The sequence below is a fragment of the Rhineura floridana genome, chromosome 11 (assembly GCF_030035675.1).
Source record: "Rhineura floridana isolate rRhiFlo1 chromosome 11, rRhiFlo1.hap2, whole genome shotgun sequence".
NCBI lineage: Eukaryota > Metazoa > Chordata > Lepidosauria > Squamata > Rhineuridae > Rhineura > Rhineura floridana.
Window position 1 is genome coordinate 36,328,607 of NC_084490.1, and position 144,179 is coordinate 36,472,785.

General features: G+C 40.8%; 11 protein-coding genes and 1 pseudogene across 13 annotated transcripts; 4 read left to right on the top strand and 8 right to left on the bottom strand.

Annotated features, from left to right (window-relative positions):
• The first annotated feature begins 16,486 nt into the window (after positions 1-16,486).
• On the top strand, positions 16,487-17,470 carry LOC133367972 (olfactory receptor 2AP1-like). Its single transcript, XM_061592058.1, has one exon. The coding sequence runs from the start codon at positions 16,487-16,489 to the stop codon at positions 17,468-17,470; it is 984 nt and encodes a 327-aa protein (XP_061448042.1).
• An 11,988-nt stretch (positions 17,471-29,458) lies between these two features.
• On the top strand, positions 29,459-30,451 carry LOC133367973 (olfactory receptor 2AP1-like). Its single transcript, XM_061592060.1, has one exon. It carries the CDS (start codon positions 29,459-29,461, stop codon positions 30,449-30,451), a length of 993 nt encoding a protein of 330 aa, XP_061448044.1.
• A 3,477-nt stretch (positions 30,452-33,928) lies between these two features.
• On the bottom strand, positions 33,929-34,872 carry LOC133367974 (olfactory receptor 5B21-like; annotated as a pseudogene).
• A 12,322-nt stretch (positions 34,873-47,194) lies between these two features.
• LOC133367975 (olfactory receptor 10A7-like) lies at positions 47,195-48,139 on the bottom strand. The gene has a single exon (XM_061592061.1). It carries the CDS (start codon positions 48,131-48,133, stop codon positions 47,195-47,197), a length of 939 nt encoding a protein of 312 aa, XP_061448045.1. The 5' UTR covers positions 48,134-48,139.
• Positions 48,140-51,232: 3,093 nt separating this feature from the next.
• LOC133367976 (olfactory receptor 6B1-like) lies at positions 51,233-52,216 on the bottom strand. Its single transcript, XM_061592062.1, has one exon. It carries the CDS (start codon positions 52,214-52,216, stop codon positions 51,233-51,235), a length of 984 nt encoding a protein of 327 aa, XP_061448046.1.
• Positions 52,217-56,047: 3,831 nt separating this feature from the next.
• Positions 56,048-56,992, bottom strand: LOC133367977 (olfactory receptor 2AP1-like). The gene has a single exon (XM_061592063.1). It carries the CDS (start codon positions 56,990-56,992, stop codon positions 56,048-56,050), a length of 945 nt encoding a protein of 314 aa, XP_061448047.1.
• A 7,072-nt stretch (positions 56,993-64,064) lies between these two features.
• LOC133367978 (olfactory receptor 1361-like) lies at positions 64,065-65,003 on the top strand. The gene has a single exon (XM_061592064.1). The coding sequence runs from the start codon at positions 64,065-64,067 to the stop codon at positions 65,001-65,003; it is 939 nt and encodes a 312-aa protein (XP_061448048.1).
• A 7,820-nt stretch (positions 65,004-72,823) lies between these two features.
• LOC133365921 (olfactory receptor 10A7-like) lies at positions 72,824-80,615 on the top strand. Of its 3 annotated transcripts, XM_061588374.1 has the most exons (3): positions 72,824-72,903; positions 79,473-79,565; positions 79,686-80,615. In XM_061588374.1, the coding sequence occupies exons 2-3, from the start codon at positions 79,500-79,502 to the stop codon at positions 80,427-80,429; spliced, it is 810 nt and encodes a 269-aa protein (XP_061444358.1). In that variant the 5' UTR covers positions 72,824-72,903; positions 79,473-79,499; the 3' UTR covers positions 80,430-80,615. The 3 variants fall into 3 exon arrangements, with proteins under 3 accessions (XP_061444358.1, XP_061444356.1, XP_061444357.1); XM_061588372.1 differs by having other exon boundaries at positions 79,473-80,615; XM_061588373.1 differs by lacking the exon at positions 72,824-72,903 and adding an exon at positions 73,024-73,089 and having other exon boundaries at positions 79,473-80,615.
• A 4,358-nt stretch (positions 80,616-84,973) lies between these two features.
• Positions 84,974-85,930, bottom strand: LOC133367979 (olfactory receptor 5L1-like). The gene has a single exon (XM_061592065.1). The coding sequence runs from the start codon at positions 85,928-85,930 to the stop codon at positions 84,974-84,976; it is 957 nt and encodes a 318-aa protein (XP_061448049.1).
• An 11,950-nt stretch (positions 85,931-97,880) lies between these two features.
• On the bottom strand, positions 97,881-98,843 carry LOC133367980 (olfactory receptor 5B21-like). Its single transcript, XM_061592067.1, has one exon. It carries the CDS (start codon positions 98,841-98,843, stop codon positions 97,881-97,883), a length of 963 nt encoding a protein of 320 aa, XP_061448051.1.
• Positions 98,844-111,355: 12,512 nt separating this feature from the next.
• On the bottom strand, positions 111,356-114,215 carry LOC133365919 (olfactory receptor 6F1-like). Its single transcript, XM_061588370.1, has 2 exons — positions 114,150-114,215; positions 111,356-112,434 (listed from the first exon to the last, which is right to left on the bottom strand). The coding sequence occupies exon 2, from the start codon at positions 112,423-112,425 to the stop codon at positions 111,439-111,441; it is 987 nt and encodes a 328-aa protein (XP_061444354.1). The 5' UTR covers positions 112,426-112,434; positions 114,150-114,215; the 3' UTR covers positions 111,356-111,438.
• Positions 114,216-126,469: 12,254 nt separating this feature from the next.
• On the bottom strand, positions 126,470-127,402 carry LOC133365920 (olfactory receptor 5V1-like). Its single transcript, XM_061588371.1, has one exon. It carries the CDS (start codon positions 127,400-127,402, stop codon positions 126,470-126,472), a length of 933 nt encoding a protein of 310 aa, XP_061444355.1.
• Positions 127,403-144,179: the final 16,777 nt, after the last annotated feature.

A 144,179-nucleotide genomic window follows, 5' to 3' on the forward strand; every position in this document is an offset into this window, starting at 1 on the left:
CTATGAATATTTAATGTGATGGATGGGCTGTCTCCTATCTTCAAACACACATCGATAGATACTCTATGGACCACCTGAATGAAGGTCGTGGACCACCGGTGGTCTGCAGATCACAGTTTGTGAACCTCTGGTCTAAGAAACTGATAGTATTCCATTGTGCCTGCAGCTGAAGGGCTAACTCTTTACTAAACAACCATTCTCCAAGATGTCAGTCAGGGAATTCACATTTAGAATAGGGCTACAGAAACACAGATTTAAGGATACCCAGCACCAATAATCCCTGAATGCAGCATTAATAACCTAGCCAGCACATTCTCTATCTAATCTCCCCTGATTGCTTTGTGAGCAACTAGGATGCACTAACAAGAACAACTCACTGATGGCTCAATTTCAGCATTGGCTGAAAAATGGGGTGAAATCTGATCTCAATCAACAAGACTAACATTTTTTATGTGGAAGGGGAGCTGGAGCGTGCCCCGTTGCAACATCCCCAATGACAATCTCTGACATCCACACAATCAACAGAATATCTGCAGAGACACATCAACGTACAGCTGCACTGGTGTAGGCACTGCTTTACAAATGTCCCACATAATGTGCAAATCACTGTGGAGCAGGAGAGCGTGGTGACATCAGAGACAGGACCAACAAGTGATGTGCCCTTGTTTAGCATGTGTGTGCATAGGAAATATCTGAGCCACCAACATCTCACACTCAGAGGAAACAGTGTAGTCCTAGGGCTGAAATGGGTTGAACATGAAATGGGTTGAACTAGGACAGGATTTATTAATAATAACTCCAGGGGAAAATTAAAAGTCCAGGAAGGTAACTTTACCATTACCCTTGGGCAAGCCAAAACCCTCCCTGTGCAAACCAAAACCCTGCCCATGCCAATGGGCATGGCAAAGTATAGCTGCAAAGCCTGGGGCCCATCTTAGGGTGAGTAGGGCCCTCACCCCCTTCTGTGGTCCTACAACTCCAGGCAGGTGCAGTAGGTTAGCATCAAGAACAATCCATATCCAGGCTAAGTGCTCCACCTGCAACTCAGATAATCTGGCCTCTAAAAATGCCCTTCACCTTCAAAGGTGCCTATGGGTGCTCACTTGTTCCCTTATAACCCACTAACTGTTCCCACACCTTCCTGCCGACCCTGTGACAAAATCCACCTATTTATCTGCTTGTGTTGGACTACTACCTGGAAGAGCAGGGTTCAAATCCCCACACAGAAGCTCACTAGATGACCTTGGGCCAGTCACTGCCTCTCAGCCTCAGAGGAAGGCAATGCTAAAACCACCTCTGAATACTGCTTACCATGAAAACCCTATTCATAGGGTCGCCATAAGTCAGAATTGACTTGGAGGAAGTTTCATTTCATTTTCATCCCGACACCCTTACCCTCCCCCAGCCTCCAGTACAGAGTCAGTGAAAAAAACCCTGCATAACTCAGTTTGTAGACAGCAAAAAAAGTCCTGCTCAGCAAAGTAAATGTCTTACAACTAGCATGTTGCCCTGCCCATGAAAATACAGGTAGTATTCCCTTTGCCACAGGTACTTCACCTGTTAACCAATGTCACCCTATTAACTATAAAAAAGATAGAAAAGTAGAACTGAACAAAAAATAATCAAGTCTATTAAAAACATCACAAATATATGCTACAAAGCCACAATCCCAGTAAAAATAACCACACATATCATCTCTGTTTTGTTACATGTTAATAGCTTTAATTATCTTTGTGGTGCTTCACTTGTATGGCACAAACCTACCAAAATGATTTTTCAGAGCATTTTTGACCTCTTTGTTTCTCAGGCTGTATACGAATGGATTGATGAGAGGGGGCAAAACCAAATACAATAGAGAGGAAAACATTTGCATGTCTCTATGGCCTTCAGCCCTTGGAAACATATATGCAATCATTAGAGACCCATAGTAAATGAAAACCATAACCAAGTGAGATGAGCAGGTGGAAAAGGCCTTTTGCCTCCCAGTGGTGGAGGGGATTTTCAAGATGGCAACAATTATATATGCATAGGATGTAAGTGTTAGGAGAAAAGGAAGGAATATGAATATGGCAGACACAATGAAACTCAACTTTTGCAACAAGCTGGTGTCACTGCAGGAGATTTTTAGAAGTGGGAAATAGTCACAAAAATAATGCTCAATTTCATTGGAGGCGCAAAAAATCAATGTCTGTAACATCAAAGTGAGTAATACGGAAAACACAGCAAATCCAGTGATCCAAGATGCAGCTGCTAAATGGATACATGTCTGGGTCTTCATTGCTATTGTATAATGCAGTGGTTTACATATTGCAAGATACCTGTCATAAGACATCACACAAAGCAAACAACATTCTGTGACTAGTAAGGAAGCACAGAGATACCACTGCATGAAACAGCAGCTGAAAGAAATCCTTCTGTCCCCAGTCAGGAGAGCTGAGAGCATCTGTGGAAATACATCGGAGGTGTAGCAAGCATCCATTAAGGAAAGGTTTCCCAGGAAGAAGTACATAGGAGTATGAAGGTGCTGATCAAAGACAACTAGTGCAAAAATTATAATATTTCCAGTTATGGTCACAACATAAATCATTAGAAATATCAGGAAAAGAGGTATCTGTATTTCAGAGAATCCCCCAAATCCCAGGAGAATGAATTCAGTAATCTTTGTCTGATTTCCCAGCATCACACAACAGAGAAAAATGAAATTCTATTGAAAAGAGAAATGCAATGTTTTACTCATTTATTTAATTACTTTATGCATCACTTCATATTTCAACAGAAAGTTCTAAGCAGTTTGCAAATCTCAGCAAAAAAAGGATCAAAATATGAAATACAATACAAATTCCACATTCAAAAGTAAACAATGCTACAATTTCACATGTTAAGTGACATAAATATACATAAGCAAAATAAATAAGAACCACAAAAACAAATCATATCCAAAACTTCAAAAATATATCAAGATGCATCAAAATGTAATGTAATTACAATATAGCATAGACATTTCATAGCTATTACAAAAACCACATATGACACTCACCAAAATCATTCACTTATGCGTTTACACTAAACTAATCTAAACACACAACCCCACATACATAGTTACTCAAGAGTTTCTTTACACCCACCGTATCAGTCCATCCACTCAGTTCTCACTAAACACTCCAGCATGAAAATAATTAATGTCTAACCAATAATTGTTTAAAATACATTTACTAAATAAAAGCATCTTTTTACTCCTTTTGGTATCTACCACTGAGTTTTGGCAGGTAAGGCAATTTCTGGTGTTCCAGGGGAGACTCCCCCCCCCAATATTGGAAAGCAGAAAAACCCTTCAGATTCCAATGAGATACTAACATAACATTAATAAAATATTCTTGATACATTGAACAGATTACATTTAGATACTGAGGCATTTTTTGCTCCTGCATCTTCCCCATTGTATGGAGTACTGGACATCTCTAATATATAGAAACCTTATTTGCATATTAATCTTACATTTAATAAATGGGAGGCTATGTAGAAGAATGTGGTAGAAGAGCAAAGCTCTTTTAATTGCTTTGATGGAGTTTGTCAATTGCTTTTTGTCCCATTCCTCTTCCAAGGAGTGTTGGCCAAATTAAAACAGAGTAGCTACAGACCTTTTTTAAACAAAAGATCATCATCATAATCTATTCTAAGATATTTTATTACATGCCTCACCTGAGGCACCTGTGTTTAAATTGTCATTACTACTTGACAGGATATTACAGATGACAAATCTACCTTGGGATGAGATAACTCACCGTGGAGTTAAGGTGGTTAGAAGAGTCCAGGTTCCAGCTTATCTCATTTGATCCTCACAACAACCCTGAGAGACAGAATTGGGTGTGAGAATGACTTGTCTTAGGGAACCCAGTGAGTAGGGAACATCACACTACGACACTACAAGTTATACTGTATCTAGAATGCATTCATATGTTTGATCACCCTTCTTTATACCTTATTTCTTGTTTGGTCATTAGCGTTAAGCAGATCCCTCAAGTTGAAAATGAATTTCTTTCTTGGTTTGAAGTACATGGAACAGCATAGTAAACAAGGTCCTGCTTTATACTGTGCCAAAGAAACAATTTCTTTAGCTCAATTATCCATATCTGCAGCCATGCTAGTTGGTGTCATTCCAAGTCATTCCAATTTACTATAAATTCATCTTCTTCAAATACATTTAACAGAAGTTCAAGATTCAGCATAATTAACATTTCAAATGATGATTCATTAATACTTTACACAGGGTGAAACTGTTCTGCATCTCCCGATGTGAGCAAAGATCACAAATAATAACATTTCAAATATTCACACTTCCTGCACAGGAATATTATTTAAGGGAAATGCTCTGATGAAGTGTACTCTAGTCCATGAAAGCTTATGCCATATTGAATTTGTTAATATTGAACATGTCACAAAAGTCTATATTATTTTTGCTGCAAGAAATTGGCATGGCTTTAGCTCTGTACGTTTATTTTGTGGGGCATCTTTATTATATAGGATGGTCCCTTATTTCAAATGATTGCTGCTAAGGAACTGACAGCACAACCAATATATGGCTTCCGCATCACATTATCTGGGTGACTTACAAAATAATAATAGTACAATAAATACAACAGGAAAAAAATAAATACTTGTTAAAACAAACACAATACAATTTATTCACTGGCCGGACCATAAGACACAAAGATCTGGGTAAACACAAAGTTCTTTACCTGGCAAAGAAAAAATCACAAAGATGGTACCTGGCGAACTTCTCTGGGAAGGTTGCTTCATAACAGGGATGCCACTACTGAAAAACCTCCATTCCCCATTGGCTACCCATTTCTCTTCAGTTTATGCTGCATCAATTGTTATCATACTGTTACTGTTATTCAACACTGAGATGTTCTATCACGACAGAGGAAACAGTTATTTTCTTCACCTGATTTCATTCAGTGTTCCTGTATCTGTCAGTTCCGTTACATGAATGCCATACCAATAGTGCATTATGATCAGACACTATCCCTGCCCCCCTAATTATCACAACAACAAAGTTGAAAATATTATTTTAAACCATACACTGTTACTAGAACTACTGTTCTGTTCAAGGGGTTATAGGCTCAAAAGTACAAAAATGTGTCTTATAGGATGTTGGTTGTATTAAGACGCAACCATTAGGGATATAATATTCTGCAAGAACAAGCAATCATGCATTGGATGGGGAATGAGCGGATTTCAATATGGCAGATTAAATGTACACAGTGCATCTGTCCAAGCCCACAAAGCATATGACATCCCTTCAATCCTTTGAGGATCCTTATTCATCCTTACCCTCATATCCCAGGGAATCGTTCAGTAAAGGAGAGGAGATGCTGACATTATTGCTGGGAGTATCAGCAAAGTTCTTGCCTAAGTAGACTGATATATCAGTCCTATTGAGTTCAATGGGATTTACTCTTGGGGGATTGGAAGGGACTGAATATCCTGGATTTGATTTTAACCAATTGGGAATTGTTGCTCATTCCTCTGAAGGAGGGAATCCTTCATGAAAACAGATTTGATATTACTTCAGTGCACACTGGAAGCTGCTTTCCTAATCAGATTAGGCACTTTTCCATGAGGTCTTGTTCCCACAAATATTATGGAGTATGGTGGAGAGGGAAGATACCAAAAGTAGGTTTACATTCATATATGCATGAATGTAAGTTTATATATGGATGTTCTCTGCTCCAGTGCCAAATCAAAATTAATGCAATTATCAATTAGAAAGGTATTTAAAACATTTAAACCTTTCTTTTGTAGCACCCATTCTTGGTATTGGGATTCTCCATTGCAGATCTATACAAGGGTTGGGTGCCAAATGGTTTCTTCCCATTCCACAAAAAAGTAGTTAACTTTTGCCATTTTTTTCAACGTTATCTGACTTTGATTACATTTTCAAATACCTGGGGGTTTATGTTCATTTTTAGAATTGCCATTCTGCCTACCCAAGACGTTTCTAAATTTTCCCATTTTTAAAGTATTTTCCTGCTATTAAATTCTAAGGGTTATATCTAACATTGCAGTTCCACTTACTTCAACAGAACTTCCCCTTCATCTCCTTCACCTGCAGCTCCCTGTGAACCCTCAAAATCTGCTCCAGAGTATTGGGGTACCCACAGAGCCTATTTTGGGGTCATACAGGGTAAGGAAAGAAAGGGGGACTCCAATTGCACGAATAGAACTTCACTCACACAGCGTTGGATATTACACCAAGATATTTAATTGCTATATCTGTCCCTCACCCAATTTGATGGACTATGCCACTTTTTATGTCTTCTGACAGATTTATATTCAGAAACATTTCTATATAAAGCAAATTTCTTTGGTAATGTAAATTAGGGGTGGAGAAGCTGCAGCTTTCCAAATATTGTTCCCATCAGCATGGCCAGAAAGCATGGCCAATAGTCAGTTATAGTGAGAGTTGTTGTCCAGCAACATTAAGATGGCCATAGATGCTCCACCACTGATATGCAAAATCACTGGAGATACACAAAAAATGGAAATCACAAAAAAGTGAGAAGAGCAGGAGCTTACAAATTATCTCAAGATTAAGTTCAAATATAATTTCAGGGCCTCTCCCAATACAAGCAATGCATTTTGGGAAATGTCATATGTTGAAACCATTATTTTTGAAATTTGGTCAGGATCACTTTTGTTTTCTGCTGCAACAACTTGAGGAAGTGAACAAGCTACTTGAAGTGTGGCTGACCACCTTCCACCTTGACTACTGCTCATCCTAGTTCTTGATGCTAGTCATAGAGGATTGATTGGGTGGTTCCAGGGAGTGATTAATGATTCACTGGGGGAGGGTAATATAGTATCTGCCGTTCAGGAGGTGATGAATGTCCCCTGCTTGAGAGGACATCTCTAACCCAGAAGTGGTAAATGACTATTATGTAGTGGCAAATATCCCCTTTTTGGTCAAGGTGCTCAAGAAGGTGGTAGCGGTCCAGCTTCAGGGATGCTTGGAGAACACTACAGTACATATATCCATTCCAATCTGGCTTCAGGCCTGCCCATGACACTGAAACTGTGTAGGTCATCCTGATGGATGACATTAGTCACATGGGAGATGGATGGGTGCAGCCCTGCCTTGATCTCTTGACAGTTTTTTGATTTCACATGTTACCAAATTCTTGCAAGCTATACAGCAAGTGGATTGGACTGTGAAAGACCACCCCAAATTGTGTTTGCATTTTGACCAATTTGTAGGGCAGTCCAATATGTCAGAGAGGAGGTCAGGTCTCTTGCTCCCCTGGTGCATTCACTATAGCTGCCCAATTTTCTTGCTTTTTAAAATTTGATAGAAATATCTGTGGACTATAGATACATTCTTAAACCGCAAGGTTTTTTGCCTATTGGGGAATCTATTCTTGAATGGAAACCAGACTCTTAAGGATAAACAATAGATTGAGTTTCTTTTAGTTGCAGCCCGGTTATTAATATCATGATATAGGAAAGATCTGAAACTTATATCTATTTTGTTGTGATATAGTAAAGTCTGGCAATTAGCCTTAAAAGAGAAATTGTCGCAGAAGCTAAAGATGATGAAAGGACAGAAATGTAAAAATTCTTTTGTGGCAGAGTGGTGGAGCTTTATTTATTTATTTATTTATTACTAATGTGGCAGCCAATAAAAACAAGGTTCCCAAGGCATTTCAAAATTGATGGAATCTATAAAGGTGACCAAATAATAATAACTGATTATATGCTTGTATGAGAGCCAGTATGGTATAGTGGTTAAGGTGTTGGACTACGACCTGTGAGACCAGGGTTCGAATCCCCATACAGCCATAAAGCTCACTGGATGACCTTGGGCCAGTCACTGCCTCTCAGCCTCATGAAAACCCTATTCATAGGGTTGCCATAAGTCGGAATCAACTTGAAGGCAGTACACACATATGCTTGTATATTTAAGTGCAGAAATGTTGTTTATATAAATGTTTATATATATATATATATATATTTATTATATATATATATATATGTTGTTTACCCCTTACTCTCAATGGATATATGATTTATTTTTCTGAAAATGAATAAAATTGTAATATACTAAATAATAAATAAATAAGAAAGAAAGAAAGAAAGAAAGAAAGAAAGAAAGAAAGAAAGAAAGAAAGAAAGAAAGAAAGAAAGAAAGAAAGAAAGAAAGAAAGTAAAGCAAGGAATTTGTGCAAACTTCAGTAGTCTGAAGCCTGAATGTGTAATACTCTGGTCTAGAATGAAATTATGAAAGCATAGGAATTTTAAAGAAATTATAGCATTTGGTTTATGTTACTGATAATTCATCACTCAAAATAGATAGTTGCAACATGGCTGGGATCAAAGAGGTGAAATACAAGTGAACTACAGCACATTTTATTAATAAGATTTGCAGGGAACATGGGAAGGGCAGCAAACTAACTTAAACGTCAACCTTGGGCAAGCCAAACCCTGCCCAATCCAAGGGACATGACAAGGCACATACCTAAAGCTTGGGACCTACCTTATGGTGAGTAGGGAGACCAGTCTGCCCCACCCCTACAGGGCCCCCACATTTCTGGGCAGTTGCAGCAAGTGAGCCCTAATTCAACCCATTACTTTTGTCTCACCTTTTTATTCCTGGGTGTCCAGTGGCAAACTGTTTTCCATAAACATATCACTCATTTTATGGTAGCACAAAGCTTAAATGTATGCTATAATATGATTTCTCTAAGGACAGTTAAATGGAATGGAATGGACACATCCTAAGGATGATGTCATCAGTGAAACATCAGAAAAGTATGATGCAATAAATATTGAGGTTGATCTCAAACATTGAAAGGCTGACCCTATGGCTGGTAAAATTAGGCTTTCATTGTTTTCTCTTTGCTTGCTGTTGTCTGCACCATAGTAGAAAAGATTGTGATATGTTGTGCTCACACAATGTCTGGAATAATGGAATTCTTGTGATTCATCATACACCTTTATTTCTGGCCCTGGAGCTGATAGGCTTCACTCACACAAACATACACATTCTCACAAATAGTCACCAACTGCAATTTATTAAAGGAGTAATTATAGTTTTCCTTACAAAAGCTATCATTTAATTTATTAGTAAAGTTCAATAAAATGTATAATTAATGGACTTTTTGGGGGGAGGTGAATGAACCCCAGCACAAGAATTATCACTTCCATGTTACTTGACATGCTAAAAAGATGTCCAGTTATTCTTCAGATATGAGGATGACTTAGTGACTGAGGAAACAATTTTGGGAACAATTGTGAATTAAAAATAATTTGATATTCTTAACAATTACTTAGGGTTAAAAAAAGACAAAACCTAATTCATGTGAAGACACAGCATCTGCACATACACCTCCTTGTGGTGTACTCTCATGCACTTATAATGAGAGGAAGGGGAAATCGTCCTACTGAAGGCTATAGAACCTTCACTGTATGGGTGTTGCAACCACAGACCGGTTCAGAAGTGTACTTTTATTTTCCATGAAAGTGGGCTAGGATCCCATCCATGTTGTTTGTGTATTCAGCTGAATGTCTGCATGGAACCTACAAATGTACCACTAATGCAACCCTACCTACAGTATGTCTCTGTGTGATCAGGATCTAGGGAAAAGCAGGGTTTTCAATCACAGGTAGGAGAGTTCCCTATACAGGCACTGTTACACAACTACAGACTTGAAGCACACATTCAACTGAATGTGCATAATTTCAAACTCTATGCACAATCACTCACTTGGGGACATATTGTAAGAGTAGATCTTCTTATTCTCTGATTCTATAGAGATAATTGCCCTCGGCATTATTCATTGCTTACTTTTCTGGAACTTTAAATTTGCTGTGCTTTTTAAAAATTTCACCTTACTAATCCTCAATATTTAGTTGAGAAAAAAGGATTTGACAAAAAAGGATTTGAACAAAAAACAAGAAATTAAATATATTGAGTATTCATTTTTTAAGCAAAGTGAACTCATCCCCAGCTACCAGACAATTGCACAGATCAGAATGCCATTATCTTTTAATTTTGCACTTGTCTGAATTTCATGGTAAGGTTCTTGGATCAAAAGGCACACCAAACTGTGTAAGAATGTGTGTTATAGGACAGGGCATGTTTAGAAATGTGTTTGAGAAAAAACACATTGAGGGAAAAAATACATTGTAACCGATCTGGAAATAAAGAAGCAAGACACAAGTGATGGGTTGAACTATGGTCACATTTTATTAATATTATCTATGTGAGAAATGAGAAGTGTGGGAAGCTAACTTAAACCTCAATCTTGGGCAAACCGAACCCTGCTCATTTCAAGGGCCACAACAAGACATAACCCCAAAGCCCAGGCTCCACCTAATGGTGACTAGGGAGGCTTTCCCATCTCATCCCCTCCTAAAGCCCTACAACTTTGAGGCCAGTCTCAGGTCAGCCTCAAGAATGTTCAGTATCCAGGCTAACGGCCCTACAACCCAGGGAAGGTAGCCTCCAGAAATGCCTTTCACCTTCAAATGGCCCTTATCTAACACTAACTTTTGCAGTAAAACTAACTATGCAGACAAATTAACCTATTTAACTGCAGCCTTCTCTATACCTTTGCCTTCTCTTACTTGAGATTCCAGTTCAGAGTACAGTAGTCAGATTTAAAAAACAACAACAGTGAGCAGATATTGATGGGATACAGGATGGAATGGATTTATGAACGTGCACATGTGAAACTGAGATGGACTGGAAATAGATGGACCAGCCCTTCTGTACCAGAGTCTGAAGTTTATATCACCTACCCTCTCCCAAGAGAAATAATAGAGAAAATGATCAATTTTGTTTCTATTACACATTAACTCACTTCATGGACTTTATTTGCATGGCATAAGGTGACCAATATTATTTCTCAGAGCATCTTTGACCTCCTGAATTCTCAGGGTATATATAAATGGGTTGACCAAACGGGGCAAAGCTATATACAAGAGAGAGGAAAACTTATGCATATTTTTCTTGCCCTCAGCCTTTGGTAACATATATGCAATCATTAGGGAACCATGAAAAATAGATACCACAACCAAGTGAGAGGAGCAGGTGTTAAAAGCCTTTTGCCTTCCAGTAGTGGAGGAAATTTTAAAGATGGAAGCAATAATGTATACATAGAAAGTTATAGTTAGAAGAAAAGGAGGGAGTGTGAACATGGCAGACATAATGAAACACAACATTTCCATCAAGCTGGTATCATTGCAAGAGAGTTTAAGGAGAGGGAAGTAGTCACAATAGTAACGATCAATTTCATTGGGGCCACAAAATGTTAACTGTAACATCAGAATGAGTACAATAAAAAGACCCATAAATCCATTGATCCAAGATGCAGCTGCTAATTGGAGACAAGTCTGGGTGTTCATGGCTGTTGCATAATGCAGTGGTTTACAGATTGTGAGGCACCTGTCACACAATATCACTCAAAGTAAACAGCATTCTGCTGCTAGTAAAGAACTACAGAGATACCATTGCATGAAACATGTGGTGAAAGAATCCTTCTGCTCCCAGTCAGGAAATCTGAAAGCATCCATGGAAATATATTGGAGGTATAGCAAACCTCCAGGAAAGAAAGGTTCCCCAGGAAGAAGTACATAGGAGAATGAAGGTGCCAATCAAAGACAACTACTTCCAAAATCAGAATGTTTCCAGTTATGATCACAATGTAAATCACTAGAAATGTCAGGAATAGATATGTCTGCATTTCATAGAATTCCCCAAATCCCAGGAGGATGAATTCTGTAATCTTTGTATAGTTTCCCAGTATCATCTACTGGAGAAGAATGAAATCTTTTTGAAAAGAGAAAAGAGAGAGAGAGAGAGAGAACAATTTGAGATCATTTGAATGAAGAAGTTTGAGAGTTGACATTGCACAAGCAGTAGTGCAAACAGTAGAGCACAAGTTTTAATGTCACTGAGTACAATAATAATAGCAGTTGGTCTAAGGGTTGTGTAACATCTTTCAGAAACACAAGACATCCATTAGATTTCACTTTTTACAGCAGGTGTTGTGTGAGTGAGCTGTCACAATTGGATATCACTCATTGTCATAGGCATTTTTTTTTTCAAATGGTGAGAAGCTAAGGTAATGTTTTGCAATGGAGAAAACATCTCATCTGCCTACCCACTCACTTTTCCATATGATGATGATATACACTGAAATTCCTACAGTGAGTAGGTATGGATATAGGAAAAAACAGTTTGAATACACTCTTGCTTCTTGCGCTTAAGTTATAGCAATGCCCCAAAGAAATAAAAAAATAAGGTATTAGAAACAATAAATGTCCTGGGTAACTAGATTAAAAATAAATGTCCTTCATAAATGAGGTTCTTTTCTCCAATATAATTCCCTGCAATATTAATCAGGGACTGTGTTTCTAACATTTAATGTACAATCCAAATCCTCTTTTCACTGGGCTTGGGCACAGCTATTCCTCCACCATCTTGCTGGTCACTGCCAGCCTCAAGCTGCAGAGAGTTCTCAGTGCCACTCCGCTGGTGTGGAGCTCCATGTTCCACCTGCTGAGCATGTATGTGGAAAGAAGTGCTGCCTGTCAGACAATATTCTTATATAGTCTAGACCTTAACACATAGTTAGAAAAGAATGACCATTTAAATCTCACCCATGGGGACTCAGATAAGCCTCAGAATAAGCAATTAGACAAACTCACAGCAGCATGACCAGTGCATGAGGATTGATAAACAACTGCATTTGTGATTTCTCTTTTATAGTCTCTCATCTAGATCATCTAATCTGGAATTGCATCACTTTTCCGTTCCCACAGTTCTTCCTTATAGTCACCTTTCCGTTCTCACAAATATTTCATAAATATTCTCATGGGGCATTCTCACAAACCTTTGAAAAATCTCATCTAAGGTTACTACATACTACTGGACATCTGGAGAAACTAATAAGGCATTCTTCCCTGACTCTTCAATGGGTTCAACAAGCCCAGACTTGTTGATTTGTGAGGTACAATCTGGTCGTACTCCAAGACTTCCTGGAGGAGGAGAATGGGTACAGGAATGTTTGTCTTTTTAAAATACATTTCATTACCTCTGAGGGGGCAAACACTAACTATATAGACTTATATGATGCATTCATTATTTGAATGGGCCTACTGCACAGACTCACTGGCTGTCACTGCCCCCTCTCCTGAAAAAATTGACTCCTGCACCAGCAATTGCCATTGTCATTGGGGGTCCTAATTCAGTGTTAGAGTACCCATTCCCTTTGACTGATGGGGACTGGAATCCAAAACATTGGGGGAGGGTTCCTATTCTTGGTCTAGGAACACTTGATGCTATGCAAGAGTGGATATGATCTGCCTCTTGGATGAAAGACTACCAGCTACACTTTAAAGATATTCACAAAAAGAAAGAAAATTATTAGAAGCTAGCCTCCTCAAAATGTTAGACCAAGGCTGCTTTTAGAAACGGGGTTTATTGTGTTAGTTTCATGGATTAAAATGGTAGCGCTTCAGTCCTGATTTCTAAAATTCCTTTCACACTGCAATACCTGTTGTGTTAAGAAACAATAGCTTTTTCAGCCAATATACTGGCATTTTGCACAACTGGCTTTCACATGACAGTAATGAATGTCTTGCTTTTGCCCCTCACTAAGTATACATATGCACACTGTAGTTCTCCACTGTGTAGGTCTAAAATTTAATCCCATCACCATGCAACCCATGCCTACACCAGAATACTGGTACAATTTTCATCAGGAAAAAAAGTGCACGCCTAAAGGGTGGGAATGCACTACATGCTGGGATGCCTGTCACATGAGCAGCTGCAGCTAGTGAAAAACTCCTGCAATTTTCTGGGCTCCCACACTTGCAAACAGATTATTTCTGGTATTATTTATCACAAAAATTAGCACTAAACTTGCACTATATTCCACTAGAATTCCAGAACTAGCTTGTACGCCGTGTGAAAGATCAAATATAACGCACAAAATACCAGGTAAAATCATTAAAATAACAGGACAAAGTGCAGTGTGAAAGCAGCCAAGGAATTACATGGGCTGAGCATAACACTTGATTTCATCTCTCTATAATTGTTGAAAACACTGAGCTAAAGATCAACCATCTAAAAAATTATCCAATTTATATTTCAAAATTTGTTGTAGATTTTTCCCCTGAGATGTCCAATTAATAATACTAGAAGTCTAGCTTCTGGTAATATCTGGGGACATATTATTTGCTTGCTTGAAGGATAAATAATTCACTAAGTGAGATATTATCCATTTAATATTGCACACTTTGTACAATACGCTCAGGAGGACAGATGGCTGAACCACCATATGAAGAATTTATTGAAAGATAAATAAACCTTTTAGCATTTGAATTTTGGATCAGGAAAAAATCAACGTGAACAAGAGCTCTGGATCTCCTTTTCATCACATAAAGGTACAAAATGTCAAATAGAAAAAGGAGCCTTTGCTGCAGAAAGTGCAAGTTCTGCTCAATCCCTGTTTATTTCCAGGGCATCTTGAAGAAGACGTTCCTGACAGAAATCATAATCACATGGTTCCATTGAAAGAACAGGACACAAGATCATAGGACACTGCCTTATACTGAGCCATACCATTATTCTTTGTAGCTCAGTGTTGTCGACACTGACTGGTAGTAACTCTCCAGAGTTTCAGGCAGGAGTCTCTTCCAGCCCTACCTGCAGATGACAGAGATTGGACTTGAGACCTTCTGCTTGCAAGGCAGATGCTTTACTACTGAGCTATGTCCCTTCTCCATGATCCTTCTCCCATCCTCCTCCCCCTCTGCAGTTCCTTGAAAATCTTCAGATGGTTAGGGAAACCTACCAAATACGATGGACTGCATGGGAGAGGGGAATTGCCAGAAACTGAGGGGGAGAGTCTTGCACTTCACTGGTGAAAGGGAGGGGAAAAATCATGGTGCAAGGTGCCTTCCATTTGCACAAGAATGGATGCACCCTCCCTATCATATTTATGCATTGTGTTACTGTATAGTTAATATGTGTTTTGTAGTATCTGTGATGCACAGAGAGCCAGTATGGTGTAGTGTTTAAGCCTTTAAGGTGTTGAACTATGACCTGGGAGACCAGGTTTTGAATCCCCACACAGCCACGAAGCTCACTGGGTGACCTTGGGCCAGTCACTGCCTCTCAGCCTCAGGGAGGCAATGGTAAACCCCCTCTGAATACAGCTAACCATGAAAACCCTATTCATAGGGTCGCCATACGTCAGAATCGACTTGAAGGCAGTACATACACAGTGATGCAGAGAAGTCTCTGACTCCTTTTATAACCAGAATGAAGACAGCCTGTTCTTTGAGAAGTAACGGGTGCAGTTTTATACATACCTACCTCTAGTAACTCCGACTAAAAATAATGGGGATTACTTTGCACAGAGAATGTATAGAATGGCATCAGAATGGTTACTTTACAGGAATCATATTTATATTTGTCTGAATTATTAAATAAGTTCAGGTGAATGATTAAATTAGTGCATCTGATCTCCTTCCCTCCTTCTTGAATACCTATGGGTCTGAAAGACCATTTGCACCCAGCAAATAAGATATTCATAGGAAACTATACAAGGGTGATGGAGGTGGCTGTGCATATGAAGAATGAGAGTTTAAATATATGGGTCTTTCTTATCAGACATGCAGAAACATATAGCATACCTTCACTGATTGAAAAAGAAATAACTAGGCAATACTATAAACTCTTGACAGCTGATTAACTAATTTGTGGGGACTTGAGTCCAGGTCTATGACTCCTTAAGTCTTACTATATGCTGTCAGAGCTCCTGCTGATCACATGTTCAATGAAAGTACATGAAGTACATATTTGTGCAGGAGAACATCCCTGATTTTAGCCATTAGTTGATCAGAGAGGAAGGTTCATAAATCATTCATAGCAATGCCACAGAGACCAAATCACATTTTTCAGAGGGTAGGTGAAATTTAATGCATATTTTACATATGTGCATTAAAACACATTAATTGTGTTATTAGTTTATTAATGTATTATATTTAGTCATTAATCACATTAATTAAACACATTAATAATCTCAACTCTACGTTTATTCAAGCCATGGGTCAGGTTTTCAACCATCTGCTATGGTGCTGTCTTTAAAAGTTATGGGACGTGAAAACCTTAGCAGGTGGTAGTGTTTATCTTGATGGCATGGAAACGTTCACCTGCTGATTTTTGCTTAACGAACTGCTTGTAAAGGCAGTGCCAATTTTGGAGCAGTTGTCAGGAAAAACAGATTTGAAGTGAATATGGTGAGAATGAGGGGGTGGCATGGAACATGCAACAAATTAGCATGGAACATGCAACACATTGGTTTTCTGAATGCCTGGTTATTAATAATGTGATAATGTTGTTGATTGCTTTATGCTCCAGTAGCACACAGATTATCTTTATGAATGGAGTCATGAGAGAAAAGAAACCAAATCAATGGAAGAATCTGAAAGAGAAAATCAAACTCATGTCACTGAGTTCATCCTCCTGGGATTCCGAGATCTGAAGAATCTCCAGGTCCTTCTCTTTCTGGGATTCCTTGTGATCTATATTTCAACCATGGCAGGAAATCTTTTAATTGTTGTGCTTGTGATCAGCGATCAGCATCTTCACACCCCCATGTACTTTTTCCTTGGCAACCTATCTTGCTTAGAGATCTGCTACAGCTCAACCCTCATCCCTATATTGCTGACCACTCTTCTGAGAGATGGAAAGGTCATTTCATTCAGCAGCTGCTTCCTGCAGTTATTTTTCTTTGGCTACTGTTTGGGTGCAGAGTGTTATTTGCTCTCTGTGATGTCCTATGACAGGTATTTAGCTATACGCAAACCATTACATTATACCACAATTATGAACCCCAGGAAGTGTATACAGTTAGCAGCTGTGTCCTGGACAAATGGCTTCATAGGTATTTCCATAATCATGGCCGCAATGCTACAGCTAACATTCTGTGGCCCCAATAAAATTGATCATTATTTCTGTGATTCTGTTCCACTTAAACAACTTTCCTGCAGTGACACAGATTTGGTAGAACATATTAATTTAACTTTGTTGTTTATATACACAATGCCTCCATTTGTACTGACCCTGGCATCCTACATATGCATTCTAAAGGCCATCCTCAAAATCCCATCCACCTCGGGAAGGCAAAAGGCCTTCTCCACATGTTCTTCTCATCTCATTGTTGTTTCAACTTACTATGGGTCTTTAACAGCCGTGTATCTCTTACCAAAATCCTCTTCAATGAACAAAGTTTTTTCTCTGTTGTATACGGTCCTTCCCCCTCTAGTAAACCCCCTTATATATAGCCTGAGAAACAAGGAGGTGAAGAGAGCCCTGAGAAAGGCAAAAAATAAAGTAGCAAATTTCAGAATATTTCAAAATATGCTAGCTAATTTGGTTAGCATTAAAGACAGGTAGAAGAAAGGAAGACTAGTAGGGAGAGGTGTTCAGATCCCATTTTATATGGAAATCCATGTAATTTCTATTCTTATCTCTACATTACCACTTTGATGAAGACTGAGTCCCAATTGAAGGTTCATAATGCCAGGGACCATTAGACACTTGGAATTGCTGCTTCAGTATTTTGACATCCTTACTATCAGTCTAGCTGCAACATCTTCTCCTCTCCTACTCAGGGAGAAAGAGTTTGGAATGCCTGTGGAATGTTCTCTCTGGGGCAACACACCTGGCACCACCATTGTCAGTTTTTAGGCTCCATGCCAAGACTTTTCCTTTAATTCAGTCAGGCTTTTGGTAACTAAGCTGGTCTCTATGGCAGTGTTCATCTTTCAGTGGGGTAGGTAGGACTTATCTTACTGCGTCAACAGTTTAGGCATTTTGTACTACACATTGTTTAAATGTTTCAGGTTTCAATTATTTTATCTGTTGTATTTTATCCTGTTGAGTTACTTTGGGACTTTTTCTTTTTGTAAAAAGCAACTAACAAATGTAAATAACAATAATAAAATTAGATGAGCCCTGCTGAATCACACCAAAGGCCCACTGAGCCCAGAAGTCTGTACTCACAGTTGACAATCAGAAACCTGCACTATGTCATCAATTGCACACCCCCTCCTCTTCCTATTAATTCCTGCACCTATGTGTGCTTTTTAATTGTAAGAGCTAATCTTGCTTGGAGAGGCAGTATTTGGTGAAAAGCAAGGTATGAATTTAATAAAGAAAGAAGTAAAAATCCATATGTATTACTGTTTTTATTTTTGCTTCTTGGAGCTGTTCAGAGAGGACATGTTACTGGGTTGCCACATAAATTCAGAGGTAAGTAACAAACTCTGTTGCCATCATTTTCACTCTACTCTTTCATCTCTGTCTTGATACCTGATCTGAACAGGGTGGTTCATGACAGATGCTCTTGGAGGTCGCTGATTCATAGGGTCACCATAAGTCGTAGTCGACTTGGAGGCACATAACAACAACAAAAACTTGATACCTGGCAGTTGAAGTGATATCTCTTAAAGGCTGGATTTGCCTCAGGTGGCTTCCAGTTACTGACCATTAACTCTGAATTTAACAGCTGCAGAAAACAGCAAATACAGCAAAACCATGCTAACCTCCCGCTGCTCAGCCCATCTAGGAGGTTATAAAGCAAAATGCTGAATACATTACTAGGAAAGCCCATGGAGGTTTGGTAAGGTAATTTTAGCTGGGACTTGGGAGAACAAGATTCTCCGTTTTGCATTTTCTCTCTTTTAATAAGGTCAGTAATAGGATTTCAGGTACTTTGTGAACCTGGCTGATTTTTAATTAACTTCAACAAATTATGAGACAACTGACAAAAAAAAATCCAATAGATGGATTATTTTACTCTTGTTTGGGACTTTAAACTGACGATTCTCTCTGAAAACTTACAGGGTTGTTAAGCAAGCATTTCTGAGTTCACGACTGTAAATTTTGTAAGACTGTTTTGAAATGAGCTTATGGGAAGCAGCAGAATGGCATGCAGAGTATTTTCAATTTAACATGGTGGAATGCAAAAAATGCTGGCTATAATATATAGCCACTCTCATGGCTGTATATATAACAAATTTTAGGCATATTCCGGTGTTCATCTGAACTCTCAAATCATCGAAGTGTGGATAGGGGAAGTGGTGTGCATGGCCAGTTCTCATTATCCTTGTGCACATCACCTTCATTCAAATTTCCCCAAACATGCCCTGGTGTGCAGGAAATGTCTGCATGTGGCTTCTCCTTGTATCTACATGAATGTGAGCAGAACCCTCAAGGTGATTGGAGACCCTGCTAAAGGTCTCCTGATAAGAAGGGGTGATACACACAAAGCTATTGGAGGTAGAGCTTGCATGTGCACTCCTGTCCCTATCCACTGGCACCACAACTGCCTAATAAGCAGAGTGAATACTAAACACAAATTGAGATGCTACAAAGAAGGAATGTTTAGCCTTTCTCCACAAGGTGTTTTTCTGGTGCAACTATCCCCTCCTTCACCCCCTCTCCAATATATTTGTGAGGGTAAACACAAGAGCATTTCAAGATCTTTGGAGGATTAAACCAAAAGTCTGATTAGATCAGCATTCTGTTCCTGCATATGCTTTGGAGAATCCCAAAGAAGAATATATGCCTGCAATTCTGCAAGGTGGAGAGCAGCTGAAATATGTGCTTATCATATAGATGTTTTCTGTGTTTGAGAAAAGAGGGTTGTCATGAACTTGCATGCAGGACCAGTGCATGGACCACCCAATTGACCATTGCACATACATGAATATTCTAACTCTGCAACAGGTCTGGTAATGGGTAGAGAGTGGGGTGCCAGGAAAGGTGTGTTGCTAGAGGATGTCTGGTGAGGAACACAGCTAGGGAGCACTGCTGAACATTTTGCCTCCTTTAAGAAACTATAAGGATAAAGAGGCTATAAGATCCTCCCAAGCACAGGTCTTTTCCTGACTGTCATCCTGCATTGCTTAAAGTGTTTCCTTAATTAGCAGCTCTTAAAATCTATGCTGCAAAAGCTGATCCTAGAATCATAGGAAAAGAAAACCAAAGATTTTCTTGGAAGCATATGTGAAATGGAAATGGACTGCCTTCAAGTCGATCCCAACTTATGGCTACCCTATGAATAGGGTTTTCATATTAAACGGTATTCAGAGAGGGTTTACTATTGCCTCCCTCTAGGCTAGTCCTCCCCAGCTGACTAGGGCCTTCTCAGCTTCCCACAGCTGCACAAGCCAGCCCCTTCCTTGTCTGCAACTGCCAGCTGGGGGGCAATGGCTCCTTGGGACTATGCTGCTTGCCAATGGCTGCACAGGTGGCAGAGCACGTAACCCCTGAGCCACTCACCGTGGGGGTGATCTTTAGCTGGCCCTTTAAACCCAGGAGACACAAGCGGGGATTTGAACTCACAGACTCTGGACTCCCAGCCAGGCTCTTCTCCCCACTGTGCTATACCAGCCTGGTAGCATATGCAGCAGCTTCTGATTCATTTATTCTCCCAGGAATACTGAGGAATACTCAGCCCACTGAACATTACAATTCCCTTGAGAGTAAGAAAGTTTTGTTTGATAAATTAAGATTGCTTTTGTAGCCATGCCCAATTAGGATGAGTCTCTAGATATATTTTAGTAGCTTATTTGAGCATTCAAGAAAAAAGAATGAGCAAGCAGATGAGTGGTATTTATTGGCTGGAAATGCCACAGCGGCACAATACAATGATCAGAAAGGCTGGGGTGGATGGATATCAGTGTTCATCCTGAAGTTGGAAACGAAGAGGTAATGCTCCCATTTTTACTCTATTTCAGTGAACTTGATTATTCCTTCATAGCACTCTATGTATGGCATGGATGTTCAAACTGACTTAATTTATTATCTATTTATTTGTTAAACTTGTATACCGCCCGACTAGCAACAGCTCTCTGGGCGGTGAACACAAATATAACAATATAACACATCCTTCTTTTAGAGTAAAACATTTCAGATAACTTATTGCATGCATGGTTTTCCTTCTCCATCAACATTCCAATCGTATATAGTGATAAGTCTCCGCAGAAGTAAGTCTGACTGAGTTAGATGGGATAGGACAGGGTTTCAGTCATGAACACCATGGGGCTTACTTTTGTTTGAGTAAACACATTTTGAATAGACTTGTTTGGAACTGCACTAATAATTTCCTATCTTTCCTCTCTTCTCTTTGATACATTTCAAATCCCCATCAAAATTTCTCATGATAAAAAAATCAAAAGTGAAAACCAAACACATTTAGGAGGAGAGCAAGAAAACATATAATTTATGCATACTTCCTCTAAAATGATCATAAATTAAACATCATAGTTAATTAATATTGACACACATAACTTCAATTAATTTGTCGAACCCCTTTTAAAAGACATACAAAACAGTGATCATTAGGACATATTGTGACAGACAATTCCATACCTTAATTATGTGTTATGTGAGGGGGAAAATCCTAATATATGTTTTGAATCTATTGCCTGCCAGATTGTGCAAATTAAATGGTTACAAGCCAAGGACAATCCTGTTGGAAGGGGGAAAAAACTGGTCCTCCCAGCACCAGTGTTGCTGCAGCTTACCTGGACAGGATGGGGCAAGACAGGGCCACAGTAAGGGAAAGGATTACGGACATTCCCACCAGTTCATCTGCATAACCCTGAACTTGTCACTACCCTGCCATGTCCCAGAACCCATCCAGCTATGCTTCAGGAGGGCAGCTCCAAGGTTCTGCCCCACCACATCAGCTGCTGCTGGGAAAGAATCAGTTATGAGCTTCCTGGTTAGACAAGATGTCTTTAGTGGTGCCCAGACATGTGCACTTCCCAAGCCTGATCACAGTATCTCCACCTCTGATGCCTCATGTCAGAGCGGGTCAGAGAGAGAGAGGGAGAGAGGGAGAGAGGGGCCTCCGAAACCGCCAATCACCTCCAAAGGTGCCTAAGGGGGCCACCTAGCTGTCCTTACCTATTTCCCTTCCCGCACCTTCCCGCCACAAAAGGGGGACAAATCTCTATTTAGTCCCCCTTTACCCCACTGCCAAGAAGAACCTCTCGCAGACACCTCTGCAGGTCTTTCAGGAAGAAGTCGTTACCTGCATCAGACAGGTGAACGCCATCGGCCCTGTATAGTTCAACCTGTGAATGCTGAATATGGGGATGCGGAATGGCTAAATCCCCGTGCCCAAGAAGAGCCAACCGAATATGCCAGTTGACCCTCTTCCGTGCTCTATTGAGTGCCCATGGATTCCAGACCCCACGCCACACCCTACGTGGGAGCATGTCTGACCATAGCAGACGTACCGAAGGCCACCTTTGCCTTATCACCTGCATGTCCTTACATGCCTGAACCCTGAGGGCCTTGCCCTGCAGCAAACCAAGGTCATTACCACCCAGGTGAATGACCACCACGTGCGGGGCCGTCCGCACTACATACTGCTGGAACAGAGTGGGTAGGAGCCCCTCCCAACGCATTCCTCGCCGGCCAAGCCACTGTACTGTAGCCCAACGACTGAGGCCCAGCTGCGAGCCCATGCTCAACCTCGCTGCCCTCCGGGCTGCCCAGAAGATCATGCTGTGGCTGCATATGAGGATGCACGTCTGCTCCCTCCCCGTCCAGCAACCTGCCAAAACAAATAAAACGTATTAGGCTTCCGCATTCCCAAGCCCTCTAAAAGGGGTGAATGTAGCCCTTAAAGGCACCAGAGGACCAACGTCCAACTGCCTGTACTCTTGTTTGGGGAAAACCAATACCTGCTGCCATAGAAGCAGCTCCAATTCTGAATGAATGGGTTCCAAACTGTGAGGGGTCAAACCCCAGCTTATGCAATGCTTGTTTTGTTAATGCCCAAAACTGGTATTTTGTGAGGGGAACCTCACTTACATGGGTAAATAAATATCCATCTCCCGGTCCCCTATCTGCCAAAAATGCTTGTAAAGCCTGCACTGGGCAGAGGGTAGGCACTGTGGATGGGGCCAACCTGACGTGTCGTCCCTTACACTTCTGGTCCATCTTAGACCTTCTCAGATTTATGCAAGCACAACCCCCTTCCATGGTAATATCAGCCAATTGAAGGGCACGACGAGATAAGTCTCGCTTGGAGCCAGCTACCACTTCTCCAATTCGAAAGGCACCAAAAAACAGTGTGAGGGCCACTGCCTGAAATAGTAAGGCTTCATAGCTGGAGGAGCAAAGTTTGTCCCACTGGCCACTCAAGGCTATTAAAATGTCGACTGAAATAGGTCGACGGGAATCAGGTGTGGCAGGATGCACCCTAGCTCACCCTGCCAACATGCGGTGGACCCTAAAGACCCCTGCATAATCGTGAAAACCACCTGCCTTTTCTAAGAATGAAAGCCCTGCCAGCTTACCTTGCAGTGCCCGGACTGACAGGCCACGTCTCCTGCCGTCCACCAGCAATTCCAGCAGATGACTCACTGGAATAGGCCATTCTGGTGCGTAGCCCTTGCCAGCCCAGAATTCCTGAAGCGCCCTACCTGCTCTCTGGTAGCTGGCGAGCGTGCTGGGGGCAATGGATAGGATTATGGCCCTCTCCGACTCTGTTCTCCAATCTCCCAAATCGTAGGGGGCACGGCTTCCAGCTGAGCCCTGGCCATTGGTGCCAGCTGACGGAAACGGTCCATCTGGTTCCGTGACAGAGCATCAGCAACACTATTGTCAATGCCAGGAACATGCCGTGCCCGAAAAAGAACATTGAAACGCAGGCACTGGAGAACAAAAGCCCGGACAAGGCTCATAACCCTGGCGTTCCTAGATGTAAGGGAGTTGATAACATGGACCGTGGCCATGTTATCACACCAAAAATGGACCGTAGAGTTCCTCAGCATCTCGGCCCATAGATAAACAGCCACCACTATAGGGAAGAATTCCAGAAAGGTTAGATCCTTGTCTAAACCGTCTTGCACCCATGTCTGTGGCCATTGACCCTTACACCAGGAAGACCCAAAGACTACCCCAAAGCCATAACCTCCAGACGCGTCAGACTTAACCTGTAACTCAGCCTCCAAGAGTCGGTCCTGCCTCCCAAAGGATATTCCGTTGAAATCCCGTAAGAAGGAGGACCATACCGCCAGGTCAGCGCGCAAAGCTGCTGTAACCCGAAACCTATGGCGGGGTCGTGACAGCCCGACCATGGCTTCATAAACATGCCTTAAAAATGCCCTGCCAGGTGCCACTACCCTGCAAGTGAAATTTAGGTGTCCTGCCAACTCTTGGAGGGTGGAAAGGGAAACCTTCCTTGCACCTGTAACTTCTGCAATCTTCCTATGGAGGATTATAAGCTTCTCTTGGAGCAGCCTGCAGCATTGCCTGCTAGTGTCAATTTCAATACCCAAGAAAGTCAGAATGGGGGCTGGACCTTCGGTTTTTTCCAGGGCCAGCGGCACCCCAAGTTCCGTTGCTAGGTCCTGGAAACGTGTCATTAAATATAGGCATTCATCAGTGCAAGCCCCCCCCGGCAAATAAGAATGCAATCCTATATGGGTCTACTGAGAAATAAGCGCTATTGGGTACAATGGAATTTATTCCCAGGTAAGTATAGTACAGGATTACAGTTTTGGGATTGTATCCAAATTTATGCCCATTAATTTCAATAGGTCTACTTTGAATAGAATTTAGCTTGATATAATCTGAACAGAGCAATCCTAACTATAGGAAGCTGACATATGTTACACCGGTGTAAATGATTGCAAACTCCATTCAGGAGCCTCTGGGAGAAGCTACTGCCAGCTGAACTGGTAGGTGACTGTGGGCCTGAGTTTTGAGGATTGGGCCTCTCAGTGTTCTAGGAAGTGGTGCTGAACTTTTCCCTTCTACAGACTGTAAGGATACACCATGCACAGGTGTTCTGCTAGGAAACAGACTTGGCTTGCTCCCTGGATTCTCACCAGTTCTTAATATCAACACTTCTGAAATATGAGTTTTCTATCAGAGAGGCAGAAAACAAAATATTTCCATGGACCTGAATAGAGCCACACCTCAGTTTCACATATATCCACATTGGCAAAATGAATACTTGGTCCACTGATAGTTGAAACATAGCAATTCCCTTGGCAGCTAAAATGTTCCCTTTGATAGATTATTATAAATTTATTTTGTTGTTTGTGCTAAATTAGAGACTCTAGGGACCTTTCATTTGGTTGTTTAGACGCTCAAGGAGAAATAAGACAGCAGATGAGTTTTTTTCCCCTAGAAATGCAATTAATGCAGATGAAGATCATTAGAAAAGCAAGGTTTGGGGATCCTGAACAAAAACAGAAATATTAAATCGATTTGGCATTCACTGAGAAGATGCAGTACATGTATTCTACAACGTTCATTCTTCATTCTGAAGTTGAAAACCAGGAGGTAATACCGCCATTCTTACAACATTCCATGAGCAAGTCGCCCTCTGCTATGAAGGGTTGATTATCTTTGTTTATGACCTGTATGTCACAACTGTGCCACGTCTGGTGATTTTAATACATACGTCTTCCAATAGCATTATTTTGAGCAATGTATGTATGGTTTTAAAAACAGAAGCCTATACACGGCTACTCAGAAGTGGTCTAATTGTGTTCGTGGGTGAGGAAAGTGGGTTTAGGATTGCAACATTTTGATAAAATCCTTCTGTATGCTTATTCCACACAGTAATTCCTCTTGAACACAACGAGGCTCACTTTCAAATAGACCTGTTTAGCAAGGGTGGAGAACTTCAGGCCCAGTGAATGTGGCCTCCAAACTTCCCTATCTGGCCCTCAGAGCTCTCTCCAGGCCACACCCTTCACTGGTCCTGCTGCCTACCCTGGGTGTTTTTGTCTGCCTGGAATGTGCCTTTGAATTCTAATAATGCCTTCTGGTTGCCTGGATGGAGGATAGAGAGGCGGGTATAGAAACCAGCCTACTGTACAAAACTAAAATTTACACTTTTTGCTCTGCCAACCTTTGCCTCTGGCCCTGCCTAGCACTAGGATGTGGCCCCAAGAGGGCTGCCCAAAAAGGAATTTGGTTGTTGGGCTGAAAAAAACCCTGATTAATAGTGTTGCACTGTTAATGCCATAACTTCCACTTCCCCCTTTCAACACAACACTGTTTAAAGGTATCTGTGACAGTTCCACATAATTACAAACCAAAACCAAATAACAAACAAAAAACCCTTTGGAATATTTATGCTTTTTCCATGACACTGGAGCTCATTAATTCTTCCTGCCCCACATGATGGAGGGGGGATGATCCTGTTGGTCCCTCTTCAACCCACCGGTCTCTGTTGCCATTCCTGCACACACACACAGTGTTTGTGGGCTGAATGTCTGCAGTGGAAAGCCTCCTCAATTCATCTAGACTCTTCATGTAACTGAACTTCAAGATCAGGAAGCAGAGAAAGCCAAGTGAAAAATGATGAGGTTCTATATTTATTGATTTGTTTGTTTATTATCAATAACATAGTTTATTCTGCTTTTTAGGAGAATGTCCTCATGAAGTTGTTGTGGGTGCTGTTATTGGGTTGTATCCAACTAATTTCCACTCAGAGGAAACCCACTGAAATTAATTAACCTAAATTAGTCATATCCATTATCTTCAATTAGTCTTCTCTGAATAGAACTACCATTGAATACAACCTAGTAGTAGTAGTATATTGGGTTGTATCATGGAACAACTTCCAATCATGCAATGGAATTCCCATCTTCTCCTTGCCCTGAATTTTTCCCGGTGGAGAAGACTGGAAGGGGGGGAGCTACAGAGGGCACACAGGAGAAGAAGAGGTAGGAGAAGTTCTGGTGTGGATGTGGATGTCATTCCAACAGTGCAATGACTTTGTTCCAATAATAATAATAATGATAATGATAATAGCCAGTTAAAACATATACTTTTAGAACAGCCCCAAACAATACAATTAGCCAGCATATAAAAGCAACAGTTCACCCAGCACAATGTAAACATAAATAGGATTGGTTACTAATTAAATTTATTCTTACATTTATATCCTTTTTTCCATCATGGACCTCAAACAGCCCCACTACATCAGCAGCCCACTTATAATCATTCCATATAAGTGGCAGAGAGCGCAATTTGTAGGGATGGGGCTTGCCCAATCACAGAGGCTATAGTTGAAAAGTCCCTGTCCTGTGTGCCTGGGAACCTGATGACTCACCCATGTGGGCCCTAGAGACAGATTGTAAGGTATGGGCAGGTTGGTAGGAGGAAAGACAGTCCTTCAAATAAATGGATGTGAAACCATATAGAGCTTTAGAGGTCAGCAGCAGCACTTTGACTTGGGTCAGGAAGCAAACAAGCCTCCAGTGCAAGTGGTACAATACAAGTGTAATATAATTCAACCACCTGGTACTAACTGGTATCCAGGAAGCTACATTTTGCACCTTTTGAAGTTTCCAAGCAATCTTTACATGCAGTTCCATGTAGAGCAACTTGCAATAGTCCAATCTGTATGTCACTAGCACATATATAACTGTGGCAAGGTCCATTTTCTCCCAATAGAGTTGCAGTTGGCATACCAGCCTAAGCTGGTAAAAAGCACACATGACCACTGTTAAATTGGTAAAGGTAAAGGTGTCCCCGCACTTGTAGTGTGAGTCGTTTCCGACTCTTAGGGTGACGTCTTGCGATGTTTAAAAGGCAGACCGTATATATGGGGTGGGATTGCCAGTTCCATCCCCGACCTTTCTTTACCCCCCCCCAGCATAGGCCGGGTACTCATTTTACTGACCATGGATGGATGGAAGGCTGAGTGGACCTCGACCCCTTTTACCAGAGATTTGACTTCCTCCTTTCGTTGGAATCGAACTCTGGCCGTGAGCAGAGCTTCAGCTGCGTTACCACCGCTTACCACTCTGTGCCATGGAGGCTTCCCTAATTAATGTTGAGGTAGCAGTGTTCCTAAACTATGAATTTGGTCCTTCAGGGGAAGTGTAATCCCATCTGAGACTGCCAGCAAACCTCCATCACGAGAAATTTATTTCCAAGCATCCAGGATCTCTGTCTTGCATGGATTAAGTCTCAGCTTGTTTACCCCATCCCATCCAAAACTGGAACAATCCAACAGTCTTTCTGGGATGAATAAGTGGAAATGAGAGTTAGAGCTGAATGTCATCTGCACAGTGATGAGAATTTGGCCCAAACTTCTGGATAACTTTCCCTAGCATTTCCATGTGGATGTGCACAGGGACAAGACAGAACCCTGAGGCATCCCATAGGCTAACATCCAAGAGGTGGTAAAATGGTTCTCAGGGCCAACATCTGAGACTGATTCTCCAGGAATGGCTAGAACGTCCATATCAATGTGCCCCCAAGCCTAAATGAGACAACCAGTCCAGAATGATGCCTTGGTTAATGGTACTGAAAGCTGCTGACAGATCCAGGAGCACCAATAGGGTTGCACTACCCCCAATCCATTAACTAGCAAAAACTATCCACAAGGGCAGCCAAAGCTCTTTACATCCGCAAAACAGGTCTGAAGCCATACTGGAAATGGATCCTCATAATCAGCATTATCCAATGTTTTTTGAAATTGGTCACCAACTGCACGGTCCAACACTTTCCCTAAGACTGGATTACTTGAAACTGGATTGTAATACTAATTCCAAACCAATGGATCTAATTGAGGTTTCTTCAACAAAGTCTCACTACTGCATCTTTCAAGGCAGTGGGGACTATTATATCTCTCAAAGCGGCATCCATCCTGAGTCTGAGTCTCCAGGGTTCCCTGTCTGACTCATGGATACGGTCCCACCCCTGATCTAGAGTAATAGCTAATAACCATTGATAGAGACAATCTCTATGAATTTGTCTACAAGCCTTATACGTCAGTGGCCATCATGACATAGTGGCAGGCAATTCCATACATTCATTATATGTTATGTTTGGGGTGGTGGTGTATTTATGTATTTATTTATTATTACATGTGTATCCTACCTTTCCTCCAAGAACCTCAAGGTGGCATCCTCACAAAAGCCAGGCTGAGAAACAGTGATTGGCCCAAGGTCAAAGTGAGCTTCATGGATGAGCAGGGATTGCAGCCCTGGTCTCCCAGGTCTCAGTCCAACACTCTAACCACTACATTAGCCCAATCTTTCCTGTTGCCGATTCTGAATCCACTGACTCTCAATTTCATTCTATAAACATTGAGTATTAAGAAGCATGAATTATTCTACTGGAGAAAAAATATATCTTGTCATTTGCCTGGCTTACACATGGTGTCTGTTGTGGGGTCCTGGTATGTACACTCCACAGGTCTGACCACCATCACTACCACCCATTCTGGATGTGTTATCTACATCCTGGAGTCATGCAAAAATTAGGCCATTGAAATGATGTGAGACTTTCTGATAAACATGTATATTTAGTGTGATTCAGAACAATATTAATTATCATGCAGGGGGAAAATCATTGTCATTGTCGTCGTCATCACCTTCATTAATGGAAGCAAAAGAAAAGGGAAATCAAACCACAGTCACCCATTTTATACTCATGGGTTTTGGAGATGTCCAGCAGTTCCAGATTCCTCTCTTCCTGCTCTTCCTAGCTGTTTACATTGTGACTGTGTCAGGGAATCTCCTCCTCATTGTCCTGGTGGTGACCAACCAGCACATTCACACTCCCATGTACTTCTTCCTGGGGAATTTGTCATGCTTGGAGATCTGCTACAGCTCTACCATTGTGCCCAGGATAATGACCACTTTAATGGCTGATGATAAGGCTGTCACATTCAGCAGTTGTTTAACTCAATATTTCTTCTTTACTATTTTATTAGGGGCTGAGAGCCACTTGCTCTCTGTTATGTCTTATGACAGGTACTTAGCAATATGCAAACCGCTGCATTATACAACACTTATGAGCATCACAGTATGCATCCAGCTAGCAGCCATTGCATGGATTAATGGATTAATAGTTGGCTTCATACTGATAACTTTTATGCTGGAGTTTACCTTCTGCGGGCCCAACAAAATTGATCATTACTTTTGTGATAATGGCCCACTGCTCAAACTCTCCTGCAATGACACCAGTGTGGTGGAAATTGCAACCTTCATCTTGGCATTCATTTTCACCATGCTGCCATTCTTTCTAACTACAGTATCTTACGTATATATTATAAACACCATCCTCAGAATCCCATCCAGCACTGGAAGGAAAAAGGCCTTTTCCACGTGTTCCTCACACCTGATTGTGGTCTCCTCTTATTATCTATCTTTAATTATTGTATACTTGTTGCCAAAGACAGAAGGCATGAGACAAGTAAACAAAATCTTGTCTCTCTTGTATACAGTCCTTCCACCTCTGATCAATCCTGTCATATACAGTCTGAGAAACAAGGAAGTCAAGGTGGCTCTGAGAAAGCTTTTCAGAAAGGTTGAGACTTTCCAGCCAGCTCAGACTTGCCCAGCTCAAGTTTTGAAGCTCAATAAAAAATGAAATGGATTAATGGCATATGCATGTGAATTAAAAATTGCCTCCTTCCCTGAGGAAATCTACTCTGTTTCATCCCTGAAGAAACTCAAAGTAGCTTTTTATAAGGCAATTCTTAGTTAGCACACAGAACGTATTAGCAATTACCGATAGCAATATGGAAAGCTTAACCTCTCTGCTGTAGGAATTATTCTCACAAGGATAGTCAATGGAGGACATCCTTCCCTCCTGGCTGTTTTGGATTGAAGCACCTTTTCTTTTTCCAATGCAAGCAACAACAACAAAAAAAGCAAATGTGAGCTATTCTGTTCACTTTTATGAAACAGGTTCCTTGAGGCTTTTGGAATGTTCAGGAAAACATTGTAAATTGTAAATGTTGGCTATTCAACCCTAGTTCCACAAATGACAAATTTGGATGAGACTGATGTGGGAATAGTTAACTGTCTCAAGTGGAAAGAGGTACTTTCCAAGCCTCAGTGAAACAGCACCAACATAGTTTATTTATTTTCTCCTGTTTCCTTGTTTAGAACTGGTAGGTCCAAATAAGATATAGATGCCAGAAAAGAGGAGCAAACTTAACAGATACATCTTGAGTGGGCTCCTGCTAGAAGAGTGGGATATAAACAAACAAACAAACAAATGTACATGGAATGTCTGCTAGCTTTTCAACACTTCATCAAACTATACATTCTCACCCTCATTCTTTGTTTCTTTCAACTCAAGGAAGTTGTGATCATGTTTCTATTTGTTGTGCAATTGGATTTTGTGTGTGTGTGTGTGTGCTGATCACTTATTGGTACTGCAGTAAAGGGAACAGACTATAATTCTGATTATTCCTCTTCAAATTCCTTCTCAAGATCCATTGTTTCTGTGAAGCCTATGGTTTAACCCAGGATGGGGAACCTCAGGCTCAGGGGCTAAATTCAGCCTTCCAGGCTTCTGTATCAGGACCTCGAGACTCTCTCCAGGCCACATCCCCTCCCCTACCACAACCCTCCCTGGTCCTGCTCTGCACCCTCCTTGAGGGTGTTTGCCTGGCTGTATGTGTCCTTGAACTCTGATAATGCCTCTTGCTTGCCTGGAGGGAGGCTAGATGGGTGTGCATATATAAATTAGTTTGCGGCACAAAGGCAACATTTACTCTACCCACTTTTGCGTCTGACTCTGCCCACTATTGACATGTAATTCTTAGAAAGTCGCCCAGAATGGGCTGCAGCCTTTAAGCTGAAAAAGTTTTTCTACCTCATCTTAAGGCTTAATCTCCAAATGCCATGTGCATTTCCTTGTCTCCCCCTTTAATGTGTTATGTTTCTCTACACTGTCTTTTTGCAGTGTTATTCTGTGAAGTATCATACACAGACCGTATCTTCATCATCCATACATCATCATGAAGTGTGTTTTCAAATTTGTAGCTCTTGATATTATTATTACATTACTGCATTTGTAGCCAACCTTTCCTCCAAGGAGATCAAGGTGGTGTTCATGGAACTCAACCTCCCCAGTTTATTATCACAACAACCCTGTGAGGTAGGTTAGGCTGAGAGATGGTGACTAACCCAAGTTTGCCCAATGAGCTTCATGCCTCAGTCAGGATTTGAACCCTGGTCTCCCAGGTCTTAGTCCAACACTCCAACCACTACACCAGGCAGGCTTTCAATGGTATTAGGGTGAAATTCCCTCAGCTTCATTTGGAATCAGCCTCCACCAGTGTGAGATATTTTCCAAAAAACAACTGAAATTCCAAGGGAAATCCCCAAATTCAGGAAATCTGCTCAGGAACATGAAAGGGCACAAACTCCTCCTCTAACTTTCACAAGCATCTGAAACCCACCCACTCATCAGCCCGAGTTCTTCCTCTTTCTCTTCACACAAAATGGGTGCCTTCTACATCTGTTATTCAAAATGGGAGGAAACAGAAAAACTCCCTTTGCAAAGAGCAAGTGTGTGTGTATGGGGGATGTTGATTCCAGTTGGGACTATAAAGAGGGTAAAGGATTAAAGACCCCTCCTGCTATGGCATGGTCCTGATCCAGCTGAGGCCCCCATCACCACCTTTTCCTTTGTCAGTATGCAAGGAGTCTAGCTTTCATGGTGTATGTGGGGGGGGTCTTCTATGGTCCACACCAATCCAAGGGAGCCCACTGGATAACCCTAGAGATTCCTGGTCCTGCTTTTCCTCTTGCCCATTATCACTGCCTTTCTGAGCATACAACAACAATGAAGAGATGGAGCTGCTTTCAACATTTGCCTTGCAGTCTTTGTCTGGACAGTTGTGCAGATTGTGGACAGAATGCTGTGGAATCAGACTGAGCAGCACAGAAGATTCAGGGGTGGGTGGGAGCAGAAAGATCAAGCTTCAAAGAGAGGTCCTGTGGTGACATCCTAAATTAGAGAGCTATTCTGTTTTATTGCTTTTTGACATTTGTATAAATTGTATTTTTTAAAATGTATACACTGTTTGACAGTTTTGTTATATCCCACTACACAAATCCTTTGCCGAGAGTCCCTCCAGAGACCCTTAATAAAGAACTTTTGCATATAAAATCATAGTAAAATCTTATTGTTACATATTATTTTTGTTATTGCAGGAAACAGTGTAGAACACAATAAATTTATATTCATAGGAATTGATAAAACGTTACTATAAATTAGCTTCAACTGTGAATCCCAGTATGTCTAGGTTATACATGAAGTTTATTTATTTTGTAAATAGAATTGAAATTAGCTGGTTTGTATGCTTCTTTGCTGGTCTCTCTCTCTTTCTCTCTCCCTCTGTCTCTTTCTTTTAATTCAAATTTTAGAAATAACTTTTGTAATTCTGATTAAAAAAACAATCCCAAATTTATATTCTGGAGAACAGGATTTGCCAGCCCAAGCAATGTTTATTTTCTGTCAAGTAAATAAATAAACAAACAAATTATTTATTTTATTGTTGGGGTGTGGATTGGGATTTAGTAAGAGGAACAAAAGTTTGGGGCAAAATAACCCACAAAATTATCCATGTGTCCTCACATTTGTACATACTGAAAGCTAATGTGCTAATATGAATGAAATTGTGTTTCTTAGGGTGGACATTTAAAAGTAGAGGCTGCAACCCTGTAGACACTTTCCTGAGAGCACATGGAACATAATCGGACTAGAATAGACATGTATAGGCTTCTGCTCTAAATGATTAAAAATGTATGGCCTTAAAAAAAGTTACATGGAAACAGATTAAACTCACTTCCAAGCAAAAATACATTGAAATGTTTTCATCTTCCACCATCCCTTCCCCTCCTAATTTCTTGGATGAAGACATAATGATGATATGGGGGAGGGCTTATACTGCTAAAAGAGAACAACCCTAAAACCACTTATCTGGGAGTAAATCTCATTGAATTCAGTAGGACTTACTTCTCTGTAAACATGTGTAGGATTACAGCCTAAATAATCACTCATTTCTCCACCATGCCCATACAGGCTTATTTAAGAGACAAGATAGAATCAATATTTGGATCTCTGCTGCATGCATTTCCCTTCCAAAATCTTCCCAGCATTTTTTCTAAGGGCATCCTTGACATCCTCATTTCTCAGGCTGTATATGAGGGGGTTGAGTAAAGGGGGCAGGACTGTATACAACAGAGAAAAGATTTTATTGAAATCTCTTACAGTTTCAGTTTTGGGTATCAGATATACTATAACTATGGCCCCATAGAATGTAGAGACAACAATCAGGTGAGAAGAGCAGGTGGAAAAGTGGTGGATGGGATTCTCAGGATGGCAGCAATAATATATATATAGGATACCAAGGTTGAAACAAAAGGAGGGAAAGTGATGACAAATGCCACTGCAAAAGTGACAAGTTTCACAAGAAATGTGTCACTACAGGAAAGTTTTACCAATGGGAGAGCTTCACAAAAAAAATGATCAATTTCATTGTGTCCACAGTATCTTAATTGTAACATCAAGCCCAAATATATAGAGATGACTCCAATGCTATTGATCCAAGAGCCTCCTGCTAACTGGACACAGACTTTGCCATTCATCAGAGTTGTATAATGCAGAGGCTTGCATATTGCTAAGAAACGATCATAAGACATGACAGAAAGGAGATAACATTCTGTACAAACCAGGAAAGAGCCAAAATAAAACTGTGTCATGCATCCCTTAACAGAAATAGTTCTGTCCCCTGTCATGAGAGCAGAGAGCATTTTGGGCAGGATAGTTGAACTGTACATCATCTCCAAGCAGGACAAATTCCCCAGGAAGAAGTACATGGGTGTGTGTAGGTTCTGATCAGTCAATATCAGAAGAATGGTGAGGAAATTGGCAGCTATGGTCAAAATGTAGATAACTAAAAACACCAGAAACAGAAAGATCTGCATATGATGGATTTCCCCAAATCCCAGGAGGATGAATTCTGTGATTTCAGTTTGGTTCCCCTGCATTGTGTTCACTATGCCACATATGCATAGAACTATATGTACATAGTACTTACTCATTTGTATCCTACATGAACATGAGATACATAGTGCTGTTAGAGGGGCATGACTTTCAGGAACATTCATTTCAAAAGAAAAAGAAAAAGCACATGTGATGTGTGCAGTTGCTGAATAGTTACAATAAGGAAAGCAGAAAAGATGTCGGCAGTCCAGATCAAAATGTAGATTTCTAGAAATGTAACCAACCAGGAGAACTACAGGTGATAGAAGGAATCCCAGAAGGAAAACTCTGTGACTGCAGTCTGGTTACTCTACATGGTCTTTCTCATGATACGTACATTGTGAATTATCTCAGACCCTGAAAGACAGAAAAATATAAGATATTATTAAAGTTGCTATGCAGGTCTACTTTCACAAATTGTAGGTTATAAATTCAAGAGGACTGACGCTAGTCCAGCATAATATAAAAATAACATAAAATTATCAAAATTAGGCAAAATTTGGGTAGTTCTACAACTCAGATCAAATCAATAACTAAAGGCACTCTTAAAGAGGGAGGTCTTCAAAGAGCATATATTGTGCTTTCAAGCAACTTTGCCTCAGTACACTCAGACTTTCCCTTGGTCTTTCAACTTCTTTTTCTGAAAATTGGACAAACACTAAAGCACCTTGCTAATTTTATTTATTTATTTGTGTATTACATTTCTACCTTGCCCTTCTTCCCAAAAGAGGTAAACAAAGTAGTTATGCAACCAACTAACCACATATACAACCAGCTTATACAACAATTCAGATTTATCAGACTTGCATATTTGCTCTGCTTATGATTTTTTAAAAAAATTCTGAAGAGATAATGGACGGCTCCAGTGCCCATCTGCACCAGCCTTGTGTCTCCCTCTGCATCCTCCCCCTATTAATTGTTGTATTACACCTGACATTACTTATGTGTGCTGTTCTCTCTAACTCTCTAATGTAAAGGTTATAGAGAGAAAGCAGAAGGTCTATGTGCACTTAGGTGGCAATTACTCCTGTGGTGCCCCCAATCTGCAGAGGAAGAAGGCTGGCGCTGAAAGACAAAGGGAAAGAGTGACTGCATGGAAACTAAGTTGTAAGTAAGGAAGCACGATATGTTAGATGACAGAATATGTACATGGGAGTGTATAATACTCTGCTTTTAAATCAAAAGGGTTGTTTTTCTTGTCTTTCTTTTTGAAAAATACAAAATACAAATATTCTTCCTTGTACATTTGGGAGTTCTCAGATGATCAGAAATGTATAGGTTAAAAAGAGTGCAAATATAATACCTCTATCACAGGTAAATGAAGAACTGGCATTTGCAGTGGTTCTGTGCACCAGCAGATACCTGGATCACATTAAATAGCATGCCTTCTTGACACATTCCTCTAGGCTTACAGTGACTTACTAAACAGATCCATGTCCCACATCCCCCATATATTCTACCTGTCCCTCTTGGCTTGTTTCAGATTACATTACTTTATGAAAGAAGGTTCCCCTTGATTGTTATTTATAATCCAGAAATGGAGATGAATGTCTCAAGAGAATATGGCTAATTGTTGAAGTGGAAATATTCAACATTAGTTATGAATTGCAGTGATCTTTGATGCTAGTATCTAAACCGGGGTGACCGTTGTGGTGCTCTGCAGATGTTTTGGACTACAACTTCCATGATTCCTGACCGTTGGCTATGCTGGCTGGGTCTGATGGGACTTGGGTCCAGTAACATCTGGAGGGCAACACATTGGCTACCCCCTGATTTAAGGAGATCCCTGAACAAGATAGCATTTTGGACCAATTTGCACATTCTTATTTCTAGGTTGTTCAACATGTGAGCTTCTTTTGGACATTCAGATGATCATGGGGGTAGTCAGATAACAGTGGCTGACTCCACTGTTATAAGGTCCAGAATGAACTCCCCAAATGTGTTTAATATAGAATTCCTGTTATATCAGAATTCCAGGGTGGTTGTTTTATTCTGTGGTAGCAATGTTTTTCAGTTATACTATGCTATATTTGCCAATGAAAATTTGCCTAAAATAAAATTTGAATTTTGGATTTCTTTCTCAGTCAGAGGAATTTCAAGGGGGTGCTAAAGGAATTCAAATGATACAAGTGGAATTCCTTGGGGTACTGCTGCATTGTGCCAGAAAAAGAAACTTCTTGTTCCTCCTCTGATAGACACCTGACAAATGTTGAAGTTTTGGACAATATTTATGTACTTGTGTTTTATCCATCATTCCCAAAGAAACCAATAGAACAAGGCTATATATGCATATGTGCCCTAAGACAAGGCTATTGTGGATTATCTATAATACAGGGGATTTTTCATTCTTTGATTCATTTCAGTGAACCAAAGTTTGGAAACCTAAAAGATGCAAGGAATCCTGGGAAACAGCCCCTCTGTGGATATGTGACCTATCTGGTAATGCCAAAAGCCAGAGGGCACAAACATTCTCACTCTCATGTGAACAATCTAAAATTTATGAGTTTCTGTATCAGTAGAAAACAGGCACTTTCAACAAACAATGGGGACATCTGGACAAAGGTTGTGATATCCTTTAACCTTTAGGGGATAAGGGATCAATCACCCAAGACCAGGAATTTACAGCAAATATTTCTCAGGAGTCAGGAGTCTTATCAGGAAACACATCTGGTAAAGCCAGAACCCTTATCGATAAGTCCAATTTTTCCCATTGACCTCACATGTCACATTCACCTGCTCCCTCCCAATTTACATGCAACCCAATAGAGTCCCAAACTATAGTGAAACCTGGCAAATTTGAGAATTGGTAGCACCTCTCTCTTGGGGGCTCAATTGCTGCCTTATTCTACACAACGCACCCTGGGAATCAACATCAGGGCTGCTTAGAAGGAAAGTTGAGATCTCTGAATTCTAGTGAAGGCTGCAGTAAGGATGGAGCTTTGACTCATGGCTAGATGTGAAAGTTCCCATCTGACCTTTGACTCTTGCTGCAATCTTTGTTGTTGTTGTTATGTGCCTTCAAGTCGATTATGACTTAAGGTGACCCTATGAATCAATGACCTCCAATAGCACCTTATAAGTTCAGGTCTGTGGCTTCCTTTATGGAATCAATCCATCTCTTGTTTGGCCTTCCTCCTTTTCTACTCCCTTCTCTTTTTCCCAGCCTTAATGTAGCTCCGCTTACCAGAAAACTTGGGGAGCGGCAAGCACAATTGCGGCCCAGGGTGAAGCCGCAGAAGCCATCGGGAGTAAGGGCAAAGTCGCGCATCGCACCAAGATGACACCCGACGTGCCTCACGGAGGGGGCAGAGGGAATGGGCCTATTTAAGCCCATGCCACACCCTCTGGCTTCCTCTTGGCTCGCGACTCCCACCCCGCCCGCCCTCTTTTATGGTGTGCCCATGGTTGCTTTGGGGCCGAGTAGGAATTTTTATCCTGACCACCCTTGTTGGCAGGCAGGTTTTTTGCCTATTCCACACTTTCGGGGATGGAGGAAAATGGGTTAGGGGGTGTCGTGCTTAATAGGTTTATTTTGGCTAATTTGGCTAATTTGGTTCAAATCAAAATATTAATGGGGACATGTTTGGCACACAGGATCGGTAAAGTGCGGGAGGGGAAATTAGTAATGACAGCTAGGTGGCCCCCTTAGGCACCTTTGGAGGTGAAGGGTGGTTCCAGATGCATGTCTCTCAGGGTTTTACGCCCAAAGACAGGATATGGGCTGCTTTTGGGGCCAACTTACCTCATCCATCCGAGGGTTCTACGGCCCCGGGGCTGGGTGACATGGGAAGGCCTCCCTACTCACCTATAAGGTGTGGCCGGGGCAGGGGTAAGCAAAAGGGGCTGACCCTTGGCTCCAGCAGGGGCTGGTCGCCCGAGAGCTGTAGGGCAAGCTGATTGCCTATTGTTAGTTCCCGCACTTAGGTTTCACCTCTGCAGGTCACTTTAAAGTTTTGTTTGAATTTAATAAAGTGGCCCTTTATTCAACCATAGCTGCTGTTGTCTGCGTATTATTTCACCCATTGACCGCAATTGTCTTTTCTAGTGAATCATGTCTTCTCATTATATTTCCAAGTATGACAACCTCAGTTTCATCATTTTAGCTTCTAGTGATAGTTCTGGTTTAATTTATTCTAACACCCAATTATTTGTCTTTTTCGCAGTCCATGGTATCCACAAAGCTCTCCTCCACCACCACATTTCAAATGAGTTGATTTTTCTCTTATCCATTTTTTTCACTGTCCAACTTTCACATCCATACATAGAGATGGGGAATACCATGGTCTGAATGATCCTGACTTTGGTGTTCAGTGATTCATCTTTGCATTTGAGGATCTTTTCAAGTTCTGTCATAGCTGTCCTCCCCAGTCCTAGCCTTCTTCTGATTTCTTGCCTATTGTCTCCATTTTGGTTAAGGACTGTGCCAAGGTATTGATAATCCTTGACAAGTTCAATGTCCTCGTTGTCACCTTTAAAGTTACATAACTCTTCTGTTGTCATTACTTTAGTATTTTTGACGTTCAGCTGTAGTCCTGCTTTTGTGCTTTCCTCTTCAGCATTTGTTTCAAACCATTACTGGTTTCTGCTAGTAGTATGGTATAGTAGTATGGTATCGTCTGCATATCTTAAATTATTGTTATTTCTCCCTCCAGTTTTCACACCTCCTTCATCTTGGTCCAATCCTACTTTCTGTATGGTATGTTCTGCATACATATAGATTAAATAAATAGGGAGATAAGGTACACCCCTGTCTCACACCCTTTCCAATGGGGAACCAATTGGTTTCTCCATATTCTGTCCTTACAGTACCCTCTTGTCCAGAATATAAGTTGTGCATCAGAACAATCAGATGCTGTGGCACCCCCATTTCTTTTAAATGCTTTTAAAGCATTCCATAGTTTTTCATGATCCACACAATCAAAGGCTTTGCTGTAATCTATAAAACACAGGGTGATTTCCTTCTGAAATTCCTCGGTCCATTCCATCATCCAATGTATATTGGCAATATGATCTCTGGTAACTCTTTCCTTCCTAAATCCAGCTTGGATGTCTGGCATTTCTTGCTCCATATATGGTAAGAGCCTTTGTTGTAGAATCTTGAGCATTACTTTGCTTGCATGGGATATTAAGGCAATAGTTCGATAATTACTGCATTCCCTGGGATCCCCTTTCTTTGGAACTGGGACATATATTGAACACTTCCAGTCTGTGGGCCATTGTTTAGTTTTCCACATTCGTTGACAAATCTTTGCAAGGTTTGGACAGATTTAGTCTCAGTAGCTAGTACCAACTCTATTGGTATGCCATCTGTTCCTGGTGATTTGTTTCTTCCAAGTACTTTAAGAGCAGCTTTCACCTGGCATTCTAAAATTTCTGGTTCTTCAGGAAAGATGTATGTATGTCTGAACCCCCTTATGTGTAATACCCATGAGAGGCCCAAACTGCACCCCAAAAGTGTTGCAGGACCCTTTGCTGGAATTAAAACCCACACGTTGCTCTTATGTGTGTATGAATCCACCCACAATCCAAAGAAAGGACACAAAAAGGTAAAATAAAGGTTAGTTTATTGAAAGAGGAAACAGGAAAAATATAGCATTTCAACTACAGTAAAAATGTGAGCAGGTTATTCTTCCTTTTTTTACTTTATTGATACAGTCAAGACCAACTCAAAACATACATTAACTGAGAGCAAGAGGGGTGCATCATATATAAAACAGATTTTCCTGCACTTAAACATACAAATAAATAATCTGCTATTATTTGGTAACCTTATGAAATCTATATAGGCTTTGAAAAGCTTTGGGAACCTTGTTTTTATGGACTGCTGCATTGGTGCATGTAATAAAGCTCCACCACTCTGCAACAAATGTATTTGTGCATTTTTGTCCTTTTGCAGTCTTCAGTTTCTGCACAAATTTCTCTGTTAATGCTAGTTGACAAACTTTACTATACCGCAACAAAACTGAAATACCTTTCAAATCTTTCCAAAATCGCACAATTAATGCCCAGGCTGCAACCAATAAAAAGGTAATCACTGTTTATCCCACTGTTTTCGTTCAAAAATAAATGTAACAAGACTAATGCTGGGGTTTTATGTACAACCTGCTTTGTAATTTTTTCTATTTCTATAAACACCAGATCCTAAAATTCAGCCACTTAACGCATGCCCACCACGTATGGGGGAAAGAAACCTTCTCTAAGTATCCCCTGCAGCATATAGGGAGAATTTATTAATATGTAACAGGTTGATAGGAGTTAGATACCATTTTTGCACTACTTTTAACATTAATTTCTTTGTGGCCCCTGATACATAGATGCCCATATTACTTCTTATGTCTCTATATTCGATTCTATTTTTCACATTCTCAAACTGTCTGGGGAGTCCATATCCCTACTCAAAAGAAGTGCGTACATGTGGGATAATAACCACCTACCTATGTCATCAGGAGACCGCAACAGAACCTCAAATGATGTAAGTTCTCTCAGACCTTGTCTCTTGATATCAGGTCACCTTATAAAATTCACAGCCTGATACCAAGAGAGCCAAGAGATCTGTTTATCTCCAAGTTGTGTTTGCCAATATTCTCTGGGCAAGGGATTTGCATCCGCATAAAATTCTTTAATCCTGAATAGCTGTCCCTGTTTATGTGCCTCAATATGAAATTGCTTGTTCCCCATTGCAAAATCTGGATGTCCCCCCAAAGAAGTTAAAAGGAGATATCCCCAGCATAAGCCTTTTTAAACATGTTTCCATACTTGCATCATGGCTCCAGAAGCAGACTTTTGCTTAATAAAGTCGTGTAATTTTTTAAAAAAATAAATGGAAAGACTGCTGGATAATTTTTTTGAAGAGAGTATTCAATTTGGACCCAGTGTGAGCTATGCGAAACCATAAATGTAAGTAAGTAATGCAGTTTTTGAGAAGAGGGATAATGTCTAGGCAGTCAGTCAACATTCCAACTTTTTTAGAGGAAGCTCCTTATATGGTATAGTTAATACCACAAAATTCAAATAGTTGTTGACATTGGTCATACTTGCCATCTCTAGGAGAAGACATACAGGGGCAGCTAGTGCTGCTTCTAGCAGGCAGCATAATTGATAATGGGCCATTGGAACATGCCTCCTCTATGACAAGGAAGTGTATAAAAAGCCAGGTTTTATAGCCCTCATTACCCTTCAGCTCTTCTGGAGTGGGGGGCTGAAGAACCATCCATATATTCTACCCATGACTTCTGATGGGTGATGTATCATGACATGTATTTCCATGTACTTTGTAGCTCTGTAATATGATTTAGAGTTTCAGTCCTTCATCTATTGTAACTTGTTTTAACTAAGATGTCCCTTCCAAGTCTTATACTTTGATGTTAAATGGATATCCAGCAAATTCTTTCATGCTGATATGTATTCCTATTTTCCTTTTTCTGCAATGTTGGCTAACACCACCTAGAATGCATTTTGTTAGTTGTAGCATGCAAGAAATGAATAAATAGCATATGTTATAAACACTATTCTGCTGTCTGAAGTCTGACTCCCAAATAGAACATTTCTGGTACCTCCCTAGACTCAAGAATTCTTGAATGGGGTCTCCTCTATCCTCTGCCTGCACTGGACAACTGCTGTTGATAACCTGTGAGCTTAGGTAAACCAACATTTGACACACAAGGACTCTATGTAGATATGGAGGAAGGGAGAAAGCAAGTAAGCTGCGCTCGACGTCGAAGGCCCTTCTCCGTGTCCCAACACATAGGGAGGCACGGAGAACGATAACTAGAGCTAGGGCCTTCTCAGTGGTGGCCCCCGTACTATGGAACGCCCTCCTTGACGAGATACGCCTGGCGCCTTCTCTGCTATCTTTTCGGCGCCAGGTAAAGACCTACCTCTTTGCCCAGGCATTTTAAGATTTAAGATTTATGTGAAATAGGAATATTCATTTAATGAGAGATTGATGCTCTAATATATGGAGATAAATTAAAACACATTCAATGAGATTTTGCAAATTTAACTTTCAGGCCTGTCATGTTCTCAAATGATTTCAGTTCCTGGCACTGGTTTTTCTGGATCTTTTAATGTCAAAATCAGGGCCAGTTCTAAAGGGTGGCCAGGTGGGGCACTGGCCAAGGGCCCCTGGGGCTACAGGGGCCCCTGTGGGGTCCCTGCGCTCCCCTTTCACAATCCATGGCAGGATTACTGCCATGGATAGCAGGGCAGGAGCTTCAGAGCCACCTGCCATTCCCCCGCTTCACCTACCTTTCTCTCTGCTGTTTTTTGCAGCTGTGAGCACTGCACACACAGGTTTGCCATCAATCAAGATGGCAGCTGAGGTTTCCCTAAGGGGCTGAAGCCTCTGCCACCATTTTCATTGATGGTAGCAATGCGAATGTGTAGCACGTGTGAATTCCATCAACAAAGATGATGGCAGAGGCTTCAGCCCCTTAGGAAACCTTGGCCGCCATCTTGATTGATGGCAAACCTGTGTGTGCAGGCACACCACCAAAAAAACAGCACAGAGAAAGGTAAGTAGAGGGGGAATGGGAGGTGGCTTGGGATCTCTTGCCCTGCGATCTGCTGTACCAATCCTGCCGTGAACTGCAAAAGTGGAGTGCCGGGGCCTAGGGCAGGCTGGTGTCCAAGGGCCTCAGCGTGCCTGGGGCCGACCCTGGTCAAAATCATATTCTCTTCATAGAGACTCATCAAGTGTTGATTTCCTTCTATATCTCAGTTATTCCTCAGTCTGGTTGCTAAGAATTCTATTGTCATTATTAATAAAAGAAGTGAAATAAGGCAGTCTTGCTGTGTCTTACTATATACAGAAAAAGATCTCATCGCTATTATTAATCTGAAGCTAGACCAAATTTGTAACAAAAGTTAATCTAATAAAAATTTCCAATTAACACAATCAAACACCTTAAACAAATCAAGTGCTACCAATGGTAAGGAGAGTTTGTAATCTTACCGAATTTTGTAATACAAAATATTCATCTGCTATATATTTATTTGGGATAAAACCAAACTGATCTACCTGCATGATATTACCTATTTGAATAGTTTAAGTTACAACAAAGTAAACAATTTGTAGTCCTGTTTTAATAGTGCTATAGGTCTATTTGAATCCTTTCAGAGTGGCTTGTCAGGACTGTATACTATAGCCAGGGTGGATTTTTCACATTCTGCAATGTTAAATTGAAAATACCCCCATGCCATTCTGATGCTTCCCATAAGCTCATTTCAAGACAAAACCTTATAAAACCCACAGTCCTGAACTAAAAAACGCTTGCTTAACAACCCTGTAAATTTTCATGGCGATACACAAAACAGTCTGAGAAAATAGAGAGTTCAAAGTCTAAAAATAGAGAGAAAAAACCCAGATCCCTTTTGGAGTCCTCATAATCTGTTGAAATTCATTAAAAATCAGCCATCTTTACAGAGTACCTGTAATCCTGTTACTGACCTTGCCCTATACTCTGACCTTCATCTTCTGCAGTTTAAAAGTTAAAAAAAAAAAAAAAGCCTGGAGGACTTTTAATTAATTTAAGAATTTTGCATTGAACTGAATGATAGTGTCCGGCATGCTCAGTAAGAACCAACTGTCAGTGTTTTAAAAGCCAGACTCACAGCTGCTCGGCTTGGCTAATCAGGGGGCCACATCCACCCCAGACTTTGATTTCATGTGAGACAGTCATGGCTTCTCCAAAGAATCCTGGGAAGTGTAGCTTGTGAAGGGTGCTGAGACGAGATTCCTATTCCGCTGACAGAGCTCCAGTGGCCAGACTGGTTTAACAGGGAGGGAAACAGGGTGTCTCCTAGCAACTCTCAGCACCCTTCGCTAAATACACTTCCCAGGATTCTTTGAGAGAAGCCAGGATTTTCCAAAGTGAAATAAAAGCCTGGTGTGGATGTGACCAGGGACAACTTTGCTTTAAATTTGGGTGGGAGGCTACATGTGCCTGCTGTAGAGGAGACGCTGGAGGAAACGCTGAAAAAGGTGGGGGAAACGCTGAAAAGCAATGATACTGTTCACAATGTTTTCCTTCTGGAAATGAAAGGGGTTTCCCCTCTGCCCAGTGCCCACCCACCCAAACTCCTCCCCTCCCCCTCCCCTGAGTCAGTGTTGGACTATGATGTGGGAGACCAGGGTTTGAATCCCCACACAGCCATAAAGCTCACTGGGTAACCTTGGGCCAGTCACTGCTTCTCAGCCTCAGAGGAAGGCAATGGTAAAACCGCTTCTGAATACCATTTCCCATGAAAATCCTAGGATTGCCATAAGTCGGGATCAGTGCATTCCCATTTTCAAAAATGATTGCACAGAAATAAATCCCACTGAACTCAAAAAGTATTGAAATGATCAAACCCACCCTCCCTTCTCCTTCCTCCTATCTCCTCCATCTTGCTCATTCCCTTCCCCTTCCTTTGCCCCTCCCTACCCATCCCCTTCCAATCCCCTCCTTCCCCTTTCCACTCTTACCCCTCGCCTTCCTCTTCCCCATGGCCAGTTTTACCTATCTTAAGCAAGATTGCAGGGAGTAAATACCACTGAACTCAATAAGCATGCAAATGATCAAACTTGCCCTCCTCTCCCCCTTCCCTTGCTCCTCCCTCTTCCCCCTCCCTCTCCTCTTCCCCGGTGGTCGGTTTTACCTATCCTAATCATGATTGCATAGAAGTAAATCCCACAGAACTCAATAAGCATGAAAATGATCAGGCCTGCCTTTCCCCTCCTTCCCCTCTCCTCTCCCTTCCTCCTCCCCTCCCCTCTTCCTTCTTCCTGCTCCTCTGCCCACTCCAGCCCTCCCTCCCTCACCCCCAGTCAGTTCTACCTATCCTAAGCATGATTGCACAGGAATAAATCCCACTTAACTCAATAAACATGCAAATGATCAAATCTGTCCTTCTCCTCCCCTCCTCCTCCTGCCTGCTTCCATCCCCCTCATGCCCTCTGCCCTTCCTCCCCTCCTCCTCCTCCTCCCCTTCCCTTCCCCTGTGGTCAGTTTCACCTATCCTAAGCATGATTGCAGGGGAGTAAATCCCACTGAACTCAATAAGCATGCAAATCAATCCATTCTCAGTAAACTTGCACAGGATTCCATTTCTTACCTTCCATATTAAAAACCAGAGAAATTCACTAATAGGCAAAAAAATCTTGCAGTTGCCACCACTCACCATATGCTCAGAGGTACATGTTACCAAATTCTTCCAAGCTACACAGGGTTGGACTGTTAAAGACCAACTCAAATTGTGTTTGCATTTTGACAAATTTGTAGGGCAGTACAATATCTCAGAGAGGTCAGGTCTCCTGCTCTGCTGGTGCATTCACTATAGCTATCCAATTTCCCTGCTTTTTAAACTTGGATAGAAATAGCTGTGGGCTATAGGTACGTACTTAAACCACAAGGGGTTTTTTGCCTATTAGTGAATACTCTCTATTTTTTTTTAAAAAAAAATCAATAATCCTTCCTTTATAGACATTTTCAAAATATTTAGCAAATTCTTCATTTGTTTCAGAGGGATCAAAAATCTTAGAACCTTAATCTGAACAGACAGCCTTAATTTTATTCCTAGCTCTTTTTTTCTGAATCCAATTTTCCAAAAGGCTGTGACCCTTTCCCATTGAATTCATAGAACTTCTGTTTCATAGAGCATCCCAATCATTGTTTCATTGATATCTAACCATTCCATCATTTTATTTCCCAACTGTTGTAGTACTGTTAATTCTTCTGTTTCCTGACATACTCTAGTCAATCTGGCAATTACTTTTTTCTAGTTCTGTTATTCACACCCACCTCTGTTTCTTAAAAGTACTGAGTTAAAACTATACCCACAGTCTCTGAAGAAAATGTATAGGTATAAATTAAAGCAACTTATTTTGTGTGAGTTCCATTGACTTAGGCTCTACCTCAGACATGGACTATTGTTTAGTTGAAAGGATTATTCCTGAGCAACCCTGGAATTTGGAACCTTTTTTCCCAGAAGTCTGTGCTTTCCAGGTCCTCACGCCATGATCTATTAATATAAATCAGAGAATAAAAAACCCTGTTACGCATACCTCTTTACACAGAGTAGATGGACATTTGGTCTCATCTAGCAGGCCTCTTCTTATGGTCTTCTGCTACTAGGAGAATTCTAATATGTGTGTTCAGAAAGGCAGAAATATCCATGAAAATTGGGTGAAAGGTTCTTCATAGCCCCATCACAGTTGTAGGACTTAGAATCACTCATAAACATTCCAGTACAGTTTATATCACAGTCCTTCTTATTTTAGGGCTTACTGGACAGGATTTCTACCCAGTATTTGCATCTTAATCTTTCTGCTGTTGGTATACATTTATTTCATACATGTGAGAAATGGCTAGAAAATAATACACCCCTGAGAGCAGCTCTGACTTCTTTGTTCCTCAAACTGTAAATAAGAGGATTTAACAAAGGTGGCAGGACAGTGTACAAGAGAGATAGGAGCTTGTCTGTATCATGAAAATGGTTTGACTTGGGTTTCAAATACACAGTTATTCCAGAGCCATAGAACAACATCACCACCATGAGATGTGAGGAGCATGTTGAGAAGGTCTTTTTTCTCCCCTCTACAGATTGCATCTTCAGAATGGTGGAGGCAATGCACATGTATGACATGAATATCAAAGCAAAAGGTATTATTCCCAATAAAGCTACTTCCACCAGAGCTATCTGCTCATTTATAGATGTATCCCCACAGACGAGTTTGACCACAGCAGGGAAGTCGCAGAAAAAGTGATTAATTTCACTGGAATTACAGAAATAAGAGGTGAACACTTGGAGAGTCTGGGCAAGTTGCACTGGAATTCCAGCTAGCCAAGAAGCGACAACCAGCCCAAAGCACATTTTACTACTCATAATGAGTGTGTAATGCAGGGGTCGGCAAATGGCAACATAGCGGTCGTATGCCATGGCGGCCAAGAGAAAGCACTCTGCTGCTCCTGTGATGAGGAATCCACTCATTTGAAAGGCACAACCAACAAATGAAATGGTTTTATCATCTGACAGGAGGTTTTCCAGCATTTTGGGAATAATGATTGAGGTGCAGCAGACCTCCAGACAAGACAAGTTTCTGAGGAAGAAATACATGGGATTCTGGAGTGCCTGGTCAGCCAGTGTGACAGTAATTATGAGGATGTTCCCAATCAGGATCAACACATAGATGCTTAGGAAAACATAGAAGAACAAGCCCTCCAGACCTGGCAGATTAGAGAATCCCAGTAGCAAGAAGTTATTCACCGTGCTCTTATTGACTCTCATTTGTAAATCTGGGAAAACAGAAAAGAAGTGACATGTCTTTACACCATCAAGATGAGAGACATACCACAAAGGAAATGATTCCAGATAACATTTGAGGGTGCTCAATAAAGGTTGACAAGGCAGGATGACTCAGCAAAACAATGTCTCCTATTTCCATTTGTCAGTGACATTGGAAAATGTTGGGGGGAAATCCAACTTATTGAATTCTGGATCCCATCCATTCATTTGTTAGAAATTTGACTGCCTTGATTATTGTGAATGGGTCTATCAGTGTGTTTTTGTGCAACAAAGCTGATGGTAACCTGGTCCTTAACAAGGGGCTCATTATTTTTGAAGGCTCTAATATTTGGGATTTGGGAAGAGGTAGCATGAGTGGGTAAGGGCAATGAGTTGGCTGGAAGCAATTCTTATTTGATTCCAAATTGCTCTGTTTGTACGTATCAGGACTGAGCAACCTGTGGCCCTCCAGATATAATGTCCCCAATATTCCATGGGTCCTTGTTAGGCTGTTATTTAAGCCTTTCTCCCTTTTTAATTAAGCCTTTTAAATGTAGACACTAATATATTTCTGGTACCTAGGAACTCACACAAGTATGAAAGGATTGTTTTTTCACTTGGACCCTATTTCACTTTAAAACTGATACGCAGAGGACCACCCATGTCTGGTATTAGAAGGACACTATTCTACCTAATATTTTGTAGCATGCAATGGTATCACGCAATATTCTTTCAGTTCAGGGGTTTTTTTTTGTTTATAGCCAATGGCCATTACAATATCAATACAAGACACAATGTATACTTATATAGAAAGCATAAATTCATACATATTTTACAGGGAGTGTGAAGAAAATAGTGTGGTAAGTACCTCTGTTACAGGTGAATGAGGGAATTGAAGTTTGTAGTAGGTCCAAATTTCTATTCATTTGTTTCTCCTGGAATAAAGTTGTATCATATGTCTTGTTTTCCCATCTTCATCATATTTGGCTCACTTACTTAGTCTACATTTTGTAGTTTTCTTAATTAATTCCTAGGCTTCTTTCTTTCCTTCCTTTCTCCTTGGATGGTTTCACATCTGATGCTTCATCAAAAAAGGAAGTCTCCCCTTCCTTGCTATTTATCATTGCAAAAAAGAAGTAGACATCTCCAGAGATACGTAAGTGTGTCTTCTCTTGGTGCTGCCTCATGATAATTTCTTAGCAATTGTTGCAGAGAGACTGCCAATAATTAGTTATGAACTGCAGTGATAACTGAGGAAAACAAACTGAACTTCGACTGACATAATATGGGAATGTTGCATCACTAAAGGAAATCTCTGGAGAAGATAGTCCTTTGGGGCAATTCCTATGTCTGAATCACGGCTGAATTTATACACTGATTCCATTCAGGAGCACTGGGTTTGAGTGGGATTGTTCCATATTCTATATAGCTGTCCAGAAAAACACTGAGGAAGGGGTGGCCTCTTCACTTCCTATGCACCTGTATACTATGGCTAAATCTGTGTCTTGAGCATATGAAGGAAATTACACTGTTTCCATCCAGATGACCACCTCTGAATTGAAGGAGACCCTCCTGACTTACTATCCCCATAAAGCCCAGGACTTTGGATGTCTGTTCTGTGTGTGCCTCCACGGATTTCCTATTAATCAGATCCCATGGTCCTCTACGGCAAGGCTGGGGATCCCCATTTCACCTTAAAGATGCCTCAGGGTGCTCAGCAATGTTTCACTTTTCTCCAGTTGCCCCACAGTACACTGTCGTTGTGACCAACCTACTTAGCTGAGCTTCACCTTAGTATTAACTACCTCAACTCCCCTTCAAAAGCAGTGCAAAATAGGCAGAAAACCAGATAAACGAGAGCCGATCAGGCTAATCGGGAAAAAAAATCATCTTGCACCACTCTGGTAAAACTTACTCTGACTTCTATAAAGTAGAGAGGTTGGTTGAGGTGCTGAAAAAAGGCCAGGTCTAGGACAGAGCAAACAAAAATACTCAACAGCTCTGCCCCCATGCTGACCAATGAATGCATCAGTATACCACAGCCACTTGCCTCATCACATGCAGGTGTGATTGTAATGCTTCCTGCACCCTCATTCACACAATTGGGTGTGGGGGTAAGGGAGGTGTTATTAACCAAATATTAAACATCTGGGCAAAAAGAACAGTTTTAGACTGAAACCAAAAATGCTAATAAAATAGGTGCTCAGAAAATAAATATGGGGAGAGAGAGATCCATAGTGGGATGTCACCACCAAGGAGGCCATTTCTCTGCTATTCTTCTACCTTACCTTGAAAATGGGAAAACCAGAAGTAGATTCTATGGAATATCTGAACAACAGGCAGATTTATTTGCAGGTAGGCAGTCCTTCAGAATCCTACTCCATTTTTATGTAAAAACAAGCCCCAATATTCCTGCCCAGCTGTAAAATTTAAATATTTTTTAAGGCAGGGAAAAATGGTGTAGCTCATAATAATGACTTACCTATAATGGTAATCAATTAGGTAAATAGTTTATCATAACTGTAGCCTGGAATAGGCCAAGGGTAAGGGAAAGATCTATACTTTAATTTCATTCTAGGCTTAATAAAGATTAAAACATTACTGAGTGAAGAATGAAACTCAAAATAATGAAACTTAAAACCGTAACATGGACAATCAAATTCAGTAAAAAGACCATACCGTATTTGAATATGACTTTCTGATTCACTGGTAACAATTCCCATACATGAAGGGAGACCCAGCAATGGGATGATGTATATGAAATCTATCCTAATCCTAACCCCCTTTCAGATTCCTGTGCATCAGGCATGGGGAGCTGGCGGCCCTCAAATTGTTTCTGGGCTCCAACCTCCATCACTTTCACCAACACAGCCAATGATCAGGGATGATGGGAAGTGGAGTTCAACAACATTTATAGAACCACAGCTTTCTATGGTTCCTGTATACCACCCTTGATTTGGAGCTTCAAAAGGGATTATTAATGTGGCATTGTGCTACACTTTGTTTGCTGTATATCAATACAAATACTGCTAAGGGGAAGAGTACTTTGTATAACCATATAACTAGATAATTCACACATTGATTTTCTGCTTATATTCATTTTTATTTGTAAAAGGTAAGAGACTGCCAAACCTTGAATCTCTGATTTAAAAATTGCCATTCCAAAACTTTTCTGGCAGCCTTTTTCAGTGCTTCCTTTACATCCTTGTTTTTCAGACTATATATAAGGGGATTGGCTATGGGGGGAAGGACTGTGTAAAGTACAGAAAAGATCTTATTGAGATCTCTCATGGCTTCAGTTTTGGGTATGAGATATACAATGATTAATGCCCCATAGAAAATACAGACAACTATCAGGTGAGAAGAACAGGTAGAAAAGGCTTTTTGCCTCCCAGTGGTTGATGGGATTCTCAGGATGGTAGCAATAATATACACATAAGATGTCAGAGTCAAAAGAAAAGGGGGGAAAGTGAATATAAAAGAGACTATTATAGTAACATGTTTCACAAGGCTGAGGTGACTGCAGGAGAGCTTTACTAATGGGAGAGAATCACAATAGAAATGATCTATTTCATTAGGCCCACAAAACTGTATTTTTAAGATCATACCCAAAAAGACAGAGGCAAACACAATGCTGTTAAACCAGGAACCAACAGATAACTGAATACAGAGCCTTCCATTCATAACACCTGCATAATGTAGAGGCTTGCATATAGCTAAATATCTATCATATGACATCACAGAGAGGAGACAGCATTCTGTGCCAATCAGGAAAGCAAAGAAGTACAATTGTGTAATACATCCTTGTACAGATATAGTTATGTCTCCTGTTAGGAGGCTGGCCAGAAACCTGGGCAGGATGGTTGAGCTGTAGAAAGTCTCCAGGCAGGACAAATTTCCAAGGAAGAAGTACATAGGGGTGTGCAATTGATGATCAGTCACTATCAGAAGAATGGTGAGGATGTTGGTAGCCATAGCCAAAATGTATATCACCAGAAAAACAATGAATAGGAAGATCCGCAGGTGATGGAGCTCTCCAAATCCCAAAAGAATAAACTCTGTGATTTCGCTCTGGTTCCTCCGCATTGTTCTCACAATGTTAAATATACATAAAAAAGTTATATCAAGTCCTGAAAGAATGTTTGAACATGAGAGTCCTAAGTGATTTTATATATTCTTGTATTGCATGAGCATTAACCACATTTTTGTTCTAAGCGGGGGGGACCTGGACCTCTCCTTTCAGAACCGCACATGGAAAATATGACTGATAATTTTGTTCTCTTTATCAATGTGCTTCAGCTTCCCATCTAACATATGTGACAGCTGCCAATTTGCTACCAACCCCTAATTAATGTGGGACCTGGTTATCTGAGAGAATGCCTTTTCCCATATGAACCTGCCTAGTCAGAGGAGCCGCTGCTGATGGTGTCATAGCCTACCTTGGTTCATCTGGCATCAAGCAGGAAAAGGTGTACTTGGTGGAGGCACCCGCATTATGGAACAATCTCACCTTGGAGATCTGTCAAGCATCCTCAGTGATGTATTTCACCCAGCAGTTGAAAACATTAATGTTTGTCCAAGCGTATATGAACTGTTGATCACCATCTCATAAGCTTTGTTCTATTTATTGTTGCTCTACTGTTTAATGTGTATATTTTCATGTAGTTAATTATGTAGTTGTATTGTTTTAAATTATTGCACACTGCTTTGATATAATTTGTGAAAAGCAGTATAAAAATATTTTAACAAATAATTATATATCTAACAGCCTGTACAATGGCAATGTTATTGGTGATATCCAACTAATCCATACCTAGAGTAGACCCATTGAAATTAATGGGTTTAGGTTACTTAAATCCATTGATTTCAATGCATTTCCTCCGAGTATTACTAACTTTGGATACACCCAATATAAATATAAGCCCTGCAATTTATTATGGTCCTTAATTTCATCTTGTAGAAATTGAGTGCTGTTACAGACTGAAATACATATTTAAATTATGTGAATTATCTTCCCAGAGCAGGATTTGCTTACATAACATAAACTTAATTCTTTTTAATTAATGACCAATGGATCACAGGGTACAAAGAGAACAAAAGAAAACACTATTTTCTCAAAGGATAGTTTGCTAATTTCAAAATAAAATTGCAAACTTAGAAATGATGGGCACAGTCCATTTTAGATGGGCTCTATATGGGAAAGTGACCCCAGAAGATTGGCGAGGAGAAAATGACCTGTACAATTGTTCTTTCATGTCTGACTTTCTGACTCTCTGACTCTGTGAATTTAGCAGCCAGGCCCTTTAGGAGACTGTAAGCCTTTTTTTGAGGCTAAATTGGCTATTTTCCCAACGAGATTGTAAGCTTGTTAGCTTAATTAGCTGTTCTCTCAAAAGTAGCCACCTTTTCAGGGCAACATCCTTATTTATTTATTTATTTATTGTACTTATATCCCGCCCCATAGCCGAAGCTCTCTGGGCGGTTTACAGTAACTAAAAACATTAAAACAAATACAATTTAAAACACATCTTTTAAAAACAATTTAAAACACAATTTAAAAATTTAAAACAATATAAAACATATAAAATATTCTTGAAGTTTGGGAGAAGTCCTTATCTGTTAGGGTGGATAGTTAATGTTCTCGGCATAACTGCAAAAATATTCATAAATATAGATAAGGGTTGGGAATCTGACCTTCCAGCCAGGTGCAACTAATTCAGTTGCTATAAACTTCAACAAAGGTGCTTAACAAACAAGAACATGACCATCATGACAGGTGTGATTGATGAGGTTGTTGTTCAAAATCAGCACCTAGCCTTTGGAGCTTTTAATTATATAAGTCCCCAAGATTTGATGCCGAAGTGACCTTTGACGTAGACCTGGACCAGTAAGGGCCATCAGCTGGGGTCTCTCTGTTGTTGTTCTCTTGGAGTTCATGGCAACTGAATGGAGAAATAAGCTCAGTAGATTTTGCTTCCTGTATCCTTATGACAGCTACTGAATAAAATCTTTATCGCCTCTGAATCCAAAGATCCCTTGCCTACTGGCAAGACAGGCACAAAACCCACCCATGAAGGCATCATCATATGGCAGATTAAAGCCCTATTTTTCCATATTCTCTTTTCAATGCATACCTACAGGTGCCATTGCGGACCACTTCAGGTTTTATGCATCTCACCATTTCCAACCAATCTTCCCTCCTGCCCTGTGTAGTTTACCAAAGTTCTGAACCTTGTAATGACTTGCATGCATCAACAAAACAATATATTCCCTTGGCTTACACATAACACAGTTGCCACATGGATTATCGAAGCACAATAACTTTTAAATCTGCAGGCCTATACAAGATATTTTAATACAGTTCTGAAATGAAATTTCTCATTTGTATTTTTTTAACAAAAAATATAACAGATGACATTGTTTGTATAGATGATAACCACACACATTTTACAGGGTGCATGAACAAGACAATGTGCTAAATACCTCTGTCATAGGTAAATTATAAGGTGGAGTATTTGTCGGTCCAAAAACCAAGATGTACAGTATCTTGTCTTTACCCATCTTCATGGATGTAGACTTGTTTCTTTAACAGATCTGCCCCTGCTTCATTTTACAGTTCATGCCTTATAATAATTTTTTTTAATTCCCCTTTTGGTGATTATTTAACCTCCAGATAAACAGGTGGCATCTCAGGAGATACTGACTAATTTGTTGAAGTGGGAAATATTGATAATTAGGTATGAATTACAGTGACAGTGAATGGAAAAATGTAACAGCAAACTGAAATAGCAGAGGGACATTCAAGGGAAGGTCTGAATGAAGTATACACACACATACACACACACATACGTTCATAGAAGGACAATTATATTGATGAAAAAAAGAGCTTCCATGAATGTAACTCATGAATGATGACTCCTTACATAAACAGACTGGAGTTCATGGAATGGTATGGATGGCCAGGGCCAGCGCCAAAGGGAGGCCAGGTGGGGCCCTGGCCAAGGGACCTGCAGCCCACAGGGGCCCCTGAAGGGCCCCTCATTAGGGTGGGGGATCCATGGCAGAGTCTTCAATCTGTGGCAGGGTCCCCACCACAGTTTGCAAGGAGGGAGCTGCCTGCCTGCTCGCTCACTGGTCCACCCGTGCCTGCTCACTCGCCCTCCCCTACCCCATCCACTAGCTTGCCCTCCTTCCTGTCGGCCTGCTTGCTCGTCAGCCCGCTCGCTTACCTGCCCACTTGCTCACCCAACCTCCTGTCCCCGCTAGGTAGGTAGGTAGGTAGGTGGGGCATGCATGCATGCAGGTGCAAGGGCCCAGGGCAGCCTAGTGCCCAAGGGCCCCGATATTCCTGGCATCAGCCCAGTGGATGGCAGTTTCAGCTATGAGGGAGGCATCTACTCCACAGGTCTACTCCACAGGTCACAATTCAGCTTCCAAACAGGAAATGGGTTGCCCACCCTTGCTAAGGCCACATGGCAATGTGCACATGTAACCCACTCTTGCAGATGTACACACTCTCAAGCAGCACTTACACATACTCAACAGACACTCAGGGCACTTCCATCCCATAACTTTAAAGCACTATTATACCACTTTAACAGTCATGGCTTCCCTCACAACAACAACAACAACAACAAAACAGTCCCTGCCCAAAAAAGGCATACAGTATAAATAAAATAAATTAAGGATAACAAAGGAAGGGAGGGGAAACAAATAGAATCAAAGAATCCAAATAGAATCAAAGCAAGGAAGTCGGGGGCACTCAGAGGGAACATCTTCCCCAAGGACTCCCTAAAACCTGGATCTGACACTGGTTGGGGGAGGGCTTTGGATAACTATTTAGCTGAAGAAATCATTTCTCTTTCTTGTCCATTCGCATTTATTTTTATTATTAATGAAACAGCAACCTTTCAATCCCTAATTCAAAAAGTGGTCTCCTAAAACCTTCCTGGTGGTCTTCCTGAAAGCTTCCTTAACATCCTTGTTTCTCAGGCTATATACAAGGGGGTTAATTAAGGGGCGCAGAACTGTGTACAGCAGGGAAAATATTTTGTTAAGATCTCTCATTGTTTCAGTCTTTGGCGTCAGATACACAATGATTAAAGCCCCATAGAATGTAGAAACAACAATTACATGAGAAGAACAGGTGGAAAAGGCCTTTTGTCTCCCAAAGGTGTTGGGGATTTTTATAATGGCAATAATAATATATATGTAAGAGGTCAGGGTCAAAAGAAAAGGGGGGAAAGTGAATACAAAAGCCAGGATTACGCTGGCATATGTCACAAGACTGGCATTACTGCATGATATTTTCACCAATGCAAGAGACTCACAAAAGAAATGATTTATTTCATTGGAACTACAGTAATGTAGTTGCAGCACCAAGACCAAATATATAGAGGTAAACACAATGCCATTGATCCAAGAGCCACTCGCTAGCCGCATACAGAGCTTACTATTCATAAGAGTAACATAATATAGTGGTTTGCATACAGCTAGGAAACGATCATAAGACATTACAGAGAGGAGATAGCATTCTGTACCAATCAGGAAACCAAAGAAATATAACTGTAAGTGACATCCCTTAACAGAGATGGTTTTGTTCCCTGTCATGAGACTGGTTAACATCCTGGGTAGGGTAGTTGAGCTGTAGACTGTCTCCAAACAAGACAAATTCCCCAGGAAAAAGTACATGGGTGTGTGCAGGTGCTGATCAATCACTATCAAAAGGATAGTCAGAATGTTGGCAACCATGGTCAAGATGTAAATCACCAGAAACACCAGGAACAGGGAGATCTGTAGATGAGGGAGATCTCCAAATCCCAGAAGAATGAACTCAGTGATTTCACTCTGGTTTCTTTGCATTGATAATGAAGTTGCATCATATCCTGAAAGACAGTTGGAGCTTTTTGTGGCCATGCATTTTGCAACTATCAAGTACAGTTGAGACAGCAAGAATAAGGTAGACCAATATACCCTAATGTAATATTAAACAGGCTACAACTTTACTGAAAGGTCACAATGCAAAATTGTGCCTTTAGGGTAAACACAAAAAATATTAGGCCACTCCATCGGTGTGCCCCATATTAAGTGGAGGGATCAAAAATATGGGGGCAACATAAGTGTCCTCTAACAAAAGGCAACACTTATCATCTTGTTTAATTGACTGCACTCCAGCCTGGATGGAATTGTACTAAAAGCAAGTAGGCAAGTTGATATACTGTTATCTTGATATAATTTTGATACTGTGGTAGGTATAATCTGGAGATAGATGAAAATTATGTATAATCTGGGGATGCAGGAGAATCTAATCCAAATTTCTTAGACTAATACTTGGTTTAGGACATAATTATTGTTTTGATTTCATACTTTTCTGCATTTTGCGATAGTGTTTCGGCTACTTTTATTATTATTATTATTATTATTATTATTATTATTATTATTATTATTATTATTATTATTATTATTATTATTATTATTATTCCAGAAGCCATTGAAATGTGTAACTTAGGATAAAATACTTTTAGAAATGCATATATTAAAATGCATATTTATGTATTTTGTGATAAAATACACATTTAGAGATGATAAAATACATGTTTACAAATTTTCATACAGATTAATGTATAATTGATATATAACAGAAACAGATTAATTATTCATTCATAACACAATCACATCAAGACTATCTGAGTTTGCAATGCTTTATCAATGTGTATCTACATCATAGTACTGTAAAAGAGGATGTAAACAATTCAGAAATAAAAGAATGAATTCCTTATGAATTCAGCTCTGAAAACAAGATCAGGTTGTGAGGAACTCCAAAATCTTGAATTAAATTATATATATCCAGTTAGAGATGGGAGAAATTAGATCCAGTTCACATTTAAAGGAAAACATACTTACTTTAAACTTTCTGAAACAATATGCTAACTGAAATATAGTCATCCTTTGACATTCACAATTGTATTAATTTTGCAAAGCAATTATGCAGCCGAGTAATAGGTACAACAATGCATATACTAGGGGAAAATGTGCATAAATTGCATACAATAGTGCAAATAGCATACACAGATACTTTATTAAATTAGGGGAAATTGCTTGGCAAAATGTGTGTGTTAGGCTAACTTGCATACAAAAAGTTGGAGAGTTTCACACTAAAATGATGATGTGGGAATGTGGAGAACTAGAAAACTGAGATTTAGATTTGACCATGGGTTGGATCTTGACTAAGTGAATTGCATGCAGTTTCTATTGAAATCAATGAGACTTAGTTAAGCCATAATTAACTTGACACATTGATATCAGTGAGAGAGCCGACCCTATAAGTCCCCAGTGCTTTCTCAATCAAAGAAAACAAAAACATTCAGTGCAGCCACATACCTCTTACCAAAAGTGATCAATTCTTAACCACACAATTATCAAAGAGCTTGAACTCTTTCAGATCACTAGCACTGAACATAAATACCTCCACTGTGAATGAATGAGGAACTGAAGTTTGTAGCAAGTCCACTTTCTGAGTAGCTCTTGGTCTTAGGATCAGGTTGTACAGTATGAGTTCTTCTATACCCATCCTCATGGACAGACGTAATAGCGAGCTCACTTTCCCATAGCTTCTTTATTCTTTTTAGCATCCCACAGCTTGTTTTACATCTCAGGCTTTATCAAAAACAGAAAGCCTCTGTCTGGGTACTATTTATTATTAAGAATCAGTGGTATACATCTCAAGAGATATTGACTAATTGTCAGAGAGGGAATGTAAGTTTAAAATCTAGACTGAAGCCACATGGGGAAGTTGCAGGCCCATAGTCACAGAGATGTGGCACTGTGGGGACTGCCCTCATCAGAAATAACCAGAGCTTGGAAAAGTTACTTTTTTGAACTACAATTCCCATCAGCCCAATCCAGTGGCCATGCTGGCTGGGACTGATGGGAGTTGTAGTTCAAAAAAGTAACTTTTCCAAGCTCTGGAAATAACCCCCCCCCACACACACAAACAGCTTCCATTTAAAAAACTCTTCATTTTATTGTTTATGGGTGTTGTGTTTTTCTTTTCAATAAGACTTTTGCCAGTGATCTTCCCATACTGATTTCTTCAGTTTTTTTTTTTTTTAAGTCAGGAAATATTGATGTGTTTAGTGAACTAAACCAGGCCAACTTGTAACTGGAACCTGTGGGTGAGAAGAAAATATCAGCAATGGTGAAGTCTGGGTTATATTCTAAATAAATAAATGTGTGTCCTGCAAACATACATCTGGTAGGCAGAGTACTTCCCCTTACTGATGGCCTGTATCTGAAAGGCAAGGAGCTGGCCTGTGCTGCTGCAGATGTTGCAGCCTATCTCCTGAAGGAGTAGGCTCCAAACTCCAGACACAGAGATGCATCTGACAGTGAACTGAGACCCTGTAAGCAGACAACCATCCCAGCAAATAAGGGAAGGACCAGAGAGTTCCGGTAATATGGCCAGAAAGCTCCCAACAGAATGTAATGGATATGGGAATATAAGGTTCTCTACGGAGGTTATTTAAAGTAGTTTTTGACTCTTTGATGTGCATGGGAAGCCCACTGGCAGAGACTGATGCATCCCATAAATCCAGGGACATGTGAATAGTCAGAGTGGGATGAGGCAACTAATTCATCCATCGCCAAGGTGCTGAAAAATGGCTTCAATTCTGGCGACTGAGGCCTCAAATCTTGACCAACACACTGTTTCCAGCTTGAGAGTTAGCTTGAAGAGAAGCCCAAATGTTATCAGCTACATCTAGTCTGGCGAGGCCTTGCAGTAGGGCTCCAACACCCCTTTGGGAAGAAGGGAAGCACAGAGATAGGGGAAACCATGGACCATGCTGAAGAATGAAATGGCAGCTAAATGTATGGCCATGAATTTGAGATAAAGCTAGTTACTGCAGAACTGTTGAATTAACAGTGGGTAGACTGCTGGGGCTACCCAAAGTTGCAAAAAAAGAAGATTGTAGCCACTCTTGAACAGGAGAGTAGAGTGGCTTGGAAACAGAGTTCAATATTATGGACATTAATGAATCCTCCCAACAGTCCATACTTCTTCTTAGAAGCCTTAGGAAGCTATGCTTCCAGGGAGTGGGCATCTGCCATGTTGTTGTCCACTCAAGGGATGTGAGAAAGTGAAGAGGATATGTTAGTCAACAAGCACATTACCATACAAGCTGCTAACTAGCTCCATGACTCTGTCTGAATGGAGGGCGATGGTTGACTGTTAAGGGCCCTCGTGACAGCCTGGTTATTACACCAGAAATGCACTCTTTTGGTTCCTGATCAATGCAAAGTCCTGGGCCAGCCTGCAAACTTAACAACTGAGGAGTGGAGTGCAAAGAAACAGGAGAACCATTACAGATACTTTTTCTGTGAGCGATGACTAAGCAGACATACAGTCCTACACCAACAGATCAGTGCAATCTTATGATTAGAGTTCAGGAGACCTAGATGCAAATTATCACTAAGCCAAGAAGCTCACTAGTTCACCTTAAACTCTCTCTCTCTTGGCCTAACCTACCTTTGTTTTTCCCTGGCTGGAATGTTTCCTGGAACCAGAGCTTGGAAAAGTTACTTTTTTGAACTACAACTCCCATCTAGCCCAATCCAGTGGCCATGCATAGGTCAAACATGCAATAATTTCCTGTACAAAGGTCAACATGCAATAATTGTTGTCTCCAGTTTTGCCTCTGGCACCATCCACCACTGGCATGAGGCCCTAGAAGGGAATGTGGCCCTCAGGATGAAAAAAAAATTCCCCCATCCATGCTTTACATGAACGGCACAGCCACCTGTAGTGACTGAGTATCTCCTATGTATTTGGGGTTCCAAGGCATGTAAAAAGCCTTTGTGCGTACAACTCCATCACTACAGATGGATACATTGTTCACATAAAGGCAATGGAGAGGAGCACTCATTGTGTAACACCATTAATGCCTGAAGAGAGCTAGAGAGAGAGACAGAGAAAGAGAGAGACAGAGGGTTGTATTTCCACTTGAGTGTCACAAAGGGGTGTTTCGTTTGTCTGCATGGGATTACATTTTCTCCTACTCATAATCCAGGATGCTAGCAGTCTAGAAGAGCTATTTCGAACACCTATTGCACTGCCAGAAGAAATGGCATGCTCCAAATATTGGAGATGGAACAAAGATTAAGGGCCAAACTACACATCATCTTAAATGCATAGTGTGCAAATCCATCCTCATTTCCCCCGCTTTAATTAATTGCAGACAGGAAAGGGAGGTTTACCTCTCACCTCCTCAGTCATGATCTTGACTAAAAGCCCTTGCAAGGTCTTCCCTGCCTCTGCAAGATTTATAATAATTCGGGGGGGGTATACAGATAAACCTCCCTTCCCCACACACCCCTGTTTGGCCATTCCCGTGCCTGTAATTAAAAAAGAAAACAAAGGGCCCATCCATACCTAACCGCAAAATCCATGTTTTCCATAATTGGTTGGTGTCCTGTTCATTGCCAGATTATTGTGAAAATCCAATTATCAAGCATCTATAAATCTGGGGTTTTTTTTGGTCTAAATTACTTTAGCATTGGCCGTTCCTATAAGTCCACCCCTTTTCAGTGTTTGGTCCATAACAGTTGTTTGCTTTTTGCGCACTTTTTCGTAAGAGAGCAGAAACATCTCTCTCTTTTTTTCCCCATGCATGTGCACTTTTGTGGATGCACTATTGGGTAGGAAGGAGACGAGGGGCTTAGCATATGACAGAGGAACACCCATGGATCACCTATTGCAGTAAAGTCCACAGCATTACATCCGAGATCACGGACGTTAATGTAATTAATTATCGGTTTAGGAAAACATATCAGTTTTCCAGTGGTATTTCTAATGCAGATTTGTGAATGTGAAAATCCGTACTAGCTTGCAATGTCATATGGACGACAGTGAATTAATGGGGACACAAAGTTATAACAATGCATATCATACAGTCATATGGTCAGTATCAAAGATGTTGGTGCAAGCTGCATTGAATGTAATATCATTTGGTCCAGTTCCTGAACTTGTCCCTAATGGCTACTGTTAATTAAAGAGGCAAGTAATGTTGCCAAGTGAAGTGATTAGGGACAAATAAATGGCTTAGCTAATTTATATTGCATCTGAGCCACATGTCAAAATATTGGTCATCCAGTAATAAAATTATATTCATGAAAGCATGAATTGGACAAGCATATTGTACCCTTCAGAGGTCCTTCAGAACATTCTCGTGCTATTTCTATCTATCTACATTTCGATTTTCACATCATTGTAATTCAGATATCATTATTTCAGAGAACTCATTTTCAACCTTCCTTCCTTCCACAATCAGTCAATACCTCCTGAGGTTTTATCTGTTTTCCTGGAGATTAAATGATCACCAGAGGGATTCTTTATGATCACTTATAATGGTGAAACAAACAAACAAAAAGAAGTCAAAAATCAATTTGTTAAGTGAACACAAATGTATAAAGAAGGAAACAGGTATAACTGGATACCTGGACCTACAAATATGCAACAACTGGACCCACTCCAAACTTCAGTTCCTCATCTACCTTTGACTGAGGGTATTTTTCACATTGTCTTGCTCATGTTCTGCATAAAATATGCATGCATGTGATAGATTCTGAGAATTCTTGGAAAAAATGGGGGGAAGAGAACAGAGTTCTCATTTCTTAAAATGTGATATTGTGTTCATGTGCCTGTCAGTTCTATCAATCTGTGGTTAGAGTGTCAGAATAGGGTCAAAGACAATTGTGCTCAAATCCCCTGTCAGCCATGAAGTTCAATAGATGAACATAGGCCAACAATCAGTTCTTAGCATAATCTACCTCACTAAGTGGTTGGGATGATAAAATGCATGTGTCCATGGAGGAGGAACTGTATATCCTTTTCTGAATTGCTTAGAGGAAGGATGGAATGAAAACATAATAAATGAAATAATAAATGCAGTGATGGGACCAGCTTTTCTGGACCTAAATATATGTGACAAGAGTATATTTCAAGCAAGTGTGAGCAAATACCACCTGTGCTTTTTTTAAAAAAAGCATGTGATCAGAAACTAGATATTGAATTTCTAAGAACTTGCTATGCAAATTGATACTTTTCCCTGTGAAATTTCATATAGACAGAGATATCCTTTCTTTCCTCTTTATAATACAGTCAACCCTCCGGGCAAAAAGTATTATGTTATGAAAGAGCAGCAGAGTATATTTGGGAACATCCATTTCCTTTAATAATTTAAAACTCCTACGTATTTGTTAGAATATGTAACACTTTGCTCCCATATATGTGACACTGAAGTAAGTTCCATTGGGACCATGCAGCAGCGTGAAGCAACTTGCTTCAAATGATACCTTGGTGGTGTGGTGGATGCATAAGAAGGAATGATATGGAGCCTGCATTGTGGAACAAGAACACAGGAAGCTGTGTTATACTGAGTCAGACCATTGGTCCATCTTGCTCAGTATTATTGACCCTGACTGGCCGTCAAGTGTCCAGGGTTTCAGTTTGGAATCTCTCCTGGGGACTGAAAGTGAGACCTGGATGCAAATCAGATGCTCTGCCACTGGTATATCTTTCCCTGCTTGGTCCTGTTTCAGGCAACAAAATGTCTAGGGCTGGCACTCTTTATAACTATCATGTTTGCATGAGATTGGTATTTAAGGTTATTTTAAGCACAGGAAAGAGATTTAGGCAATTTGGCAAAAAAAAGAAAGGAACAATCAACCCAGTTTTTCGTGTGAAGTTCTTGAAGGGAGGCAACATTCTTTTAATACTTCCACAAACCCATTTTTCTGATTGCAAGTGGAGTAAAACTGTTGGAAAACATCCTGAAATCCATGCTTCCATCATAGCATTTATATGTCTTGTTATTTTCAAGCTGCCCTTCAGGACCTGAGATAATGTCACAATGCACATATTATGCAAAAAAAGAGAATGCAGAGAAACCAAAGTATAATCACAGAGTTCATTCTTCTGGGATTTGGGGAGCTACAGCAGCAGCAGATCTTCCTGTTCCTGGTGTTTTTCGTGATCTACATCTTGACCATGGCTGCCAACATCCTCACCACTCTTCTGATTGTGACTGCTCGTTACCTGCATACACCAATGTACTTCTTCCTGGGAAATTTGTCTTGTTTGGAGATCTTATATAGCTCAACACTCTTGCCCAAGATGCTGGCCAATCTCCTGACAGGGGACAAATCCATCTCTCTGAAAGGTTGCATGACACAATTGTATTTTTTTGCATTCCTAGGCAGCACTGAATGCTATCTCCTCTCTGTCATGTCTTATGACCGCTTCTTAGCCATATGCAGACCCTTGCATTATAGAACTCGTATGAAAAATGGGCTCTGCATCCAGTTAGCTGTTGGCTCTTGGATTAATGGCATTGTGTTTACCTCTATATATTTGTCTTTGATCTTACAACTTTCATACTGTGGTCCTAATGAAATTGATCATTTCTTCTGTGAGTCACTCCCATTAATAAGTCTCTCCTGCAGTGATACCAGGCTTGTGAGATATGCCAGTATAATCCTAGGTTTTGGATTTACTTTACCCCCATTCGCTTTGAACCTCTTGTTTTACATGTATATCATTGCTGCCATCAAGAGAATCCCTTCCAACACTGGGAGGCAAAAGGCCTTTTCCACTTGCTCTTCTCATCTGATTGTCGTCTCTGTATTCTACGGGGGATTACTCATTGCATGCTTTATACCAAAAACTGAAGAAACAAAAACCCCTAACAAAATCTTATCTCTGTTGTACACAGTCCTGCCCCCTTTATTCAACCCCTTTGTATACAGCCTGAGAAACAAGGATGTCAAAGAAGGCCTGAAAAAGCTCCTGGGAAGATTTTTTTTAAAAAAAGAATAATATGTGATTCAAATGTTTAAAGCTTGGTGTCTGTTTCTTTTTATCACTAAAGCTGTCATGAGAAAGGGATTAGAAGTACTGGTTTCCTGTTTTAAGCTAGCCAGAGTTTTTGGATACGTCTGAATTGAGAACAAGGTGTTTAGTTAGTTTAAAGTATGGTTTATCAACAAGCCCAGATAATAAACCATGTTTGATATTGGCTTCTTTGTATAAACCATAGTTTAAACTAACCAGAATTTCCTTTAGAGTTCAGAGTGTTTAGAAAATAAATGAGTTTTTTAGTTGTAATAGTACAAAGCCTCTTTTGTGCTCCATACCTTTAACAAATAATGAACTTGGCATTCTCCCCCATTGCATATCAGACAGCATTTCTCTTTCAACAAGACTTTTAAAATGTGTACCCCAATTGGTATCTGTCTTGGATCTGAATTGATTTTATGTATAGTGCTATTGTTGTTTTAAACTTTTTAAATACTTTAATTATTTCTATATGTGTAATTGTTTTAGCTGTTTTTACATGTGTAACATTAATATATGCTATTATAGTATGCTTTTTCTAAAAGTGTTATTTTGAGAAGAAATGTACTGAACATTAGGAGGACAAACCTAAGGGAGGACTAAACAGGTAGGAGATGTGACCTCTGCCTGGCCTGATATCCCAGCCAGCAAGGGTGCATGTGGTAGTTTCCTGTGAGGTATCTGCCAGCAGGTAAGAGTGTTTTGGGGCTGATTGCAGGGTGGGGTATTGTTTGTTTATTGGCTGTGTGCACACAGTTGGGATGTGAGTGTGGTCCAGAGCCTGCCACAGGTGATGAGGTGAGGGGGCTAACACTAAAGGGGAATTCCTTTGTAGGTCAGGCACTGTGGGTGACAAGCTTGTGTGACCCTTACCCAGGTTGAGAGCCTGGGGAGGCAAAGTTTGATTTGGTAGTGCCTCCCCTGCATGACAGACAGAGAGAGGAATGTTGGAGTAACATTTCTATATTCTGCCTGACTACTAGGCCTTAGTTGGTCATCTATGGTCTTAATCTCCCAGATGTATATTGAATCAATTGAGGGTGCTTGGATTTGTCTGGGTGACCAAGTATCAGAAACTTGTAAAGATGCTCCACCAATTTCAAAGGTGATGGACACGGGAAGTTGTAGTCAGCGTGGAGGGACTGATAACCATCTGGGTCAGAGGCCTGGATATTTGGTCCATGTCCTCTGTTCAGCTGTTTCACTCCTCCAGAGGTTACTGGTAGCTTATCCACTGAGCCCTCTCATCTCCTGGTGATGTTATTGAATGTCAGTTCAGTTCATAATAAGACCATGCTCATTCGTGACTTGATTGTGGATGAAGGGACATACTTGGCATGCATCATTGAGATGTGGATGGGAAATTGGGTGGGGCTGTCCTAACTCAGCTATGCCCACTTGGGTACTCAGTACATCACTAAGATAGATTGAGGGGCAGGGTTGTTATTGCCCATGGAAACACAGTCTCCTTCACCAGAAAACCTCTTGATCCTGGGATTATTTTAGATGGTCTGCATCTGGAGTTGGGCCAGAGAGATAGACTAGGGATGTGGCTGGTCTGTCAACTACCCTGTTGTTCTGTGGTATCCTTGACCAAGCTGGCCGAAGTGATCTTTGACATGGTGTTGGAAACCTCAGGATGATAGTTCTGAGTGACTTCAGCATCCACACAGAGGCTGCTGTTTGGCCGGAATGGAACGTCATGGTCTCCATGCTAACAATGCAAAGGAATATGACCTTGAACTGTCTGTAAACATACTACAATCACCTTATAATTACTTAAGTGATCCTGAAAAGTACAGTGTGTATAGTAACATGACCCTTGAAGAGTTATATATATATATATATGAAGAGTTATATAGTAAAACTTTGCATTATGGGCTAGAGTTGGACTCCACCCCATGCTTTTCAGTTTCAGTTGTGCTCTCTACCCAGCCAGCAATAAAGAAGCATGTATGTTTGTCTGCAGTATGAAGAAGGAGTTTGTTTATTCTGCTGTTATTATGACGTACAGAAGAATAGAGTGCTTATCGCTAAAGGGTGAAATAAAGAGATAACTTAAAGTTGGGCTGTGCTCCAAATTCGGCCGAGGCCTGAGGCAAATTGGGCCTCTTCAGAGGCTTTTGGGCCTCAGATGAGTTGAGTTCAGATAGCCTTGGATCATTATGGGTCAGGTATCATGTCCCAGAGTGATCTGGAGCTATCAGGGGGTGGGGCATGTGTTTGTATGTGTGACAACATTCAATGCCAGGTGCAGGCCTTTGGAAGGAGGAGGCTGCAGAGCTGCTCCCAGAGAACCCCCTAACAGATACCAAACTCTTACATAGCTCTTTGATAGTCAGCTCCAACAATGTCCTCCCTTCAAAGCTGTTGCACAAAGAAAGAGGCCAGTGTCAGGCAGGCCTAGATCTTAGGACTGGCCTTGACTCTACTCTGCTCAGGCTCTTGTGAGATTGGAATCCTGTGAGAGCAAGCACAGACAGGAGGACAAATCTCCTTCCCATTGCTCCAGGGGCCATACAGAGCCTCACAAATGTTCCCCATGGTGGGCGCAAAACAGTTCTTGTGCAGTGCAGTATCCAATATCTGGGTAAGCAAAGAGCTAATTCACTTAATTACTTCAGTTCATAATTTTATATCAGGTAATAAACAATGATTTAGGGTTGTAGCCAACATTAGTCCTACTCAGAGTAAACCCCATTAAGATTAATAGTCATGCTAATCTAGGCACATTAATTTTGATGGGTCTACTCTGACATAAACCTTGTTTGGATACAACCCCTAGAAATCACATTCTTCCCTTTCTTTTCCAATTAAAAAGTCATTCAAAAGCAGATATTTCACAGGTAGAAATGTTAGCTCTGTGCAACTTCAGAAATAACTTGAATGGTTGCTGGTGCCTTCAAATAAATGAGGTTTGTCTAATAATAATTTGCATGTCAACACTAATGCTGCTGATACTGCCAGTGCTTCTGGCACTGCTGCCACAGTCCCTGCTATTGCCGCCACTACACTCAGAGCATTTTTATTCCTTTAGCACCTGCTGCCAGTGCCACCACTGCTGCTGCCGCCGCCAAGAAATTTAGCTGTGGCTGGTGGGCCAGGAAAAAGAGATCAGGCAGGCCAGCTCTGGCCTATGGGACAGTGGCTCCCACCCCAGCTTTACATCAAGCTAAACAACAGACTATTTGTCCCAGGATTGCCTACTGCATCTGACTGGCAGCACCCCTCCAGGGTCTGAAGCAGAAGGCATTCAATCCTTTTCACTGTGGACGCCAGGGCTGTACCTTGGTCCTTTTATGTGCAAAGCATGTTCTCTACCACTAGGTTGTCCTCATTTGGGCCTAAGGTACTGCAAGTGTACTAGTCTCTTGGGTTCTATGGGGCTACTTTATAAATGACTAATGAAAATACAATTACACTTTTGAAAGGATTTGGAAGTTTAAATCCAGCAGTATAAATGTCAAAAATAATACAAAATGTCCCAACAGAATATGACACGTAAACACAACTTCCAAAATCCTATACATCTAACAAGGCACCAGTGCAGCAGCTGCTTGCAGAAAAGTCCCACAGTTCCCACAGACAAAACCTTAAAGTCCTAAACAGAATACAAGATAGAAAGATACAAATGCATAAACTGCCAAAAAAGAATTTCCGCGCCCAATCCCTTCTACACACATCAATTAAGACCTCGGTACCTAATTCAAGGTGACAGGGGCCTTGCTTCATGGCATTAACAGCTACTTTCCTCTCCAAGTCTCTCTCTTTCTGACCTCACTCACCAGTACAACCCCTTGCTTAAGGTTTCCCCACCCACTAGGCCAAATTAATAATTAACAGGGGTTACATAAGCATAGCCAGATGAGGAATATTTTTGTGGTATGGAAAGAAGTCTCTAGCCCTTTTCAGAATATTGATCTATTCAAATTGCTGAGTGGGTGATAATGGGTGGAAGCAGGCTCACAACAGCAGGCCCTCTACAAATGTGTGTGCCTTAATTTGAAGGTCCTCATAGAGCCTAGACTTCTGCATATACGGGGGTACACTTGTTTGGGTCTGTCCATGCAATCAGAAATAATGTAAAATCAGTGTCTTGAATCACATGGAGAAAGTCCTGTGACTAGACAAAGCAAACAAGGAAATCAATCCCATCAAATTAGAAACGTGAAAAATGGAAATTGGGAGGGGGGAAAAGGCTCTTACAAACTGCCTTGAATAATCTATAGATACTTGATGAAAAAAATGAGAAGCAAATTTAAACCAAACACTATGCAAATATAAATTCCAAAATCTCCGGAAACTGAACAGAGACAAATATGTGTAAAGGATTTGGTAGGGAAGTCTGAAAAACTGAAATAAAAACAGTATGTATGATAAACCAAATATACACAGCATTGATTAATGAAGCTTGAACGATAAAATATTAGAAAATATGACCAAGCATTTTTTGACACAAGATCATCTTCAGTGGTCAAACAACATAAACTGATCAGGTAAACATCTTCTTCTTCTTCTTGTTGAAACTTTTTATTGAATGAATGACTGGCTACTAATTTACAGACTGTTTTAAAATGAACCTGATTTCATTGGTTCTCAAGGTGTATACGAGGGGATTGGCCACTATAGAAGGACAGTGTAAAAGGTAGATTTTAAAAAAAATTAAATCTCTCAGCATGTCAGTATCTGGAAGCATATACAGTATAAGTCAATGACCACCGTGAGGTGAGAGGAGCATGTGGAAAAAGCTTTCTCCCCATTTCTGATGACTGATATGTGATCACCTGCTGCCAGATCCTTTCAATGTCAGGGCTTTTTCAATCGTGGCCCCCACTCTGTGGAATTCCCTCCCAAATGATCTCCACCATGCCCCCTCTATGATGAGCTTCCGACAGGCCTTGAAGACCTGGCTCTTCAGGCAGGCTTTTGGGGTGGGTTAGGTTTTATTATTATTGTTGAGATTTTTAATGTTCTAATGTAATTTGTATCTTTTTATGTTGTACATCACCCAGAGTGGCTGGATAACCAGCCAGATGGGTGACTAATAAATAAATAAAATAAATAAATAAATAAATAAATAAATGGATTGGGACCTTCTGAAAGAAATGTACATGCCATGCCACTGAAGCTATGTTCAGTTGCTTCTACAAGACTATCTCTATGGTACGGAAAGAACAACAACAAGAAGAAGACTACAACCCTTTTCAGATCATTGATCTATGCAAATAGAATGCTCAAGGAGTGGTCATGGGGCAGCAGCAGGATCACAGAAGCAGGTCCTGGAGCAACACATCTACATTCGTTTGAAGGTCTGCAAAGATCTTAGATATTACATGTACAATCGTACAGTAAGGTAGTGGAGCTCTATCCATGCAATTAGAAATTCTCAAGTCCATGTGATTGTCTTTCCTAATTGTATGAAGAGCTCCCTATGCACACATACAGTTGTGCATCTGTAGTTTCTTTGCAGACCTCCAAGTGCAGTCACAAATTCAGGCCCACCCTCCGCACACTGATAGTAATTGAACATCTGAAAAGGGCTATGAACCCTACTCTTTTTCTTAGATTGGATGATGCCTGTAAAACAAATGAGAAGGAAACTATTTTATACTCTAGATAAGGAATAAAATCAATGAAATTGGAAATGGTCTTTCAAAGTGGGAACAACTCATGGCGCAACTTTTATAATTTATTCAATTAAGCTTTGTTGCTGGAAAATGAAAGAAAACTTTATGCAGTAGAGATCAGGCTGCAATGTTTACTGACACTCCCCAGGCTCTTGAATGGTCCAATTCTTTGGGGCATGATGCAGTGTAAATTGTGTCTGTGAAATCTATCTGTCCATCCTATAGGCAGAGTGTGTGCATGAGCAGAAAGTGATGAGGGCAAGAGGCAAGGGATTTTGCTTCCTCTTCAATATTTTTGTTATGGTTAATCAGAAATATAGTGGGAAATGAATGGACCTTTTTTTATCCTTTGAATGGTTTTAAGTACAAGAGCTCTCTGTCCGGATCTACTTCACTTTTGTTGCAAGATTTTATTTTGTTTCCTTGGAATCTTTCAGTGAAGGTTGTCTCTGCACTGATGTTTATTTGCTTCCATTATTCTGGTAAGTCAAACACTTCACAGAAATTTTGCAAAAGAAAGAACCATGACAGTCTTACTCCTCAGAAAGATCCACTATCTTGAAAGTTCATCTTGATTTACAGTGCAATCCTATCACTGTCTACTCAGAAGTAAGCCCCACTGGGTTAAAGGGAACTTATGCCCTGGTACATGTATATAGGATTACCAGGTTTATATGGTATTGCCAAGTTTATATGTGTGCATCGACAATAAACTTTCCATTTAGCTATGAGTTTATTCTGCCACTTATGGAAAATGATTCATAATTGGATGGATACAGAATATATAATTTGTGCATAGGTCCAATGGGTCAAGCAATCCTTGTGTTCCTGTTCATTTAAGCTGGAGCTAAATGCAGTTAGCTTAGTCTAGATCCAACGGTTTGCACTTAAAACAATATTTATCAGAACAGCATAAATATTTTTTTAACAGATTATGCTGCTATGAACTGTCCTAATTACACAGTAAACTACTCCACACAAATAGTTTGCAATATGATCACTACTGGTACATAGAGCTATTTAAAGCAGCCTTGGTGTTGTAAGAATAATGTGCTGTTCTCAAGAATTATTTCATGGAATCTTTGGAAACTATAATAGGCAAAAATGTAGCTGCTATACTCTTCAGAGAAGTGGCAAATTAGCATGCAGCTGCCCATAGTTCCAGTGGTGATGGTGATTTTGTTTTTGTTCTTGTTTTTCTGACCTCTTCAGCTCATTTCAAGACTTTGATTATCTAAATGACATCTGCCCTGTCTGCTCTAGAGCGGTGTTTCCCAATTTATTGGCGTCCAGATGCTGTTGGACTGCAAGTCCCATCATACCTGACCATGTCCAGAAGCTGTAGTCTAAAATATCTGGTGGTCACCAGGTTGGGGAAGTTTTCTCTACAAGATGCCTCCTGTTCATCAAATAAATCTTTAAGTTTTACTGACAATGGTTGGATTTGAAGATCTTTTAGTTAAATGTTTCCTTCATGGTGATCTGATGTCTAAATACAAAAAATAAATTAAAATATATTTAAATATCACAGTAGTTTCTTAACAACACCAGTCACTTAACAAATGTGAATATCAAGAGCGTGGACATTCTGTATCTTTAAGAGAAGAGAAAATTCAGCCAAGTGCAAGCTGCAACCAAGAGGTCTTCTGTATCTTTAAAAGTTGTGCAGGGGGAAGGGAGAATTTCACCTTGTGGTTTTTCCCATTACACTGTTGTAAGAAAACCTACAGTTGGCTGAATTTTCTCTTCTCTTAAAGATACAGAATAGTTCTCAGGCCCTGAGCCTGGCAACCCTAGCATGGAGACAGGGCAGATCCAATACTCATGGCTACCTTAGCAGGCAAGATGCCCCTCCCCAATCCCTGTTCTACCTACAGAGGTTTTGGACTAGTAGTTAAATTTTAGTTAAGTACTGGCAATGGGACAGTTTTTTTCCATTTCACTGGAGGAAAGTGCAATGTGTTAGGCCTCTGATACCTAATGTGGTGCCCTCCAGAGGTTTTGAACTAGATTTCCCATCAGCCCCAGGCAGCATGGCCAGTAGTCAAGAGTTTTCGGATAATGGGAGTTGTAATCTACAACATCTGGAGAGCAACACTTTAGCTACTCCTAGATTAGGAGTTGCCTGTTATCAGGCACATAGCTCACTGCTTGTCCTAACCTCCAGCATCTGCCATCTAAAGGGCCTGTTTCTCTTTATCTAATGGTGGGCCAGGCCCAGCATGGAGTCAGATGTACAGGACCTGCTGATGAAGGTTTATTAGAATGAGGACTATTTAGCCTATATTGATGAACATTAGAGGAGCAGATGGCATTTTGTGATGAGTATTAATATTGTAGCATATTGGTTTCAATGAGAAACATTTTAAATATCCTAATTAATCATGCTTGAAATAACATTTCTAAATATGTGTGTTTGCTGTTTTGAAGATAAGGCTAAAGTAATTTTCAAAAATGTCAGAGGTTGTTCATATGTAATCAGTTCTATAATTGATGTGGATAAACCACTTAAAGTTTTGGACAATATCTGGGGGATGGACTTATAAAAGAGACTAGATTCAGAATCTAGTTTATGGGATTTATGCTTTCAGTACTGAAGTGCCTATAAACATAAGTTTCTTTGACTCAAGATAAATTCACTAATAGGCAAAAAATCTTGCGGTTTAAGAACTATCTATAGACCACAGGTATTTCTATCAAACTTTAAAAAACAGGGAAATTAGATAGCTCTAGTGAGTGCACCAGGGGAGCAGGAGACCTGATCTTCTCTCTGATATATTGTACTGCCCTACAAATCTGTCACAATGCAAATACAATTTGGGTTGGTCTTTCACAGTCAAATCCGCTTCCTGTGTAGCTTGGAAGAATTTGGTAACATATGCCTCTGAGCATATGTTGAGTGGTGGCAACACCTACCATCTCCAAAGATGGAGAATTACATTTGTGTAATTCTTACTTTGCTTCTTTCCTGTGTTACTATTGTTTCTACAGAGAATCTAAACTAGAAAATTTTATTTCCCTCCTTATTCATCCTTAGAAACCTGTTTCAAGTTTATTTTTATTAATTTCAAAGCCTGTTTATTGGTCAGTGTCATATGATGATGAAGACAGCCTTTTGTGTTTCAAATTGGAGGTTATGTTCTTTTTCTATTTTGGGTGCATTAACAATTGAATCTGAAACTGCAGTTAGATGTAAAATCAGAATAATTACAATATGTTGCTTCTTAAGCAATGACTTTAGCTGTTGGGGGAAACAAGTTGGCCTGCCCAAGATGCATGTTTTCACCCTCCTATGTTTAAACCACTTTATTTAAGAAAAGGTGGGCATGGTCAATGAAAAACATAGAACACGCCTAGAATTTTGTTAGAATATATTTCACCTCCCACTGTTTTATCTTGTGCACACTGAGACACTCCTCATATCCATTGGAAACTATCCTGCAGAACAGTCAGTGCCATTATTCCACAATTGTTTTTGGAGGGTGTTTTTAGTGTTGCAAAGTGTTGCTATACTTCACATATTCACAGAAACAGAAGCAAAAGAGAATGATTTATTATAGGAAACTACACTAAAATTGCAGAGTAAATCAAACATATATAAGTGACTATCTGAACAATATCAACTGTTTCAATATTGTTGCTTCTTCTCTGCTAAAACAAGATCAGCACAGCACACATCTTATTTCAATTATTTGGGCTGATTGCAGGTGTTGCTACCACTCACCATGTGCTCAGAGGCATATGTTACCAAATTCTTTCAAGCTACACAGCAAGTGGATTGGACTGTGAAAGACCAACCCAAATTGTGTTTGCATTTTGACAAATTTGTAGGGCTGTCCAATGTATCAGAGAGGAGTTCAGGTCTCCTGTTCCCCAAGTGCACTCACTACGGCTATCCAATTTCCCTGCTTTTTAAAGTTTGATAGAAATATCTGTGGGCTATAGGTACATTCTTAAACCACAAGGTTTTTTGCCTATTAGTGATTTTCTCTACTTTTTAACCTGGGAGGTAAGAAATGGGATCCTGTGCAAGTTTGCTGAGAATGGATTGATTACTTGCATGCTTATTGCGTTCAGTGGGATTTACTCCCCTGCAATCATGCTTCTGATAGCTGGAATTGGCCACATGGGATGGGCAGGGAAGGAGGAGGAGGAGGAAGGGGAGGAAGGGCAGAGGGGAGGAGGGGGATGGGGGCAGGCAGGAGGGGGAGGGGAGAAAGGCTGGTTTGATCATTTGCATGTTTATTGAGTTCAGTGGGATTTACTCCAGTGCAATCATGCTTAGGATAGGAATATCTGACAAAGGGGGCGGGAGGGCTGGTGTGCACAGGGAAGGAGGAAGGGAGAGGAGAGGGGAAGGAGGGAAAAGGCAGGTCTGATCATTTGCATGTTGATTGAGTTTAATGGGATTTATTCCCATGAAATCATGGTTAGTTTAGGTGAAACAGACCATGGGGGAGGAGGGAGGAGGGGAGAGGAGATGGAAGGAGAAAGGAAGGAAGGGAGAGGGGAGGGGAAGGAAGAGGTAGGGACAGGAAGGAATTGGAAGGGGAGGGGCAAAGGAAGGTGGAGGGAAGGGGCAAAAGGTAGGTGCTGGGAGGAAGAAGGGGGAGGATAGGTTTGATAATTTGCATGCTTATTGATTTCAATGAGATTTACTCCCATGCAATTATGCTTAAGATAGGTAAAACTGACCATCGGGGGGAGGTGGAGGGGAGGGGTGGGGGGAGGTGGAGGGGAGGGGGGAGTATGAGATTGGAAGGGGATGGGGATAGGGATGAAGAGGGAGGGGCAAAAGAAGAGTGAGGGAAGGGGCAAGAGGGAGGGGATAAGGAGGAGAACGGAGTGTGGGTTTGATCATTTTCATACTTTTTGAGTTCAATTGGATTTATTTCTGTTTATGTTTAGGATACGTGGGCGTGGGGGGCAGGGAGGAGGAGAGGAGGAGATTGGATGGGTGGGCACTGGGCAGAAGGGAAGCCCCTTCTCTTTCCAAAAAGAAAACACTGCTTTTCAGGGTTTCCCCCACATTTTTATTCTACAGCAGGCACATGTAGCCTCCCACCCAAATTTAAACCAAAGCTGTCCCTGGCCACATCCACACCAGACCTTTATTTCACTTTGAACAGTCATGGCTTCTCCCAAGTGTAGTTAGTGACGGGTGCTGAGAGTTGCTAGGAAAGCCCCTGTTCCCCACACAGAATTTCACTCAGAGTGGCTGATTGTTAAACCAATCTGGCCACTGGAGCTAACAGTAGTTTCCTATCAACTCTCAGTACCCTTCCCAAACTACACTTCCCAGATTCTTTGGGGGAAGCCATGACTATCTCAAGTGAGATAAATGTCTGGTGTGGGTGTTGCCCCTTGATCAGCAAAGCCAAGCAGGTGGCAGTCTGGCCTTGAGAGCACTGAGAGTTAGTTCTTACTGAGCATGCCCAACATTATCCTTGAGTTGAAGGTAAAATTTCTTAAATTAATTAAAAATCGGCCAGGCATTTTTTAAACTGCAGAAGATGTAGGTCAAAGTATGGGGCAAGGTCAGTAATAGGATTACAGGTACTCAGTGAACACTGCTGATTTTTAATTAATTTCAACAAATTATGAGGACTCTAACAGAAGGAAGTCCAAAAGGGGTCTGTTTCTCTCTTTTTTTACACTTTGAACTCTCTATTTTCCCTGACTGTTTTGTGTATCGCTATGAAAATTTAGAGAGTTGTTGAGCAAGTGTTTCTGAGTTCAGGACTATAAGTTTTGTAAGGTTTCTTTTTGCATCAGAATGCCATGGGGTGGTATTTTTAAATTTAACATTGTGGATTGTGAAAAATCTACCCTGGCTGTAGTATACGGCCACTCTCATGATTAATGCTATAATCACTAATTAAAGGGGTGGTTGTATTTGGTCTGTGTTTTGTATCAGCTATGGATTAGACCAAAGTCTGGAAAAGTTACTTTTTTGAACTACAACTCCCATCCAGTGGCCATACTGGCTGGGGCTGATAGGAGTTGTAGTTCAAAAAAGTAACTCTTCCAAGCTCTGGATTAGATTGAACTAAGGACAGTTTGGTACAATAATATGGCAAGCTCATATTTAAACAGATTCATACAACTGATAAAATATCGAAGTATGATTTACCTGTTAGTGTAAGTTCACTTTCAAGAGTGTATGTGGAATCATCCCAGTTTCAAATTCAGAAAACTTTCTATGTAATCTCATTCTTAAGCACAAGATATGTGTACCTGTTACACTTTAGCTGTACATGGAAAATGCAGATATTTTTGTCAAGTCCATGCTTCTGTTCCAGGGATAGCCCATTTTCTCAGTACTGTAGCTACAAAATGGTGACTGTTGCTACAAGAACCTATTTAGGGAGATTTGATGTTGCAATCATAGGGTGGTGTTCAATGCTTGTGCTACTCAGAGTAGACCCACTAAAGTTAATAGACCTAACTAATTTGGGTTCATTACTTTCAGTGGGTCTACTCTGAGTGGGACTTAGTTGCATACAATCCTTTATGCACAAAATGGCTCTTCTATTGGCATGGTCATTACATTCTGTTGTTGAAGGAAATGGAAGCAACTTTACACCTTAACCAGAAAGGTGTGGCATCTTCTTTGTGGTTGTTCTGTCTCTTTCTCATATGATTAACAAATATTATTTATCCATGTGTCAAAGCCCAGTGCAGGTTTGTTTCAATCAGCAAGCCACCTTGCAGTATCACAAAGCACTTTTGAAACACCTGCTTGTAATTCAGCACATTGGGAAGGGCTGTACCTCAGTGGTGCAGCATCTGCTTTGCATGCAGAAGGCCCAGGCTGAATCCCTGGCATCTCCAGAGGGGGCTGGGAAATATCCCTGCCTGAACCCCTGGAAAGCCACTGCCAGTCAGTGTAGACAATTCTGAGCTAGATGGACCAGTGGGTCTGACTCATTATAAGGCAGTTATAAGGCAGCTTCCTATGTTCCTCCATTCACATTGGTAAGTATATGTCTGTCAAGGTTTGGGTATTGAGTGGAAATGAGGTGAAATTAAAACCCCTAAATCCTTACATTTGCAGTGATGATGGGTGATTAATCCTGTTCTGACATATCTAATAATCCATTCAATGTTGTTTTTTGCCTTCTTGGAGAATGCTCAAAGGAACTTTCAACGTTCAGGTCCTTTCATGCTTATACAAAAAAGCCTTAGGAAATGGGAATGGGTGATATATACTTTACTATATTATATTTTTCTAAGACCTCATGCTGTGATGACATCACAATGTCACAGTGTGACAGTGGGGATGGGGGAGTCTGGGAGCTATGGGCAGGAGGCCAGGCAGCAAGTTTGGTGACCTGTGAGGAGCAGGGGGAAGCTTCAGCAACCCATGGGAGAAGGGGGAGCATTGGCAATTCATGGGGGGAAGGGAGAGATTTAGCAACCTGTGGTGGGAGGAAGGGAGGAGCTTCGGCGATCCATGGGTGGGGTAAGGGAAGAGTTTCAGCAACCCATGGGGGAAGGGGAGCTTTGGCAACAGTAGGCAGGGTTGGCGAGCAAAGCAAGCAGGGACAAAAGCCCATGTGTGTATGCTCTCTCTCGCTCTCTCTCTCTCTGTATGTGTATGTGTGTGTGTTTATGTGTATGTGTGTATTCAGACCCCTGACTAGGGTTACCATCATTTTGTCATTTCAAAAAGAGTACATTTGGCTTCGATAAGTGAAAAGTAAGAGTATGCTGTTGTACCATCTAAAAAAGAGTACGGTTGTAACCCTACCCCTGACCAATGCTCTCATATAACTGAATTACAAATGATACATGGTAATTTCATTCTGTATGATATTTTATTTTGAAACAGTGAAACTCAAAATCATTTACTGTAAGGTGACATTGGATTTATGTTGGGAAATGTTTATATTGGTCAGAGGTGTGATTACTTTTGCAAGGCACTCTGTGTGAGAGAGTGAATGTAATTTGCTGTCCTGGGCTCCTGCTGGGAGGAAGGGTGGGATATAAATCAAATATAAAGTGCACCTTCACCAGGCTTCATGGAGAATGTATACATTAACCTTTCATGAAGAGGGAATTATGCATGTTCCCTGATCAATATACATAATCTCCAACAGGTCTTGAGAAATGTGCATATGTTGCCTGAATTCCATACATTTTCTGGCCATTATGCATAATCTCCAACAGGCCTTGGGAAATCTACACATCTTGGTTGTGTTTTGTACATTCTCTGGGCAATATGCACATTCTTTAGTCAGTATGCATAGTTTCCAAACATGCACTTTCCCCCATCTCTTGTTCAGAAGTGTATAATATGAGTAAAGTTGTTGATTTTTTTTCATGCAAATGTGAAGAGGGCTGTCTGGGACAGAGGGCTGGCTGTATCACATATCATCCATACCTGAATATACATACTGTAGTTCTAGTATTGCTTCATAATTGGATGAGGCTTTCCAAACTGTACAAGTTCAATTTCCAAACTCCCCCAGTTCCTTTGGCCTTTGCAGCTAATATGTGCCACGAATGCCCTTCCACATCCAAGTTAGACTGTACTTTCCCACTGACATCACTGGGGCATAAACCATTATTAATTTGTTTCTATTAATATCAATGGAACAAAGACTGTCATCTTATACACAATGTCCCATTGAAGTCAGTAGAGCTTACTTCTGAGGAAGCATATCTAAGTTTGCACTGTACATGCTAACACATTGAGAACCACTCTCTGGTGGATTGCAGTAAATAATCAAGGAATATATTGTTGTTTACTTGGTTTAAATTATTTCTTCATATGTTATCTTAATCCTTTGTTCTCACACTTTGCTTTTTTTTCTTCTAGAAGAAGTAAACTCTTTCAAAAAACCCAATGAATTTTACAGAAGGAGGGAATGAATTTGTCCTCTGGGGCTTAAGCAATTATCCTGACCTCCAGGTGCTTTTATTCATTGTCTTTCTATTGGTTTACATCATAACAATGTTGGGGAACATGCTCATTTTCATCATGGCCATGGTAGATCCATCACTTCACACACCAATGTATTTCTTCCTCAAGCTCTTGTCTTTCATGGATATTTGCTACTCGTCTGTGACTCTTCCCAAAATGCTGGTGAATTTCCTCTCAGAGGACAAGAGAATTTCCTATGCTGGCTGTGCCACGCAAATGTTCTTCTTGATTTTCTTGGGGGCATCGGAGTGCTTCCTCCTGGCAGCCATGGCCTATGATCGTTATGTGGCCATATGCAAACCACTGAGGTACATGGCGATCATGAACAAGAAAGTCTGCCTTTCACTGACTGTCTTCTCGTGGTTCATTGGCAACATGGTGTCTCTGGTTCAGACCGCTTGGGTGTTTACCTTACCATTCTGTGGATCAAATCAAATTAATTATTTTTTCTGTGATATCCCCCCACTCATTAAGCTTTCCTGTACTGATACTTCTTTGTATGAGATGCAGCTCTTTATAGCTACTGTACTAGTTATTTGTACCCCCTTTTCCCTTATCCTAGTGTCCTATTGTCTGATTCTTTCCAACATCCTGAAAATGGCATCATCTGACGGCCTTCAAAAAGCTTTCTCCATCTGCTCTTCTCATATCTTGGTGGTGTCCTTGTATTATGGGAGTAGTAGCTTGATTTATCTAAGGCCAAAATCACTTCATACACAGTATAATAATAAATTCTTAGCTTTGACGTACACCACCATCACTCCCATGCTGAACCCCATTATCTACAGCCTAAGGAACAAGGAAGTCAATGGGGCAATTAGGAGGCTGGTGAGAAAGACAATGAACAGATGAAGTTCAACCAGCATACTTTCAATTGCCAGTGATATGTAATTCAAGCATGGTTGGAATGTATCAAAAGTGATGCTAAAAAGACGCAAGAGACAGTTTTATCCAGAGGACAGCATGTTGAAATTTGGCATGGTCAATTTCAAATCCTAATTTACCCCAATATTGGAGTAGCATTGGGGAAATTACGTTGTCTCAGTTCTTCACCTGTAAAGTTCAAGCAACTGTGACCAATCCCATAGGGTTATTGTGAGCATGAATAACATAAAATTCACAAATGAGTCTTTATTTTTATTGTATGTTGGTAACTCTTTATCTAAGGGAACAATCCAATTCATATTTTCACCGGGCTGAGGGGAGTTGGATGTGGCTGAGTGGGCAGGGTCCTGTATTCACTGTGCTACACTGGGCTCTGCTGGAAGAATCTCCTTGTCCTGAATCAGTTGCAGCAGAGCTGGGACCCTGCTGGCTCAGCTGGCGGGGTGCCGGGGAGATCCAGACTGGAAGAAGGGTGCCGGCTGAAGCCAGCATAAGGCCTGAAAAATGGGTGTTCTGGGGCATCTTGGAGGAGGAGTTGAGGGGGGGATTTTTATTTATTTATTTAAAAAGTTTATATCCCGCTTCAGTTCCAAGGAATTCTAAGCGGCAAACAATAGCATAATAAAACAACATAGTACAGTATAACATACCAAACAAGTTATAAAACATTATAAGAAATATACAGTATATCACACATTACAATTAAAAGCTAACCGAAATAAAAAGGTCTTAACTTGGCGACGGAAGCTAAACAGAGAAGGGGAAGAACGAATTTCCTGCGGAAGAGCATTCCAAAGAGTTGGTGCCCCCACTGAGAACAATTTATTCCTAATGCCCGTCTGGTGAATTTGGGAAAAGGAGGGAATATTAAGACCAGGATCTAAAGAAGATCTTAAAGGACGGGCCGGTTCATAAAATGACAAACGATTTGATAGATAACTGGGACCTGAGCCCGATAGAGCTTTAAACGTTAAAACCAGGATTTTAAACTGAACTCGATAGGAGATTGGAAGCCAGTGTAGTTGTTTTAAAAGTGGAGTAGTGTGAGCTCGGATGTCCGCCCCAGTTAGCATCCTAACAGCTGCTCTCTGAACCAATTTCAATTGGCGGAGTATTCTAAGGGGAAGACCTAAATAAAGTGAGTTACAATAATCTAGTTTAGACGTGACCAAGGCATGGGTAACCATGGTCAAGTCAGAAAGCTCCAAAAAAGGACGCAATTGGCGAACTAGCTTCAGGCGGACGAAAACGCTTCTAGAGATTGCAAGAACATGAGCCTCTAGAGTCAAGGCCGAGTCTAGGAGAACACCGTGACTACGGACTTGGGTCTTTAAAGGGAGTACAACTCCGTCTAATATCGGAACATTCCCTGTTTCCAACTTAGTTTGATGTCCAACCACCAGCACCTCTGTTTTATCTGGGTTTAGTTTAAGTTTATTCTGCGTCATCCAGGTCTTTACTGCTGTTAGACAATTGTTTAATGGGAGGATGGCATCTTTCGTATCCAGAGGAAAGGAAAAATAAAGCTGGGTATCATCAGCATATTGGTGAAATCGAATTCCAAACCTCCGGATGATCTCTCCTAGCGGCTTCATGTAAATGTTGAATAGCATCAGTGAAAGCACCGAGCCTTGTGGAACTCCACATGATAACGGCCAGGGATCAGAACTAAAATTCCCAAGCAATACTCTCTGTGATCTGCCCTCCAAGAACGAGCGGAGCCACTGAAAAACAGTGCCTCGCAAGCCCATCTCGAAGAGGCGGTCTAGGAGGATGTTGTGGTCGATCGTGTCAAACGCTGCAGAAAGATCGAGGAGAACTCGTAAGGACACATTCCCCTTGTCTAACTCTCTCCGAAGATCGTCTACTAAGGCCACCAATACAGTCTCAGTTCCATGACCTGGCCTAAAACCAGATTGAGATGAGTCAAAGTAATCCGTCAGCTCCAGAAAACTCTGGAGTTGCGTGGCTACAACTCTCTCAATGATTTTACTTAAAAAAGGTAAGATAGAAACAGGACAAAACTGTCTAAACAGGAAGGGTTCAAGGAAGGCTTTTTTAATAATGGGATAACAATTGCTTCTTTTAAGCTTCCTGGAAGGTGACCTTGCTGGAGGGAGGCATTAATCAACTCACTGATCCAAATTGCGAGTCCCTTTCTGGACTGTTTTATAATCCAGGAAGGGCAAGGGTCAAGTAGACAAGTGGTAGATCTCATCCCTTCCAAAAGGTTATTTATATCTGCTGGATGTACGATCTGAAAAGAGTCTAAGGTGGCAACGCAGACATGAGTGGCAGGGGGGGGGTTGGTTGATTTAACCAACATCCAACTCCCATTCAGAGAGCTCTGGTGGGTCCCGATCTGGGCCAAAGTTACACTGAGTAAATGGTCGGTCTAAGGAAGATAATTATAATAGAAGTCAGTGCAGGAGTACTTGCTCATTCGTAGGGGTATTTGTGAGAGCCACCTTTTCCTTTTCCATTCATTTGTGCAGCTCCTGGCTGAACCAATGTTCAGCCGGCCCAGTGGCTCCCAAATAGCAAATGGATGCTGTAGAGCTTCCCACTGGCTCCCCCTTATGACGACTTCCCCAGAGTTTAATTGCTCTGCCTACGTATAAAACCTTTCACTTTATTACCATGGGTACCTTGCCTTTTCAAATAGTGAATGGCATTGCATATTCAGGTCATGTTTCACCTATGTATCATATATGATTTTATTAGTATATTTTCACAATTTCCAAATGATTATTGGACATCTTTGTTGAGTATCAGATGCACAGTTAGCTTCATTGCTTCCCATTCAGAAAACACAGACCTAAGTAGGAAGGAGCTGAATCATTCTTTCTGTGCATGCACAGTTTGCATAGCCATTCAAAGCTGAGACATAAGACACAAACAAAAATATCAAATTTCTACTTGAATTACATGGCCATAAATACAGAGTGCATTGTGGAAGCCTGACCCCTCAGGGATGCATCCACCTCCCTATGTTCAGTTTTAATTTATACACACATACAAAAAGTATCTATCTAGTTGTCTGTCTGTCCTTTTATTTTTAGAAAAAGATATTGAGAAGTATTCAGAAAGCCAGGGAAGGTGGTATTTGCATGCGAAAGAACCTAAATATACACATCAGCTACCTTAATGATGCTGGAACATCCAAAGAGAAGTGGTTTCTACACCACTGTAGTAATCAAAGTGTAAATCTGTACTTAGAACCCCAGGGACATAGAGGTAGGGACAGGAGAGAAATATTCATGAATAAAACACAGCAATTCTTAATTTTGTGATGCAGTTCTCCAACAATAACAAATACGTACCATATTAGGAGTAATTGTGCATAAAAACCGTATATTAATGAAAACAACTTATGTACTATATTAAGGAATATAGCTTGCAAATATGTATATTTGGTAAAATTGAATATGAAAGTGTGCCTATGACATGAAAATTATGCTAAAATGGTGACAATCTTTATGAGGGCTTTTTTAAAAAAGTTGATGCTGAAATTGTTCTGCCAAAGGGCAGAGGTTCTATAAAAAGATTCAGGCAGGCAACGGATTTAACACCAAATGTGCTACTTTGCTGCTTTATTTTGAAGTATGAGGGTGAAAATAAAAAAAAATATACATCCAAAGAGCAGATAATAGGACCTGCCAGTTGCTGGAGGACCCCTTTAGTTGTTATAGCAACAGACAAACTCCTGGTCATCAGTCACATCTTTCCAAAAAAGAATATTCATTTTCATATTCAGTGGAAGGTAAGGATATGACAAATTTACAATGCAAGAAAAGTGCAGAAAGTGATTCTGGAATGGAAAGAATTTCACAGATTTTACACTGGGACTTGTATGTAGCTTCTCCCCCCCCCCCCCCCAGCACAACCCTATGCAAGTTTATTCTAAAATAAGTTTCATTGTGTTCTGTGGGGATTATGCTCAGGGTACATCAGTCTATTTTTGATCCACGTAATTTTTGCATGTCTGCTCCTGTTATTTCATAAATTTATATCCCACTCTTCCTCTCAGAAGGAGCCCAGGTGGCAAACAACAAACAATAAAACACTGTGGTGGTGGTGATTTTAAATCTATATGAAAAGTTGCATGTTTTATTTTATCTCAAGATATAAATCTCTACATACATTCTGTCCTAAAATATACAGTTTAATACATTTTGCTAGTTTTGAGCTAATAACTATCACAAAATATGAAGAAGTGCTAAATTTGAAGGATAATTACATTTCAATCTATGTATTTGTTGTGTTGGTACTAATTAGGATGGTTTACAGACTGTACAATTTATTCCATACCCATTCCATCTGTTTGATAGACATTTCACTAAGAAAAATATAGTACAAATCAATAAGGAATACAGCTCTATAACACCTTTAAGAAACCATCAGCATATTAACATTGTGCTTAATTTTAGTTTCACTATGGATATACATGCCCTGCTGGGTTTCTATTCCTGCTTACTATTATACATTCTCCAGTATTACTGAGAATTGTACTAAATTCCTATTATGATATTCACTTTACCAAAGGCTTTTCTCAGGGACTCCTTAACCTCTTTGTTTCTCAAGCTGTATATAATGGGATTGGCTAGGGGAGTCAATACAGTGTAAAAAACAGAGAACATTTTCTTTAGATCTCCCATACTATTGGTTTTGGGTAAGACATACACCATAATTAGGGTCCCATAGAAAAATGTTACCACAGTAAGGTGAGAGGAGCAGGTGGAAAAAGCTTTTTGCCTACCTTTGGTGGATGGGATCCTCAGAATGGTAGAAATGATAAAAACATAAGATGTCAGGGTGAGTAGAAATGGGGGAAAGGTATCTATGCAGGACATTATGAAGATGGTCCACATGACCCATTTGATGTCTGTACAGGAGAGACTAACCACTGGGCCGAGATCACAGAAAAAGTGGTCAATTACATTGGGGCCACAGAATGTCAGTCCTGACAGTAACAGTATGATTACAGTCAGAACAATGATGGGACATAACCAAGCACCTGTGGCCAGTTGGATGGTAGTTCTAGCATTCATAAGAATGGCATAACGCAATGGTTTGCATATGGCAAGGTACCGATCATAAGCCATCACAGCCAACAGATAACATTCTGCAATTGCCAAGAAGCAAAAGCAATATAGTTGTATAAGGCAGCCATTGAATGTCACTGCACTGTCTCCACTGAAAACACTGGCCAGCATCCTGGGCAAGATGGTTGAGCTGTAGCAGGTGTCCAGGCAGGACAAGTTGCCTAAGAAAAAGTACATCGGAGTCTGAAGTTGTCTGTCTGTTGCAACTAAGAAAACAATGGCGATGTTTCCAGCCACAGTCACAATATAGACCAGGAGAAACAACAGAAATAGAGGAATCTGAAGGTCCTGAAGATTTCCAAATCCTAAAAGAATGAATTCAGTGACGGTTGTTCTGTTTCTCCATGTGGTAGTCTCTGTCATGTTGTACTAGAAAAACACTGTGCATAGTCAAATGGAAATGAATTGCATACTTTTATATAAATCTGTGAATTGTAATTGCTCGTAACCTCTGGCTAATCCAATTCCAAGTGTATAGCTGCTCAAAATGTACATTTTGTAATTATTTTTCTCACAGATTAAAAAAATCGTTTCAGAGATCCAAATTATATAACCATAAAATCCAGTACCTGCACCTGGAATAAACTATTCAATAAGGCAACTCTGAATATATCTGCCTGATAGCCATACCTTGCATATTTTGCATAGCTACAATACTTTCGGCAAAGAAATTTTGCATTCACTTAAAATATAGAAAGATGTGTATCTGCAAGAGGGGAAGAGGAGAGAGAGATTTGTTAAGAAATGGGGTTCTCTTTTACAAGCTGTAGGATTGTGGTGGAACTGAGAGTTGTATTAAGTGAGTTTCAGTGTAATTCTCTGTATGCTGAGATTTAAATCTCATTGAGTTCAGTGGGGCTTACTCCCAGATAAGTGTGTACAGGAAATGCAGCTCATAGCACGTACAGTAAATGCTACATAATAGATTTTCATCTGTCTGTTTGTATGCAGCAAAAAGAACAAGGAAGTTATATTTACAACAAATGCTACCATATTCATGGAACACCCTGAAATCTGTATTATGTGTCATATAGCCTGATCCTCCTCAGGAAGACCTTCTTGCTAATGTAGTGTACGAGTCTCAAGCATGCCTCATGGGCATTGTGTTGCTTGGGTCAATATTTTGCAGATAAGACCTGCTATATCACCAAATAATACAAGTATCACTTGTCTGTGTTTAAGGTGAAAGAATCATGAAACTATCACAGTGGTGAAGAGAGATGCTCCAACCAGCCATGTGAGAAGAAAGACACAGAAATAATAAATTAAAAAGCCAAAAAAAGTGTGTGTGTGTGTGTGTTTGTGTGTGAGAAAGAGAGAGAGAGTTATCAATTTTTTTCAAGTAAGGAGGAGATTAAACCTTGATTCATATCTCTTTTAACATGCAGGTTACTTAGAGTGTCCATAAGGTCTCCATGCAGATGTCCAACCATGCACCAGTCCCATTCACATGATGGTCATGTAAAATTACTATGCTATTAGCAGGGCATTTGCATTATCAGGATGTTGGGGGTGGAGAGACAAAAAGTGTTGCTGTTGCTGCTATTGTTGTTATTGGTGGTATTATTATTATTACTACTAGTAGTAGTAGTAGTATTTTGTTTTGTTGAAAAATTCAAATTGTTTCCATTCTTCTCTCCCCCCTCTCAAAGCCATTTAGACATTTTATTAATCACTATAACCCCCCACCCTTTCCTCAACCGCATTTTAAAAAGATTGTTGCTGTGCTGCTTCTTTACTATATGGCTATTCAAAGCATAACCTGGGGCATAACTATTGAGTGATATTACTGAGTTCACGCCTCCAACTTGCTCAGTCATCTAGGACTGGCACTGACCAATGGTGGGCAGGTGAGAATCAAAAGCATGAGAACTCTGTGGTCTCCCCTGATCATTGACACACTTACCATGAGCCAATCACTAGGATGTTGTTGATGTCATTCCTTCCTTTCACCTTGCTTCCCGAAAACTCTCAGAATAGTCACTTCCAGATTCTTGAAACTTGCTGGGATCTCCAATAATCAAACTGCTGTGAGCAGATAATATCCCATTGTTTATTGCTTCTATGCCATGCATTGTTTTGGACTGTGTATCATGCAGAGGTGTCCTCTGAAGCAGTAGGGAGGATAAGAACAATATTAGGAATATGGTAGAATATGGAATATGGTTGTTTATGTTTGTGTGCTAAAACAGGTTTATGTAGATTGTACTTCGGAAAGATGGTGATTATTATTTTCATCCCAGGGAAACAGAGTATCTTTGTGAAACCCAGAAGTCTAATTTAATGTCCCCATTGCACTTTACCACAAGGGAAAGTATTGAAAAGGTAGAATCAAGAGCTGGTAGAGGTTCTGATGATGATGGGCCACACTAAATGTTACATTGAGCACTAATGAGTACCACATTTTGAAACTATATAAGAACCGAAACAGTTCTCATTCAAAATTTGCAATTCTCATAATTTCCCAGTGCAGTTCTCCAACCAAGTAATGTGTACAAATATACATATACTGGAGTGAAGTGTGCATAAAATGCATATATTAGAGAAATTAATATACAAAGATGCATTATAGTAGTAGGGAAATTTGCTCTTAAAATGTATTTATTAGGGAAAATTGCATACAAATGTATATTCAAATGTGTATATTCAGATAAATTTGCACTAAAATGCTGATGAATTTTCACAAGGACTTAAAAAAAGTGATGTGGAAAAGTGAAGAGCTGAACTTAACATTGGGAAAATTTGCAATTGAGAGAAACCTGGATTGACAGAACTGCTGCTCAGGACTGTGGAACACACATGGTAGGAAAACAACACTCCTTTGAGACTTTCCCAGGGCATATGACCAAAGTTTGGGGACTTTTGGGGGTGTTGAGTGAAGAAGGCCTCCATCAGCCCCAAAAGCTGAACTGACTGCAAACAATACTAGCACTGTGTGGAAATCTCTCCTCTAGATTCTCAATAATGTTCTTGCTCTGCAAGAAAGAAGTTTCCATTTTTTTGTCTCATTGTCAGGGCAGTTTAGAATTTCTTCAGGATTTTTTTAAAGTGTAGTTTATTGCAAGGTGGCTGAGGGAGATGTTTCCTTTCCAGTAAACATTTCTCAAGCACTCTGCAGCCTCCCTGGCTGCATGTGCTTCCTGCTCTGAGGAAAAGCCCTTCGGCAGGAATTACTTCATTACACCTTTGCCTGTGCTTTAATTGAAGAGCGGGCACCCAGGGAGGCTGCAGTTGCAGAATACTGGTGAGATAATTTGTTAAATGCAAGAGAGGACATTCATAAACAGGCCAGTTGAAAAGTATGGTAAGCATGGCAAAAACCCTGCACCTTACCCATTAGAATTTCACCAGAATTTTCTATCCCTTTGGATAATTTCCAAGTGCTGTTTTTTTTCTCATTAACTGATGGAGAATGGTCAGCAATGCACAGAGCATTTTGGCACACTGTGATGTTCCTATATATTAGTGTATATATGGTAAGTGCTGGTTGTTTAGAGTATACATGGTAAGTAGTGAAAGAGGAGGGGGAGTGAATGGGCAATAGAATGCTTGATGATTGGCTGAATGTTTAAAATGGCTGACAGTATAAATGAAAGGATGACAGGTAAATCTGGGTGGATGTGAGGTGGTGAATTGTGGAATCTGGGGGGAGAAGAGAAAGAGTGGATTGCTTGGTGGGGTTTGAGAGAGTTGTTTGCCAGGAGAGCGTGAAGAAGAAGGGAGGTGGAGTTCAGATTAGGATTGAGTAAAACCATATGCTTATGTGCCTTAAGAAGAAATCTTGTTAATCTTGTTAGCTTTGTTATCTGTAATAAATACTTAATTTGGTTTACCAAAGGCCTGATCCTTGGCTGGAGTTTCACAGACCAAAAGGGAGGGTAAGGTAATGACCAAGGCTGAAGGGGAACTGTAACAAATGGTGGCAGCGGTGAAGAGAATAACAATACCAGTATTCAGAGTCTCTGGGAATACTAGTATTGGGATGTTACTGGTGGTTGCCTAGCAGGGGGATCTGTTGAGATCTGTGCTAGAGCGGGGAGAGAAATCATAAGAGAGAGCGGTCCGGACTGGTGGAGTCCCTGGTGGTGCCTAGAGACAGGCAGTAACCACGAGCAGGTAGGAACCTGACAGGGAGAGCCAGGGAAGGACGCATCACACACACCACTAAGGTAATTCACTGTGTCCAATATGGGCAGGGGTAGGCTTACCCTTTTAACTAACCATGTGAGGATAAGATCGCAAGCTGGCTCTGCCTCAGTCAGCTTACTTCACAAGTAAAATTTTGCTGCAGATTTCCCATGTTAAATTTAATAAAGTTGTGATTTTAGTTTAGCCAATCCCTGTGTCTCATCTCTTTCTTCTGGATGTGGACACAACTCAGGTGCTCTTCTGTTAACAACTTGATTTCCATTCCAATTTACACAAAACAATCAGGGAACCTACAATCCCTTGAAAGGATCACACTTGCTAAAGGGAAGACAGGAAAAATGATCCCTATTTCATATGCACTTTAAAAAGGCACACAAGAAGCTATCTAAACCTATTGCAATTACAATTAAAAGTGATAAACATGGCAGAGGAGAGATCAAGAAAGCAGAAGTGGACTAAAGCAGGAACAGATTTGGGTCCAACTAGAAGAAAGATATGGGAGGCATGTGTTGCTAGAAAGGCATCAGACTATGGCAGGGCAGAGGAGCAGCCATGGGATCAACCTAGAAATAGAGAAGACGAGGCTGCAGAATGCATTGACTGGCCCTACTGAGAGAACATGCAAGAGGAAGGTACAAGGTTCAGGAGAAAAGGCAGGCTTTAAGTTGTATGAGGCATTAACTTGAGTGAGAAGGCATTGTGTATATTAGGAGAAATTAATATACACATTGATTGGCACTACACATTTGCACTGCTGGTGAATTTTCATGAGGATTTTTTTTTTTTTAAATGGCAAATGTGGAAATGTGGAGAACTGAACTTAAGATTGGAGAAAATGAGAGAACCCAAAATTGACAGATCACCAACCAGATGCCCACAGATGAACATACACCCACACAGATCTTCCCCAGCACCAAGAGGGTCCCCTGTCTCTGGTGAAATTAAGGTTGCAAGAAGGATTGTGGGGTAGCCAATGAGATTGTTTGCAGTGAGTGTTTGGTTGTGGTATGTGTGTGTGTGTATGGTGTGTGTGTGTGTGTGTGTGTGTGTGTGTGTGTTGCCCATGACAGTTTCTCCAATTTGCAGATGTGCCCACAGGCCCAAAGAAGTTGACGGCTCTTGGTCTAAATCTATATCAAAGAACAGTTTGTAAGGTTTTCCAGGTGTAGCAAATTTACTATGCATTCTATGGCTTTGGCAAGACCAGTGAGAAAAATAGTTCACCAGTTCACCAATCAGTCACCAAAGTTTTTGTGATAGGTTTGGGAGACCACCTATTGGTACTGAAAACACCAGTATTAGCAGAATGCAGTTGAAGGACTTATGACTTGAAACATTAACGTTGCTGACTTTTGGCTCTAAACGTCATCTGGATAAAGTACATACACAAAGGGAACTCAAGGTGATTCATTTTCTCAAATAACACCCCGTCTCATAGTTTGTGGTTACATAGTCATGCACACATGTTAATACTATATATATAATGCCTCACTGCTTCATTAGATCTGAGGAAAAATCCTGTAATATTAGCATACAGCATGTAACATGTAACATTCAGAAGAAAGAAAACAGTAACAGAAAAATTTCATAGCCTTCCCTAAAGCACAGCAGAGGAGAAGCTCTCATTATGCTTATAATGTTATTATACACCATTAACAACAACAACAAAAATTTTTTGGCTGCCATCAGAATATTGATACTGCACCACTCAACACCCAGCAGGGGAACAGGCATACACAGCCAAACTTAGTAGGAAAGAACCATCCACTCACCAGCTGCTGACCGCAGGGTGCTGCTATCAAAGTGTGTTCCTCACAGGGAAGGGACTTGCACAGCATCCCTCAGTAGGACTGAACCCTCCATTTATCATATGGTGAGTGGAATGTTCAATCCTGTTCTTTGCAGTGTGGTCAGGAGATGGAGATGTGCATTTCTTGCCAAAGCTTGGGGTGTCATGGATTCCTCTGAGGATTTCTAAGTGTAGCATATGTTAGATGGTTGGGCCAGGGAGCACCTCCCTCCCCCGATGCTAGATGGCCTTTTTCACCACAACTTCTCTTGGGGTTGTTGGAGCAATGGAAAACCTTATGTTCTTCCCCCTTTGAGGCGTGTTTGTTTCACGCTGCTGCCCTCACATTGTTTTGTGGGGCATTTAGGATAGGAGAAGTAGTGGCCAGATCAAAGATGGATGGTTCCTTCTGTGCTTTGTTGATTTCAGATGTTAGTTTGGTTGATGGGCAAGCTAACGTGAGGCTGCTGTGGTCTAAGACCAACCAGTGGCATAAGGGACAGACAGTGGTGTTGTCACCTGCACTGCAGGAGGATATTTGCCCCGTTAGGGCATTGGAGTGTTTTGTGTTGATTCGGGGATCTGCGCCTGGTTATCTGTTTATACACAAAAGGGGTTCCCCTCTGACAAGGTTTCAATTTTGGGCCCTCATGAAATCCGCTTTTCAGGGCCTAGGGATGGACACTGGTGCATTTGGTACCCATTCTTTTTGGATTGGGGAGGCTTCAACTGCAGCCTGCATTGGCCTTCCACGAGACCAGCTCCAGGTTATTGGTAGATGACATTCTAAGGCTTACAGGTTGCACATTCGATCATGGAGTAAGCCACGGGATCCAAATGTATGACTTGTTTTAATTTTTCTTTTTATGTTGGCAGGTTGCTGGATGGGAATGGAGCGTGTGTGCATCTTACTCTGTGGCCATAGCATGGTTTTCTGGGCCTGCCATAGGGCGGCTAAGTCAAGTGTTGGTTCACAGCTCGGGCTCAGCCAGTGGGCCATGGTGCAATGGCTTGGCTGCCGAGGGATGCACTGGCATGGGCTCCTACCCGTTGTTCCAGCAAAGTTTGGTGCAGGCTGTTCCGCATGTCCTAGTCATTCACCTGGGTGGGAATGAACAGAGCTTGGAAAAGTTACTTTTTTTGAACTACAACTCCCATCAGCCCCAGCCAGCATGGCCACTGGATTGGGCTGATGGGAGTTGTAGTTCAAAAAAGTAACTTTTCCAAGCTCTGGGAATGAAGTAGGTTTGCTGAAGGGCAAGGCCCTGATGTTGCAAGTGTGCCATGACTTCCGTGTCATCAAGAAGAGCTGGCCTCAAGTTCTGTTGGTGTGGTCTGACATCCTACCGCACAGAGTGTGACAATACTGTGGGACCCCAAGGGGTATTGATAGGGCGTGCAAGAAGGTCAACTGACAGATCAGGTTGGCTGTCCTTGGACAAGGGGATTTAGTTATACGGTATCCAGACATAAGTCAGGACAGGGTTAAACTTTATAGGCCTGATGGTGTTCACCTGACTGATGCGGGCAACGACGTTTTTTGGTAGACCTGCAGAGGTTTCTGCAAGGTTTGGTCCTCGGCAGTGGGGTAAGGGTGTCTAAATAGAGATTTGTTACCCTTTTGTGGCAGGAAGGTGTGGGAAGGGAAGCTGGAAGGAAAAGCTAGGTGACACCTTTAGGCACCTTTGGGGGTGATTGGTGGATCTGGAGGCCTGACCTTCAGAGCTGTACGGGTTGGAGGCAGGATATGGGCTGCCTTTGGGGCCAACTTACCTCATCCACCCGGAGTTGTACAGCCCGGGGGTGGTGATGTGGGATGGCCCCCCTACTCACCTTAGAAGTGAGGCGGGGGTAGGGGCAATCAGAATGGCTTGCCTTTGCCCAGGCAAGGGTAGTCGTCCAATAGCTGTAATTAGATACATGAATTATAATCTAGCTCCCGCACCTAGGTTTTACCGCTGCAGGTTATTTTAAGTTTAAAGTTTAATAAAGTGGCCCTTAGTTCAACCCAGCCTTGGTGTCTGTGTGTTTATTTCAACCTTCGGCTGCAAGTGATTCACTAAAGACAATAATGCTGGGGAAAACAGAAGGGAGTAGAAAAGGAGGACGACCAAACAAGAGATGCAGGGCTGGCCCCAGGCATGCCGGGGCCCTTGGGTACCAGCCTGCCCTGGGCCCCTCCGCGATCCACAGAAGTTAAGCATCCATGGACCGCAAGACAGGAGCTTCCGCGCCTCCCGCCATCCCCCCATTATCCCCACGTTTCACCTACCTTTCCGGGTTTTTTTGCAGTGCACGCAGGTTTGCCATCAATTAAGATGGCAGCTGAAGTTTCCCTAAGGGGCTGAGGCCTCTGCTGCCTTCTTTGTTGATGGCAGCAATGCGTGCATGTAGCATGCATGCATGCCATCAGCCAGGATGGCTGCAGAGGCTTCAGCCCCTTAAGGAAACCTCGACCACCATCTTCATTGATGGCAAATCTGCGCGCTGCAAAAAACAATGGAAAGGTAGGTAAATCGGGGGCATAGCGGGGGGATGGTGGTCCGTGGATGCTTCCGCTGATCGCGGAAGGAGAGCGGAGGGCCCCCCGTAGCTCCAGGGACCCTCGGGCCAGTGCCCAACCTGGCCGCCCTTTAGAACTGGCCCTGAAGAGATGGATTGATTCCATAGAGGAAGCCACAGACCTGAATTTACAAGATCTGAACAGGGTGATTTACAACAGATGATTCATAGGGTCACCATAAGTCGTAGTCGACTTGAAGGCACATAACACACACACAAGTGAAGATTTGTTTACATGGTGATTACAATAAAATCTTAGGAACATATTAATTAAGAAGTATTTCTTGTGTCTAATTACTATGGGAAAGAAGACTTATAATACACCAGAGCTATGTTTGATTTCATGATTCATTCATGCTACTGGGAACACAGTGAACAACTATCTGTTCCCATAGGTAGTGAGCTCAAGGAATTTCCCTATGGGGTTCATCAATTACCATGATCACCAATGTTAATGTTAATGTTCTATGGCCTGTACTCATCAGGTGCTGGGGGTGCTGCACTCTCCCTCAGACTTCTATTTCTCAGTATACTTTTGTTTAATTGTCTTTTACTAATTAGGTTTGGTCTATCAAAATCCAAGGGTGAAACTTCAGTAGTTTTTTTTCATCAGAGACAGAGGTTAGAAATAGAGAGTTATAGTGAGTGAAACACCAGTAAATGTAAATGTAAATGTAATTTTTAGGTCGCCTATCTGGCCGAAGCCACTCTAGGCGACGTACATATTAAATTCCAATAAAATACAATAAAATACAGTAAATACAATAAAAGTACCTTTTGTTAGGCATTGTTGTGCCAGGTAAAGACTCTTACACTTTATGAACTAGACATGTTTAGGAATTTGAATTTCCACAGGCATTCCCCAATATGATATACCGGGGGTGGAGAAGCAGCAGTTCTATGCTGATAAGAGGATAAATGTCTTCTGCTAATCTTCTGCTGAGGCAATTGTTTTTCATCTTAGCATATTTGTAATTCTGGGTACATGAAATAACATTTTGTTAGGACTCACTCCTAGGATAGGTCAAACAAAAGTGGTGTTTATGTCAAATTTCCTCTTGACGGAGCCCAGACTGATGTGCAATAAAAAACAAAACAACAATAACATAGCAAATAACCAGATATAAAATACCCATGAAATTGGTGGAATAAAAACATACTGTATGTAAACTAATCTACAGCTGTTAGGCATTAAAATGGTATGACTTAATTTGTAAAAGCCTGGGTAAACAGAAATGTCTTCAATTCACATCCAAAGATACAAAGTGAGGAAGACAAGCATATTTCCAGGGGGAAAGCATTACAAAGCTGGGCTGCCACTATGGAGAATGCTGTGTTGGGCATCTTCACACTATGAATCCTTGTGTGGACCACAAGCAATGTTCCTCCCCCTGATATAAGTATTGTGTTGACTGGTATTGGAGGAGGTACAACAGAAGATATTTGGGCCCTGAGCCATTTAGGGCCCTTATAGGCCATTATCAGCATCTTGAATCAGGCCCAGTAACCCACAAGCTTCCTGTGCAGTGCCTTAAGGATTGCTCCCATCTAGCTGCCCCAATTAATATCCAAGCAGACACATTAGGCACCAGTTGCAGCTTCTGGGCCTTTTGCAAGGGCAGACCCACATAGAGTGAGGAAAATGAAAGACAGAAGGATTTCTCAAGAATTTGATGAAAATGGTGCTTAGGGTTGCCAGGTCCATGGCCTGAGACTGATCCTGTATCTTTAGGAGAAGAGAAAGTCAGCCAAGTGCAGGTGTTCTTACAACACTATAATGGGAAAACCCACTAGCTGGAATTCTCCCTTCCCCTGCACAACGTTTAAAGGTACGGAAGACCTCTGGGAGGCTGGGCCTGGCAACCAAGAGGTCTTCTGTATCTTTAAAAGTTGTGCAGAGGGAAGGGAGAATTTCACCTTGTGGTTTTTCTCATTACAGAGTTGCAAGAACACCTGCACATGGCTGAGTTTCTCTTCTCCTAAAGATACAGGATCAGTCTAAGGCCAAGAACCTGGCAACCCTAACTGAAACAAGGGGGGGGGAACACACTCACACTGTACATATATTTTTAAACTGATCTTCCCAACCATTGAAGTAATTGAGAACAAGTTTCCAGTCAGCCAACCAGCCAGCTAATCCCTTTTCCAGGATACTTCACTCCATTTCCACTGGCTACTGAGCATGCTCATTGAGCTATATTGGGTCTCCCCCCCCGCTTAGGTTCCCCCCCCCAAAAAAAGATTTTTTTTTTTTTTTGGTCCTTTTGTAAACCTTAAGAGTTTTTATAAGCCTGCTGATGCCTGTTTCTTATGTATGTCATTTTGGCTACATGCAAATCCACACTCAGAGAAAGCATTTGGCATTGGTATACAGGTTGGGGAAAATAAAAGCTGGGGAAAATCTGCTCATCCCTAGGCCTCCCAAACGTTTCTGACAGGATGGTTGTGAATTCAGCTCTAGGTATTTGACTCCTAAATAATTAAACAATTATCCTCCAGCAGCTTACCAGGGGGTAGTCAAGGGGGCACCCACACATGCACTTTCCCTGATGCCCAAACGGTCCCCTCACTCCCCCTCCCCCTGCTGAAATTAGGCTTGAAAGAATCATTATATTGTAACCAATAGAATAGGTTCTGGCGTGTGCTTGGTTGCTTGGATGCTTGGGTGTGTGTGTGTGTTTCTGTCTGTCTGTGTCTATAGTGCCTGTAAAATATGTTGTGTGGTTGCCACAGGGTAAAAAGGTAAAAGTGATTCTTTAGAAACGTTGGAAATGAGCATGCTCTGGGTCTGTATTTTGTTGGGGTGTGATTCCAAGACGGATGCCAGACGACGATTGTTTAAAGAAAAACCAAGAAGAAATACCTTACATATTTTATAGTGCCCATGACATTTCCTTTGATTTGCAAATGTGCCCATGGGCCCCAAAACATTGGCAACTCCTGAGCTTACGTTTGGGGGAAGGGTATGATTTAATCCATCAGTACTAAAATTCTACAATAATTAATTTGAGGTTTGTTGGTTATTGTCTTTAAATTGCAGACTTGGTGATTTGAAATTGAACAGAACTACTATTTGTTGAACTATTTTGTTTTTCAGATGTTTTAGACTGCTACATTCCACCTCATTGTCAGCATGATAAACACATAAAAAAGGGATGTTTCCAACTAGTAATAAGGGAAGAGACATATCTAAATGCATAGTAAGTACTTTTGCAATACTTTCCCAAAGAAATCAACAATGCAATAGCATCATGGAAAATTCTCTCTGTTTCCTGCCCCCTCTCTTTATTCTTTAATGGGAAAAACTGTTCTCAGTAATACAGAAATAGTTTCGATATTTCAAGACATTAAGACTAGGGATTGATGGATCAATATATTTCACTTTCATAAATCCCTTCCACCCTGTTTCCACATTAATCAGAAACACACATACATATAAATCTGCACAGAATTTGTATTTCAATATTACTTCTGAACATGTATTCTAACAAAACATATGTTTCCTAACATATTTTGTTGCAAACCATGCATTTCTAAATGTGTATTACCTTAAAATAAACATATTACAATGAAATTTGGTCATTTTTTAACCAAGAACTGAATTTTAAAATATGGAGAAGCATGACATCCAAAGGATAATTATATTCTGATCCACACATTAGTCTGGAAAGTGAAAATCATGTCAGCTCTTACCAGAATTCACAAAGATCAAATTCCTCAAGCTGAGAAATTGCTGTAAATAAATATTATTTCAATCCAAGATTGGAGTCCTAATCATCATAGCAGGGGGAAAAATGTTATGAAATCATCTACTTAGATCTCTTGATGCCTTAAGAAATTTACGTATTTCCCAAGAAATTTTCTCAGGGCCTTCTTCATCTCCCGGTTTCTCAGACTGTATATAAGAGGATTGACCAAGGGAGTGAGGACAGAATAAAAGATAGAGAAGAATTCATTTAATGTCTTCAGTCTGTCAGTCTTTGGAAGTACATAAACAATTATTAAGGTCCCATAGAAAAGGGAAACCACCAGAAGATGAGAAGAGCAAGTGGAGAAAGCCTTTTTCTTCTCCATTGTGGATGGGATCCTCATGATGCGACTGACAATGAATATGTAGGATGTCAGGGTTAATATAAATGGGGGCAAGGTGAAAATAGATGAGAAAATGGAGGTCACTAGCTCCATTGTCTTTGTATCACTGCAAGCAAGCTTCATTAATGGGGCCACATCACAGAAGAAATGGTCAATGTCTTTGGGACCACAGAATATTAATTGTGACATCAGTACTATGTATACTGACATCCCTATGAACCCATTGATCCAAGAGCCAGTGGCGAGACGAAAGCATAGGCTACTGTTCATAAGAGTAGTGTAGTGTAAAGGCTTGCAAATGGCTAAATACCGGTCATAAGACATCATTGCTAGAAGATAGCATTGTGTAGCAACGAGTGAGGCAAAGAAATAGAACTGGGCAATGCAACCCCACACAGGAATGGCTCTGTTCCCAGTCAGGCAGCCAGCAAGCACCTTGGGAAGAATGGTGGAGACGGTGCAGCTATCTAAGCTGGACAGGTTGGCTAAGAAGAAATACATGGGAGTGTGAAGCTGCTGTTCAGAAATGACTAGGAGAATAATAAGCAGGTTCCCAGCCATGGTACAGATATAGATAAACAGAAACAGTAAGAAGAGGTAAATCTGCAGGCGTTCAGCATTCCCAAATCCCAGGAGATTTAATTCTGTAATGGTTGTTTCATTTCCCCAGTTTGAGTTTGCCATCTCTTCATTCTTCAAACAAAGCAAAACAGTATTTGTTGCTTTAAAATTTAACATACACCAGCACCAGAGTAGTAGTAGCAGCATGTTAAAGGTCTCAGGTTTAATTTCTTGCAGAGCTGGGAAAGACCCCTGTCTGGAGTCCTAGAGAATCACAGCCAGTCAGTCAGTAGAAAAAATGGACTTAAATGAATCAATTATCTGAATCAGTATAAGGCAGCTTCCTAAGCATGTAAGGCTCTCAACTATGCACAATGCAACCACTAGCAAAACTCACAAATGATTATCAGTATAGATCTCTGCGCCTTATAAATGACTGGCTTGTGTCCATCTTTAGGAACATCTTCAGTCCTTACTGATATGGCAACACCATTATGTCCCAACATTTAGATATGCTGAACCAGCAGTGTGGTTGTCTGGATGCCATGATTTATGATCTAGGGAGATCATGATACAATTTCCAAGGATCTAACATTTGCAAAAGCAAATGCTGATTTATGTTAATCTTCTTAGACATATGTTTGTAGCAATAATCAAAGGACATACATGTAAACAGAAAAGAACTATTTTTATGCAATAGCAGTTGACTAGTAGTGACTGTTTGTAGTAAGTATCCTCCTATTAGTCATTTTTGTGCAATCAGTGTTGTAATTGCTAACCTTGGATATTGCTTGGCAAGACAGTATTGATGTATATTGATTGATTGAATTAATTAATTAAAATGGGCAAAACTATCTGTACAGAACCTGTTGTCCAAACAAATTTTTCTACCTGTCTCTACTTTCTTAACATGCTGTGTATTTACCTTCAGAATTTGTTTGATGAAGATGTTAATGACAATAGGTTGGATTCCTTATCCGCCCTTCACTGAAGGCTCCAGAGTTGGTTCCAACAATTTAAAAATACAATATTAAAATTAGTTAAAACAAATTACAGTCAAGAGAATGGGGTGGGTCCTAAAACATATCTTAGGTGTCCAAGGCCAGGGTAAAGAGGTGCATCTTCAGTATATCACAAAAGCCATACAATGAAATGTACCAGATGCACATGTGCGGGTAAGGAATTCCACACCTTAGGAGCTGCCACAGAGAATAAATTCTCCCAGCCCATCACCTGATGAACCTCTGAAGGCAGTAGAACTACTGAGAGTGCCCCATCTGTTGGTCTTAAAACTCAGGGAGGTCGGTAGGATATTTGGGGCCTCTGTAAAGAGTTTCTGATTGCAAAGTTATGCTTGAGGACCAAGCCAGATATGACATGAAAAGGGACTTATTAGCAACTACTCAGGGTTTTAAACATTTAATAATAGTTATGGGGGATGAGATTCATTGGGACTACAATGCATAGGAACCACTGGTTTTATCTTTGCGGCCACAGCCACAGCCACAGAGAGAGGGGGGGAGAGAGAGAGGGAGGGAGAGGCTACTATCATTCTAAGATGACCATAGGAATTGTGTCAGGCAGTAAGGGAGAAGGTAATCCCATAGCTATCCTTGTCCCAAATTATTTATAGGTCATTATCGGTCAAATCCAAAACTTTGAGCCTGACTAGGTAATGTATAGGCAACGGAATGCAAGGTTTGTTTGTTTTTTAAAGGTAATATGGGCATGATAAGGCATCTCCTAAGTAGCTTAGCCACCCCATATTATGCTTGCTTTAGTTCTGAATGAGCCTCAAGGGCAGGGCCACAGAGAATGCATTCCAGACATCAAGCTTAGATATTACCAACATATGCATCACTGTTTTGAAACTATCTGCCCAGCAACTGTTTTAGTTAACATACTAGTCTAAGTTGGTAAAAGGCACTCCTAGTCATTGTGGCCACCTGAGCTTCCAGTAACAGAGATGCATCAAGGAGTACCCCCAGACTGTGCACCTGCCCCCTCAGAAGGAGTGCAACCCCATCCAGAATAAGTATATTACCCATTTCACAGACCAGGGAACCTTCCACCCACAATGTCTTAATCTTGTCAGGATTCAGTTCATTAGTCCTCCTCCAGCCCATCACAATTTCCAGACGTTAGATCAGAATGTACACAGCAACATCTGATTCATATGTAACAGAGAAATGTTCTAGGGGGTAGATTTAATTCATGCTAGGCACTAGCTGAGCCTGCTAGATTTCACCTTCAACCCAACTGAACTGAGAACATGCCTTACATCTGTAGTTTACCTTCCTCAGTTCTGGCATTTTAGGATGGATGGAAGCTGAAGGTAATGAGAATGAGTAGCTTCCTGGAGAATGCAAAATCTTCAGTCTTAACAAATGGGCTGCAAGAGCCATCTTTTAGTCCTGACCTCCATTGTACAAATCAGGCTACCCAGAAATGGATCTTTTATATACACATCATGTAGCATACTTCCATCTGCCATGTATGTCCTCCCCCCACACACCCCTATTATCAAGAGTGTTTTGTCTCTCCTGATTAATTAGCCACAATTTGTTTAAGAAGTGCAATCTCCCTTGACAAATTGGAATATTATATTTAGTGCTGTGCGCACATGGTCACTCAAAATTATCCACCCTATTTGGGAAAATTTACACCATATTTTCTCAAGGGGGAGGATACATTCATCAATAGTTTCTGAGGGCACAGAGGTCACCATTACCTGTGGCAGTAGCACAGTTGCTTTCTTTTCCCCTAAGGATACAGCACCTGTGTTGGCAGCCTGATCATCATTTGTGGTCCTCCACAACCCCTCAAACTTAACATCATTCCAGGGAATTTGTTGTTTTTGGGGGGATAGTGGCTGTTACAAAAGTGGTGGGGAATATTTGGAGAAAATGCTTCAAAGTGGACTTGTTTTGTAGGAGAGAGGAAAAATCTCAGAATTTTTAAAAAAGAAAACAAGTTTTCTGAGAAATCGTGGCTCAGTTCTACTTTTATTTCTGGGAAGATAATAATATTTTCTCTTTAGTTCTTTTTAAAAAGTGATATTGTCAGGATAGAGTATTGCTAGGAACGTTTGGCATGGTAAAGGTTGGAAGACATAATACCATTATGGATCCACAAATGTAAACAGTGTGTGGAGTTAAACTAATCTGTCATCAGTTATGGAGACGGGGATGTGCACAGTCCCACTGTTGGGGCTGGCCATGGATATCAATATGAGGTGAGAGACAGAAACAGGAGTCATGATATAAAGTCAGGAGCCAGGAAGAAAGAATAAGTCAAAAGATGCCCCCGCCCAAATAAACACACTACACACATAAACACACTACAGCAATGATAGACCTTGTTGTTTGACCAAGATGTAGTTGGAACAGGGCGCTTTCATATAGGCCTTCATTTCCAGAAGGATCTATTGGCTAGCAGTCAGGGCCTGAGCGTGCAATGCTGCCTAGCAAGATGCTGTGACACAGTGGTTCCCCATGCAGGGCTGCCACACAGAGAGACCTAAAAGTTCCCAGTTCAAACCTCAGCAGCTCCTGATACTTCCCTGGGGGAGGAAGTAGACATTACAGAAGACATTGGGAATCGAAGCTGGTAGAAAGGTGAAGGGTATATTAGCACCAAAAATGCCACCCCCAAGTTTGGCTGTCTCCTGCAATGCTAGTATCACTTACTATGAATTCTCTAGCACTAGCAACTAAAGGCGTAGGTCACAACACAATGGTGCCAATTAATGACTTTGCATGATGCGAAGAGGAAGATCAGGAGAACTAGGCAGGAACCTCAAAAATGCTTCAAGTTTTTGTTTTAAGCAAAACCCCTTATGAAATACATTTAAATATGTGTTTTAAAATATTGTTCAACGTCTTACTGCCGATTCACATTGTTGCACATCTCTTAGACTCAAGATTGAAAGGTAAGATAATAATGTTTAGTGATAATAATGTAATGTAATAAGATTGGGGGTTGAACTAGATGACCTCAAAGTCTATTCCAACTCAATAATTGTATGGCTGATGTTTTGACAATAGAATGATAGCTTAAGTCAGAGGTGGCTAACCTATGGCTTTCCAGATGTTGCTGCATTACAACTCCCATCAGCTCTAATCATCAGGGATAATGGTCAGGTATGATGACAGTTGTAGGTGATAGGAGCTGGGTGTTGTGAGGTGGGAGTCAAGCTTAGTCCCCCTTCTATTTAGAAGCATCCCTCCAAGGCAGATTCCTTCATCTTTGTGGTTACGTTGTCTGATTTTAAAGTTTCCCACATCCCACATATGGCCTGAATGAAGGCAGTGTGAAAGGGGCACTCCGGCATTCTGATGCTGGGATGTTGAGCCAGTCAAAGGGCAGACCTATTTAAAACTGAGAGGTCCTTCCCTTTTTCCTCTCTGAATCCGGCACAGTCACCCATCCAACCTCCCTATTTGGTCAGTATGGGCCTTGCTAGTCATTTCTTCATGGAGCACCAAGTGGAAATGTTTGGAAGACTTCCTTATTGGCCTTGGGTCCCTTCTTTTTCTCCTAGCCCATACAGCAGGGTGGTGTTCACAATTTGGCTGATTTGGTTAATTTAACAGTCATAGTTGTTGTGACATGGGTAGATGCAGAGCTTGGAAAAGTTACTTTTTTGAACTACAACTCCCATCAGCCCCAGCCAGCATGGCCACTGTTGGGCTGATGGGAGTTGTAGTTCAAAAAAGTAACTTTTCCAAGCTCTGGAGATGAGAAGGCGTATCACATTCAGATTGGTAAGAGCCCTAAGGCACCTGGATGGCCCCAGGTGGCTGTATTGCCCTTAATGGGATCACTGTATATATCAACTGACCTGCTGTCACTTATCTGAATGTAGTTTATTTCCCCATTGCAATATGTTTAATAACATCATGATCTTTAGTCACATACATCAGGGATTGCCAATGTTTTTTGGACCAGTTGGAACTTTGAGAAATTGCTGTGGGTGCCAGTCTCAAAATGGCTGCTGTGATGGTGTGTGGCATACCACACAACAAACCTGCCACATCTAAAATACCAGAAAACCATGCAGGCATGCCGCCACCCCATCAGCCATCCCCTGTCGATAGAAGAAAAAGGGACCTACCTCAGTCATCCGCTGCTCACAGACAGAATCCCTTTGCACCTTTCATCTGATTGGAATGGAAGACATAAGAACATAAGAACATAAGAAGAGCCTGCTGGATCAGGCCAGTGGCCCATCTAGTCCAGCATCCTGTTCTCACAGTGGCCAACCAGGTGCCTGGGGGAAGCCCGCAAGCAGGACCCGAGTGCAAGAACACCTGGGTGGGTGTCCACTCCCTGCATCCAATGAAATGTGGGCATGTTTAAAGGGGCATGTTTCCCCTTAATGTAGGAGAGGCCAAGCCAGTGCCAATACAAACAGAGCAGGCAGAGTAAACAGTCTCTTGTGCATTGTGGATTTTTGAGGGGATATTTCCTGAGATCTTTCATGGGTACCATAAGTGGTATTTATTTATGCCTTTCACAGTTGCAGGTACTGTTGGCACACTGGTTCCCACACATGCCACATTAGTGATCCATGCCATACATGCAATCTTTTGACTTTATTCTGGTCAAGGAGCAAAGCCCTGGCATTTAGAAATGCAAGGCAAATGGCTAAGAAGAAGAAGAAAAGTACGGCCCTAAACTGCATGTATTTAAGACAATGCCCTCCATGTTTTGATGTCTCCCACCATGATTTGTCCCATTCAGCAAACTTTTCACTTTTGAAAAGTTAATTGTATCTCCATGCTGTTTATTAACAAGGTTGGAACTCCTTAAAGGATTTAGTTTGTCTTGAGTACACTATGGATGATATGGTATTATCTGTGCTAGTTCGGCTATAAAGGTATATTTTGAATCACATATTTCCTTTGCAGAGTTTTTAATCCAGATTGTGTAAAAACCAGCAGATCATAGAATAGTTACTAACTATTCTGTTTTCTTGTTCACCCATTTGTTGTGACTTGTATTGTGTTATGACATTTTGATTTTTTTAACATGGCTACCCGATTGATTTTTTAAAATATTTTTTATAATGATGTTTAAATGTACTCAACACTTTTAAATACACTTTTAAATTGGTATCTTATATATAATGGTGGCTACTAAATTCTATATAGTGAATCATAGACACCATAGACAACAGAGGGCAGCTGGCATGGATTTTACATAAATGGCAGGTAAATTATAATGCTGGATTTGCACGGTCAGAGTACGTTTATCATCACCATATCTACAAGTGGGTAATTTCTAAAAGCAGAGGCGCAGCTGCTTTTCTGTGGCAGGTATCGCTTTGGCCAGGTTCTTGCAATGAGCAGATAAGGTGGTTAATTAAACTGAATCACAAAAGTACAATCATATACATGTCTGCTCAGAAGGGAGTTCCAGTGAGTTCAATGGGACTTACTCCTAGGTAACTGTTTTTAGAATTGAACCTTGAATACATTTGCATAATTGCATGTATTTATAAAACTAGATGTCAGGGGAAGAAGTCAGTTCTAACTTAGCCTTCTCCCCATACATGCACATGTTCCATAAATAGTTTTTTATATATATACAGGAACATTCATTTTCATTCTAATATGGTCTGGAAAACATGCTTACCACTTCATTTGTCCTTTGTGAGAACATGGGTTTGCATCTTTAGAGTTGGTGGGCTCTCCAATACTGGAGACATTCAAATGGCAGCTGGACAGCCACCTGCTCAGTATGCTTTAAGCAGGATTCCTGTATTGTGCAGGAATGGACTCAATGGCATTATAGGCTCCTTCCAACTCTACTATTCTATGATTCTATGAAAACAGTCCATTTCTGATGATGCAAACTGCCCAGCTCCCAATAGTGTCTGCTCCTTTCTTGCTCCCACACTTAGTGTCAAGAAGCCAACAATTCTGAAATGGGGCATTGTGACCTCACAGATTGAAGACCCAGTCAGAACCATTGCCTTTCTCTAATTGTTGCAACGATTTCAGTTTTCTATGTAGCTATTGTCCTTTCCCTCCCCAAAAAATCTTTGACATGTTTACATCATATTGACCAACACAGAAGACTATAATTATGGGTTATGTTTCAGGGTTACCCAGAATTATTATATATTATTAGTTATACTTTGTTTTACTTTTATATAATCTCAGACAACAGTGTACAATACAAACAGTGGAAATCCAGCTGTTAGGGTCTTTTTATTTTTAGAAAGAATAGATTTATTAAGAATCAATATGTGTGTTTGATAGCTTCACTTTGTGGTTGGAATGATGACATTTCTGGAAAAAATTGTTTAAATATCTAGCCAAACTACTACACATTCCAATTATTCGGTGATTTTAAATCATGGAACCACTTTAGAGATGGCTAGGAACAAACATAACAGAGGAGGGGCATTAAAGAAACATTGTACACTTGGCATATAGGAAACAGGAGGTTTAGATCAGGTGCTCTGAACTTTAGGGTCTAAGGTTGTATACATGAGTATGTTAAGGGGAATGTAAGTTGAGCAGTAAATGTGCATAATAACCGGTCACTGTGTACATTCACAAGACCTCATGATGATTCCCAACAGGCCTTGAGAAATGTGCATATCTCAGCTAAATGTTATATATTCTCTGGTCATTATGCATAATCTCCAATAGGCCTTGGGGAGTTTGCATATCTCAAATGCACTTAGTGATTCCTTGATGACCTTCATGGAGTTTTCCCAATATTAATTTATTTATTTATTTATTTATTGGACTTGTATACCGCCCCATAGCCGAAGCTCTCTAAAAACATTAAAACAAATATACAATTTAAAACACATATTTTAAAAACAATTTAAAACACAATTTAAAAATTTAAAACAATTTCCTGTTGCATTGTGGCAGGAATGACATTTCTATCATCAAATAGAACTGTTTCTTCCAACTCTATAAGGCTTCCCTTTTCTGCAAAGAAAGGTTTAGTTGTCACTTCAGATATATACAATGTCTGACAAATTTCAGCTCTGTTGAAAGGTCTGGGTCAGTACTGATAGCTCCTTGAATGAGATGAAGGAGTGTGGTAGATATTGGTTTAGGAGCTTGTAGAAGATTTACATAGACTTTGATTTCTTCAACTAACTGGGTTGTTTCAGGGTCTGGAGTTTCCAGTGGATTTCTTGAGAGTGTGTCTGCTGCAACAAGAGTCTTGCCTTGTCTGTATTCTGCTTGAGGATTGTACCTCATCATGCATAAAAGGAATCGCTGACATCGTGCTGGTACTCGATCCAGGCTTTTGCAATTTATCAGCGGTACCAAAGGTTTATGGTCTGTACAGAGTGTAAGTGATTCTAGCCTATAGATATATTTTGAGAATTTTTCACAAGCCCAAACAGCAGCTAGACATTTCTTTTCTATCTGAGCATTTCAGGTCTCAGCTTCTGTTAGCATTCTTGAGCAATAGCCCACTGGTTTCAACTCTCCATCATGATTTTGGAGTAATACTCCTCCCAGGCCATTACTGCTGGCATCAGCACTCCCTATGGTCTGCCGGTTAACTTCATAGTAAGCAAGTACTGAAGCCTCTGTTAAGAGTTTTTTCACTGTTGAGAAGGCCTTTTCTTGGCTTGGACCCCAGCACCATGTGCTGTCTGCTTTCAAAAGTGTATTTAATGGGTGTAGTTTCTCTACCAAATTTGGCAAGAAGTGTCCTAAAAATGTACCATGCCCAAAAATCATTTCAGTCCTGTGATGGAGTCTGGAGGTTTGAATGTGGAAATGGCTTCTACTTTCTTAGGATCTGGACTCACACCATGCTCATTTATGCAGTGTCCAAGATATGTAAGGTCTTTCTGGCATTAGATGCATTTGCTGTTGTTGAGTCTTAACCCTGCTGTCTTTACTGTTGCTAAGACTTTGGCCAGTCTTTCATCATGTTCTGCCATTGTGGCACCATAAACCAACACATCGTCCATGAACATTGAAACACCTTCCAAATGTTGTAACAGCTCTAACATTTCTCTCTGAAACAGCTCAGGTGCATTTGAAATTCCACATGGCAATCTCTTGAAGAAGTAACTGCCAATTTAATTTATTGAATGCAGTCAATTTAACAGTGTCAGCAGCTAGGCTGATCTGCCAGAATCCACTTGCAGCATCAAGCAATGAAAATACACGGGCACCAGCTAACTGTAGCAGGATATTATCCTTAGTAGGAAGAATGTACTTTTCCCGCTTGACAGATTTATTTAGTTGTTTTAGATCCACATATATACATACTGTTCTGTCCTTTTTTGGTACTGGAACCATTGCCGTGCACCAATCAGTACATTCTATGACAGCTTCTATGACTCCACAGCGAACCATTCTACCCATTTCTGCCTTTATTTTGCGTAGCAGTGGAACTGATATTGTTCTGGCAATGTGAATAGCATTAGCACCTTCACTGAGCCTTATCTGTACTGGTGGTGTCTTCAAAGTTCCAACTGTGTCAGAATTTTTTGTGGAAAGCCCATCTAAATGTTGCACCAACCCCATCATAGTTGCAACATCTCGGCTTAGGAGGTTATTAGTCTTTGCACAGATCACATAGACCTTAAAGTCATAGTCATTGTCCCTATAGCAGGTTCTTGCTATGAAGTATCCCATGCAATTCAGATTCTGTCCTCCAGGACCAGTTAAAACTGCTATTATTTGCTGGAGACTAGTTGGGTTAGAAAAAGATTTGTAAACAGACTAAGAAATTACGCTGACATCTGCACCAGTGTCTATTTTAAACTTTATTGACAGCCCACATTTGTAGTGATACTTCCCAAAGATCTGTGGAATTTTCCACCCATGTGACTGGACCCAGAAAAAAAATGTTCATGACTTTTCTGTTGCTCCACAGTTTCACTCACCATTGTAGTGCAGCAAACAGTGGCAAAATGACCTATCTCCTTCCATTTGTGGCATTCTGCAGCCTTTGCAGAACAGACTGCTCTTTGTGTATGCCGTTTCCCACATCTTGTGCATCTAGGGGCTTTTATTTGAGTATTAGATGTTTGGCTGTATATTTGTGTCTGGTATTTTGGAATTTGGGGTTTCAATTTCTGCAGGGGTTTCTTGGCTATTTCTTGCAGCCCTTTTAAAGCATCCTGGTCTTGGACCTGGCCTTTTATAAGCTCTGAGTTTCTTATCATCTCCACAGCCCTCTCCAAAGTGAGATTGGATTCCATCTGCAACTTCTGGGACAGGTCTTTATCCAAAATTCCCACTACCAGTTGGTCTCTGTGCATTTTACTCCTGGTATCTCCAAAAGCATATTCATCAGCTTTCTCATGCAGCCATCTTATGTAGGCATCGACAGATTCCCCGAGTTTCTGCTGTCTTTGGTGAAAGCATGCCCTCTCATGAATGAGATTTTTCTTTGGCACAAAATATTCATCAAATTTCCCAAGGACTAGGAGATAGTCATCCTGGTCATTTGCAGCAGCAAACTCAAACGATTTAAAAGATCTGCTCTGCTTGCTGGACCATGGCATAAATCAAGGAGCATACCTGATTTTCTCCCTTCTCTTCATTCAGTTTTGTACCAATACGGTATCTGGAAAGCCTCTTTTTCCAATCTGGCCATTCTGCAGGCCTGGTGAAATCAAAGGCCTCTGGTGGGGGAACCTTTGCCATTGCTTTCCTTTGTTGTTGTTTTCAGTTGTCCCAGGAGCTCTGCTACTCTGGAGACACTATGAGGATTTCTTAACTTCTGACACCATGTTATATTGATCAGGATGAGACCGGGGATAAAACAGAGCTTCTTTATTTAATAATTCTTAAACAGTTGAACATCTGAGCTTGTTCTGTGCTAGGCCTCACCCAGCACACACAACACTAAGTAACTCCGGTAATAAAATCAGTCTTGCTCCCCTAGGGTGTGTAAGACCCTATAGTTAACTCTTTCTTTGTTGTGCATCTAACCTAGAGACACATTTCACTACAAGTGGGAAACATTGTTTACATTTTGTGGTTTGAGGTGTGATACCCCCTTTGCTCCTCATCTAGAAACTACTGGTAGATAGACATAATCTTCCAACTGAGATTAGACCAGCACTTCCATGTTGAGCTTTTTGAGCCAGTGTGGTGTAGTGCATAGAGTGTTGGACTAAGTCCTGAGAGACCAGCGTTTGAAATCTCACTCAGCCACCAAACTCACTAAAAGGCAAAGTGAGGACTATCAGATGACAAACCGAATATGGAAACCGTGGATTATCCAGCTCCGTTTGGATAAGCCCTTAATCTCAATATTGAATGCAGCAACATGGCTATTGCCACGGAACTATGTATCCAGCATCCAGCTGCCAAAGAGAAGCAAACTCTACCATCCATAAAGGTTGCATAGTGCAGTGGTATGCATATTGCTAAGTACCAATCATCAACAGCTTAGAAACGCAAATGATTAAGTAGTATATAAATGTCAAAAATATATATAAATAAAAAGACAATCATAGCCAGGAGGCTACATTTTGTCAGCACATGGGAAGCAAAGATATAAAATTGAGCTATGCAACCTGAAATGGAAATGGCCCTGTTCCTACTCAGGATTCTGGATAATATCTTTCACAAGATGAAGGAAGTATAGCAGATCTCTAAAAAGGACAAATTCCCAAGGAAAGAGTACATGGGAGTAGGGCCAGTTCTACAGGGCGGCCAGGTGGGGCACTGGCCCGAGGGCCCCTGGAGCTACAGGGCCCCTCTGCACGCCAGATAGGAGCTTCTGAGCCACCTGCCATCCCCCCGGTTCACCTACCTTTCTCTCTGCTGTTTTTTGCTGTTTGCCATCAATCAAGATGGCAGCCAAAGTTTCCCTAAGGGGCTGAAGCCTCTGCTGCCATCTTGGTTGATGGCACGCATGGTAGGTGAAGCAGGGGGTGGCGGGTGGCTCAGAAGCTCCTGTCCAGCATGCCACGGCTGTTTCTAAATATCGTGGAAGGGGAGTGGAGGGGCCAAGAGCAGGCTGGTGTCCAAGGGCCGGCTGGTGTCCAAGGGCCCCTACATGCCTGGGGCCGGCCCTGCATGAGGGTATGAAGATGATGATCTTATATAACCAATCCTAAAATAAGCACATTTCCTGCAATGATGAAAATATAGATAATTAAAAACAAGAGGAAGAAAAGAAAAACATGAGGGGAAAAACCCTGAAATTGACATATTTGTCCATCCCTATGAGGGGAAGGATAGTTTTCATCACTTGCCAGACTTATCCGTGCTTCAAAATGAGCAACATGGCAAATTGACAATATTGCAGTACTGGGAAATTTTAGTCTTCTTAAAGGAAGGGAAACTGACCTAATGACTACAGAATCTGACCAAGTTGAATAATCATAATAATCATAATCACAATCACAACCACCACCGCTGCAACAATAATAATAATAATAATAATAATAATGTGAGCTAATGAATGATAAGACAACAAGACACCCAAGTTCTAAATCATAATGCTCTAGATAGCCAAAAGGAGAAAAAGAAAAGGGTAAAAAATTGTTGATTTTTAAAAAATTGTAAATTTATGACAATGTTCAACATGAGTAGTTAATAGGTAATACCAGCCATAGACTCAAACATATGATTTGATATAACAACAAACAAGAAGAAGAAGAAGCACAAACAACAACAGCAACATGATTTTCCGATCTAGCAATATGAAAAGCTGACAGAGTCTGAGGGGGATGGGTAGACAGTGGGGATTGATAGTCCTACCCTAAACTAAAAACAGTGTCCTGGATTTTCTGAAGCCTTATGCCATAAATCAGTTTGCCAATAGATTTCCCGAGGGACTCTTTCACTTCTCTATTCCTCAGACTGTATATCAGGGGATTGACCAGAGGGGTTAGGATGGTGTAAAAAACAGAGAAGACTCTATTTAGCTTTCTCATATTTTCAGTATTGGGCAGCACATAGACTATGATTAGGGTCCCATAATAAATTGTAACCACAACAAGATGAGATGAGCATGTAGAGAAGGCCTTTTGCCTCCCAGTGGCAGATGGGATTCTCAGAATGGTGGTGATGATGAACATATAGGATGTCAAAGTCAATAAAAAGAAAGGAAGGATGTAAATGACTGAAAATATGAAACCCATCAGTTCAAATTTGTGAGATTCACTGCAAGCAACTTTTGCTAAGGGGGTAAAGTCACAGAAGAAATGCTCAATTTCATTGTGGCCACAAAATGTCAGCCTTGTCATCAGGTACAACATTACAGACATTGCTAGAAACCCATTAATCCAACACCCGACTGCCATGAGAAGGCAGAGTTTGTTGTTCATTAGGGTTGCATAATGCAGCGGTTTACATATTGCTATGTATCTGTCATAAGACATCATGGATAGGAGGCCACATTCCGTGACTACCAGAGAACTAAAGAAATAGAATTGGGCAATGCAGCCAGGGATGGAAATGGTTCTGTCTCCACTCAGGGAGCTGACAAGGGCCTTGGGGAGAATGGTGGAAGTGTAGAAAGTCTCCAAGCAAGACAGGTTTGCAAGAAAAAAGTACATGGGAGTGTGCAGGTTGTGGTGTGCGACAACTAATCCAATGATTAGGACGTTCCCAGTCACTGTAAGAAGGTAGATTGCTAGAAACAAAAGAGAGAGAACAATCTGTAGATCTTGAAAATCCACAAATCCTTGGAGAATTAATTCTGTGATGATGGTTTGATTTCCCTCTTCTCCGATTGCCATTCTTTTTTTCTAGGAAAAAAAAGCTAATATAATTCAGTGAAATGAACCATAATTGACTACTGTGTACTGTATCATTGTTATTAAGTATGACCCTACTACAGATTATGTTGGTGGTTCTCTATTGCCAGATGTACCCATTCCTTTTGTGCATTTTTCAAAAGACAATGATCTGAGGATTCAATACTGCCTGTCTCGCAATGTATTAACCCATTTTAAAGAATTTTCTGGGGTGGCCACTGAGACTGAAAAGGTAGCTTATTCCAAATTCAATTCCAGGAACCTACACAAATCTGCATACTTTGGTCACCTTCTCATGCCATCCTCAGAGCACTGGAAGAAATTGTTGCTGTCTCAGTTAATAAAGCAGACACATTCAAAATCAAGCTTCTTGTAGTATGTTCATATTCTGGTATCAGCCTTTCAAAACAAGTTAGCTGCCTTGCTGCATTTTCTTTATTTTCTTTTCTTTCTTTATTTATCACATTTGTATACCGCTCCATAGCCGAAGCTGTCTGGGCGGTTTACAACAAAACGGGTATGTCTGGTTAATTTCTTTTGTCATGACAAGAACAAGAACTTTCATGAAAGATCAAAGAGGTACAAAATCAGGAAGAAAAAGGACAAAGGGGGCAGTTTTAAGAACAAAAGCTTCCTTCCAACTGTGTTGAGGAGGGGCCTCCAGATTTTGAGCTCAAAGAATGATTTACACAGCAGGCAATCAAGGGCGGGGTGGATGGAGTGAAACCAGTTAACATTTGCACACTCCTTTTCAAGAAAATGGCCTTCCATACACACACTTAGTGCCTTTTTCCTAGAGCCAGGGTTATCTGATGAAACCCAAGTTCAGACATACACACAGACAGATAAATGCCCCTAAGATTGAATGCATTTGAAATAAAGTAATGCACCTAGTGAACGTATCTCTGATTAAGCTGCTTCTCTCCTAAACTGGCTACCAACAAAGGTTGACAATACTGCATTGGACTGCATTGGACTTTTCTGCAGTATGGGAAATGTTTGTAGTTTATATTACAGAGCATACACCCACAACAGGAATGGCGGGGGCATTCCTCAAGCTCTGGGACAAGGAGTACAATGGGAGATGGAATTGTACAACTAGAAAATCCTCTCTCTTACAGTTGGCTTGCAGGAAATGCTGATAATACATATTTTAACCGTACTTAGACATATTGATATGTGGTGCCACCCTACTGTTTTTTAAAAAACAAAATAAAAAGAACAAGAAAAAATGTTACATGCGTCACAATAGTATTATACTTTAGTCAAAAATCAGTGTATGTTTTTGAATAAGACTTGTGCTGATTTAGGAACAGCCAGTTGCATTAGTGATTGCATTTCTAATTGGAGCAACTGGAGTGATGCAAAAGTGACTGGGTCGTAATAATTTGCATTTGCTATCCCAGTAAGTGTTATTTTCCACAGTCTCACTTTGTTACATGACTATTATTTGTTGGTCATTATCAGTTAGAACAAGTAGTTTTGCATTCCAATTTAAATGAATCTTACGGGGAAATAAAGAAGAAAAGAGTGGGTAGGTGATGAAAGGATAGAAAATAACCCTTATTAACTCTGCAAATGTGCAGGCTAGGAAATTTTTTAGGTCTTCCCACCTTCTAGTGAAAGACTATCACTCAGGAAGGGGGTCTCAGTGTCTGTTCTGCATTGTTTTTGTTTTTCTCTCTTTCATTAGAAGTATTTCTTACCTGTATAGTGATTTATCTTATTCGGTTGAGCCATAAGCTTGAAGTGCAGAATATGGAGTATTGAGTAGCCTTTTCTTCTTCATGTTTCATGTATCCGATCATCCATCTGTCTGGTTCTGATCTCTCTGTCTGTCTTTCTCTCATTTTCTTCAAAGCAAAGTATTGTATTGTACCTCTTCTGCCTTCAGTGCACATATGGTTGGAATTTGTCTTCTGCATCCTTTTCATTCATACATATGAGACCTTACAGAAAGGAGACATTATATTCTGAGGATCAACACCCTCTACACTTTCTCCTTCTTTTTGTGCAGGTATCTGAAATAATGCCCCCTAGTGAAGTGTTTCTCCTATGACTGATTTAAATGAGGATCTAAATCTCCCAGGGTCATATTCAAATGGGAATCTTGACATTCGCAAAATGTGACATTTATTATTAGGTCATTAAAACTTGACTAAAGGATCCCAGTCTTGTAAGGGCTAGAAAATTGTGGCACTCTTTTTATTAAGAGACTTAGGGAATGTTTCTAAGAGTTAGATTTCTAAGAGTTAAGGTTTTAAGCTGTTGTCATGCTGATCTTCAGAAGAGCAGTCAGGATAGTAATGCCTATGCGAGTGGAGAAGCAAGGTTTAAAGCATGTAGCAAGATTAAAGGTGCTCACAAAGGTGGATATTTGGTAGGCAGTACAATGACTTTAAGTTTAAGGAGGATGTTAAGCAAGTTTATTTATTTATTACAGTTATTTCTATCCCACTTTTCATGATGCAGATTCTACCAAGGCAATTTACAGGTAACACATCAATAGGGAAGGAAGTGTTCTTGCAAATATTTGGGTCCCATTAAAGTGAGCACCTTAAATTGGGCTTGGAAAACCACTGGCAACCAGTACAGCTGTTTTAAGAAGGAGCAATATGTTCACAGCCTGCTGCTCCAACCAGCATTCTGGCCACAGCATTTTGCACTAGTTGCAACTTCCAGATCATCTTCAATGTAGGTCACATTATCATAGTCCAGCTTAGAGGTTAAATTTTCACATAACAAATTACCTGAGGGACAGCACCCCAGAGGTTAGAATAATAACTTTTCAAATCTCATCAGGATCCTTAATATCCACATATACAATATTTTTATTTTTCCCATAGGAAACTTGGTAGGAGAATGGCCTTTCCGTGGGGATGGGGAAAGCCTTGTTTTTAGGTCTTTTGTCTGTCCTACATTCTTACCTTCCAACACTCACATTGTGAAGATGATGGGAAATAATGAGGATAGGACCTCATGTCCATTGGTTATGCTGTAGATATATTTGCTCTAATTCTATAGCATTACACTGTTGTCACTTGATCCTATTCATACACTTCTAATATATTGTCCTCTGTATTGATTTTTCAATGGTGGAGCATACTGAAATCTCCCAAATATGTGCTTGTATTCAATAAGTAGACAATATATATCCTCCTGTCCTAGGAAATAGCACTGGGGCAAGTTAATACTAGTTGTGGGCCTTTAACGGTACCATTGATTAAAAAAAACCCCAAGTTCTTAAGATAGATTTCTGCTCAAAATATAATGGAGGGAAAAATTGACTGCTGTGCTGATTGTCTCCTTCCATCAACAGTATTTCATCACTAAATATGCTTCCACAGTGTGATCCTATACATGCTTACTTGTGTAAATGTGCATAGGATTGCACCATTACTTATTGAGTTGATGATGATGATGCACATGCATTGTGCACTTGGAATCCTTACAGCAACCCTATAGTATATTATCCCCCATATTGTAAATGGAAGGACTGAGGCAGGGAGAGGGTGGCTTGCCTAAGGTCTCCTAGTGAGCCCATGCAATAGTCAAGAATCAAAGCAGGACTTCTTGAATTTTACTTCAGTCTCTTTCTCACTCTGGTATAGCAGGCACCGGACGATGCAGAAGTTGCAATAGTTTTTCTTGCCTGGCTTGGTGTTCATTTTTGCAGAGTCACTCCATGAAATACACACACTACACTTTCAAAATAATACTCCTATAATATTGTAACTACTAAGAAAGCTTTAAGCATAATGAAGATGGGATATATGTGATGACATACGCTCACACTTATTAAGTGCCTCACCATGATGTGTACAAGATATTAAGAAAGATGTGTATGCGTGAACTTCAGCCCATGAAGTTGATCAGAAAGAAAGATATTAGGAAATTGATAAGTACAGTGTCATCGCCAACTTGTGATACCTTATATGAAAGTGTGGTTTATAACAATTATAAATAAATAAATATATCTCCTAACACGTGGAAAGACATAGTCTGGCTTTGAATCTGAGGGCCAACCCTAAATAAGATTCAGGATGACCTCCCACCACTCCATTGCCCCTTTTCTTTCTTTTTTAAGAAGCTGCAGGGGAAGGGCTGAATTGAATCAGGGCCATGTTGCAAGTAAAGAGAGGGTTAACTATCCCCTGGTCTATTTTTCCTGATATAATCAGCACACATAAGCTACTTACCATATTGAGAAATCATACAAGTTCCAGAATATTTCCCAGGGCAAATAGTAGAGGTGGAAGGGGTTATTCTTCTCCCTATTCCTCACCTTTAGTTCCCATGGCCCAGATGCAATTGGCCTGCTATCCTACGTCCCTTTTAAGAAATAAAAGAAGCTTCAGGTGATTTCATGTTAGTTCTGCCACATCTTGCCCAGTTTGGATGCTGAGCACATTCTATGAAAACCCAATCTTGTTTTGCCCCCACACCTGCAAAGAAACTCAGGGACATGATGTTGGTGAAATGTTATATTTATTCAAATATAACAATCCTCCTTTGGAGAAACTGCAGTCAGATTGTCTGAATGAAGGACATTAAACCCAATCAAACCAATTCAACCCAAATTCAAGAGCTGGCTTATAAGCCTCGCTCAACCCCCATCCTGATTGGCCAAGCACATGCCATGTCCCCCTGTCAATCCCTCCTTCTCAGGATACTTCTCCCAAAACGTCTTCTTCAGAGAAGGGGGGGTGGAGGTAAATTTGCCCCCACTAAATGGCGGGAACATCATTCTTGCTCAGATCGTTCCCCGGCTCATTTATGTGGTTATAAGTTTTACAAATGAGAGGTGGATTTATTGTTACTGCCATTCAGAGTAGATCCATTAATGGCATGACTAACAGGTTCATTAATTCCAATAGGTCTACTCTGAATAGGGATGGGGTTCACTGCATGGTGCCAATCCGCATGCATTTTGATAGTGCATTGTTTGTTTACCAGTCTGCCCTTTTTTTGTTTCCACTTTCTCTGGCACTTGCAGATTCGATCTTCTGCACGTTTTTGGGTGATTTGATCTTTCAGGTTGCAAATATTACATAATTATTTTCATAGATACTTATGTAAATGACAGCATTGCACGTAGTTTTTGGCAGCGGAGAAAACCACATAATTTTTAGGTTGCTTTACGATCTGGTTTAAGCAATGAATTCCTGGTTTATTTAAATCATTTTAAAACTTCACACTTAGACAGGGCACCAGGAGCTGTGCCAATGACTGAACATCAACAAGGGTCTCGCAAGGGTTTAGTTGAACACAACTCAAGGAAAGGAAAAAAAACCTGGAAGACAGCATCTATAAATATGTCCAAAATATTGTTTCCTGAGATACTTCATTAGTTTTATCTAAATACTTTCAGCTTCCCATCTCAGTTGTTTTGAGCACAGCCTTGAAAATTGCTTTCACATTTCAACTTAGGTGAAGAAGAGTAGCAGTCGGATAACCTTCTCTGACTGTCTTTTGCCAATTGGTAAGACAGCTTTATTCTGTCAGGCTTTTGATGCTAAACGTCTGCTGTAAAGGCCATCTTTTAATCATGGCCTCTGCCTTTTTTGTATTGTTAATGTATTTTAATATTGTGCTTTTACTGTATTTTTAATATATTTAATTGCATTTTATCATATTGTGATTTTCAGTTGTTGTAAGCTGCCATGAGCAGCATAGGCACAAGAAAGACAGGAGAGAAATTTCTGTGTGTGACTATCCTCTGACAGAAGAGAGTACAGTGAGGAGGCAGATTTAAGCTATCCATTCCCCCACATGCGTACCCCTTTCACAGGGCCCTGTATGCCCCTCTGAAACAGATTTAGAAGGGTATGGTACTGCAGGTGGGAGCAGATCTCTGAAAATTTCCTCCATCAGCAATCACCCTAATAATAACAGTAATAATAATAGGTTTGATCCATAGATGATGATTTATTTATTATTATTACGACAATTTCAATACTGCTTAATATATTTACAAATTCTAGTGTACAGCTAACTAAAACAACAAAAATACGTTTTTTTTAAAAAAAATAGACAGCAAAACCATTAATGTAAATTACTAATAAATATATACCAATATCAATTCCTTTTCCCTCTGACACGCTTCTCCACTCAATCCCTCTCAGCCTCCTGGGTTTCACTCAGGACTCCACACTTCCACCCTGGCTCTCACCAAGGGTCCAAACAGTCACAGCTCACCCACAAACTCTCCCAACAAAGAAAGGTCTGTGAACCTACTGACATCACCCTAGGCTTTCCCTCTAGGCTTGCTTTTATGGGTAGACACCAAGGTTGATGGCAGTTCCTCGGGTTTCCTATTCAATTAGCTGCTGGGCACACACCAAGGTGACAGTGGGTAGCATTTAGCAAGTGATGATGATGACAACAATAACAATAATAACAACAACAATTTTCCTATTTGACCACTATATATATAACAAGAGAAAGAAAGAGATTTGGACAGAAGAGAAAGACTTCAGTAGCCTCTAGAAGAATGCACTAATTTCTATCCCATTCTAAAAAAAAGTCCCTTGGATTTTTTATGGCTTTATGGCATAAGTCAGTTTACCAATAGATTTCCTAAGGGCCTCTTTCACTTCTCTGTTCCTCAGACTGTGTATCAGGGGATTGACCAGAGGGCTTAGGATTGTATAAAGAACAGAGAAGACTTTCTCATAATTTCAGTATTGGGCAGCACATAGACTATGATTAAAAAGGTAAAGGTGTCCCCACACTTATAGTGCGAGTCTTTTCCAACTCTTAGGGTGACGTCTTGCGATGTTTACTGGCAGACCGTATATATGGGGTGGGATTGCCAGTTCCTTCCCTGGCCTTTCTTTACCCCCCAGCATATGCCGGGTACTCATTTTACCGACCACGGATGGATGGAAGGCTAAGTGCACCTCAACCCCTTTTACCGGAGATTTGACTTCCTCCTTCCGTTGGAATCGAACTCCGGCCATGAACAGAGCTTCAGCTGCGTTACCTCTGCTTACCACTCTGCGCCACGGAGGAACTTAGACTATGATTAGGGTCTCATAATAAACTGTAGCTACAACAAGGTGAGATAAACATGTAAAGAAGATATTTTTGCCTTGCTGTGGCATATGGGATGGTGGTGACAAAAAATGTGTGTGAGTTCCAAGTCAACAGAAAGGTATGCCAGGTTGAGATGGTTGAGAATATGAAGCTCCTCAGTTCAAATTTTGAGATTCACAACAAGGGATTCTTGCTACGGGGATAAAGGACACATTCACACCAGACATTTATTCCACTATTATTCCACTGTAAATATTCATGGCTTCCCCCAAAGAATCCTAGGAAGTATGGTTTGTGAAGAGGGCTGAGAGTTTTAGGAGGCTCCTCAGACAGCTACAATTCCCTGAGGGATTTAACAATCAATCCCTCTTCCCACGGGACTCTGGGAATTGTAGCTCTGTGAGGGGAACAGGGGTCTCCTAACAAGTCTCAGCACCCTTCACAAACTACAGTTCCCAGCATACTTTGGGGAACATCATGACTGTTTAAAGTGGAATAATTGTTGAGCCTCGGCTCTCCCTTCAGGGGCAGGAAGGGGGGAGGCATGAGTTGCAGGTGCCTCAGCTGTCAGAGGGCACAGAAGACCCAGGAATTATTGAGTCTGAGCAGGACCTTGGGAGAGGAAGTGAGCCTAAATTTGAGCCAATTCCCACTGATAGCACTCTCTCAGAAGAGGAGACCATGCCACCCCCAGTTGTCGCAGAGGAGTCGTTGGGGGAAGCTCAGGAGAATGTGCCAACTCCTCCCTCGCCAAGCAGTTCTCAGGATGCCGCCAGTGTGACTCAGCCTCCTGACCTCGAGCCTACTCTGGAGCAGGTGTCTTCCGATGAACCATTGGAAACATGCCCCCCGTCACCTCGCTCCCGCTGCCATGAGAAGCGGACAGGGCAGAGACAGGACTTGTGAAGGAGTCAGAGATTATGCTCTAAAACATTCCCTACTTAAGCTGGCAGCGCACGGGGGGGTGTTGCTGAGTCAACGTTCTTCACACGTCACAGAGCATGTGTAGAGTGTAGTTAGGGATTCAACTGAGCCAGTACAGGTGTTCCTATGAAGCGCAATGCCTTTGATGTATCCATTATTTTAATAAAATGAGATTTAATTGCACCCACGTCTCAGTCTTGTGGTTCCGGCTCTGGACGGGACAATAATAGTGGAATAAATGTAAAGTGTGAATGCAGCCAAAGTCACAGTTATATTGGGAGCCACAGAATGTCAACATTGTCATCAGATACACCATTACTGACATTGCCAAAAAGCCAGTAATTCAACACCCAGCTGCCATGAGAAGCTATCATTTACTAGTCACATGGTTTGCACAATGCTATGTATCTGTCATAAGACATCATAGCTATGAAATGCGCTGAACAGCTTCTGACATATGAATGCATAAGGCCGAGGGTTCTCCATACTCCTCTTTGTCTGTAAGCTATCCAGATTACTTAAATGACAAACATTGTGGTCAACTGAGCTTCCAGAGTCTCTGTCAGCTGTTAGGTTGGAGATTTCACCAAAGAATATATGTAAGTCTAAGGATATCTCAGGAAAATTAACTAGGAGCTCAACAGTGGGAGATTGTATAATGTTCTATTTATTTCTTTAACATATAGGTTTCTTCATTACATATAATGCTATAGGTGACTGTAGTCAAGGAATTAGAATACTCATCATACTCATCACTTACAGAGAATGTACACCAAAAATGTTACACTTTATAACAGTACAGGTCATACATCAATCACAGTCTTTTTCAATGTAACATGTAATGGACTCAGCTCACCCTTGTAGCCTGTGGATCATCAATGCAGAGAGCAGTATTCTTCTGACCAGGCATAAAGCACTGGTAAAAATGTTCTGGACTGACTTATATAGCCCTTTCTTATCACATGTTCCCATCTGTGAATCTCATAGTGTATTCTGACTATGCATTCTGACCCTGAAAGTGGAAGCTATATGTGAATGCTGAATGTGGAGGCTCCAACAGAAGACATGAAGAGCAGCTGCCAGAGTACTTGGCTGGTTTCCAGGTTCATTATCTTTGTTTATAACAAAAGGGAACATGTTGACTGATTTCCCAGAATTGAGAAAAGAAGAGAAAGAAAAAGAATGAAAAGAAGCCCTTTTAGAAAATGGGTTGTGTTAACTATGCTGAAACATACATACCTCTAGATCACTTATTTTTATATACATACCACTAGGTTAGAATCCCCACACAGCCATGAAGCTCCCTGGGTGACCTTGGGCCAGTCACTGCCTCTCAGCCACAGAGGAAGGCAATGGTAAAACCCTCTGTATACTGCTTACCATGAAAACCCTATTCATAGGGTCGCTGTAAGTCGGAATCGACTTGAAGGCAATCCAGCTTACCACTAGAGAGCTCGTGGTGGACAAAATCTACAAAAATAGAGAGAGCACATAACAGCTACGAGGCCACATTCAGAGAACTAAAGAAATAAAATTGAGCAATGCATCCAGGGATGGAAATGGCTCTGTCCCCAGTCAACTGACAAGGACCTTGGGGAAGATAGCTGAAGTGCAGAAGGTCTCCAAGCAAGACAGGTTTGCAAGGAAAACATATATGGAAGTGTGCAGATTGTGGTTTGACACTACTAATCCAATGATGAGGATACTGCCAGTCATGGTCAAGATGTAAATTGCTAGAAACAAGAGGGAGATGACTATCTGCAGACCTTGAAGATCCCAAATCCCTGGAGAATTAATTCTGTGATGAATGATTTCCCTTTTCTCTGATTGCCATACCTCTGTCTAAAGAGGCTAGAAAATACCTTAATATAATTCAGTGAATTATTAACCATCATTGACTACTACACATGGCACAGGTGTACTTTTATTTTTATTTGTTTTATATAATAGATTTGCTTGTCACCTTTCAAGGTATATTCTCCCCCCCCAAAAAAAAACCATTCACAATTATAATATCAAAACAGAAAAGGCAGGATATTCATTTCATCTCAAGCCAGTCCAACATATATAATGTAAATTCCCTGCCATAGTCATTTTGTCACAGTTCAGTAACAAAAATTAGTGAACATTTTGTTCATTCAAACATATAGCTATTTCCTGTTGCATCTTGTCACAGTTCAGTAACAAAAATATCCTTAGTTAAAGACAAATTATAGTATCTTCGGGGCCTATCTAAAAAAGGAAAGAGAGAGGAGGAAGGGAGAGAACTATGTCTCAGCGGAGGGAGTACCACAGGCATGTAGGCTCCACCAAGAAGGTTCTGCTTCACATATCTATCCTCCTAACCTTGCCTAATGGTGGCCTTATGATCAGGGCCTCAGTAGCTGATCTCATCTCATTGCTTGAGGAGGTTGAATGTGTATATACACAACCTTCCTCAACCTGGTACTCTCCAGATGTTTTAAACAACAACTTTCACTAGCCTCAGGAAGCAAACCAATGCTCACAAATTATGGGAGTTATGGTTCAAAACATCTGGAGGGCACCAAATTGGGGAAAGGCTTGTGTAGGCAGTCCTTTAACAATGCCATTGTTGTTGTTGTTGTTTCATCACTTTCCACATGTCTCAAAGTGACTTACAAATCCATAAAATACAAAACAACTTGATAAATCAATTAAAACCAAATACATAGAAACAATACAATGAAACAAAATTCCTAGAAGTGCTCATCCAACAATAACTAGAAAAGGGACATCCATCCACTAAAAGGTAACCACCACAAAACAAGCCAGGAATCATTCACTATGATCCAACTTAATAACCAAAAGCCTTAGCAAACATAAATAAGTTTCCATGAGAAGGGTGTTCTACAATTGGAGAGCCACAACAGAAAAAGCTGCCTACTATCCACTGCCTTCTGTCTCACCACTCAACTCCCAAGCAGCAAAGCACCCAGCCTTCATTGGGGGTGGGGAGGAGTGAGATGAGAACAGTGTTCTATTAGACCATAAATGGAGAATCTGCAGCCCTCCAGATATTGTTGACTATAAACACGATCATTCTGGTCATCATACATGCTTGCTAGGGCTAATGGGAATGAGAGTCCAACAATATCTGGAGGACCACATGTTCCCCAACCCTGTTCTGGACTGTAAATTGGTGAACATTTCTTTTTAAAGGTAGCTCTGTCCTCCTCTAGGATGCACACCTTAACATGACGAGAGGGTTTGAGAGTTTTGAAGAACCTGAGAGCAATGCCGTCAGGAGTCCAGACAAAGATGCTAGACTCCTAACAGGGGCACCCAAGGCAGAATGGTCAAAGCTGAGACACCAAACTACGATGCATCCAGACTCAGAGGAAGGCAATGGTAAACAACCTCTGAATATCTTTTACCATGAAAACCCTATGAATAGACTATCTAAAATTAAACATGAGATAGTGCTGGAAGATGAGACCCCCATGTCAGATGGCACTCATCGAGCTACTGGGGAAGGATAATGAAGACATTGAACTTGTCAAGGATTATCAATACCTTGGCACAGTCATTAATAAAAATGAAGACAATAGGCAAGAAATCAGAAGAAGGCTAGGACTGGGGAAGGCAGCTATGAGAGAAATGATGCCCCACTCGCTGCACAGCTGATGAGCAGGGCAAGGTTGCAGGTGGGGGTGAAGACGCTGCCTCCATCTTTAAGGGGGCAGCGTCGCGTGTCATGATTGTGATATAAGCACGATGCGCGGCGTGAGGGGCGGAGCCTGCAGGACTATTTAAGTCCAGCCGCCCCTCTGCAGTACAGTGGCTTGGCTGGTGAGGAATGCGTTGGGAGGGGCTCCTACCCGCTCTGTTCCAGCAAGGTTTGGTGCGGACAATTCTGCAAGTGCTGGTCATCCACCTTGGTGGTAATGACCTTGGTTTGATGAAGGGCAAGGCCCTCAGCGTGCAGGCATGTAAGGACATGCAAGCGATAAGGCAGCGTTGGCCTTGGGTACATCTCAAGTGGTCAGACCTGCTTCCACGCATGGTATGGCGTGACGTTTGGGACCTGGTGGGGATTGATCGAGCAAGGAAGAAGGTCAACCGGCAGATTCGGTTAGCTCTTCTCGGGCATGGGGGGTTAGTCATTCCGCATCCCCAAATTCAGCAACAGAAGGGTGAACTGTACAGGGTCGATGGCGTTCACCTGTCAGACACGGGTAATGACTTATTTTTGGGAGACCTGCAGAGATGTCTGCGAGAGGTGCTTCTCAGCAGTGGGGTAAAGGGGGACTAAATAGAGATTTGTCCCCCTTTTGTGGTGGGAAGGTGCGGGGAGGGAAATAGGTAAGGACAGCTAGGTGGCCCCCTTAGGCACCTTTGGAGGTGATTGGCAGTTCCGGAGGCCTGTCTCTCAGGGCTTTATGGCTTGAGGGCAGGATATGGGCTGCTTCTGGGGCCAACTTATCCTCATCTACCCAGGGGTTATACAGCCCCGGGTGGGGATGATGTGGGAAGGCCCCCCTACTCACCTGCAAGTTGTGGCCGGGGTAAAGGGTAAGCAGATGGGCTTGCCCTTGCCCCAGCAGGGGCTGGTCGCCCGAGAGCTGTGTGGCAAGTTACTTGCTTATAGACAGTTCCCGCACCTAGGTTTCCCTCTGCAGGTCACTTTAAATTGGGGTTTTGTTTACTATAATTTAAATAAAGTGGCCCTTGTTCAACCCAAGCTGACGTCTCTGTGTTTTATTTCACCCCTCAACTGCAACTGGAAAAGGTCCTTAAATGCCAAGATGTATCACTGAACACTAAAGTCAGGATCATTCAGACCATGGTATTCCCGATCTCTATGTATGGATGTGAAAGTTGGACAGTGAAAAAAGCTGATAAGAGAAAAATCAACTCCTTTGAAATGTGGTGTTGGAGGAGAGCTTTGCACATACCATGGACTGCGAAAACAAAACAAAACTGCATGTTAGAATAAATTAAATCAGAACTATCATTAGAAGCTAAAAAGATGAAACTGAGGTTATCATACTTTGGACATATAATGAGAAGACATGATTCACTAGAAAAGACAATAATGCTGGAAAAAACAGAAGGAGTAGAAAAAGAGGAAGACCAAACAAGAGGTGGATCGATTCCATAAAGGAAGCCACAGACCTGAACTTACAAGATCTGAACAGGGTGGTTTACAATAGATGCTATTGGAGGTTGCTGATTCATAGGGTTGCCATCAGTCAGAGTTGACTTGAAGGCACATAACACACACAGCTCTGTCCTAAACATTAATTCTTATTAAAGATTCCTAATATCTATATTTTAATTGATTTAGCTTCCATATGTTAACTTTCATGAAATCATTGTATTATATGATAGCTTTTAGATTACATTTCAAATATATAGCAACAGCGCTTGAATTGTAAGTGGAAAAGCATTGTTAAAATAAATCAGCCTACAAAGTGAGAAATGTGATTTTAAAATATATATTTTTCACATAATGAAAAGAAAAAAAAAATCTAGTTTTCATTTTTTTAAAAAAAACATCTCCAATGTCTAAGAAAAGAAAGAAATTCTGGAATATTCATTGACAATGCAGTCTTTGGATATTAGTCATACTAACTTGTTAGGTGTGTTTGTGTAGGCTGAGGGGGGGGGATGGAGAGAAAACCATGCACTTTGTCCTGAGCTGTGTAAAGGCATAAGTAAATAAATTAGCTGTACTACTTCATCTTTTATGAGATATGGTATTTGAGTTTCAAAAATAAAACAATATTAGAGTTAAAACTCAGGCGTTTGCACCAAAATATAACTCTCTCTCTCTCTGTCTCTCTCTGTGTCACACACACACACACACACACACACAGAGAGAGAGAGAGAGAGAGAGAGAGAGAGAGAGAGAGAGAGGCAGAACCAGAAATGGTTCTTTATTTAATAAAATGTTAATGAAATGTTACTGTGATCACTCATAATCACTGTCTTTGCTCACATACAGTTTTTGCTCACATACAGTAGATCCCTAGTGATAGACAGGGTGAATTCTGAATGTTCAAATAAATAAAATAAAATAAGATGAAACATAACTGCTCTTTCATTTTGAATACTTTTTTTCCAGAAATATTTTTTTCAGAGCACCCTTAATGTCTTTGTTTCTCAAGGTATAAATCAAAGGGTTCAGCATGGGGGTGACAATGCTGTAAAGGACAGAAATGAGTCTGTCTTTGTCCAATGAGTAGGATGATATCGGTCGAACATAGGTGAAGATGGAGCTCCCATAATACAAGAGGACAATGGTCAGGTGTGAGGCGCAGGTGGAGAACGCTTTGAGTCTCCCTTCACTAGAGCGTATCTTCAGAATAGTGGAGATAATGTAGACATAGGAGAGGACAATGCAAATGAATGGGGTCCGTCCTATGAAGACCCCAACAACAAGCAGAATTATCTCATTGAGGGAGGTGTCTCCACAGGAAAGCTTCAGAAGGGGAGGGATATCACAAAAGAAATAATTGAGTTGATTGGCTCCACAGAAAGGCAGCTGGAAAGTAAAATAGGTGTGCACAGCAGAGTTGAGAAAACCACTTGCCCAGCAAGCTCCAGACAATTGGAGACAAAGTGTTTTCCTCATGATGGCTGTATAGTGCAGAGGATGGCATATAGCTACAAAGTGGTCATAGGCCATGGCAGCCAGAAGGATGCATTCAGTGCCCACAAATGACAAAAAGAAATAGAGCTGAGTCACACAGCCAGCATATGGGATGCTCTTCTTCTCTGACAGGAGGTGGACCAACATCTGAGGCACATTGGTGCTGGTATAGCAGATATCGAGAAAAGAGAGGTTCCCTAGGAAGAAGTACATGGGTGTGTGAAGCTGAGGGTCCAGGCAGGCAATGGTAATGATGGAGATGTTCCCCACCAGAGTGCAAATATATGTGAGAAGAAAGATTGAGAAGAGCCGCAACTGCAGCTCCTGGAGACTGGAGAAGCCCACGATGAGGAATTCAGTCAGAGTTGTTACATTGACCATTGTTTTATGTCTTTTCTGCTGCTCTGTCTGGGGAATGAAGAAAAACTGATAAGGGACAGGCTGCCATAAGAAAAAGCCACATGTACTGGTTGACTGGAAATTCTGCAAATGCACACTCCCAATTTACTTATTTAAAGAGTTTATAAACAATCCACCATTCAAAAAGACTGTGGCAGTGTGCAAACAAAAATAAATAAAAAGAAAACACTAAGTTAAAGCAATAAGAATTCATTAAACCCATATGCAAAACCAGAAAGAACATTGTTTATTTATTTATTTAAAATATTTCTATCCCGCCTTTCTACCCTATAATAGGGCATTCAGGGTGGCTTACAAAAATAAAATCAAACATGTACATAATAAAATTGTAAACAGTAAAATCACAAAAACATTAAAATAAATTAAAATACATAAAATACTACACACACACACACACATATATATAGGGATTGGTACTAAAGGGACTACAAAGGTAAAATTTAACGTAGAAGGCATAAAATCAGTGTCAGGCTCTACCTTCAGTCCCTCCCAAAGGCTCTCCGGAACATGATCATTTTCAGAAGTCTCCGGAAAACCAACAGGGAGGGAGCAGAGCAAATTTCTTGGGGTAGAGTATTCCAAAGCTTGGGGGCCACAGCTGAAAAAGCTCTCTCCCGCATGCCCGTCAATCTAGCATCTTTCACTCCAGGCACGCAGAGGAGACCAGAGGCAGATGATCATAAATCCCGGGCAGGTACATATGGGTGTAAGTGGTCCCTCAGGTGCATTGGTCCAAGGCCGTTCAGGGCTTTAAAGGTCAGAACCAGCACTTTGAATTGTGCCCGGAAACAAATTGGGAGCCAGTGGAGTCGATAAAGCACAGGGGTGATATGCTCCCTGCGCCATGCTCCAGTTAACATTCTGGCTGCTGTATTTTGAACCAACTGCAATTTCCAAACCGTTTTCAAAGGCAGCCCCACATAGAGTGTGTTACAGTATTCAAGCCTCGATGTCACCAATGCATGTGTCACTGTGGCCAAGTCAACTGCCTCCAGGAACGGACGCAGCTGGTAGACCAGTTTGAGTTGACCAAAAGCACTCCTGGCTACCGCAGCCACCTGATATTCAAGCAGCAGGGCAGGATCCAGGAGGACTCCCAAAATGTGGACCTGCTTCTTCAAGGGGAGTACAACCCCATCCAGAACAGGTTACAACCCCATCCCTGATGCAGTTTTTCCCTTGACCAGCAGTACTTCCTTCTTGTCTGGATTAAGTTTCAGTTTGTTAGCCCACATCCAGCCCTTCACAGCCTCCATGCACCGGTTTAGGATGAGCACTCCCTCCCTGCAATCAGGTGGTAGGGAGAGACAGAGCTGAGTGTCATCAGCATATTGATGACATTGTACTCCAAATCTCCTGAAGACCTCACCCAGTGGTTTCATATAAATGTTAAAGAGCATGGGAGACAGAATGGAACCTTGCGGTACCCCACTGGCCAACGGCCAGGGGGTCGAGCAGTAGTCTCCCAGCACCACTTTCTGGGTCCTGTCTGTCAGGTAAGACCAGTGCCACTGTAAAACAGTGCCTCCCAATCCCATCCCAGCTAGACGGTCCAGAAGGATACCATAGTCGATCGTATCGAAGGCTGCCGAGAGGTCCAGCAGCACCAACAGGGATACACTCCCCCTGTCTGATGCCTGGTGTAGGTCATCAAGCAGGGTGACCAAGGCAGTCTCTGTCCCATGGCCAGGCCTGAAGCCTGGTTGAAAAGGGTCTAGATAGTCCGATTCATCCAGGAAAACATGGACCTGAGCAGCCACTACCCTCTCAATCACCTTGCCCAGAAAGGAAAGATTAGAGACTGGGCAGAAGTTGTTAGGATCCGCAGGGTCTAATGAAGGCTTTTTTAACAAAGGTCTTATCACAGCCTCCTTCAACAATGTTGGCATAGAACCTTAGGGGGCTGTTAATTAAATATGCCAACCGCTCAGCCACTCCCCCTCTGGCAGATTTGATTAACCAGGATGGGCAAGGGTCAAGGAAACAAGTAGTGGCCCTTGATTCTCCCAGAATCCTGTCCACATCCTCAGGCTTTACAAGCTGAAAAGTATCCATAGACAAATGACAAGAGGAAGCTTCGGGGACATCTGGCACAACTGTATTTAATGCTGGGAATATCCCCCAGAGCATTCAGGAAGCCTTCTGGATCCATGAGTCTCCAGGGGCGGACCATCTTAATCGGCCCTTCACCCCTGCGAAGGTTACCAGGGGCACAAAGTCTAAACCTTGTCAGGTGGTGATCTGTCCAACTTCTTAAGAGTACTTTTGATCATGGAACCTTGATAACTTCTCCACCTACTTGTGTTCAACAGAAGTTGACCTTAGGAGGAGCTGGCAAGCATAAGAATAAGCCTTCGAAGAAAAACTCCTCAGGCATTGGGAGGCAGAAGCAAACAAAGAAATCAAAGAAATCAAAGAATATTAAGAACTCTAAACCTAGTCCTGATAGGAAAATGAATTTTAAGCCTCTGTTTAAGCTGCTGGATACCCAGACGTTGAGTGACACCCTGAGGGAGCAATGCCCTATAAAACCTAATAACAGTCCCTTACAAAACAAGGGTATGTCTCTAAATCAAGAGAGCCAAACTTCCAGAAATAAATAGGGCTTTGGAAGAAAGCCTTTTATCATTGACTCCACCAGATACAAGGCCATCCTTTGTTAAAACCCAATTTCTCCCCTGGAACCCTGTACTACAATCCGAAAAATTTGTAGTTTTATATCATCGGAGGGCCCCTGGACGTCAGCCGCCCCTCCCTAGTATTCCATTTTTGGATAACTGTTTTGGCCAATCTCTCTCTGCACTACATCGCACGAACTATATCAAGTCTATGGCTAACATATCCATCAATCCTGACTACTGGCATCTGATTGTCACCTTTCACTCTTTGTCTATCGCCAGTCAGATCTATCATGTAAGGGAGAATCTTAAGAAAAGGGACTTAGTAATACAACGTTATTACATTAATACTGCCCCTCTTTCACCGTTGGTGTTCTACACTTCACAATCCCCCAGATCGACTACTTCTGAGCTAGGGAGGACTCTAACTCATGTCCCCCAACGGAATCCTCTACAGCTCAGTCCTGCAATGTCAACTCGATCCTCTGTTCTCCCTAGTGGGACACAAGCCCTGTCAGCTTTAATGCAGGAATTGGAGCCTGAGGAGCTCCAACTTACGGAACTATATTTACCTGATACTGAGCGATCAATGATTATCAATAAGCTATACCAGCTAATACAACAACTAGCTGCTATGAAACCTGATGCGACTCCGTCGGAAAAATATTCTTTTACTTCCCCATCTGAATCTGACCTTTCTCCAGTAAAGACAATACAACCGGTGAATACATATGCAGTTCCCACTAAGATAGCTGGTGCAATCTTTGCGGATGTTACAGGCTCCTTAAATCGGATCAGCGAGTTACATTGACATTCTCCTTCTTTAATAAACTCTACACATGGATCTATAACAGCCTCTTCCGCAACATCCTTCTGCATACGTCGGAATGCCTTGTTGTCAAAGCCTGCACTACATCTCCTATCGTGGAACATAGCAGGCTGGAATGCCAAGCAAAACAATCTAGAACTGAGCACTTACCTGAATGAATACGATATAATTTTCCTCCAGGAGACCTGGTCTACCCATAACTTATTCCTGGATGGCTTTTCCTCTATTGATTTACCAGCAGTTCCATCCCTGGGCAAACGGAAAGGTAGAGCAAAAGGAGGTATGGCAATACTACTCTCTACTACATTGACTGCTCATTTCAGAAGCCTCCATCCATGCAATAATGCTGCTATGGCTGTCCTGTTGACATTTCATACATTATCTCTTCTCTTAATTAATGTTTATATGCCTCCATGTTCGTCAAGGGAATACACCGATCAATTATGGGACGATCTAGACAGCTATATAACAGAACTTGAGTCCTGGTTTCCCAAAGCCCTATTAATCATCATGGGAGATTTTAACACCAGGATTGGACCTAATAATGCTACACTTTTTGCATCGAAACTGTGGGGGGGGTGAGGATAATGAACACTATGTCCCTGCCCATGATAGGGCCTCTAAGGACCTTAGGGTTAATTATCCAGGAATCTGTCTAACCCGCCTAGCTGGAAGCCGTAATCTTATTATCCTTAATGGCTTTAATCCACTGGATACTTGCGCCGAATACACTTACATCTCTGGTAGAGGAAGTAGTGTAATCGATTATGCACTAATTTCCCATCAGCTATTAAATTCAACAATTAATTTCCTTGTGGGCAAGAGACAAGATAGTGATCATCTCCCTCTAACCCTTTCAATTCAATTAAAAGAGAAGAGCCGCTTAGATATGGAGTACAATCCGGCAGCCAATTCAGCATATTTCATATATAAGAGATCCATTTGGTCTCCACGTGTAGCTTCTATGGTTGCAGCCTTTATCTCCTCCCCTTCTGCTTTGGCCATTCAAGAACAATTAGTGAAGGCTTCCAACCTCCAAATGGCCCTAAATGTCTACGATACCCTGACTGTGACTCTAAATTCGTTCTTAGTCCCCAATTCCTCCTCTTCTAGAACAAATTTAAGATTAGGTCCTCCTAGATGGTTTGATAAAGACTGTATAGCTGTTAAGAGACAATTAAGACAGACCTATCTACAATATCGCCAACAAAATGCTAGTACCCTTCCTTCCGAGTACTTCACCATTAAAAGAAAATATAAGGCATTAATAGCCATTAAAAAGAGGCAAGCAGTACATGATGGCTGTAAGGCCTTAATTTATGCATCCAGGACCAAAAATTCGAAAACATTCTGGTCTCTTGTTTCTGGAACCTTGAGGTCCACTAATCCCACTCCATGCAATATTCCCTCCCACATATGGGAGCAATACTTCACAGATATGTATGAGGATACCCAATATACTCCCTCAAAGTATCCCTTTTCTTTTAATTTTGAAAATCTCCCTGTTTGGCCATCTGTTTCCCAGAGTGAAATAATTGATTTGATTGGTGGCTTAAAATCTGCTAAGGCCCCGTTGTGACAGTATACCCCCGGAGCTCTTGAAATGTCACCAAGACTGGTGGGCTCCCATACTAGCTAACCTATTCACTCTGATAAATAATACCGGCCATTTCCCTGAGGCGTGGCTTGAAGCCATAGTCATTCCTATATATAAAAAAGGTCCAAGAGATGATCCCACAAATTATAGGCCAATCAGCCTTCTCTCGGTAGTAGGAAAACTTTATGCTAGCTATCTGAAGGGGAAATTGAACACTTGGCTAGAGGAGGATGACATTCTGGGTTGGGAACAGGCAGGATTTAGGAGGGGTAGATCTGTGCTGGATCATTGTGTACTTTTAAACCATCTGGCAGAAAAATATAGGAACCGAATGGGAAATGGCCTATACGTCGCCTTTATTGACTTAAAATCTGCGTTCGATTCCATCCCAAGGGGCAAATTATGGGCTAAGCTTGCAAAAACAGCAATTGATAAAAGGCTTCTTTTCCTAATTTTCAGCCTGCATCTGCATACTTCTCTCCGTGTTCGTTGTGGGCGTGATGGTGGCCTAACAAATTCGATCTCCACAACAAAAGGGGTTAGGCAGGGTTGTATCCTGGCTCCCCTTTTATTTAACCTTTTCTTGAATGATTTGAAAATAAGGTGTCATTCCCCAGACTTCCATCCCCCCAAATTTAGTGAACACAGATGTCCCATTCTGCTATATGCAGATGACGCTGCCCTCCTATCAATCTCCAAAGTTGGCCTTAAACGCCTTTTTCGAGCTTTTATGTCCTACTGCTCTGATAATCAGTTAACTATAAATTTTTCTAAAACCAAAATTCTAGTTTTCTCAAAGCGCACCTCTGTTTCTGAGTGGACAATTAATGCCCAACAAATTGCCCAGGTTACGTATTATAAATACCTAGGAATTACATTTCATTCTTCTCTTTCCTGGGCTCCCCATATTCGTGCGGCTGTCTTGACTGCCCAGAACACAGCAAAGGGTATTCTTCGATATTTTTACACCAAAGGGGGGCAGTATATTCCCGCTGCTATCCAGGTTTTTAGAACCAAGATTATTCCCCAACTTTTATACGGTGCCCCACTGTGGATCCGTGCTTATAACTCCTCTGTAGAATCAGTACTCTCTATTTTTTTATGACAAATTTTTGGTGTCCCAAGGTGCATCCCAAATGCAGCTCTCAGGTTAGAATCCGGCCTAGCCTCAATTGAATGTCAAGCATGGTCTCTTGCGTTCAATTACTGGATCAAATTATCCTATGAATGCCCTCCTGGCTATCTAGCATCTCTTTGGAAATATCCTTATCTTTCCACGTGGATGAAAACATTTCATGCTAAACTTCCCAGGTTAGGCTTTTCCATAGAATACTTATCCTCCCAAGCTCTAGCAATGGTTAAATCTACCATTCGAGCCCGACTTAGGGATATAGATCTCCAAAGTTCAACCACTACAGCATCCAAAGTATGCTCTCCCATTCACTTCAACCTGAGTTTTGACCCTCTGAATTGTGCCTCATACTTGGATTTTCTTACTGTTCCCAAATATTGACTTGCATTCACCAAGGCCAGATTTAATTGCTTAACCTCAGCATTATTGGAAGGGAGATATCGGGGTATAGCTTATGACCAACGCCTCTGCCCCTGTAAGGTGGGTGGTACCGAAACGCTCTTACATGTTTTTTTTTGTCTGTCCATTATATACCTCTGAACGTTTTAAATATTTATCTCCTATCATAAAAAAGCTTCCTAATGAGGTTTCTGATCGTTCGTTACTCTATCTTTTGACAGGCTCAAACAGGACTTTTACTATGTCTGTTGCTAAATTTGTTCATGCTGCCCAACTTAAACGGTCAAAATCTTTGTCCTGAATGACCTACTACATGACTTTAGCACGTTGATCCTATTTAGATACACAGTATTTGTATTTTATTGTATCCTATTTTATGCTACCCTGGTATTTTGTATTTTATTCCTGTGTGTGATGGGTCTTTGACCACAATAAACAAACAAACAAACAAACAAACAAACAAACAAACAATACAGATATATATTTTCAGAGACCACATGAGACTTATTCCCCCATTAATTTCTGCTACAATGTAGCCAGGCAGCCCATGGTGACTTTAATTGCAAATTAACCCTTTAGCCTTCTAAGGACTCAGTAGATGTTACTAATTATGAAGATAAATGATTAAATTGGGAATTATGATGCTGCACTTAGGTGTGTTTCAGTGCAACAGTGTGAGTGTAAAAGCTTAAAATTGTTTTATCTGAGCAAACATGGAAAGAAGAAATATTATTTGTTTTGTTCCTACCATTACCAGCATGCTTTTATAAAAGTCCTTAAGACTCCATTTTCCAAGTCTCTTTAACAAACAACGTTACTGAATGACTTTTTATCTGGTCAGTGTCAGTAATTTTCTCCCTTATTTTGGAGGACTGCTGGTCACTCTAATCAGGTATATCAGTTTCTGGCAAAGTACACTGTCTCAAATGATTACACCATTAATTGTTTGCATTCTCTTCTTTCTGGAAAAACAATGTTCCAAGAACAGTAATTAGTATCAATGCAGACATCCTTGACACCTAATCAAAAATGTATACTGATGGAATGTGTAAGTGATACTATTAATCTTTTCAAAGGCATTTGTCTCAGTATGAAATTCCTCTGCAGATTTAGCATAGTGTATTGGAGCTGCAGAAAAAGAACAAGAAAGTTGTACCTAAACTGTAAACCTCTTACCATATATGAATACCTCTTACCATAAACATACCTCTTGCCATAAAGAATACCTCTTATCATAAAAACGCTATGAACAGAGTATCCAAAATGCAACACGAGATAGTGCTGGAAGATAAGACCCCCAGGTCAGAAGGCACTCACCAAGCTACTGGGGAAGAACAACAGACAAGTATGAGTAGCACTGTGACTAATGACACAGCTGGGTCAAAGCCGAAAGGAAGCCCAGAGGCTAATGTGCACAGATATGAAAAGAGAGTCCTGAGTTTTACGACACACCCAATAGGAGCATGGAATGTGAGAAGCATGAATCAGGGAAAGTTGGAAATTGTCAAGCAAGAAATGGAACTTATCAACATTACAATACTTGGTGTGAGTGAATGAAAATGGACGGGAATGGCAACTACAAAATATTTTATGCAGGAAACGAGAAATTAAGAAGAAACGGAGTTGCTTTAATAGTGAGAAGTGATATAGCAAAAGCAATTAGAAGCTACAATGCAAGGTCTGAGTGAGTTATATCAATGAGATTAAACGGGAAACCTATTAACATAACCAGCATCCAAGTCTATGATCTAACGGCAAACACAGAAGACGAATTAGAGAGATTTTATGCAGAAGTACAGGAAGAAATTGATTGCACACTAAAACAAGATGTGCTGATAATCATGGGGGACTGGAATGCAAAAGTAGGGAACAAAGAAGAACTAGGAATTGTGGGAAAATGGGGCTTAGGAGATAGAAATGAAGCAGGAGAAAGACTTATTGAATTGTGTGAAGCCAATAATTTGTTTCTTGCCTTGGTCACCCTGATGGATAAGTTTTATCAGGAGGACAGAGGTAGTGTGACCCTGTTATTCTTACTTGATCTCTCAGTGGGGTTTGATTCCATTCACCATGGTATCCTCCTGAGCTGACTTGGTGAGATGGGTATTGGTGGCATTGTTTTACAGTAGTTCCAGTCCTGTCTTCAGGATCATTTTCAAATAATAGCATTGGATGATTGTCTTTCAGCCTCCACAAGGGTACCATTTTATCCTCCATGCTGTTTAGCATCTATATGAAGCCCCTGGGAGCAGTCATCAGGAGATTTGGGATGAGTTGTCAGCAGTATGCTGATGATTCCAAGCTCTATTTCTCTGTAACATTTGAATCAGGATAGGCAGTGTAAGCCCTGAACTTCTGCCTGGACTCAGTGGTGGGCTGGATGTGGGCCAATAAACTGAGTCTGAATCCTAGCAAGATGGAGCTGTTGTTCATATAATTGGTGCTCCCTCTTAAAGAGCTGGCTTATAGTCTGGGGATGCTCCTGAATCCATCTTTGTCACTAGAGGCCCAGATGACCTCAAGGCTAGGAGTGCCTGTTATCAGCTTCAGCTGGTAAAACAGTTGTGGCTGTTTCTGGACAGGGATAGCCAGACTACTGTTGTCCATGCACTGGTAACCTCCAGGCTGGATTTCTGTACTGTGCTGTATGTGGGGCTGCCATTGGTGATGCAAAATGTGGCAGCGTCTCTGCTCACTGGGAAAGGGTATCACCAACATGTTACCCCACTACTGAAAGAATTTCACTGGCTGCCCATTAGCTCCCGGGCCAAGTTCAAGGTTCTAGTTTTGGTGTACAAAGCCCTGTGCAAGTTGACACCAGGATACCTAAATGATCGTTTTAGCCCTTATATACCCAGTTGATCACTACACTCTACAGGTGAGAGTATCTTGCAGATACCATCTTGTCAGAAGGTCTGCAGAAGATTTGAAGCAGACCTTTAGTGTTGCGGCACCGACAATTTGGAATTCCCTCCCCTTAAATATTAGACGGAGCCATCTCGTTAACTTTTTGGCACCTTTTAAATAGAAACTTTATCCCAGTTTGTGTCTTAATATTCTTTTAAAAATATGCTTTGTTTTAATATGTTTTAAAGTATTTTGTTGTTAGGATGTTTTAAAGTGCTTTTAGTGTTTTTGTTTGCCACTCTGGGCCCCTGTTGGAAGAAAGGGTGGGATATAAACTTAAAAAATAAACCAATAAATCCTCCTGTAAGATACTGACATTAAGAACAATGATGTTATCAATATCTCTTTTCATTTATTGATATTTCTGTTCAATATATTGATATTGCCTATAAAATATTTCTATTAATAGGAATAATTCTGTGAGGGGGGGAAGTGCATTGCTATAAGCAGTGGCTAGCGGACAAAGAATGAGCTTCAATTGATACCAGCCTGTTAGGTCAACATAATGTTTTTGAACCAGCAGATCCCATCGCTATTCTCCACGGACCTCCTTCCAAAGCACTACAACCATGGAGCTCCTTTCCACTGTGAAAAATGGGGTGAACATAATCCAACTAATAAACCAAACAAGCAAGACAGCAGTAAAAACAATAGAAAGTTAGAAACGGGGAAGCAGTAGTAGATAAAATACTCTGCAATTACAGATCCTTAAATATCTTAGAAAAAGAAAATGTCTTTGCTCAGTGCCTTAAAAGAAATGAATCTTGGTGCCAGATGAGCAACCTTGGGGAGAACAATCCAGACCTAGGGAACCCCCACAAATAAACCCCTTTCCTGAGTAGCTAAACTGCTAACATCTACCTTGCAGATTTGCTACTGGGCCAGCTAATTTAAACTAAAATAGCTCCAGAATGATCTCTGATTATTGCATTTAGTTGTTGGTAGTGATACCATGAAGGAAGCATACCATATCTGAAAATGATTATTTTTGCCTTTAGATTTCATATCAGTTACAATTCATGGTATGAATCCCCACTCACCTGTCAAGGTTGGCCTATGGTGGGTGGGGGAGATAATGATCTGGCCTGCTGGCTGGATCCAATTCCCAACCCCTAGGAACATTAGTCAGTCTCTCAGGTTGCCACTATTTTTACCATCTTCTATCATGCTATTTTTGAAACAACTTGATGAGTAGATGTTAGCAGGTAACAGAACTAGAAGATATATTCACTTCCTGAATCACCACCTAAAGGAACAGAAGCAGTCAAGTAATAAGACTGTTTGTCTCTCCCCAGCGAAGGTGTATTCTAGGGTTCAAGATCCCATAGCTAGAGCTAGAGCAGTTAGGAGCTGAAGCTTGAAATATGGCAGACAGGCAGGGCACAATGAATAGTTTTGGGGGGCCTAGTGCAAAGTTGTAACACAGCCCCCTTCCACACACATACCACAGGTCTATCCCATACATCTCATGAGTCATGAAAGAAACATTTATATTCTGAAATTACATTTTCTACATTTTCATAACTGAATCATGGCCCACACTGGAGCTTTTTCCAAGCAGAGATTTTGTAAGCCCTGCCAACAGCACTGGCTCCCACTGTTCCATGTGACATCTTCTTTGTTCTACAGAAGGGCCTGGACCAAAATCTCATTGATCAGAATGTTGCTTGTTCTGGTCTTAATACTTCTTCTCATTGGCTCCAACAAATCTCATAAGATGTGGACAATAGGTATATAGATACTGGAATAGTATCTTCAGACATTTCTTCTCGACCTGGACAATTCAGAATGATCTTAATAATTGCTAATCACAGAAGGTGATTCACACACCACTGTTTTCTTCTGCATCTAAACAGGGCTCTAAAGGTTGAGCATAAAGTCTCAAATTAAGCTTGACTCCAAATCCAAACCATCGTTTTCTGGTTCAAAACTTGGAGTCACATATAGCACAACCAATCTTGTATTTGATGAGTTCTGCCCTTGATGTATCCACAGGTTAGAGTGTCTTTATAGATTAGTGCTAGTCTTGCCAACCTGCCAATTGGGCTCTGTAACTATACTGTTAATAATGAGTTTGATGTACAGAAACTAGCAGATGAACCTTTTTACAACATGTAGATAATTGTCGTAGTCTACTAATAGCTGCAAATCAAGCCACTGTAAAGGCAGAGCTACACAGAATACTTCATCACTGTCTTTCTTTGAATGTGAGTAAACAAGGACACCATCAAATAAAAATAGCTCCCTCTGTGCATCATTTGAGCACATCAATATACAAAAGGGAAACACAATTATAATAATAATTTTAAAGTCTATATTCCTGTGAGAGGATGAATGGATATATCAGCAAACTGTGACATGGTGGTGATTTCTTTGAACAAATAATGCATCCAATTATAACTCCAGGTAAACTGTTGGGGAATTGCCTGGATTTTGTCCTCTGATCTTTTGCTGAACAAATTATATGACTGTTCTCTCAGTTTATTTTTCCAGCATAATCTCCAATGGCAGGAGTTTATTGAGAGTGTTTTGATCTTATAATATGTGTTTGACTTCTTGGTTCTTGACACATACCCTGAATTAATAGAGAAGATCTCCAGGCTTAACCTATGAACAGGTATGTTTCACGAAGTACATTCCAATCTGTTCTGATCTATAGAGTAAGATTATTACTTTTCTTTATCATCTGTAAAATTGCCTAAATAACTCTCTCTACCTCTCTCTCTGTGAGAAGAACATATGGTTCTAGATTATTTAAAAAATGATGGGGACAATAGGCAAAGTTTCATCCTTAGATTGTGTATGAATAATTTTGGGATACTTAAGATATTTTTGCATTAAACAGGAAATTTAATTGATTTTATCTGTCAACATAGGCATGAAGTTTAATAACAGTAATGGAAAAGAAGATAAGCTCCTTTAATTAATCTGTGGGGATATAATTGTTGGACCATCCATCCTTAGTGTTTTAAAACTAACATATTTCTTCAGTATAGGGAAAGTAGGATGGGTACATTATTTTCCTTAATAGTGAGGAGGGGGAGTGATCTATACGATTACAATACATCAATCTGAATGAGATGCATTTGGGGTGAGTCTAGGGCAGGTCAGTGATTCAGGGTTGCTCCTTTCTCCATGTGTGGACCCCCTTCATATGTGTAGTACTGATGGGGGCTTCAGTGCCACCAACATTTTAGCTGTGGAGTTCTGGTGTGTTTCATCCACACAGGTCATCCTTGCCACTACTGAAATCATGAATCTAAAATTAGTTCCATAGCTGAAGTATGTAAAGTTTGATATAGCTTCCAGGAAAAGCATGGATGATTTAGGAGGTTGGCTGGGTGAAGGAGGACATTTTATTTTTATTTTTTTCAATAGTGTGTATGTGTGTTTCATGTAGCAAAATAAAAACTTTTGTCTTTTTAAAAACAATCTACACTAAACACATACACCCTCCCATCCCCACACAGTTAAGATTTGCTAATACATTCATTTATTCTTTGACAAATTTATATCTCCCCTTTCCTGACAGTCCCATCCAGCATAACATACAAAGGTGCAACCATACCCTAAACTTCCACTTCAGAAACATGACTAGAATAGTTCAGACTTCAAAATCCATGGCAAAATCCAGCATATCTGAAGGAACGCCTCCAGTATCACCAAATATGCCGCCAAACAAGATCAGCCTCACAAGACCTTCTCTCGGTCCCACCGGTAAAAACAGCTAGGCTGGTGCGGACCAGAGAGAGGGCTTTTTCGATCGTGGCCCCCACTCTCTGGAACTTGCTTCCTTTTGACCTTCAACATGCCTCCTCCCTGATGGCTTTTCACCAAGCCTTAAAGACCTGGCTATTCAGGCAGGCCTATGGGATCTCTGGGGTGGGTTGCTATTATGCTGTATTATTGAAGGATGGTTTAGATGTACTGATGTTAATATTATGATTGTTGTATGCATATGTTTTATATTGTATTTTATATTGTGTAAGTCGCCCAGAGTGTCTGTTAAGTCGGACAGATGGGCGACTAACAAATAAAATTTTATTATTATTTTATTATAGTATGGATATAAATTTGAAATTCTGAAAGTGTCCTAGACTGCAATCTTTCCTTTTAATGCACTGACTCACCAACACTTCTCTCCCGCTTCTCCCTGCAGAGAACCTCTGAAACAGGAAGTGTCCAACATGACCACAGTGACTGAGTTCCTCCTCCTGGGATTCTCTGATGTATTTGAACTGCAGATATTGCATTTTGTGCTGTTTCTCCTGATTTATCTGATGGCCCTGATAGGAAACCTTCTCCTCCTCCTTGCTGTAGCCTTGGATGACCATCTTCACACTCCTATGTACTTCTTTCTGGCCAACTTATCCATTATTGATATCAGCTTCATCTCTATCACCATCCCTAAATCCATGGACGTCACCTTAACCCACATCAGATCTATTTCCTTCTCTGGATGCATGGCCCAGATCTTTTGGGGACTCACTTTTGGATCTACAGAAGTGGCTCTGCTCACTGTCATGGCATACGACCGCTACGTCGCCATATGCTACCCACTCCATTATCAAGTAATCATGAGCAAGATGAGGTGTTCCAGTATGGTAGCTAGTTGTTGGGTGGGTAGCATTATGTATGCAGCCCTGCACACTCTGAACATAATTCTTTTACCATTTTGTGGGCCAAACAATGTCAATCAGTTCTTTTGTGAAATCCCTCAAGTGCTTAAGCTTGCATGTGCTGACACATTTGGCAATGAAATGGCAACACTTGCATGTGGTATTGTATTTGGTTTAATTTTCTTTTCTTCTATCATTTTATCTTATGCTCACATCTTTTCCACAGTCTTAAAAATCCCTTCTTCATATGGCAAGTACAAAGCTTTTTCCACATGTTTACCTCACCTTTTGGTTTTTTCTTTATTTCTCTGTACTGCAATGTTTACATATTTTAAGAAAAATTCAGAATCTTCCTTCTTTAAGGACATCCTGCCAGCTCTGTTATTTTCCATTGTGTCCCCAATAGCCAACCCAGTCATTTACAGCCTGAGAAACAAGGAGATCCAAAAAGCTCTTGGCAAACTCTTAAACAAAGACCTCTTTACCAGGGAGGTGCCTTCAACAAAGAGGGGAAATAACAAGACATCATTCACAGCTTGAATTTGATTGAAGTTTATATTATTTAATATATTTTATACCTTTATAAACACTGTTTAGAGTTTATGGAAGTAAAACAGCATATGAAATACTGATTACAGCCAGTTAACACTTAATAATTTTATCCAGAAGACCAACACAAATCTTGGAATATATTCTACCAAACTCAGTGCGATATAATTCAGGGCTGCAATCGAATGCTCACTTTGCTGAGTGCAAGTCCTATTGTACAAAGTGGTATTACCTTCTGATAAAACATGCGCAGGATAGCTCAGTAACTGTCCTGTAAGTGTATCTTTACTGAGAAGTAAGTACCATTTTGTTAAAAGTGGCTTACTATCATGTAAACCTGCATAGGATCCAATCTGGGTATTTATTTGACAATAGATGTATAGTTAATCTATGATGTGGCAGAAATGATGCAAAGAATCCTGAGAAATGATCAATGCACCGGATTTCATGGACAGGGGGAGCTATTCTTTATGTAAGTTACTCAGAAAATTTGACTGGATCAGTGGTATACAAATACCAAGAACACTTCTATTTCTTCAGTAGTAAGATCTATTAAGTTCAATGTATGATGAATTGCAGCCTTATCCTTCTGAAAATGAGATTTGTACTTAGTTCTTATTTAGTAACATCCCAGTTCTTATTTAGTAGAAAGTTTGTGTGGATAATAACTCCATCAATTAAGACCTTACAAGAAAAATATAACCTCCCTGGAAACAGCAATATATGTGTATGCTTTCCATTAATTGATCTATTACCTTGCAAATCTTTTTAAGGAAGACCAATTCAGGTAAAAAATGAACATACTGAATTTGAGATCCAGTTAACGTATCTGTTGTGGTTCTGTGAAAAAGGTAAATATCTATGAAGTGTATGAATATTAAACATCTCTAGCAACTTTTAAAAAGGTTTTTGAGTATATCAGTCTTGTCTTACATGTGAAATGAAAATATTACTTTAATTGACCCTTTAAAAGTAGAAATATCAGCATACTGGACAGAAAAAATAAGAGAAGATAACCAAAAGGTGTCTTGAAAAATCATGTCATACCATATCAAGTCCTATATAAGTTCATGAAAGATGACTCTCAACAAGGGTGGACTGAAAGAGCTGCCTCCAATTTGCCACCTTATTCATATGTAGTAAGTTCAGGCAGCCTCTTCAGTATCATTTTGGGGACTGCAAATTGACCCCAAAACAGTTTTAAGGGAGGGGGGTTTCTTTTGCAATCATGGGGCTTCTTTCTTTTCTTCTAAAAACACTCTCAAAGACGTTCTGAGGATAACATATGGGGGTACATGTGGTTAGATTTTCTTCCTTCTTTCCTCTGTGTCTACAAGCAGGGCTGAAATATAGATGGGGATTCCCTTTCGCCCTCCTAATGGAGATTGGTGACTCAATACAATGGTCAACAAATAAACAGAAGTCCCTCTTGTTAGCTCTTCTGAGCATCCCGTCACCTTGGACTGAGGAGGATTTGGAGGTGGATGGCTTGATTAATATGGTCCTTGCAGGGGAGGACTGGAGGAGATTTCCTCAGGCAGCAAAATGCAGATGCCGCCCTAAAGTAACATCAATCTATATTGTCCCCTTTATCCCTTTCCTGCAAAGCACCGAAAGGAGCACCAGATCAAATGCTGTGAAAAGAAAATAAGAAAATATCTATATGAACAGCAATATGGTATTTACATAATTGAAAGGTTTATATAATATAATCAATACAGGGATAATATATAAATAGGTGCATGGGTATTAAGTCAGTTTAGGATTTAAATTTATTGCTGGGGGGGCTGTAGGTTTGTTTTGGGCAATTTGTTGTTATTGTTATGTGCCTTCGCGCCCTGACTCGGATTTTTTTTTTTTTTTCAATAATTTTTATTCAGATTTTCATAAAACATACAAGACAAAATCATAAAACATTCAAAGACAAAAAACAAAATCAAAAATAGTTAAACAAAAAGAAAAAAAGAAAAAAAAAAACAAAAATAAAAAATAAAGAGTAAAATATTGACTTCCCATTTGTCAAAGATCAAATCAGTTATAAGTCTATAATATATAACAATCCTGTCTCTTAAGTCATATTATAAAATC

Coding starts and splice junctions, on each gene's coding strand:
- LOC133367972 (XM_061592058.1), top strand. CDS start 16,487: ATGGAAGAATCTGAAAGAGAAAATCAAACTCATGTCACTGAGTTCATC.
- LOC133367973 (XM_061592060.1), top strand. CDS start 29,459: ATGGAAGCAAAAGAAAAGGGAAATCAAACCACAGTCACCCATTTTATA.
- LOC133367975 (XM_061592061.1), bottom strand. CDS start 48,133: ATGAGAGTCAATAAGAGCACGGTGAATAACTTCTTGCTACTGGGATTC.
- LOC133367976 (XM_061592062.1), bottom strand. CDS start 52,216: ATGCGGAGGAACCAGAGCGAAATCACAGAGTTTATTCTTTTGGGATTT.
- LOC133367977 (XM_061592063.1), bottom strand. CDS start 56,992: ATGCAAAGAAACCAGAGTGAAATCACTGAGTTCATTCTTCTGGGATTT.
- LOC133367978 (XM_061592064.1), top strand. CDS start 64,065: ATGCAGAGAAACCAAAGTATAATCACAGAGTTCATTCTTCTGGGATTT.
- LOC133365921 (XM_061588372.1), top strand. CDS start 79,500: ATGAATTTTACAGAAGGAGGGAATGAATTTGTCCTCTGGGGCTTAAGC.
- LOC133367979 (XM_061592065.1), bottom strand. CDS start 85,930: ATGACAGAGACTACCACATGGAGAAACAGAACAACCGTCACTGAATTC.
- LOC133367980 (XM_061592067.1), bottom strand. CDS start 98,843: ATGGCAAACTCAAACTGGGGAAATGAAACAACCATTACAGAATTAAAT.
- LOC133365919 (XM_061588370.1), bottom strand. CDS start 112,425: ATGGCAATCGGAGAAGAGGGAAATCAAACCATCATCACAGAATTAATT.
- LOC133365920 (XM_061588371.1), bottom strand. CDS start 127,402: ATGGTCAATGTAACAACTCTGACTGAATTCCTCATCGTGGGCTTCTCC.